The sequence below is a fragment of the Podarcis liolepis genome (genome assembly GCF_965112155.1).
Source record: "Podarcis liolepis genome assembly, chromosome: 17".
Classification (NCBI taxonomy): Eukaryota; Metazoa; Chordata; class Lepidosauria; order Squamata; family Lacertidae; genus Podarcis; species Podarcis liolepis.
This window is the reverse complement of record NC_139571.1, coordinates 28,627,439-28,730,204: the sequence shown is the minus strand read 5'-3', so window position 1 is coordinate 28,730,204 and position 102,766 is coordinate 28,627,439. Positions and strand designations below refer to the sequence as shown.

At 42.2% G+C, this 102,766-nt stretch overlaps 2 protein-coding genes and 1 long non-coding RNA gene across 6 annotated transcripts; 1 reads left to right on the top strand and 2 right to left on the bottom strand.

Moving 5' to 3' along the window:
- Nucleotides 1-4,490: 4,490 nt before the first annotated feature.
- On the bottom strand, nucleotides 4,491-29,231 carry HSDL2 (hydroxysteroid dehydrogenase like 2). The gene is made up of 11 exons (XM_083481532.1): nucleotides 28,935-29,231; nucleotides 23,952-24,115; nucleotides 23,524-23,622; nucleotides 22,787-22,901; nucleotides 16,750-16,853; nucleotides 13,934-14,032; nucleotides 10,805-10,999; nucleotides 10,394-10,465; nucleotides 8,277-8,498; nucleotides 7,215-7,343; nucleotides 4,491-5,715 (listed from the first exon to the last, which is right to left on the bottom strand). The coding sequence occupies exons 1-11, from the start codon at nucleotides 28,949-28,951 to the stop codon at nucleotides 5,603-5,605; spliced, it is 1,329 nt and encodes a 442-aa protein (XP_083337658.1). The 5' UTR covers nucleotides 28,952-29,231; the 3' UTR covers nucleotides 4,491-5,602.
- Nucleotides 29,232-31,740: 2,509 nt separating this feature from the next.
- Nucleotides 31,741-53,217, bottom strand: LOC310696293. Its single transcript, XR_014520532.1, has 3 exons — nucleotides 52,481-53,217; nucleotides 49,568-52,103; nucleotides 31,741-32,061 (listed from the first exon to the last, which is right to left on the bottom strand). It is a non-coding gene; the product is annotated as an uncharacterized lncRNA (long non-coding RNA).
- PTBP3 (polypyrimidine tract binding protein 3) lies at nucleotides 48,433-95,142 on the top strand. 4 transcript variants are annotated; one of them, XM_083481471.1, is made up of 15 exons: nucleotides 48,433-48,862; nucleotides 58,800-58,833; nucleotides 73,625-73,700; nucleotides 76,099-76,268; nucleotides 77,465-77,611; nucleotides 79,168-79,332; nucleotides 80,229-80,339; nucleotides 81,251-81,425; nucleotides 83,171-83,245; nucleotides 83,848-83,987; nucleotides 84,668-84,701; nucleotides 85,718-85,810; nucleotides 86,340-86,556; nucleotides 87,908-87,985; nucleotides 89,365-95,142. In XM_083481471.1, exons 1-15 carry the CDS (start codon nucleotides 48,855-48,857, stop codon nucleotides 89,495-89,497), a joined length of 1,656 nt encoding a protein of 551 aa, XP_083337597.1. In that variant the 5' UTR covers nucleotides 48,433-48,854; the 3' UTR covers nucleotides 89,498-95,142. The 4 variants fall into 4 exon arrangements, with proteins under 4 accessions (XP_083337597.1, XP_083337600.1, XP_083337599.1 ...); XM_083481472.1 differs by lacking the exon at nucleotides 48,433-48,862 and adding an exon at nucleotides 49,405-49,531; XM_083481474.1 differs by lacking the exon at nucleotides 58,800-58,833 and having other exon boundaries at nucleotides 48,472-48,862.
- Nucleotides 95,143-102,766: the final 7,624 nt, after the last annotated feature.

Below are 102,766 nucleotides of genomic sequence, written 5' to 3'. Positions count from 1 at the left end.
AGCCTAAGAAAAAGCATATTGTGAACTCACAAAGCCCCATCAATAAAAATGTGCCCTCTTTAAAACGGAGCCTACTAATCTAATACACGAATGCTTTAATAAATTAATCTAGCAATTAAAGTTTGCAGCCCCAAGAAAAAAGAGGATGGGGAGAGAGCAGGTTGTGGACTTGATTCCCCCTCCCCTTCTACTGTCCCTCATTTCCATTTTAGATAAAAATAGCAGGAAATTGTGATGGCAGCAAAAACAGGCCTAGCCTACACATGCAGTGCACTGAGGACATAGAATTCCAAGGTGGTTCAACAGATCATAAAGGTAAAGGTAAAGATAGCCCTGACCATTAGGTCCACTCGTGGACGACTTTGGGGTTACGCACTCATCTCGCTCTATAGGCCGAGGGAGCCGGCATTTGTCCGCAGACAGCTTCCAGGTCATGTGGCCAGCATGACTAAGCCACTTCTGGCGAAACCAGAGCAGCGCACGGAAACACTGTTTACCTTCCTGCCGGAGCGGTCCCTATTTATCTACTTGCACTCTGACGTGCTTTCGAACTGCTAGGTTGGCAGGAGCAGGGACCAAGCAACGGGAGCTCACCCGTTGTGGGGATTTGAACCGCCAACCTTCTGATCGGCAAGCCCTCGTCCCTCAACAGATCATAACAGTGCTCAAATTGAAAGGTGTCTCTATGCACAAGGCCCATTCCTTTGACTCATCCCCCCATGGTTCTATTAAATCATGCCCTCCACGAATGACAGCTAGTTGAGGGGGGCCATGCCTTTTGTATCTTTTCTGCAATTTGAACACTGAATTGTACAATGGAGAGCATCATGGGAGGCTTTTTTTGGGGGGGGAATGCTTTTGGGTGGGTGGTGGGAATTTCCATGCAAATAGAAGACTAGCCCTGTAGAGAGCGGGCTATGTTTACACTTAATCTCCCCCATCTCCCCAAATTGGCATGCTCTGCTTTACTTGCAGAGCGGGTGATCAATAAAAATTGCTTCCCTCAAATTAAATTTTCTGCAGATTAATCTTGTTTTCTACGTGCAGCAGGCTTTGCTTTTGTTTTCGGGATGGAGAACAGCTCACGCAAAACCACACCTGCACTCTGAAGTACTGAAGCTTCAACAGAGACAGAGTGCCTCAGTGAATTTATGGCTCAAACGATGGGTGACGTTAATTGCCTGCACTCCCCCCCCCCCAATATTTCCCTTTTTAAGCTAATGCAGCTGTTTGGGCTGCAATCTTGAAAAGAAGACCAGCAATTTTGGGGGGTTGGGGGAGAAACACACACACACACACACACACACACACACACACACAGCGCATGCAACAGGCACTTTAACCACTTCATTTGGTGCTTTTCTTTCTCCAGAATTACCCCTCCATGTACAACCTTTTCTCTTTTCCTCCCACTATCATCCAGCCTAAGAACAGCTCCATAGTGATCTGGAAGCTGAAAACCAGAATAAAATATTAAAATGACCATCTCAGCTCCCCTGATGTGGTCTCCCACTAGAGGTTGCAGCTTGTGTGACTGTTATAGAACAAAACACAGAAAATGAGGGCAGGGAGGAAAGTGGACGGCACACATGCAGATTCTGAGCTCAGTATCACAACCCTATGCATGTTTACTCAGAAGTCTGTATCCCAGGGAGAATATTCCTTAGTAACTGAGTTTAGAAGTGCAATCTTAATCTGCGTTTCCAGAACTATTTTCTACCCTTGCTTTCAGCTATTCGGTTTTCAGGGGAATCTTAAGAAAAAAACACTTCTGAAATAGTTCTGCCCAACTCCAAGATTACACTGTTTCAATTGAGTAGCATCTCAAACACTATCTACAGGTTTGTTTGTTTTGCTATAAAACAACGGAGAGCTTCTGGCCTGCAGTTATTTGCAGATAGGGTTTCTAGATGAAATAGTTTAAATTGTGGTGAAACAATTTTCTACAACTGTGAAATCCCACTAGCATTTCTGATTTGAACTCAAAAGCTTACCCAAACAAATCACAATTGCTTGGAATGTCTGTGAAGTGATACATCTATATTACCAGTTGGGACTCTCTTAGCGTTAAAGATATTACCTTGGAGAAGATCTGTGTAGTAAACCTGGAGACATGTGGACTTTTTATCTTCCCTTTACCTAGGGGTGGGAAACCCCCCCCCCCCAATTAATAGTCATTTAGTTAATCACGGCCTGCAGCTAACAGTGGGTGGAGACAAAGCCCCAAATGGGAAGTTTGCAACATTGTGCAGCGCTCTCTCTCTCTCATGGTGTCCCTCAAACTTTTTAAATCCACAATCCCATTAACTATCATAAAAACTCCATGCTCCCCCTCAAATATGGCTCCCTCAATTATTTTACTTGACTTTTCAAAATGATTGAAATATTGTGACTTTAGTTTTGACTTACTGTATATTGTACATATTTTGGGGGAAACACTCAGGCCCTTGCCGAAATCTTCATATACACACCTCCTTGGGTGGGTAGGTGGGTCTCATTGGATGAGAAACACAGTTGCAGAGTCTAAATCATCATATTTTTTTAAAAGGCACTCTACCTGCAGCCTGAAGTAGTCCAATTCATGCTACCTCTTCATTCTGCCGAATGCATAGGTGTATGAACGAACCCTTTTTTAGATGAGACTATAGTAAGGTAGGGATGCGGCTGGCGCTGTGGGTTAAACCACAGAGCCTAGGACTTGCCAATCGGAAGGTCGGCAGTTTGAATCCCCGCGGCGGGGTGAGCTCCCATTGCTTGGTCCCTGCTCCTGCCAACCTAGCAGTTCAAAAGCACGTCAAAGTGCAAGTAGATAAATAGGTACCGCTCCGGCAGAAAGGTGAACGGCGTTTCCGTGCGCTGCTCTGGTTCGCCAGAAGCGGCTTAGTCATGCTGGCCACATGACCCGGAAGCTGTATGCCGGCTCCCTCGGCCAATAAAGCAAGATGAGCACCACAACCCCAGAGTCGGCCACGACTGGACCTAATGGTCAGGGGTCCCTTTACCTTTATAGTAAGGTATACTTTCTTTGTCACAAAACACAAACACATTCCCAAGGATAGTGAATATGATTGATGAGTGGGGAAGAGAGAGAAAGCTGGGCTGCAAAGAATCCTATTAGTTATCAGCAGTGTTCCAAGGTTTCGTTATTGACATGTAAATCCCTAAACAACGTGGGACCAGAATATAGTGGTACCTTGGAAGTCAAACGGAATCCGTTCCGGAAGTCCATTCGACTTCCAAAACGTTTGGAAACCAAACCAAGCTCCTGCAGCCAATTAGAAGAAGGTCGGACGTTCAGGTTCCAAATAACGTTCAGGAGCTAAAATGTTCGACTCGCAAGGCGTTCGGGATCCAAGGTGTGACTGCACCTAGCAGATTGCCTCTCCAGGTACCTGAGGCCAAGGAGACTGTGACCAGCAGGTTGTCACTCAGTGACAATGCAGACGCAAGTCGTCTTGGAGATAGCAACCCACACTATGGAATATTTTCCCTCAGGTAATTTGTGAGGCAGAGACCAAGCTTGTCTTTACCCAAGCTTTCCCGGTGGCATTTTATTATTTTCATTTAGAAAATAGACTGCTCATTTTTGCTTGTTATTTTGCTTCAATATTATCTTTAGGAAATTTTATTTAATGCTGCGATTTCATTGGCTTTTTGTAAACTGTATAGAGGCGTGTTTTTTTAAATTCTATTATGTGCTGGGATTGCTTTATAAATAAAATGGGGGAACATGACAAGGATTATGCAAGAAGAAAACACCTACCTGTTCATACTTAGCACAGACTACATTCCCCTTCTACCTGCATTCCCCTTCTACCGAAAACAGCCTACCCACCTGTCCATTATGTCAAGAAGAAGAAAAAAACAGGACCCTTCAGTACAGTGGCACCTTGGTTCTCAAAAGCCTTGGTACTCAAACAACTTGGAACCCAAACACTGCAAACCCGGAGGTAAGCGTTCTGGTTTGCGAACGTTTTTCGGAAGCCGAACGTGCTCCGTTTTGAGTGTTACGCTTCCAATTTGAGTGCCACACTTGTTTTGAATGTTATGCTGAGGTCTGTCTGTTTTTGCTCTTTATTTTGCGTTTTCACGGTTCTTTTTTGTTTTGTTTTTGTGACTGTGTGGAACCCAGTTCAGCTACTGATAGATTGTGTGTCTGCAGTACATTGTTTATTGCTTTCATTTTATGGATCAGTGGTCTTGTTAGATAGTAAAACTCATGTTAAATTGCTGTTTTAGGGGTTGTTTTTAAAAGTCTGGAATGGATTAATCCATTTCAAATTACTTCCTATGGGAAAGCGAGCCTTGGTTTTGGAACGCCTTGGTTTTGGAACGGACTTCCAGAATGGATTAAGTTTGAGAACCAAGGTACTTTTCCACACACACACACACACACACACACACCCAAATCTGCAGCCCCAAGTGTCAGGAAACATTTTTGTTTTGTTTTTGCACAATACATAGTATGCGAACTTGTAAGCAAAACAGACTTGCCACACAAAAAGATACATTTTATTTCAATTCTCTCTCTAAATACAGTTTGGCAGGATCAGTTTTTCACAGGAGCAAATGTATTAAAAAATATTTCATTCCAAAATACTACTCTCTGAGGTAATATTATAGGCACTTTCGAGTAGACATAGTTAGGATTCTGTTGCAAGGCACATATATCTGCCCCCTTTTAAAAAATAAAAATCTTTGATCACTGATCTCCGTCTAAAAACTCTAAGGAAAAAGTAATTACGTAACTGAAACCCAAATCTTTTTAAAAAAAATAACATTAAAAATAAACCATATAAATCAAAATGTCAGTACTGACAAAGAAAAAAACAGACGTGTATTTGAGGTACCGTATTTTTCCGTGTATAAGACTAGGTTTTCCCCCTAAAAAATAATGTCAAAAATTAGGCGGAGTCTTATACATGGGGCCATCTCCCCCCATTTTCTTAAATCTAAGTCCCCCAAAATAGGGGGCACCTTATACATGGGGGCATCTTATAGAGGGAAAAATATGGTAATTTAATGGGCAATTCTAGCCTGGTGTCCTCTGCTTAAGTCAATGAGCTTTCTTACCAAATGATTCTATGGGCTATTCTTTGGGTTTCAAAAAGTAACAGGATGTAGGATCAAGTTTTCCTTTTGGGGAATGAAGGCCTAACTCATAGGCACCCCAAATCAGTGCAATTTACTTGTTGTATTCACTGGTGCATGGGTTTTAAGGGAACCCAACCCTTGGAAAGTTTGGAACATGGATACCTCAGAAAAGGAAAATGCCAACATGATCTAAGCCAATATGGGGGTTCACAGTGCCACCAAAAGGAGTAAATGTCCTTCTGCAAATTTATGGTGAATTGATTCTTTGAAAAAAGACATGTTCCACGCTAATCTAGATGCACTTCTTACGAAATACATCTCACTTTAATCACTAGGATTTTCATTCCAAGTAAACGGAGTTTAAAATTGGTGCAGTTATTCCTACAAAACGTCATATATTCAGGAAGTTATAGATTGAGAGTATTTTAAACAAGAGCAAGGATTAGTTATCTTGAAACAGCAAGGTAACTGAATATTTATTGAAAGTTCAACGTGACACCATAAACCGTCACAGTTTGGCATTAAACTGACCCATCAGTCTTTCCAACTTGATTGCTAAGGCCATATCACCCTTGATTGCCAGCTTTCCAGACATGAAAGCCAGGGTTGGCTTCAGTTTGCCTGAAAAGAGAAAAAAATGGTTTAAAGAACCACAAAAGAGTTGCAAATTGCAGTGCTTCTGCCATGTTTTTCAGTTAAGCAACCTCTCTACTCTTAAGACCAACAATGACATGGATAGCTTTAAATGTGATGTTGCCACTTCCTGTTTTCATAAAAAAGTACGGCATTACAGGTAACTTATTTAAGGCACGACCGATATGTTTGCAATTGCGCACAGCGCTGAACCCGGAAGTGACCCAGAAACGTCATAACGACGTCACTGAAACGTTTTAATAAAGTTTTGTTTTTTAAAAAGGACTATGCTGAAATGGCAAAGTTAACAGCTAAAACAAGAGAACCTAACGATGACTGGTTTGTGGAGGAATGGAAGCCTTTTTCGGACTACTTAAGGAAATGGTACTGTATGATGAATTCACGAGCAGGATTTGAATTATGAGCAACAGAAGAAATGAGAGAATATATTATTGTTGTTATGGTATAAGTGATAGAAGGTAGGGTGCAACAGAAGGAGAGGAATAAAACCACCATGGAAAATGAGGTGGGGAGTAAAACAAAAAGAGAGAGAGAGAGAATTATTATATATGTTAAACAGCAGAAAATTTAATAAAAATAATTATTTTTTAAGAAAGACATCACTGAAATGTCACTAAAAGGATGGAATGGGGGCGGGGTGGAACAGAGCTTTGTCAATGGGTTTCCGATTTCACGCAAGTGCACAATGACCCGGAACGTAACCGCCGTGCAAACAGGAAGTTGCCTGTATTCTCATTCCAGGTGAGTAACTATAGGGTCACATGTGTGGTGAGGAAGCAAGATCATGCCTGTATGACAGTCACACATTGTCCAACAGGCCCCCCCAAAAAGAGGCTCTGCACCCCACCCCCCAAAATCGGGGCTTTCCTGCTTTGACTTGAACCCCCCACTGCCAGTTTTTAAGTAGATCGAGTAGATCGCAGTCTTGCCGCTTTCTGTGCCGCATAGACCTCCCCACACCTCATGGATTCTTGTGCACTTTTACATGTGAGGAAGCTCCTGTCAGCTCAGTGAAACTTAGTAAACATGCATTTGATTAAATTGCACCAGCCCTGATGATCTGCATCATCCTACCACTTGCTAACTTTACATGGGGGGGGGGGGGAGCAGGTTTGTTGTAAAATGGTGGTGGTAAAATGGTGAAGGACTTGTTGGTATCCCAAATGTGGAATATTTCCACCAACACTCTTCTCTGCTAGCTCACTTCTAACGCTTCCCGTAAATGGCATCCTATCTACAAGCAGAAAAGAAGGTCCTGGACATATAGGAGACTTTGCTAGCAGTTTCTTCTCAAAGGGTAGAATAAAGAAACTGGAATGAAATACATAATTCTACACGCTCCTGAAAATTTATCAAATGCAAGCAGCTCTACGAGCAGACACATTTAAGATTAGCAAAAGTCCAATGGAATAGCTGAGCATGAATACATTTGACTAAATGAAAGGACAGTTGTTCCCAATACCTACCTGAAAACATTTTTACGAAGTCAGTGCTGGACATGCTCATAACCACATCAACTTTTCCTGGTGGTTCTCCGCTTCCTACACTGCCACCTTTGTTCTTAAGATCAATATACCATGTTCCTCCTCCTTCACCTAACACAAGAGTAATGCCACATAAAATTAGACACATTTGTTTCTAAGCTGAACAAATGTCAGATAAGCAGCAAGAGCCAATTAAGTCTTTCCAAGAGTTAATGATCCACTGAAATCAGTAACTGGAAGTCCAGTGATTTCAGTGGGTCTTCCCAGAGTAAAAAACAGAGTAAAAAACTAATGTTGGATACCACCCTCTGAAGTTTAAAATCAGTTTCATTATAATCTTTTACAGTGGTACCTCCAGTTACAAACTTAATTCATTCCGGAGGTCCATTCTTAACCCGAAACTGTTCTTAACCTGAGGCACGACTTCCACTCGCATCCCAAGGCAAAGTTCACTACCAGAGCATCTACTTCCGGGTTAACAGAGCTTGTTACCCGAAGCGTTTGTAAGGAGGACGGTACGTAACCCGAGGTTCCACTGTAATGACATTTCTTTCCCTTAATAACGGCACTATGCTGCCCTATAACGTCCACTGCCAACCCAGCTTATTCTAACCACTAGAGAAAGAGATTGACTGGCACCTTCAAGAACAGTAGCACACCTGGTAGTAAACAAAACTTTTGTCCCATTCATCACAAATGACTTTCGCTCAATTTTGGTGTAATTGCTGTTTCGTTGTAACAACCACATCCCTGTTTTTTATGTAGATGCCCAACCTCTTCTCTGTGTGCCCATGTGAACATTCACAAATAAAACATACCCGTGTGTGTGTTAAGTAGATTGCCATATTTGTCTTTTCAAAATATTTCAGACAGCACCAAGTGTGAATTATTTGAAAACTGCCACCACTATAAAGGTGTTTTGGCATCTTTTCTGCAAAGTACATGTGGTGGTACTATTGGTATGCAGGCCTCTTGCCTTAGCAGTGATCCTAGGCCCGCCCAACATAATTTCAGTAACTCTTAAACAGGTATAAAGATTCTTACCAGATAATTCAAACCGATAAATTCCTTGGGTTGACTTTACAACTTCGTCACTGATCGCACCTTTTATAATTTTAAAAGTTTCTGCTACAGGCCCCCCTGATTTCTCGGCAGCAAAATGCACGTGAAGCTTTCCTCGGTCAGGACCTTCAGGTTTAGTTTTGTCAGGACCTTCATGCTTGGGAAGGTCTGGTTTTTTCCCTTCTCTGAAGGTTGGAGTAGCTCCTGTAGGACCAACATTGACCAATGGAGTCAACAGTTACAATAGTGTGCACTCAGGAACTCATATCAAACAAGGAGAAAAAGGTTGGCGGTCCTGAGAACTAAAGCAGGGAAAATACTGGAGCAAGGAGTCATAGCTCAGGGGTAGGGAACATGTTTTTTATGCAGGTCTCACGTTCAATCCACAGCAAAAATGGCCAATCAGTGAGCCTTTCCCTTGGAGCCTTTCCCAGTGAGCCAGACTGGTGACTGGGAGCGGCCGCCGAGACCATATAACACCAGTCTTGAAAGATCTACATTGGCTCCCAGTATGTTTCCAAGCACAATTCAAAGTCTTGGTGCTGACCTTTAAAGCCCTAAACGGCCCCGGTCCAGAATACCCGAAGGAGCGTCTCCACCCCCATCGTTCTACCCGGACACTGAGGTCCAGCGCCGAGGGCCTTCTGGCGGTTCCCTCACTGCGAGAAGCCAAGTTACAGGGAACCAGGCAGAGGGCCTTCTTGGTAGTAGCGCCCTCCCTGTGGAACGCCCTCCCACCAGATGTCAAAGAGAACAACAACTACCAGACTTTTAGAAGACATCTGAAGGGAAGCTTTTAGTGTTTGATGTATTGCAGTATTTTAATATTTTTTTGGAAGCCGCCCAGAGTGGCTGGGGAAGCCCAGCCAGATGGCCGTGGTTTAAATAATAAATTATTATTATTATTATTATTATTATTATTATTATTATTATTATTACTACTACTACTACTACTACTACTACTACTATTATGTTTGAATGTGATGGAATTCAAGAGAAGAGACATTTAACATTCACCCGGTGCTATACCAGCTGCACTGGCTCTTGGTGGAGTACAGGGTCAGGTTCAAGGTGCTGGTTTTAACCTTTAAAGCCCTATACGGCCTAGGACCCCCGTACCTACGGGACCGCCTCTCCTGGTATGTCCCACGGAGGACCTTACAGTCTTCAAATAAAAACATCTTGCAGATCCCAGGCCACAGGGTGGTTAGGCTGGCCTCAACCAGAGCCAGGGCTTTTTTGGCCGTGGCCCCGATTTGGTGGAATGCTCTGTCACAAGAGACTAGGGCCCTGTGGGACTTGACATCTTTCCGCAGGGCCTGCAAGACAGAGCTGTTCCACCAGGCCTTTGGCTGAGGCACAGTCTGACCTCCTCCTTTTGTAAGCCTCACAGAACTCTAGCCCAATGGTTGCCATTAATTTGACTCTGAATTGATTTTAGAATGAATAGATTTTAGAATGTATTTCAATTAAATGATTATGATTTTATGTAAACTGTGTTATTTTTTACTGTTGTTAGCCACTCTGAGCCTGGCTTCAGCTGGGGAGGGTGGGATATAAATAAAATTTTATTATTATTATTATTATTATTATTATTATTATTATTATTATTATTTTTATTATTTTATTATTATTATTATTATTATTATTATTATTATTCCATAATCACAGAGAATGCAAGATAAGTAAGTTTGGAAGTAATTGTCTAGTTAAATATGACCTCCCAGCCTCTTTGTAGGGCTGTCATGTGCCTTGGAATTAAAACAAACAAACAGAAAAGTCTACTGGGGAAGGGGAACATTTGCAAACTTGAAATGAAAGAAAACTGTTATAAAAGTATGGATTTTTAAAAAATTGGCATCTGTATTTTTATGTAGAGCTGTTGCTGCAATTCTTGTTACACAATATGAGTGAAATATACAACATCTGTGATTCGTGAAGCCCTGTCAATTAACAATGGGTACTTCTGTTCTATTTGCTTGGCACGGAAAGGTCTGCAGCCAGGAAAACTGTTCAGGTGGAGCGTAAGAGGCTTAGTACTGACCTCCGATTTTAGGCCCAACAACATCTGGGTGGGGTGGAGGCAATTATGTGCTTACCTTGTGCTTCCATTTTCATTGCTAGTGTTTCGGGGTCCACATCTAAAAAGAAGTCTGGTAGCAAAGGATGACCTAAAAATAGAGTGAAACAATAAATGAAAAAGTCCGTATTTTGTATGGCAGAATAACGCTATGCAGTTAAATAGATGTAAATGAAAGGCTGAGGGCATATCCACATCTTAGCTATTGGTGTTTCCTAGTACAACTGAAGCACAAACATGAAGACAGACTTAGGACTTTACATTATACGTAAGATACCAGAGTACACTTATTGTGCCATAAATGGGACACCTGGGAAGACTTAATGCATTCATGGTACTGTATTGCAAGCAAAAAATACATGGATTGCGGCTATATATTTGTAGTCCGGCAAATACGAATGCAATATGCAAGAAAATAAATCTAGATTACCTGGGGCAACCGCATATACATCAAAATTCTGAATTCCTTCTTCTCTCAATAAAGTTTCATCAATGACGAAGTTTCCGGTGAAAGTTTTGGGCTTTGTTAAAATGCAGTATGCGGCATCTGCAAGTATATCTGTTTTCCTGCACTGTTTCTCTACACCAGCTCCTCCCAGCATATCCATTGCAGAGGTATATATAGCTAAAGACACACACACAGGAGAGAAGGGATAAGTTAGCAATTATTTTACTGCATCATGCAAGGGGTGAACTAGATGGCCTATATGGACCCTTCCAAGTGTATGGTTCTAGACCAGGGGTTGGCAACCTGAGGCCCATGGGCTGGAAGAGGCCCATGGAGGCTGTTTAACCGGCCTACAAGCCACCCTCAAACTGAGCCACCCGCTGATCTATAGCACTGTCTGCCAACAGCCTTTAGATCAGGGGTCAGCAAACTTTTTCAGTAGGGGACCGGTCCACTGTCCCTCAGACCTTGTGGGGGGCTGGACTATATTTTGAAGAAAAAAATATGAACGAATTCCTATGCCCCACAAATAACCCAGAGATGCATTTTAAATAAAAGGACACATTCTACTCATGTAAAAACATGCTGATTCCCAGACTCTCCGTGGGCCGGATTTAGAAGGCAATTGGGCCGGATCTGGCCTCCGGGCCTTAGTTTGCCTACCCATGCTTTAGATATCTGAGGTGGTGGAAGGATCGGTAAAGATTTAAAGTTTATAAAATCTTGAAGTCTAGCCAATGCAGATAATGGGCCAGAAATGTTTAATATTCCATGGAACCATCACATTCTCTCTCTCTGACCTTGTTCACACATAACGCTAAGCCAAACAACTACTTAACAAGAACCAGCAAGTGTTCAGGTACAGAGAGCCAATATTGTGGTTGCTTCACTCCTCCTCCGATACAGCTGCTAGTAGCATTACCTGGAGCCAAGCCATGTGCAAATGCAGACACATGGCAGCCACTATTTTCACCCAAAAGCTTGGGACGCGAGTGGCGCTGTGGGTTAAACCTAGGGCTAGCCAATCAGAAGGTCGGCAGTTCGAATCCCTGCGATGGGGTGAGCTCCCGTTGCTCAGTCCCAGCTCCTGCCAAACTAGCAGTTCGAAAGCAAGTCAAAGTGCAAGTAGATAAATAGGTACCGCTCCAGCAGGAAGGTAAACAGTGTTTCCGTGCACTGCTCTGGTTCGCCAGAAGCAGCTTAGTCATGCTGGCCACATGACCCGGAAGCTGTACGCCGGCTCCCTCGGACAATAAAGCTAGATGAGCGCCGCAACCCCAGAGTCGTCCAGGACTGGACCTAATGCTCAGGGGTCCCTTTACCTTTACCTTTTTACTCAAAAGCTTACAGTACTTGTTCTCACTAAGCCATAGTTTGGCTTAGCATTAGGTGTGAACCAGAAAACACACACACACCGTTCTCTTTACATATTTATTAACTGGGCTGCAGATTAGGTTTTCATTGTATGAGCAAACTGAAACTATGCAGCAAAATATGAATTTCTGAGAATACCAAGCATAAAAATTATCCCCACATCACCCATAGCAGACTTCTGTCTGAATTTACACAAGAATTATGAAAGTGCTCTCTGCTGAACATAGGGACATTATATTCACACAAAAATGTCACCCCAGGGAAATTATAAGGAAAGGTAATCTTCCTGTGACTGCTTTGGTCCTTCTCCACCTCCTCCTGATGGCAGGTGTGTAAATTTCCCCAGTTAAGTGTTAAAATAACGGGCTAGTTAATAGTAGTAACACAAACTCAGATCTGCTCTTCTGGTTCTGTAATAATACAACTTTTTAGATTTTTCACAATATTGTTAACAAAATTAGATTCAGATATGATGCAGTGGTAAAGTACATCTGTTAAGCAAAAAAGATGAACTCCTTACCAAATGGGTATACTGTGCATATAGGGGACGCAGATGGCGCTGTGGTCTAAACCACTGAGCCTCTTGGGTATGCCGATTGGAAGGTCGGCGGTTCAAATCCCCGCAACGGAGTGAGCTCCAGTTGCTCTGTCCCAGCCCCTGCCAACCTAGCAGTTCGAAAGCACACCAGTGCAAGTAGATAAACAGGTACCGCTGTGGCGGGAAGGTAAACAGCATTTCTGTGCGCTCTGGTTTCCATCATGGTGTTCCGCTGCACCAGAATCAGTTTAGTCGTGCTGGCCACATGACCTGGAAAGCTGTCTATGGACAAACACTGGCTCCCTCGGCCTGAAGCAAGATAAGCGCCGCAACCCCATAGTTGCCTCTGACTGGACTTAACTGTCCAGGGGTCCTTTAGCTTTTTACCTTTTACTGCACATATACTGTTAACCTAAGGCTTTGGTCCTATATGCACTTAGTTGAGAGTAGTGTTAGTATTGTATTGTCTCATTCTCACATTGCATAATGTTGTGGGTTGCCTTTAATTACTTAATTGATGTATGAGTATGGGAACTATTTAAAAGTCTCCTCACTCTCTCTGCTCTCTCTGCTTCCTTTGCTGAAGAAGATGGATGTGAGAGTCGTCTAGTTGTTTTGTTATTTGCTTTATAAATAAAACCTTTGATGTTACTATTCCAACCACAGTTGCTTGGCTGCGTTCTGCTGTAAAGGACGGGCGTTTAATGCTCACAAGTAGGTTCCACTGGAGTCGATGGAATATGTTACCAAGTAAACATGCATAGAATTGGGTTGCATCTCAAATAAATAACTATTTTGAAAAAGGTTAATTTCAGTGCGTCAGCTTTCCAGTGTCAGATGGGAGCAGCTCAAGCCAGAGCAGCAGTTCTCAAACTTCCTAACCCCAGAACCCAGCTGGGAGGGTTGAAAATTACTAAGTCCCACCTGTCACAATATGGTGGTGCAGGGGCAGACTCACTGTTTGAGAAACACTGTCAAAAACAATGATAATGATAATGATGATAATAATAATAATAATAATAATAATAATAATAATAATAATAATAATACATATGCTTCAGAAGTCTCGAATATTGAAGGGAAACTGTATATACACTTTAAACAAATGCAAGACATCATATTCTCTGAACACATTGAAACAAGAGTTAAGCTCAGTGAACCCATCAAAAACATTATATATTTTTAAAAGATATATAAACCTGTTTGAGGCCATAATGCGTTGACTGCAACTTCTCCTCTAAATTCTTCTGCCATTCCCAGCACGCACATGGACATTCCATATTTAGAAATTGTGTAAGCTAGAATAAGATGGAAAACTAGTTTTAGACATCAAAAATGTTTCCTCCTATATGCAGTACGAATTGTTCATCTTTCAGCAGAAAACTCTTATAGCTGGATAGAGGATTGCCAAGAAAGAGACAAGCATTTGGTTGGCTGTTAGGGGAAACAGAATGCTGATGTAGAGCAAGGATTCCATTATGTTCTTATCTAAATTACGGCTGTTTTTTTCCAAACAGTTTCACAATCTGAATGTTGTAAACAGATCAATTATCTCATAGTCCGACAATGCATTGTGTGAAAAGGACAATGGGACACCTTGTGTCAAAGAACATCACGGAACCCTGGTTTTGTAAGTAGTGTTAGAGGATCGTCGCTAATATCTGGGCTTGATGTACAACGAGGGAGAAGGGGCTGTAGCTTAGCAGAATAGCGCATTTTGCGCATGCAGAAGGCTCTTATTTAAAAGGATCAGGCAGCAGGTTGTTATAAGAATTTTAAGGTCTCAAATACAGAATAAATATTCATAAATGCACACATATCTAAATATATGAACCATGTGTCTGAAATAGTATGGCTATAGAGCAATCCTGGAGCCATTTTGACCTCAATGACCTCAAATATTCCCAATGACCTCAAATATTCCTCTGCAGTAAGGGAGGCAAATGGGGAAAGTCTTCTCACTGACTTTTTGCTTGCAAATCCTGTCTTCAGGGCATTTTTGTGTATGAATAGGATGAGCCTGTGACCTGGATTCAGGAACTGTATTAACCATCACAAAAGAATGGCCAGACTGCTCAGGTAATGCAATCAGTGACCATTATCCTGGCAGACAGGATTTCTGCTGTAGGCCGCCTCCTCTGCTGTAGACCACCTCCTTCTGTGATATATATATGATGTTTTAGGAGGGTGGGCAATTTCAAAAGTCTATATAAGGGCTTGCACACCATTGTTCAGAGTTCTCCTCCCTCCTGCATGTGGTGAGTGGGGACCCTGTTACAACAGTTAATGTCCTTTAATAAAGATCAGGCATACGAGCCAAGCCGCTTTGCTTCTCAATATACTGTGGTTGGCCTCTGTTTTCTTCTACCAATAGGGAACCCATTTAAGGACTCTATACGGGCTTCGGAATATCCCATAAGGGAAAGGGAGCAGTTTTTTTCTTATAATGGTAGAAGGGAAAGATTATCTGCCCAAGATCTAGGGAAGCTGCCGCCAGTTAAAACTGACATTACTAGGTGAAATGGACAAATAAGTCAGATAGCTTCCTTTGTCTCCCTCACCCCAATGAGAATCTCTTTCCTACCTATGTATCTAATGCATGATCTCTCCTCCCCCCCGCCCCCCCTTATCTCACATTTCGGCCTCTTTTCATGTATTGATAGCAACAGCCCTCCTATAGTGAAGGAGCTGAGAAACTGCTTTCTGAAGTGGCTTAAATCAGATTAAAATTTAAAAATAAACACAGGAACCACTTGAGTGCCAAGGGCCACCGGTTGGCCATTCCTGTTGCACATGAGCACCTGATTGAGAAATAAAGCTTGCCCTTGACATCCAGCCATGACCTAGGAATTATCTCTGCGGAACGGCATGCAGTTAATGGGACGCACCTTCTGTGGCACTGCATGCCTTGTGTTTCCCCCTGGGTGGGGGGGGGGGACATGTTTCTCCAGCTCAGTCCAAAAAAAGGAATGCAAGGTGTCACTATATTAGAACTGGACGCGGGTGGCACTGTGGGTTAAACCACAGAGCCTAGGACTTGCCGATCAGAAGGTCGGCAGTTCGAATCCCCGCGACGGAGTGAGCTTCCGTTGTTTGGTCTCTGCTCCTGCCAACCTAGCAGTTCGAAAGCACATCAAAGTGCAAGTAGATAAATAGGTACCGCTCCAGCAGGAAGGTAAACGGTGTTTCCGTGCGCTGCTCTGGTTCACCAGAAGCAGCTTAGTCATACTGGCCACATGACTCGGAAGCTGTACGCCAGCTCCTATGGCCAATAAAGCGAGATGAGCGCCGCAACCCCAGAGTCGGCCACGACTAGACCTAATGGTCAGGGGTCCCTTTACATTTTTAAGGACTATTTGGGAATTAAGTAGAGAAGCTGCTGATGTGAACACAATGTGCAATGATTTAAAGAATATTTCCCCACAAACTTTCAGGATGCAAGTACAGTATTACCTTGGTTCTCAAACGCCTTGGCACTCAAACACCTTGGAACCCAAACACTGCAAACTCGGAAGTAAGCGTTCTGGTTTGCGAACCTTTTTCGGAAGCTGAACATGCTCTGTTTTGAGTGCCACACTTGTTTTGAATGTTATGCTGAGGTCTGTTTGTTTTTGCTGTTTATTTTGCATTTTCACAGTTCTTTTTTGTTTTGTTTTTGTGACTGTGTGGAACCCAGTTCAGCTACTGATAGATTGTGTGACTGCAGTACATTGTTTATTGCTTTCATTTTATGGATCAATGGTCTCGTTGGATAGTAAAATTCATGTTAAATTGCTGTTTTAGGGGTTGTTTTTAAAAGTCTGGAACGGATTAATCCATTTTGCATTACTTTCTATGGGAAAGCACACCTTGGTTTTGGAATGCTTTGGTTTTGGAATGGACGTACAGAATGGATTAAGTTTGAGAACCAAGGTACCATTGTAGAGGAAAAGAAGGGGTAGAAGAGAGACAGCCTTTACACTTCCTTGAGTTTGGAAGAATTTCACTATAAATGAGCATTTAAAATTATACTTACCACAGTGATTTTTGAACCAGATAGGGTTTAGGTTAATTGGTGGGCTGATATTGAGGATATGGCCAATCTTACTCTTCTTCAAATAAGGGAGGCATATTTTAGATCTGGAGAAGCAAATAAACACAAGGGAATAGAGTCAGATTTGCTTGTACTTATATCATGAGCTCTGGTCAGATTTTGGTTTTCATGTGTGTTTCTCTCACTCACTCACACTCACACACACACACACACACACACAACTGGCCCTTTCATATACAGTCTGGGACTTACAGAAGGCATAATTTTTTATTATGTTTCCATCCCACTTATGAGTTAAATTAAATTAATAAATAATAAATAAAACACCCAGAAGTCAATCACTATGAAGGTTATTAGTAAGAGAGGTGGGTGTGTTTAAACTCTCTGCTATTAAACCCAATGGGATTTCAAAAGGGCATAACTTTGGGCTCAATAATTCTCTTTAGAAATAATGGTTTTTTTAAAAAAAAGTAATGTAAAAAGCAGGGGTGTGGAAGCGTCATACACATTTCTGAGCCATGTACCAAGATAAAGTATCTGGCTGCAACCCAGTTAATGGCTGAATTCTGTTCGACTTCTGAGGTACGGCTGTATATGAGTGTCATGCTGTCTGATTGCTCCAGCTTCATTTTTCGCTTGGTGAGAACAAGATCAACAAACCAGGAAGCCTCAGCCTCATGCTACATCCAAACCAGCGATTGTGGTTTATTGTGCCCCAACAATGCAAACGTGATCACTACCCAACTTGAAGCCATGGTTTGCCATCGGTTTGCTGATTGTGACTTCTTAGAGAGCAACCAGCCACAATCTCTGGTTCAGACTTTATGCAAAGCCACAGCTTCTTGCTTTGTTTACTTCACTTACACCTGCAGAGCTGCAAAGTAGAAGTAGCCAGGCAGCGAGCATCAAAGCATGTTGCTCTTTCCAGATAAACCACAAAAAGCTGGAAGTCCTGGCTTATTCTGTGCAAATGCAGCCACAATCAAAACAGTATCAAATTACTCTCTTTGGAAAGGCACTTCTCTCAACAACTCAAATAGCTATTTTCCTCATTTAACGTATTGCAGAATTAAGAGCAACCCCCCCCTCAAGATATTCCCCATAAATGAGAATTGGAACTATCAAAACTGCCTGCAGGTATTGGTCAGAGATAATGCTACTAAGCAAATAATATATGGAGAAAAATGTCTCTCCCACCAAGAAACCAGTGGACCCAATACATCTGAAGCTAATCATCAAAACATTCCTCTACATGTTATACTGTCAAAGGCATTTGCTTTCCTGGAGAATTTTGAATGAAGTTCTCTTTTAAAGAAATACATGTTTACAGCTATAAAGGCACATTTTAATGAAACGTAATTAAAAAGCTGAGCAGGGTTAGTAAAAGATATCCCCTCAGCTTCTAGGCTTTCTAGTCAACCAATGAATTTAAGCCGTGAGTGATCTTAATAATTAAAGGTGTCAAGGCACAGCTCTAGGGCCGGAGTAATAAGACGCAAGAGTTTGCTGAGGACTGCTTCAATGGAATGTTTCAAAGTTGAGAAGGCTCTGTTTTCTGAGCAAATTCTCACAAAAGGAATACTGAAAATCATGGATCAAGTTCTCCATTTAGCATGTCAGTCTTGGATGCCAGTTAAAACTGCCAGATATAGCCTCATGAAACAAACAGTGTCTACATGGCTACATTTCCCCACAACATTTCCCCTTCTCAGTAATTTCAATTTCATTAGGGTGGAAATGCTTTTTATCTCTGCAGATGGCAGAACAAGCAAAAGTAGTTCTATAGGAGCTACAGGAATGCCTTTACAGACAACCCTTAGGCAAGTATTTTCAAGTTCATAAATGCTGTTGAGCCAGCAGCACACTGCAGAAGCAGTTTACAACGCAGTGATAATGACGAAATGTATTTAGAAACCAATATAAAATTAATAAAACAGAATTAAAAATGTCAGAGATCAGAAATGAACAGGAGGCACTGAACACTCGACAGAACAATATGGCTGTTGCGCGCTTAGCTTCTCTGCGCAAGGGATTCAGACAGGTGGGTGGCCACACCCATCTTTCAATCATGTGACAACGTAATTGTATTGTGTGACTGCCAAGTGGGTGCCCCACCTGCCTGCAAATTGGCCTTGCAACATCAATCCTGATAAGCATCTAACCTAGGAAGCCAAAAAGGGTTCTCTATCCCTGGTTCAGGAAGCATAACTGGAAGTAGACCAAGCGCCACAAAGCCACTTCTGGGCCTGCCCCAAGAGGTGGGGTTGCGGGCTTCACGCCCACCCCCCACGTGAGCGGGGACTGGTTTCAGCCCCCGCAAGAGCAGAGAAATCCCGGCCGTGTCTGCCCTATTTAGGGCCGGTGCAGAGGGGGCTCGCCCTCTTTTCGCCGGCTAGCCCCACGTTTTCCCACCCTCCCTCCCTTTAGGTAGGCTTTAGGTAGGTCTCTGACTTTGCTATGGACTTCGGTCTGTCGCCACATGGGGCATGGTAGGAATTTTTCCCAATTGGCAATTTATAGCCATTTGGTTTTTCGCCTACCTCGTAGCAACTCGTCACAACTCTTCGGCATTGGCGGTAGGCATTGGTAAGAAGGGGTTAAGAGGATGTGGGGGGGGGAGGAACGCCATCACTTCCCCCCAGTGAGCGAAGGGTGGTCCGTTAAAGGACTCCGGGGGGCGTGGCCTTGTCCGAAGCCTATGGAGGTGAGGGCCAAAGGCACGCCCCAGAGCGGTGACCCGGGGGAGCTCCTAGTCGACATGCCTCGGCGGGAGACTCCCCCGATTTAGTGTTAACCCTTCCCCGTGTCTCCAGCAAATGGGCTGGAGCCGGATAGTCGTTAGGACCAATGCCTAAGCCAATGCCTCTCATTCCTGAATTCAATAAAGTTGTGGCCTAATTCGCCCATTTAACCTTAAACTATGGTGTCTCGTGTCTTTATTTATCCTGGTGGGGGGCGGGAACTCGCCACGCAACAGAGGCCTTGGGACAAGAAGGCTGTTCCCTCTAAAATGTTTAGATGTCCTCGTATGGGATTTTACCCGTTGTTCCCTCTCACTGTCAGTAATGCCAGGCAGTAGCAGTATAATCTCCATTAACGTCCAAGGGCTAAAAAGAATAGAGACACAGCTTCCTAACCCCTTTACCCAGGGACAGTCAATGTGGCGACCTCCAGATGTTCTGGACTACAACTCCCATCATCCCCAACCATGCGCCATGCTGGCTGCGGCTGATGGGATTTGTATTAGAGTACAGCACCTGGAGAGCAATATGTTGGCTACCTGTGCCTTTACTCTTCTGCAATAACAAAACTGGCAGCCCAACCTGATGCTGCAGAAAAGAGCACCTTTTTCAGTAGCAGCATCCCAGAGCTTGTGCAAGGAGGAGGGGGAACGTTGCTGCTTGCCCCAGTTCAGTTGGACTTGGTCACAGTGATAAGACTGTTAGGATACTGATGTTCTGTTTCACCTTAAAACAGATGTATGGATTGTTGTATGTCCCCTGTCTGTTTACACTCCAACACAGCTTGCTGGGAACTTCTGTTTGCGTGTATAGCTATTGCTTTTACTGCTTGCTCTTGGACATGAAAGGGAGAAGACATGTTTTTTTCCTTTGTCCTGATATACACTGAATAAACTGCCTGTAAATATGCTCTCACGGCTGTCTCTTGCCACTTCTGTCTGCGCAGTGTTATTTACTCTGCTGATTAGAACGTGCTCCAGCTTCTGAAGCTGCAGGTTGCTGTTTCATGCTGAGCCAAGGACAGGAGATCGCTAGGCTACCGGCTGGTGGGCTGGAGCCAGCTGGGGGCTTGCAAATTGGCCCCGTTCCCTTGGAAGCATCCCAACAAAGACAACTACAATCAGGGGTAAAGGAGACACACAGAGAGAGCAGCAAGGACAATGGGAGGGTAAATAAGTGTAAGGTGGGGCTCACCAGAACAGTATTAAATATCTAGTTGGATCTGAAGCAGACGCTAATTATACAACTAGCAAAACCGTCGTCAACGTGACAGATGGGTGTCTGTGGAGGAAGGTCTTGCAATGGTGCGAAATTAATAATAATAATAATAATAATAATAATAATAATAATAATAATGTGCAAATGCACACACTGTTCCCCTCTGTTAGGGCCTTCTCATTGTGCAGGGCTCTGCTCACTGCAGTTATGTCTCCAACTGAGCACTTTGTCCTTTCTCCCTGGGAAGAAAAGTAACCTTCCATGGTTTTTTTTTAATGCAAGACAGTATACAAGAGGGTACTTGGGGACACTGTGTGGTAGTGACTAGTAGTCATTGCCCCTGGCGACCCCAGCTATTGAGAAGCCAGTCTGATCCTATCTGCACAGCTGCCACCAGGGTTCTGCTTCTTAGCCACTGTGAAGTGTGACAAGACTGTTGAGAACTTGCATATGAAAGAGCAATTAAATTAAGGGGGTGGGACAAAGACACTAACTGCTCTCATATCCACTATGGTAGCACTCTTTGAATACCCCTTTCCTCCTCTCTTACCTGCTAACGCACAAACATTCTGAGCTCCGCAAAACGAAAGAAAAAGAGGAACATTTTATGGTGCCAAATTGTGTCTGTCAGCTGAGCATTGCCTAAGAAAGGCCTGTGTTACTGGATATTCGGCAGTTGTCAACAGTGGCGTAGCGTGGGGGGTGCAGGGGGGGCTGGCCGCACCGGGCGCAGCATCTGGGGGTTAGGGTTAGGGGGCGCAAATCCACGGGTTAGGGGGCGCAAATTACTTGCCTTGCCCCGGGTGCTGACAACCCACGCTACGCCACTGGTTGTCAAAAGAAAGCGGGTGGGGCTGCTGAAAGGCTCGACTTGCGCAAGGTCCCCTCTTACTGCACAAGCCTCTGTGCTGCTCCCGCTGAGCCAAGGGAACGGCAGCAGGCCTGGGAATGCGTTTTCTGCACAAGCCCAAGTAAAAGAGCAAGGCAGAAGGAAGATCAACAAATGAAGCAAGACAAAGAAGATAAGAAAAATATCCTTGCTACAAGTTAAGTTCTTAAAGCAAAGGATTTAAGACTCTCTAGGGCTGCGATTACCCAGTCATGGAGTATGACCTCTGTACTAGAAACTGATAATTTCCACAGTACAACGGTACCTCAGGTTACAAACGCTTCAGTTTACATACACTTCAGGTTACAGACTCCGCTAACCCAGTGACCATTATAAGATACAGTGGTGCCCCGCAAGACGAATGCCTCGCAAGACGGAAAACTCGCTAGACGAAAGAGTTTTCCGTTTTGGAGGTGCTTCGCAAAACGAATCTCCTATGGGCTTGCTTCACAAGACGACAATGTCTTGCGAATTCCTGCTGGTTTTTTCCCCTCCCCCCCCTTTTTCTAAGCCGCTAAGCCGCTTATCAGCTGATCCGATCAGCAGATAAGCCGCTAAAAGCCGCTAATAGCACTAATCCGCTAATCCGTCAATGGGCTTGCTTTGCAAGACGAAAAAACCGCTAGACGAAGAGAATCACAGAACGGATTCTTTTCGTCTTGCGAGGCACCACTGTACCCTGGCAAACAGGAATCTGCTATAGACCGCCTCCTTCTGTGATGTATGTATGATGTTTCAGGGGGGTGGTCTTAGGCTACAGGGTGGGCAATTTCAAAAGTCTATATAAGAACTTGCACACCAATGTTCTGGGTCCCTCCTCCCTCCTGCGTGTGGTTGTGAGCACCCTGTTGCAACAGTTACGGTGATAAAGATCAGGCTTACTAGCTGCTTTGCTTCTCAATATTCTCTGGTTGGCCTCTGTTATTTTCTCCTACCGATAGGAAACCTACATAAGTACTCTACACAGGCTCTTGGGTACTTCATAAGGGAAAAGCAGTGTTTTTTCGTATAGCGATTATCAAATTCAGAATCTTTCTCTCTAAAAGGTCAACAAACTCTAAAGAGTCCAGGATTGTATTTTGCCCATAATGTCTCCAATTTGATCCAGTGAATGAAGAATTAGTGAGTATACAGAGCTATTTTTAAAGATGCGTTATCCACAAACACTTACGTGAGGTAGGTTCCTCTTGTGTTGGCACTCATCATTAGGTCCACTTTTTTTGTAGGCGTATCCAGTGTGCCAGTTAAAGAGATAGCACTTGCATTGTTCACAAGAACATCTATCCCTGATTGTTAAAAATAAGACATTTACGCATCATAAAAGTCAACCATTTAAAACAACATGCTAATTATTACACAAGGATTAGCTACTTTGAAGGTTGGGGTTTTAAAAAAATATTCAAGCAGGTATATAAACTTTTACAAAATAAATAATTATTTAACACAATTGTTTTGTGATTGAATTTAAAAAAAAGACTTTTAAACTGTTTAATTAGTAATTACTACACTCAACATGGGACGCGGGTGGTGCTGTGGTCTAAACCACAGAGCCTAGGTTTTGCCGACCAGAAGGTTGGCGGTTTGAATCCCCGCAACAGGGTGAGCCCCCGTTGTTCGGTCCCTGCTCCTGCCCACCTAGCAGTTCGAAAGCACGTCAAAGTGCAAGTAGATAAATAGGTACCGCTCTGGCGGGAAGGTAAAGGGCGTTTCTGTGTGCTGCTCTGGTTCACCAGAAGCAGCTTAGTCATGCTGGTCACATGACCCGGAAGCTGTGTGCGGACAAACGCCAGCTCCCTTGGCCTATAACGCGAGATGAGCACCGCAACCCCAGAGTCGTTCGTGACTGGGCCTAACGGCCAGGGGTACCTTTACCTTTACACTCAACGTAAGCTGCAGAATTTAATTTACCTCCAAATTTCTGGACAGCCTGATCCACTGCATCTACAATTTGCTCTTCTTCTCTGACATTGACAATGCATGCTAAAGCCTTTCCTCCAGCTGCTTCAACTGCAAAAGAAGGGCATCACTTAAGTCAAAGAATAGCATACACAAACTAAATACAAGAATACTTTTTTAATATTTTGTTGGAAGCAGTCGAAAGTAGCTGGGGAAACCCAGCCAGATGGGTGGGGTATAAATAATAAATTTATTATTATTATTATTATTATTATTATTATTATTATTATTATTACTCTCTGCACATGAACAGGGCCATGAGTAGGAACTGGCACCAGAAATATCCATGGCAAGGTTAGTTACTGGATACAGCTCTCAAAGGTTGCAGCCGATTGTGGCACTCAGATCATAATCTATGCACCTCTCTCTTGCAAGCTTACTTTCTTCTGCAGCAGTGTAGATAGTTCCTGGAAGTGTGCGATGCGGCACTCCAGTCTTGGCAGCTATCACAATATTTGCCCCATCCTTGGCTGCCTTCAAGGCTATCGCTTTTCCAATCCCACGGCTTGCACCCGTGATAAAGAGAGTGCATCCTGCCAACCTCCTAAAAATAAATGATAAGACAAACAGTTATCTTTTAACTACTGGGGGTAAACAGAAGAAAATGCAGGATTAGAATCACCTGAAATTGGCAAAGACCTGAAATTCAGTGGAAAACATGCTCTTAAATTCTATTAACTAGAAACCACAAATAACATGACTATAGCTTTATAATTTACCAAGGCTGGATTTAGAGGTAAAGGTAAAGGGACCCCTGACCGTTAGGTCCAGTCGTGGACAACTCTGGGGTTGCGGCACTCATCTCGCTTTACTGGCTGAGGGAGCCGGAGTACAGCTTCCAGGTCATGTGGTCAGCATGACTAAGCCGCTTCTGGCGAACCAGAGCAGTGCACGGAAACGGCGTTTACCTTCCCGCCGGAGCGGTACCTATTTATCTACTTGCACTTTGACGTGCTTTCGAACTGCTAGGTGGGCAGGAGCTGGGACCGAGCAACGGGAGCTCACTCCGTCGTGGGGATTCAAACCGCCGACCTTCTGATCGGCAAGTCCTAGGCTCTGTGGTTTAGACCACAGCGCCACAAGCATCCTAGGCTGGATCTATACAGCCATAAAAAAATGCTACGGGGGGGGGGGAAACATTCTAAAAGCTCACGATGAAAATTATCACTGACTTTGGATTTCAGCTCTACAGAGCCACCTGGTGACACATTGTTATAACGTTATAAATTGACTAGTGTAGCTGAGTCCCCAGTGCATTCTGTTTTGCATACATTGACTCAACTTGCATAACTGAGTTTATACAATTTGTTTTAACTGCCGCGTGGTAAGAAAATGATGACATCGTAGCCCAGAAGTCACTTCCAATTTCCAATACTATTCCGATCTTGCCCCTGCTCTGTACTTTACTCAATGCCACAAAGTGCAGGAATGCCACCAGGTACCTCCTCTTCTGGCAACTGAACTTCATCCCAACTATGGCATCTAAGGCTCACACACAAAGCGATGAAGCTGCCTTAAACCAAGGTAGACCATTGACCCATCAAGGTAAGTCATGTCCCTTCATGAAGATGCCAGGGACTGAAACTTGGATCTTCTGCCTACAATGCATGAGCTCTACCCAGTGGTGGAGGAAGGGGGGTACGGGGGTGTGGTCCATCCCGGGTGTCATCACTGAGGGGGGAGTGACAAAATGAGTTCTTAAAAAAATGGGCTCATGGAACTTTTTAGGAGTGACGTGGTGGCTTAGGCCTGCAGGTTCCATGCTACCTGAAACAGAAGTGTGGGACTTGCATCTGCCTACTGCCTCTCCCTCAGCAGCCCTACAGCTGAGCGGGAGGCATTGGAGAAGCTCCAAGCGTCACAGAGGCTCGCCCCACCCCCATGGGCAGATTGCCCTGCCCCCATGGGAGCGGATTGCCCCACCCCCCGGCTGCAGGACACCCCCCCACACCAGGCACCCAAGCAGCTAGCTACTCTACCACTGTGCCATTGTCGCCTTCAGACAAGTAGATTGCCTATGGTTGCCTGACCCACATGTGAAATGAAGCAAACTTTCTAATATTATTATTATTCACAAATCAGAAAACACATACTTCTTTCATCTCCTGGAAATAACAACCGAATCATGAATGAAAGATGAAAAGAAAGCTGCAACCCTAAGCATGATCACTTGAAAGCGAACTCCATCAAAATCAGCGGGATTTATTTCAGAGAACATATACTTGGGATGAGAGCATTAACATGAAACATTAACGCTGTCTCAGATATCTAATGTGTGGCAAAGCTCACACTGCAAAAGTGTATTTTGTCCCTTCTGTGCAATCTCAATATTTTCTTCTGGTGCCTCCACTTTGACTCATAGTGTGACAGCATTTGTTCATACCATCCAATGCCTCCCAGACACAATACAAACTGTTTAACACCTCTTTAGAGCAGCAGCTTTGACAATATATAGAGGCAATGGGGTTATTCAATTAGAGTTCTTACCATGTTGGAGTTATTTAATTTCCATTACCTTGGATGCACAGCAATTCATTTCCCCATTTGTCTGAACTGGGGTCTAATTGATTCCAGTGCCCTTTCAGTGAAACCCTCCCATTAACACACACACACAAAATAGGGTGGGAAGTTAAAACACCACAGGACCTCCCACCCTTTTATTACAGGAGAATAAATGTAACACAACATGAGAGAGGGAGGCAATTGACCTTCCAAGGAAGTAATGTCAGTTCTTACGTATTCACTTGACAGAGCAGAACCACACTTCCATTTTTTAAAATTGACAAATGGTCTGAGAAAATTAGTCTCATCCTTACTGCGTGTCTCCAAACTGAAGTAATTTTTTTATCTCTGTTACTGGTATGTAGCAATCCAGAAGCCCAAAAATGGGAGCAGGCAATTAACAGATTTAATTTGCCTGTTGAAATTCTACTGGCAGCTCAGTCTGGATTCTGCAACCATACAGATGACTACAAGCTGCAACACTAGGGCTACTTGTAACAATTTGCAACGTGGACAAAGCAAGCCACAACAGGATTCAACCTGTGTTCCGCACAAAATTCACTCGTAATCTTTATGAGTGCAGATCACTTGAACTGATAACTGCCGCTCTTCTTTGAAAAATAAATCCTATGCAGTGAGCTCTTTCAGTCAATAAGGCCACATACTTTCCAACTGCTCCACCTTCTCACAATTTTTGCAAGCTGGAATCTTTATAGTCCAAGTGAGGGCAAGACTCCTTATGGCAGGGGTAGCCAAGATGGTGCCCTCCAGATATTGTTGGACACTCATCATCCCTGGCCATTGGGCCATGCTGAGCAGAGCAGATGGGATCTGAAGCCCATCATAATTGGGGGGGGGGGGCGGACCAGAATGGGGAATGCTACCGCTGCATTGTTGAATTTTTCACTTGTACCACACACAGCAGTAGGCAAACAGGCTGCAAAGATTAAATTCTGCAAATCTTTTTCTTATGTACCGCATAACACATCTGTAGGATAACTACTGTGAGATCTGAAATAGCTATGTGTCATGTGCTTAGAGCTCTTAAGTAAAATGAGTGCTACACTGGACTTGTTATACTTCATAAGGAAGCTCACATAGATAAGAGAAAAATCAATTCCTTAATCACAGAAGAAGAAGAAGAAGAAGAAGAAGAAGAAGAAGAAGAAGAAGAAGAAGAAGTAGTAGTAGTAGTGGTGGTGGTGGTGCATGGTTCTCAATGAGTTTCAAATAAACTCTTCAAGAAGGGGAAATAAAGTACAGAGATACCTCTACTTACAAACGCAATCCGTTTTGGGGTGCCGTTCACACCCTGAAAAGTCTGTAAGTAGAGCGCGGGCTACTGAGCATGCGTGAAGTGCGCAGATCACTTCTGCGCATGTGTGAAGCGTGCAGATCGCTTCTGCACGGCCAACCTGGAAGTAAACACTTCTGGGTTTGCCACGTTCGTAACCTGAAAAGCCACAACATGAAGCAAATGTAACACGAGGTATGACTGTAGTTTCTCATAAAAACTGCTTGGGACAATTTTTCTGCAACAGTACACCTAAACAGTGACACTTTACATTGTTGCATGTTACTTAAATGAGATGGTGCAACACAAACTATGCACAATGTTCTAAATACAATTATACCGTAGATTTATATAAATGCATGACAGCACTTGCTGTTTTAGCAATGGCCTCTTTCTTAATCACCCCTAGTATAAGAACACACCTTTCCACCTGCTGTGACACACAGTGGTGTCAACTGTTTGGTGACGCTGCCCACCAAAAACCTCAAAAACCTCTCTTTTCCGATTCAGGTTCTGACTGCATCAGTATATATGTGAACAAGTGATTTGTTTGTTTTTGCCCCATGCACTCCTTTAGATTTAACCAAACCTCATTGGCTGACTTGCTATCCAGTTTGGAGAAGCCACTTCAAACCTCTCCACACTTCTGGAAAATCCACCACTGCGAATAGTACTACTGTATGTCATCTTACTAACATTTGGCTACCTGCGCAACTATGAAAGGTTTGCATTGCTGTTTGCAGTATGGAAGCAAAGAGGATGGCATGCTGCTGACGAAGGTTAGGCACACATGGTCAGGCACACATTACAGACAGAGGTCACCTACTTGGCTCTGTGTCCTCTTTCTCTTTCCTCCACAAGAGGAGCCAGGGTAAGCTGCCGCTGGTTTAGCAGTTGTCAAGATTTGAGCCTCTGCCCCCCTTCAACCATGTCTTTCAACAACGGCTTGACCTGCAGGTCCAGGACCATCTGTTTTGCCCTGTCTCCGACCTGACCAGCCCAGCTGTGGAAATGCCGATTTGGGGTTGCCAGCTTTGATCTGGCAAAATACTGGGCAGGGCAGGGCAGGTCAAAGTTGGTGGAGGGTATTACTATTATTATTATTCCCATATCTGGGAAAGCTCAGTCGGTACAGCACTAGACTCTTAATCTCAGGGTTATGGGTTTGAGCTCCACATTGGGCAAAAGATTCCTGCATTGCTAAATGACCCTTGTGCTCCCTTTCCAAACGGTTCTATGAGACATGACAATCAATTGCCGCCTAACAGGATGGCCCGCTCTAGAATTTGTCGCACACATACATGAATTTGCGCACCTGTTCAATGCATGACCTTTCACACACATGCATTTGGAGAAGATCCCTAACTTTGCAATGAGAGAAAGAAAGAGAGAAAAAAGACCTGCAATACAGGACAAAGCTGCTATCAATACAGGACGCAGCATTTTGCATTGAAATACGGGGCAAAACCAGCATTATACAGGACAGGCTGGGGGGCGACCCTAACTGGGGGCGACCTACTCGCGACAGCGCGCGGCGCGAGGAGAGCGGGAACCCCTCGCAGCTTACCCTGTGTTGGGCAGCATGGCCGGGTCCGGAGGAGGAGCGGGGGGGGGTCCTCTGGGCAGGTGGCAAGTAGCAGAGCCCAGGCCCGGGCGCCTTGGTGCCTCGCACGGCCGCTCAGGGGGCGCAGCGCCTCGCTCGGAACGCTCAGCGGCGGAGCAAAGGGCGCAACAATCAATCGCGCCAGCTCACTCCGCCCCTCCCTTGTTCCGCGCCCGTTCTAGGACGCCTCGAATCCGCTCTCTATGGTCCGCTCTCTCTTCCGCGAGACGGCGCGGCCGACCGGAAGCCCACCCCTTCGCGGCTTCCGGCTCTTGTTCGGCGCTGCCATAGCAACCACGCCACGCTCTTGTTTGCTGCGGCCTGAGGGCTCTGTGTTTGAGTGACAGACAGACAGACAGACAGAGAGAGAGAGAGAGAGAGAGAGAGAGAGAGAGAGAGAGAGAGAGAGAGAGAGAGAGAGAGAAATGAATTTCGTTTTTCCTGACCTAGTGACCCGTTAGAGTCGGCGCTCTTGCGCCCCCCTACCCTACCCCACACCCCGCAACCGCCATGGACGGACTCTCCGCGCGCCCCTCCCGCTTCCCTTTCCCTCCGAAATGGAGGCAGTGAGAGATTTTACTTTCTTGGGCTCCATGATCACTGCAAATAGTGACAGCAGCCACGAAATTAAAAGACGCCTGCTCCTTGGGAGAAAGGCGATGGCAAACCTAGACAGCATCTTAAAAAGCAGATACAGATAGGTAGCCGTGTTGGTCTGCCATAGTCAAAATAAAAAATTCCTTCCAGTAGCACCTTAAAGACCAACTAAGTTAGTTCTAGGTATGAGTGTATCTGAAGAAGTGTGCATGCACACGAAAGCTCATACCAAGAACTAACTTAGTTGGTCTTTAAGGTGCTACTGGAAGGAATTTTTTATTTTAAAAAGCAGAAACATCACCTTGCCAACAAAGGTCCGTATAGTAAAAGCCATGGTTTTCCCAGTAGTGATGTATGGAAGTGAGAGCTCGACCATAAAGAAGGCTGATCGCCGAAGAATTGATGCTTTTGAATTATGGTGCTGGAGGAGACTCGAGAGTCCCATGGACTGCAAGAAGATCAAACCTATCCGTTCTTAAGGAAATCAGCCCTGAGTGCTCACTGGAAGGACAGATCGTGAAGCTGAGGCTCCAATACTTTGGCCACCTCATGAGACGAGAAGACTCCCTGGAAAAGACCCTGATGTTGGGAAAGATTGAGGGTACAAGGAGAAGGGTACGACAGGGGACGAGATGGTTGGAGAGTGTTCTCGAAGCTACCAGCATGAGTTTGACCAAACTGTGAGAGGCAGTGGAAGACAGGAGTGCCTGGTTTGCTCTGGTCCATGGGGTCACGAAGAGTCGGACACAACTAAACAACAACAACAGTGTCAGGCGGAGGAAGGGGGGGGTCAGGCAGGTGGGCCTTGGGGCACCGGTTGGCGTCGTGTCTGTGGATATTTAAGTGCCGGATTTACGTATAAGCTAAACAAGCTATAGATGAGGGCCCCACTTTCTTGGGAGCCCCCCAAAAAAATTAAAGGAAAAAAACAACCTGGATGTACATTTCCAAAATATAAGATAAAAAACAAATAAAATGAAACCTACATACAGCAACAGTGTCTTGTGTTGTGTAGGCTCCTATGATGTAAGTAATGGGCCCCGCCTACTAGCCTGCTCCCTAAAATATCACTGGTTTGCTCACCTATTATTATTTCATGTTATAACAAGTTTTTAGAGTCTTTGTAAATTGTGTTTCTAAAGGAACTTTTGTTGTTGCCAAATGCCAATGTGTTTGCATTATGAAGTTTGTTGTGAGTAAAAAAATCATTTTAAGTTAGAGCTTAACAATTATTTCACTATTAATATACTTCTTAATTGTATTTCAGTTCAACAATTACTCTGATAAAATAAATATTTTGTTATGTGCAAATGGCTTTAGATACCTATTAGGTCCATAAATTACCATATTGCATATATTCAACACAAAAAACAGCAACAATTTGTCGTTGACAAAGGACAGCTGGACATATAAAGGGTTATATTAGGGCCTCATCAAACCTAAATCCAGCCCTGATTATTATTATTATTATAATTATAATTATTATTATTTGTTTAATTTATGTACCACCCTATACCTGGATGTCTTGGAACAAAATCAAAATATAAAACCACAAAATATATAAGCGAAATAAAAACAACAACCCAATAACTACCCGCCCCCACCCCCAATTGTCTATTTGGATTTTCTTTTCCCTCTCCACCACCACACCACGTTTTAAAAATCATCACGGGGTCCTGCCATTTGGAGCCTCTCTGTATCCTCAGTATTGCAGCCTGTTACGGTAATTGAATGCTTCTAGCAAACTTCTGGGAATGACTTCTCCCCCACCAAGTTTTGGAAGTTGCTTGGAACTATTGTAGAAGGGTAGAGCTGGGAGGGGATCTGAGGGTCATCTAACCTTCCCCCCTGGAGTTCAGGAGACGTGCTTGCCTGACTGGGGCTCGAACCCACCACCCTGAGATTTAAGAGTCTCATGCTCTACTTACAGAGCTGCCTCTGCCGATAAAGGACGCTTGGCCAAGAATATAAGCCACAAAGTGCTGTGCACGCTTGCATTGGGGCAGAGGCATAGCCAGGATTTATGCAGGGGTGGGGTGGGGGGCCAGGATGCCCACCTGTCATCATTCTCTGTCTGGCTATATTAAAAAAAAAATCGGTTGCCATCCATCTGTCTCAGGAGACAGTGGAGGAGTGCGCTTTGGGAGGTGAAATCTAACTTTTGGATGGCTACAGCACCTGCTGTGACTGTAGAGACCAAGATGGCAGAGACGTGTTGTTACATAGCTACAAACATATCAAAAGTAGTCATAACCAATAAATGAAAATGAAAAAGTACACAATTTCCACTTATTTCATACGATCCAAAATAAAATACCATAATAATAATAACATTAGCATCAACAGCAGCAATACTCTAACCCCAGCCCAAGATTCTGTTCAGCAGCCTCAGCTTTTGTAGCTGGAGTCAGTCAGGGCCCCGCTCTCCCAGGCCAGGTGGGGAAAGGCCTGCAAGGCAGGGTGCAAGTCTTCCAGGACTCAGCCAAGATGACACCTTAAATGAAAAACAAGTTACAACATCAGAGAGGGACTTTTTTCAAATAACAGAATTCTACAGTTGAGTGTGACTCCAGGGGTCATCTAGTCAAACCCCCTTTGGCAACTTCTCAGTCTCCCACATGAGAGCAATTTGATACAGTTTTGATGTCCTGGGGAACATGATATGGCAACGTCTTCTTGTGTGGGTGGGAGGGATTTTCCATTTCAGTAACAATGAATTGCCCCTCAGATGCTTTCCTTGTGTGCTTGAAGCATACAGATAAAGATTTGGATGTATAGATATTTAAATAGACATTAAATATAAGACAGCATGAAGTTGCAAGAAGATTGTGTGTGTGTGTGTGTGTGTGTGTGTGTGTGTGTGTAAGGACACTGCTACAGAATCACTGGAAATCTTAGTTTCATCAGATGGCCTGGGTAGAATCAGCCTTTGCAAAAGAAGTTGACAAGAACCGAAAATTGTCTACTATCTTTACCCTTTAGTCAGTGGCTTGCTGGACTCTCAAATGCATCCCATCTGTATTCTTAGAAGGAATAGATGTGTTTTTTTCAGTGGACTGCCATGCAAGGTTTTGTTGCCATTATATTGTTGCTATTTTATTTTTGATCTGGCTGTTTTCCTTCACTCAATTAAGAGGCATTAACAGAATCTCTCAATTGCTTCTCCAAATAATGGTTTTCAGGCTGAGCAGTGTGCAATTCAGCAATACATTAGTAAAGAAAGGGTGAGGTGATGAGATTGAAAAGATACATTGCATTAATATCACTCCCACAGACTTTTGGGAAAGCTGCAAATATTCAAAATGTAAGAAACACATAACGACTAGCTGCCACACATCACATCAGTGAGTCAGCTGGGCTTAGAACACTTGGCATCAAGTTTTCTTCTCATGCCACTAATCTGCCAGTCTCAAGGGAACAAAGGCTAGAGCAAAGTACAGCAAAAATCTAGATTTGCACCCACCATCAATGATTGTTTTAGCAATATCTGTTACAGCTAGCATAATGTACAAAAATACACCACAGCAGATAGCTTGAAAGTCTGTCAAGGCTCTTTCAAATTGTTGAGACTGATACAAGGAAAATATTGCAGCAGAGCCCATTGTTAACGTTACAAGAAAGAAATATTTTTTTTATTGGTGAGAGTGATACAGTATCCTCCCAGCGAAATCTAGGAGAGAGAACATCATTCTGGGGCACAAGCAGTGTTTCAGCTGAAATGTCAAAGGAGAATAGCCAAAAAAGATGTATGTGTTGGGGATACTTACAGTCTTGTCCCCTGACCCATTTTACACATTCACAGAAAATAGCTCAATACTATTAAAAGAATCTCACAAATAAGTGTCTTTGAAGGTACCACCTTCCGTATGTGTAAAACATTTAATTAATAAAACCAATAAGAGCCTGTGTGGTCCAGTAGATAATTGTACTGAAGAAGGACTAGGCACATTGGATGATCTTATAGAATCATAGAGTTGGAAGGGACCCTGCAATGCAAGAATATGCAGCTGTCCCATACAGGAATTTAACCTGCAACCTTGGTGTTATCAGCACCACACTATAATCAATTGTGCCAATTGATAGCATTCAGTATGACCTACCTCAGATTGCAGTGAAGAGATAATATGCAGTGATGTCCTTATAGACTACTTGCAAGAAGGGTGGGATAGAAACGTAACTAATGTTTCAGGATGTAAAACTCAGTTCTTGTCCAGAAGAGTGAATGTGTTTTCCAACCATGTATTCTTCTTGTGTGCAAATCTTGCAGGCCCCCAATAAGCTACCGTATATGGGAGCGGGGACGCCTTTGTACTTGGGTAATATCTTGACTTCAAAAAGAAGTAAATATATGTGTTCAGACCCTCCAAATATCCCCATTTTCCAGGGATATCCCTGATTTAGAGAAGCCATCCCAGTTTGGGATTTGATCCCAGAACATAGCTGTCAACTTTTTCCTTTTCTTGTGATAAATCCTATTCAGAATAAGGGAATTTCCCTTTAAAAAAAGGGAAACATTGACAGCTATATCCCAGAATGTCCCACTTTTCTTTAGGGTTTCCCTATTTTCATTAGAGAAATGTTGGAGGGTATGGAGTTATGTGACCCACCTGAAGGCAGTTCCATAGAGGGAAGGTTTTTTTGATGTTTAATGTTTTATTATGTGTTTATAGTGGTACCTGTGGTTACAGACGCTTCAGGTTATAGACTCCGCTAACCCAGAAATAGAACCTCGGGTTAAGAACTTTGCTTCAGGATGAGAACAGAAATTGTGTGGCAGCGGCACGGTGGCAGCAGGAGGCCCCATTAGCTAAAGTGATACCTCAGGTTAAGAACAGTTTCAGGTTAAGAACAGACCTCCAGAACAAATTAAGTTCTTAACCCAAGGTACCACTGTATATATCTTGGAAGCTGCTCAGAGTGGCCTGGGCAACCCAGCAAGATGTGTGGGGTATAAATAGCAAAATTATTGTTATGGAATGGGACGCCCCTATTTTCATCAGAGAAATGTTGGAGGGTATGTGTGTTTCATTGGGGAAGAAGGGATTCAAAATATCAATAGCATAACATTCTACTAAGACATGCAGTGGCCCCTTAATGAGAATAGGGCATTCAAATCTATCTCTGGCAGTGATTAGGCCACAACAGGTCCATCAAAACTAGACAGAAAGCAGAAGTAAAAAAACACATGGTATTTATATTCTCAGACTCCTGCTACTTCTCCCCAGTATAGTGGGGTGCAGTTTGTGATCTTTTTCATAGGGTACAAACTAAACTACAGTAGTCTGAAAAGAGCTGCCTGAATCACCATCATTTCTGTAACAGATTGCAAGTGGCTTCTCCCTTGACCTCTAACAGCAATATATTTTTCTCCCCCACCACCATTTCTTTCTTTTAATGTTGAACCTGAGGAAGAGTTCTGTGAAATTTGAAAAGCAGTGCACTTCTTTTTAAAAAACAAAAACAAAACCTGCTTATTGTTCCTGTTTGGATTCCTCACCCCCATAATGAACCCAAACAGCTGCTTGCATTTTAGTGTCTATTAATATTAGCTTCGCTCTGCTTGGCTTAAAACACTTATTATTTCGCTGATTTTCCCATTTTTGTGTGGATGCTGTTCACCTGTGTGTGAGAGAAACTGGGCTTAGCTTAGATTTGGAAGAGACATACCATATGTGTTTCCACAGGCAGAGACAAGTCTTCTTTCACACTGGAGTGCTTGGCTCCTTTGCTTGACCCCCTAAGGGCTCTGATGGATTGACATCAAGTTTTTGAAAGGCTAGTTCATGTTGGAGTACAAAGTAGACTTCAGAAGCCTACAGTGATCTAGGTATCCCCTTTTTCTAATGAAAATCAGGTCCATTATAAGCACGATGCATTCCTGCAGTACAGATGGGGGCAGGGAGATTAGAGTATGTGCACAGAAGATAAAATGTGCTGATTAACAAGTTTCTGTTGTAAATCAAAGTAAGCAAATAAATGTCAAGCATGCAACCTTCACAGCAATAAATTCTAGATAAGGGTAGCTGGGTAAGGAAAAGTATCATCTCCACAGATAATTTAAACATCATTCTGAACCAGAAAAGACCCAAACTTTTAAGCAAATTGCAAATCTGCCCTTATGCCTCTGTTTGGACCACTCCAATTTTGTATCATTAGAACCCTTTAAAAAGAATGCTTGGTAGCCATTGTTTTTCTTTTAGATATCAGATTTCCTAAGAGAACAATAAATATGCAAATATAGGCAACAAGCAAGAGAAGCCACTGACGTGGCAAAAACCCTGAGAGCAAATGGAAATGTATTCAGATTACATAAACGTGCAGCTATAGTGTATCTCTAACTCTCTTTTTTTCTTGAGTCAAGTAGGTTGCCCCAAAAGCATACAGGCGATAAATGGGCAAAAAATTAAACATGCCCTTTCTTGTGTTTTGGAATGTGAAATCATACAACTACAGGTTTTTAGCTAGGGATGGCTGCAGCCTTTTAGCTACATCACGTGGAACAAGCAAAGAACGCAGCAGAAGGAATCTCACCGCCCCAAGCAGTTACTTGGGTGGCTAGGTGGTTGAGCTTGCTCTGGTGGAAACAGAGCTGTCCTATCTGTGTACAGTGTTAAGCGTTCTGCAGGCATTTTGATGAAAGAATAATTAAGCACATACTCAGGGTTTGTGTATTAAAGATGTGTGATGGTTACAGAGAACATTTAATTTGGACTGAGTAACAAAGCAGAGGGAAATGAACAATCAGTTAATGAGTGTGGGTTTTTTTTGGGGGGGGGGGAATCTAATGCAAATTTGAGTGATGTTCTATCCGTAGTTTGAAGCTGAAATGAATCAACCAGAGAAAAGAGATGTTCTAGTAATTAATAAATGCCAGCGGGAAAGCTATTATTCTTTCCATCTTGCTGCTATATACAATTGATTTCATCAACAGGCCCCAGCAGGATGTGCATTAGAAAGCTGTTGGTGCACACTTTGAGGGTGCTGTTGAGAAACATCCTGAAGATTTTACCTTCTACCCGACAAATGCTCCAGGCTAACATTGTAATTCTATGCCGATCTACTCAGTGGGACTTATTTCCAGGTACATAAGTGGGTGGGTATAGGATTGCAGCTTAGTTGTTCTCTATAATATTTTAGGGAAACAAAGAGAATTGTTCATCATGAGGTGTATTGCACACATGGAACAAGGAGGAAATTTGAAGTGCACCATGCCATTTGCTAGTAAATAGGACGCGGGTGGCACTTTGGGTTAAACCACAGAGCCTAGGGCTTGCCAATCAGAAGTTTTGTGGTTCAAATCCCCGCGACGGGGTGAGCTCCTGTTGTTCGGTCCCTGCTCCTGCCAACCTAGTAGTTGGCATCAGAGTGCAAGTAGATGTGCTTCCCGCTCCGGCGGGAAGATAAACGGTGTTTCCGTGTGCTGCTCTGGTTCGCCACATGACCCAGAAGTTGTACGCCGGCTCCCTCGGCCAATAAAGCGAGATGAGCACCATAACCCCAAAGTCGTCCGCGACTGGACCTAATGGTCAGGGGTCCCTTTACCTTTACCTTTAGGACTGGTTAAATTTATCAAGTTTTCTTCTTTTTTGTGATGGGTACAGTTCTTCGCAATGGATAAAATAATAATTGGGAAAAAGTATTGTTGAAGTGTCTAAAATATTCAGGTTCTTCTTTCTGTCTATAAACACAGGAGTTGGTGGCTTGATGAGGATCATCTACCTTCAGTCAGTACTCATTAAATATAAAAGATGAATTGTTGTCCATATATGGTTCCTCATTATGACTTTTTGTATCTTCTAGCTTGATTTTAAAAAGGTACCCAATGTAGTACCTGCAGATGGGAACATATGTGGTTCCTTGCTGTTTCCATTAGTTCTATGGAGCAGAGGTTGCAGACTGCAAAATGACTGTAAGAGAGCATAACCCCCCAAACAAGTAACTAGATGTTCCTGAATGCCCTTTGCTTTCTTCAGTGCAAGTGGGTGTTTACGTTTTGGCACTGTGGGAAATGAAGTGTGCTGAACGGAGGTACTTTCAGAGAAAATCTCTCTCCCTGCTACGCATCAGTTTCACTGTGTGACATCTAACAGAAACATTTTCAGCAGTATTTGGAACATAATGTTTAGAGAATGACACAAATAGGCATACTTTGAACCCACACTCTTGCCTGTAAATAGTTTTAAAGATAGAATGTTGCACTGTGCTATGAAATACTGCCTTGGTTTTATTGCTTTTTGGGTGTTGATAGTTGTTAGTTTCACGCTTTTTAATTTACATAAGGGGTAGGGAACCTGAAGCCTGGGGCTGAATGTCCACTCTTTGGCGCTCAAGACTCTTCCCTTACCATGCCTCCTTCTGAGGCCACATACCCCTCACCTGCTCTGATCCACACCCTCCTCAAGTGCTTTGTCAGACTGGATTGTGTCCCTGAAATGTGATGGTGCTTCTTTGACTTTGGCACAGCTGAAATGTGGGCAACTGTACAAAGGTAAGAGGCATATTTCGTTCTCCCTCTCCTTTTTATATACTCTGGCTCCACACACTACTGGCATGCAGTCCCTGGAAGATTTTCTATGATGAAGTGTAGTCCTCTGGCTGGTATTTATTTGCATTGCATCTCTCATTTTCACTTAGATGCCCTTTGTGAAAATAGGTTACTGATTTCTTGCATTCTTTTGTCTTTGAATTAAGGAGACCACACAGTACAACGTCAGCACAGGGTTTCAGATGCTAAGCTGTGGAAGCCATTTGCAGGAGGAAGTTGGCGGGCGCATGCAAGGTTAAACACCCCCCTCCTAAGGCAAGTACTGCCTGCCTGTATTTCCTTACAAACCTTATCTTTGCATTTGTGTTATTTCAGCCAACACAAGTTTGGGGACATGTATTTTCCATGGTACCATGTAGTTCTGAGTTGGTAACACACTGCATAAAATACTCATTTAAACAAGCTCTAAAAGATAACTCCTCATATTAGTCTAGCATTTGATGGTCGATTTCAAATGACTAAAACAGCTGCAAATTAGCCATTACCAGCAGATGGTTTTAGTTGTTAGTTAAATACTATAATCCTGTGCAGCAGGAACTCGGGCTAGGATTTACTTTCCATGCTGCCTGCCTTATTTGAATACCATGGGCCAACCCCTCTCTGTCAACGTAATGAAGATAATTCTTAAATTAGTATCAAGATATAAAGTGTTGATTCTTCCTACGTCATTTTAAGCACACACACCTTTCGTATGTTAGCATATTAACATATGCCAGGGAGATCAGAAGCGTTGTTCATAATGACAGCTAAAGGATCACATATACATGACTGAGGAGGTGAAATAATATTAAGTGTCTGCCATATGGTCTTTCCCCTGAACTGTAGAAAATAAGGTAACCCATCTGTTAAACATGTTTTGCTGCCATCGGGGGGTGGGTGGGGGTGGGACGTAATACTGCATTTTGCTCACAGATATTATGTTAAATGTTAGCGTGTCCTGGAAGCATTTCTACAATCCCAAGCAATAGTAGTGGTAACCACAAACTGACCTTGGATATAACAAAATGCATCTCGGGTTATGTCCAGAGCAAAAAAAAATATCTATAAATATAAATGTCGAATGTTTCTATGTTGAGAATTGTAATGTATGGTGCTCATGTCACTGGCATTAAACAAATGATTTTCAAACTGTGCTTTAAAAAACAACAACTCATGGAGTTTCCTGAAATCCCATCAGGCATTCTTCATTGAGAAGATCAGCAATGGCAGACAAACTTTCCATAAAGAAATATTGGCTTGTATCCAAAGTGGTACTGTGTCATACCATCAGTGCAAGAATTTCTGCTTGTGCAACAGAACTTTCCTCCCTTCTCCCCCTGCACACACCTAGGATCTGAGGTTTTCCCTAACCCTCTGGAGCAAATTTGGGAAAGGCACACATGGAGGGAGGAGAGAGGGGAATTTTTCCAATGCACTGGTGTAATTCCTTGCACTAATAAAATGAGAGCATTGGATACTTCCTGTGGTCACTGCTCCACTTTTCCTCTGTTCACCGTGTGCATTCACATGCAGTTCATATGCTGATAGAGTCCAGCAGGCCTGGGAGATATTCAGCATGAACTTACTGTGTGTCAGAATCTTACATGACACACAAGGTTCCGAAGAAGACATGCAGGGATTCCCAGACAAGAAGTCAATGTGAAAGTGTCCCCTGAAGGCAGAAAGTTCAATAAACAAAATGCAATTAGTTCTACATAGGTAAAACATTTTGCTTTATTTATTATGCTACTTATATTATTGTTATGAGTTAAGCCTGGCAAGTTTCCTGATGAAGTAATTGCCTGGGGTGAAAGGGCATTAAGAGAACAGAGGATCAAAGCACTGAGTGTCAGATGGCAAATGGGCGGGGCTAATAGCTGTCAACTTTTTCCTTTTCTTGTGAGGAATCCTATTCAGAATAAGGGAATTTCCCTTTAAAAAAGGGAAAAGTTGACAGCTATGGCGGGGCTGCTCTCTAAACAGATTAAAGCTAGAGTTCAGAGTAGAAAGTTATGAGCAATTTGTTTTAGAGTTAGAAGTTATGCGGGCTTGCTGATCAGAAGATTGGCAGTTCGAATCCCCGTGACAGAGTGAGCTCCCATTGCTGTGTCCCAGCTCCTGCCAACCTAGCAGTTCGAAAGCACACCAGTGCAAGTAGATAAATAGGTACCACTGTGGTGCAAAGGTAAAGGGTGTTTCTGTGTGCTCTGGCAGTCACCACTGTGTCCTGTTGCACCAGAAGCTGTTTAGTCATGCTGGCCAGGTGACCCAGAAAGCTGTCTGTGGACAAATGCCAGCTCCCTTGGCCTGAAAGCGAGATGAGCGCTGCAACCCCATAGTCACCTTTGACTAGACTTAACCATCCAGATGTCCTTTACTCTTTACTCTTTTTTAGTGGTGCAGCTTGAGCTAACCACAATATAGGATACCATACCATATGCATAGTGCTTATATAATGCATAAGTTATATATGTGTTATATAACACATGTATGTGCTAACACCTGCAATTTCCCAATATTTTGCAGCTTGAATGAACAAAGAAAGCCCTTATGCTAAACTGAAAGCTCCCCCATATTATATTATATTATATTATATTATATTATATTATATTATATTATATTATATTATATTATATTATATTATATTATATTATATTCATGCACTGTTTTTAAAAAATATCCTGAGCGTTACATGTTTATATATATTTAATGGCTAAAACACTTGTATGCTAATGTAGCATGGAAGGTGAGCTTTACTCTACAGGTGATAGCTGCAGATCCATGTGTTTAAACCTGATCTACTGCACTCACATAGAAAGCAGGACTGAGCTGGGTGTTCCCATTTTAAAAACTGAGAAGGACTGAACCTCCTTACCTGGCTTTGTGATTGCTTAAAATAATACATATGAATCCCTATAATATATAAAATAATACATATGAAGCACTATAGACATGCTAAATATTTTTATTAATACGTCATTTATTTTATATATGGTATCCTTTATTAATGCTGTACAGTATATGAGCATGCATGTGCTATTATTTCACGAGGAAGCAAATAAATGCAAGGGCAACTGAAATAAGTAAAGGAAGGGAGAGAGAAATGGCAAGTGGGAAGAAGAGGAAGAAGAGTTTGGATTTGATATTCCGCTTTATCACTACCCGAAGGAGTCTCAAAGCGGCTAACATTCTCCTTTTCCCTTCCTCCCCCACAACAAACACTCTGTGAGGTGAGTGAGGCTGAGAGACTTCAAAGAAGTGTGACTAGCCCAAGGTCACCCAGCAGCTGCATGCGGAGGAGCGGAGAATCGAACCCGGTTCACCAGATTACGAGACTACCGCTCTTAACCACTACACCACACTGGCTCTCCCAGTGGGAGCTGGATTGTGGTCTATCTATTGAGGAGCAGGTGCTTAGAATCCACCAAAGAAATTTAAGGGATGATGCAAAGCTAGATAAGGTCACAAAATTAAGTCTCATTTCCCCCCTTTTTCCTCTTCACAAAACAACAGTGTAGCACAAACTCAGGCTTTTGCAAGTGGTCTGGAGTATAATTAAATTAAGAAAAAGACCCAAAGCAATTCAAATAGGGAGAAACAGCCAAACGTTAAACAGGGGGCACAGGGAAGGTGTAGAAAGAATCAGGTTAAAACATTAGTACGTGTTCATCACAACAACAGTGGCATAGGCAGAGGTTTGTTGCCTACAGCAGCCAGCACAGGGGAAGGAAGTGTTAATTCTTTCTACTGCATGCCCCACATTCCTATGGGGCTACTAATAAGAATTTGTTGTTGATGCAGGATAGCAAATGTAGGCAAGAGTTTAACAGGAAATGTTCATTTTTATTTTTGGCCAGTTGCCTCAACTTCATCTTTGATTTGTTCTCAGACTGCTTGCATCCATATAGCCAGGAAGAAATTTGTAGAAATAAGGGGCACCTGGTCATTATATAGTTTCACCCTTTTGCACCCAAATGACAGCAGCCATTTTTTGTGCCTAAGAATCTATCAATTTCCAGAACTATGTTAGTATGTTGCAGCAAAACAACAGAATCTTGTGGCACGGGAAAACACTATTCTAAGGCCTAATAACATCAGCCACAACATCCAGGGTTCATTCACTAGCTCAGCTTCCAGTGTGTTTATATATCTGTGCTTTTTTAATTTTCTGCCACCCGCAATTCACTCCAAGTGGTTTCAAAACCTCCTTCTAGCTGGTATAGTAGGCTTAGGCATGAGATGGCAGCCAACACTCAAGACAGGATGAACTTTTATTGGTTTGTTAAAGGGATGCTACATACATAAATGTTCATTGAGTTTTCTGCCAACACTTACTATTCTTTAGGTTGCCAAACAAAAATGTCCAATTTATTAAACACTTTAGTATCCTTTTTGAGGTGTCCGATAGTACTTTAGTGTTTGAAACTGTGTGTGTTCATGCAGATAAAGGATTTCTGCCAATCTTTTATTGCCAAGTGATTTTTCTCTAGCCTTTCTTTCCTTTGACTATTTCCTGTCCATGTCAGCATACAACAGGCTCTTTAGCCCTATTATGCCAAATCTCCAAAGTGTCTTCATGTATTTTATTGTAGCCATTAAACAATGTAATAGTACCTACAACCAGAAGTCAATCTGGTTTTCTAGCAAGACAGCATGGACTACAAGACCACTGGCCTACTTTTTATATACCAAATATAGAAATATCCTGTAAGTCAGACTTTAAATTTAGCTTGTAATAAGAAACATCTGTGCCCATCCATAAAAATGTGGGGTCTTTTCGAAACCTCTCAGGGAGATATTTTTAAGGACACAAAAGGAAATCGCTTTTCTTTCTCTCTTTTGCTGATATCAAAAGCCCAGTTTTTGAGAGAAGGGGCGCTCTGGAGGGGCAGGAACAAAATGAAACCCCTGAAACGAAATTGATACCTCTTCTAAAAGTGGTATTTAATGGTGCGTTCATCAGTAACCACAAGCCTTTTAGGTTAATAGATAGAAATGCAGTTCCACACATTATTTGCCTTCTATAGTTGGTACAAGGAACCTTGTGGACAGATGGTGATGGATGAAGGTAGTCAACCAAGGAGAACTCGACCAACTTAGTCAATTTCCTCCCTACCTGTTCAAGGGAGAGGGAAGCTTTCCTGCCTTTGGCTCATTTTCCAGCACTCTTAAAAAATATATATTGTATGATTGCAACTTGCATATGCAGAATGGCAGCATGCATGTTGTAGCTGAAGAGATAACTGACAGTGACATATCTTGTGTGCAAGCAGCTGGTGCCAGCAGTGAAATAAATCAAAGTGGTGCACCACAGTGCTAGTAGTGTAGGAAAGCAGGGGCTGGGTGTACCGGGTGCCTGAGCCAATGTCTCTTCTGGATGCCTGGCTGGGGCAGAGCTATCCCCCCCCCCCCAAAAAAAAAGTTTAATAACTTTGGGCAGTGAGATGGGGCAGAAGTAGAATCCAGGATGACAGAAGGGTCTGTGAATGAATGCAGGAGATATTCTTGTTGGTAATGGAAGGGGGCTGTGAATGTCTTTGCTTCTCCATGTGTTATGAGAGGCAAAACAAGGTATGCATGCAAACAAGCAAGCGGTAAATGTTTTCAACGAGCTTAATTCTTTGACATGATTCCTGTTGTGACAACTTGTACCATCATTAGGTTGACTCACTTTCTTGGTTGATCTGCTTAATATTCTCCACCATGTTTTCATTGCTTGTCATTTGGGCTGTCACTTAGCACCAGTGTTTTCCATATGCAAAGTGGGTAAATTGTTTGGGGGGGGTGTTTTGTTTTTTTTAGAACATCTTCTAATTCCTTAATAATATACTGCATATACAGTATGTCTTAATAATCTATGACTCTGGCTGTGATCTTTTTGCTCTTGCTTTGTGCTTGGGACACATTTAAGAGTTTAGCCTTGAATCATGTTTAGATGTACTGCTTGGAGGCAAAGGACTTGTAAACAAATCCTTGGTGTAGCAGTATACCTTAGATGAGCAGCTGCACTCTAATCCAGGCAAAGGACTCCACACCTTTGATGCAAGGCCGTACCCTAGGATACAAAGCCTTGCCTTTTAACTCCTATCACTGTTTTGTGATTACAATTTATCACCTGCCCTTCACACTAAGATCCCATCCTTCACCCTGTTGAGTCCTGACTCTCTAAGGTCCCACCGCCAGGGCCACATTCAGGTTTCAGAGTTGTCTTTCAGGAGTTGGCAACCCTGGGGACTGTGTGTACTCATATCTCATGGCCTTATTTAGGTACAAAATAGGAGCATGCAATATAGGTCTCTGCAATTGTTAGGTAGCATTTTGTTTCATTTATATATTTAAAATATTTTTATACAGTGCTACCTCGGGTTAAGACCTTAATTCGTTCTGGAGGTCCGTTCTTAACCTGAAACTGTTCTTAACCTGAGGTACCGCTTTAGCTAATGGGGCCTCCCACTGCCGCCACGCGATTTCTGTTCTCATCCTGAAGCAAAGTTCTTAACCCGAGGTACTATTTCTGGGTTAACGGAGTCTGTAACCTGAAGCGTATGTAACCCGAGGTACCACTGTACCACATTTCATCTCAAGAGCATTCCAGATGGTGGGTACCACAATGTATAAAGGAAAAGTATAAAGCCAGGTTTGCCAACCTTTTGTGGCCCGTGAGCACATCTGCACACCAGAGAAACTGTTGTGGACATCACACACACATACTTTAGCCAAGCACACACCACAACCTATTCCGCTGGCTTTGATAGAATGTTTCTTTCAAGCCCAATTTCAACACAGGAAGGGTGCCAGGAAGGTCTCTGAGAGTGTATGTGTGCTCATAGGCAGGGGCATAGCATGGGGGTGCCAGCAGGGCCATGGACCCAGGCACACAATTTTGAGGTGGTGCAAACCAGGTGCCCCCATGCAGGCTACCCCAGCATGGTGCTCCTCTCCGCAGGTGTTGGGGGGGATTTGCCCACCAAGGGCCACGTTTACCGGCTGGGCTCCCCCCCCCCCCAATGAGTGGGTAGGTGCCACAGTGTGGGGGTGGTCACTCCAGCGGCAGTGAAGACTGGGCTAGCGTGGTGAGCTCCATTCACACTCCGTGCCCTGCCAACTGGCATGCCTGTGTCTGCCCCAGGCTCCAGCAACCCACACTATGCCACTGCTCATAGGCACCATGTTAGCAAGTCATGGAACAAAGCTGCTGAAATTTGGATTGCCCAGGCATGAAATAAATGCTAGTAACCTGTTCCATGGCTCCCCAATAAAGCCGTGCTTTATATTACAGTTTGGCACTTTGTGCTCCAGCTTTTTGCATGACAGCAACTGATCTTAGGCTGTAGCGCCTACATCCAATTCAAGTATGGTCTCCTACAGGTCCAGTCTGACTCTGGCACTGACATTCAGATGGTACCACTTAAGTCAAAGTAGTTATGGGCTTTGTGTGCCCCAAATATATGGTTCTTTTATTTGAAAAAATGTAGAATGTGGCCTGTGTAAAGAATCTGAAACAGAAATATGATTAAAGATTTAAAAATAATAACATGGGGTGGTATCCAACTGTTACTCAGAGTAGACCCACTGAAATTAATAAACATGACTAAGTTAATTTTGATGGGTCTAAACTGAGTAAAACTAAGTTACATACCACCCTTAATCTGCAGTGATTCACTATTATAAGCCCAGTGGGGTGAATGAGACTTTATGCTATCATGGTGCTTTTGAGTATGAGAGCCTAATAGGGTGTAAAAAAAGAAAGGCTTGACTCACATTTTTATAATGCTTGTGGCTGGGCATTACTGAGCTCTAAACATCCTGGTGGGAAAATACTCTATACTAAAATGCAGAGTGTGGGGGAAATTCAAGGCCCAGTTCTCCCAGCCCTTACATAAAAGCTTAGGCATCTGTTATCAAAACAAACAAAACTGGCAGCTTTGACAACTGACTGTAAAACGGGGTTTGAGTTTCAAAGACTTGAACAACTCCCTTAGATTTCTTCATTGGCACAAGGCAATCTATCTGGGTTCTGCTGTCTACAGGATTCTCCTGTGCATGCGGAGCTCTTCACTTGCTTCTGATTACCATATCCTGGGTTCAAACAACAGGGGGTGCCATCATGCTGCATTTGTGCATTTGTGAGCCTTCCAGAGACATCTAGCTGGATGCAGGTGATAGAATTCTGGACTAAATGAGACCTTTGGTCTCGTTTCCCAAGGAAGTACTTAAGCTCTCAGCAGAGTTTATCTAAAATTAATTTTAATATGGATCAGCTCTCTCCACTAAAATCAATAGTCTGCTTTGGATTGCATGGCCAATGCCAACACCCAGCAGCAACTGTTGGGTGTATAGAATCCATCCAGGGTCAAGAATTGTTTAAGTAACCCCAGATTGAGCTGTGGATACAGTGTGATCCCTAAGCCTCCATTCTTGTTGCTCTTCAAAGTCGCAATCTCTTATTTAGGGGGTAAGTAAGTTTTATTTTAGGGACGCGGGTGGCACTGTGGGTTAAACCACAGAGCCTAGGACTTGCCGATCAGAAGGGTGGTGGTTTGAAACCCCGTGACGGGGTGAGCTCCCGTTGCTCGGTCCCTGCTCCTGCCAACCTAGCAGTTCGAAAGCACGTCAAAGTACAAGTAGATAAATAGGTACCACTCCAGCGGGAAGGTAAACGGCATTTCCGTGCGCTGCTCTGGTTCGCCAGAAGCAGCTTGGTTATGCTGGCCACATGACCCGGAAGCTGTACACCGGCTCCCTCGGCCAATAAAGCGAGATGAGCGCCGCAACCCCAAAGTCGGCCATGATTGGACCTAATGGTCAGGGGTCCCTTTGTCTTTACTAAGTTTTATTTTAGTGGAGCTTAATTCTGAGTAAATGTGTATAGGATTGCACTGCATGTGTTTAGAAGGCCACTAAGTAGGGTGAGTCAAGGACAATGAAAATTATACAAACTGTGTGCTCTTTCTGGTGGAGGAGGGTTAGGGTTGTTGGGGTTTTTTTTTTGCATTTCACTCCTTTTGGAAAGTTTCCTTTTGTTGTACCACGGCAGTCTCGATCTTGGACAGTTTCCTTTTGTTGTACCACGGCAGTCTCGATCAGCTGAGGCTGAAATATAAAATGGACATACAGTGTGCAGTATTTTAATGCAATCTGTTCTCATTTAGCCTGGCAAAGACTAGGAGTTTACCTGCTATGACTTTGTATGAATGACTGTGCTGGGCATAGTTCATGACTAGCACGCTGGCTCAGAATAGAGATTCACATGGCACGCCAGGTAATTCTGACATATCTTTGAATTGGGCGTGAATGGATAATTCAGTCTTTCTCCCGGATGCAGAGACAACTGCAGAATTACCTGTCCTTAGAAGAGGCAGATACTCCCAAGAGCCTTTAATTATGTTTATTCCTAGCAGCACAGAAGCATTTATTTCTTCAGACTGGTATGGCCCTGCCCACAGATGGTTGTTCACTAATATCTCTCATTGCATGCAAGAAGAGCTTTCCCATGGATTGAGGAGAGTTAACATTTTAAATATGTACCTGTAGCAATTTGGGGAACCTCAAGTTATCAGTGTCTCCAGTCCTGGGGTGTGAAAGCCAGGTCACCCTGCCCCTGTAATATGGGCTTTTTGGAAAGCTTTTTGGCCACTGTCCAATACAGAGTTAGGAACATTTTACAATGCAATCCTATGCATGCCCAGAAGTTTCATTGCCTCCAATGAGATTTTCTTCCAAGTTATAGGAGTGTAGCCTATTGAACTCAACATGGAATTTACTTCAGAGCCTATAATCTTAGGATGGTGTTGTTAAACACACTGCCTAACTCGGCTGGTTTGTAGCCCACACGATATTCCTACTGCTACATGTTCAATGGAAAATAACCCTTGCACTCTGGGAGCTGCTGGATGTTCCCAAAATGGCTTTGGTAGCAAACAATCCACAAACTACAACCCACCCAGATTCTATCTTCTACGTCTGCCATTAGGAGGGCAGAAAGAAGGCGCTTCTCACAGTGCTCACTCGGAGAAAGCTTTTTCTTTCTTTCCACCCCCATTATTATATATGCGTCCATTTTAAGTCTGGCTAAACGAGGCAAGAAGAACCGGAAAACTTTGAGAACAGGTCCGGAACCGTTGCGAATGCAGCAGATTATATTCTTTCGTCTTATTGTGTCATCTCGCGTACCTGCCCCTTCCCACGTCTCTCTCCCCCCCCCACACTCGAAAAACATTCCTCGAGAAATGGACTTCCCCGAATCTGAGGGGAAGGGCAGCGCGCGCGCGCACCCCGCCCGAGGCAACAGCAGCAACAGCTGCTGCCTGTTGTTATTGCCGCCGAAGGCTCGCGCCCCGAGATCTCCCGGGGGGGCGCGCGTGTTCATTTGCATGCGGGCGCGCGCTCTCGCTCGCCTCTCCCAGGCAAGGCAAGAAGCCTTCGAAGCCGGGGGGGGGGGGAGAGAGAGAGAGAGAGAAACGCACGCGCACCTTGCCGAGCCCGCGTGCGCGCCTCCCCCTCCCCTCTCCAGCTGACGCTTGGGTGTGTCCCGGAGCCTCGACGAGCTGGGCGGCCGCAACAGGAGGAGGAGGAGGAGGAGGGGGCGGGCAGGGCAGGGCAGGGCCCAGCTGTCGCGCCTGCGCGCCGCCGGCAGCCCCGCCCCCCCGCTTCGCCCATCCTTTCTCGTTTTTCCTTCTGTGAGGCGGCCGCTCCGCTCCCTTTCCCTTCCCTCCCCCTCGCCCTGTCCCGTCCCTCGCCGCTTCCTTCCTCCTGTCTGTGCCATGGATGGGTAAGTACCTGCCTCGCCCCGGCGGTCGCGGACGGGCGGATTGCACCCGCCTGTGGAGGCGAAAAGCGGGGGGGGGGGGTGTCTTGTCTTTCCCTTTCCAACCCCCCCTCCCCATCCCTCCCCCGTCCCCACCTCACCGGGGCCGGTGGCGGCTTCGCTTTGTGCACACTGTTAATCTCTTTACCTCTGTGGTTTTTTTGCCAAATATCCCGGGTTGGTGGAGGGGCGGCGAGGGCAGCGGCGAGGCTGGTGGGAGCGAAAGAGGAAGCGCGGGGTGGGGGGTGGGGATCGGCGGCGGCGATAAAAGGTGCGGTCACCCGGGCAGGTAAGTAGGTAGGTGGGGTGGGGCGCATAATACGTAGGTGGGACAGGAGGGAAGGGCGGCATCTGGCGCATGTGTTGGGGGATGTTGCTTCGAGCCGCCTCCTTTCGGATTTGCGCGCCCGCCCCTCCAAAATCCGGTTCTTCGCATTCCTTCTCCTCGCGTCTTTTGGGGGGGGGAGGAGGAGAAGAGGGGTCATGGGGAGTTTGCAGCGGGAGCTGCTCCTCGGGCATGTGAAGGCGAGGGAAAAACAAGCTGGCCCGGCCTCCTCTTCCTCTCCCTTCCCCCGAACCTGCCGGGGTGGGGGAGAAGGAGGAGAAAGAGCGAGCGCGCAACTTTTCCCCCAGGTACGGCGTGACGAGCCCGCCTCGAAAACTTCTTACGTCTTGTTGCGCTCGGGAGCCGTGCAGCTGGCTGGGGCGACTTTTTAAGTCTCTCTCCGTCCCTTCCTCGCTGGCCATTGTTGGATCTTTTCTTTTTTTTTTCCCTCCTCCTTCCAAAAAGGAAGCCTCCCACAAGAGCAACAGATTTCTCTCCGTCCCCACCCCGCTCTCTCTTCCTCTTTCTCGTTGCGACAGCAGTAAAGGAGACGAGCCTAAGTTGCAAGGCTTGCAAGGACGGCGTTTTGTTTTGCTTGCTTCTCTCCTTTTGCAGCTGCTGCGTGTCAGCTGTGGTGGGCAACAGTTTTCCCTTTGCGCGACGAGTCGCTCGCGCGGAGGAAGGAAAGCGTGGCGATGTTCTGGGGAGGGAGGAAGGCGCGTGGCGCATCTTGCGCGGGGGAAACGCGTCTGCGAAGGAGACGGGGCTTGCTGGTCGTGGGGAAAGGGGGTGAGCGAGAGCAGGCCGTGGGAGGAGCGCTTCCTCGTTGAGCCCGGGGAGACTCCCACCAGAGGGGGTGGTTGCCGGAGCGCATCGTGGCTTTTCCGCCGCTGCGCGAGAGCAGAACCAGGAAATAGAGAGCGCCGCCTTAAGTTAAAGGTTGCAGACGCGCCCGCTTCTAACATTGCTGCGTGACTCGCGGTGTTTCTGCCCCCCCCCCTTCAGATTTCTTTCCTCCTCCTCCTCTTAAGCAGATACTGTAGTAGCCTTGTAAAGCGCAGTCATCAGCAACAACTGGAGAAGCTTATCGCTTTAATCTCGCCTTGGGACTGGTGAAGGCCATTAACTAATTAATTGGAACTCTAGTCTCACGCAGTAATGAAAACAGACCCCGTCGTGTTTGCTCTTCAGGTGTTTAAATCAGCCTCTGGAAAAGTCTTACCTGTACCTTCTCTCTCTGGATGCTGCCTTGCAATGGTGGTTTTCTTAATTGCAGCTTTTTCTGTCCCGGCTGTAATGCAAAATTCAAATGTGTGTTTTAAGTTCCATGGATTTTGATAGCCTTGTGCATTTCCCCCCACCCCACCACCCCTCAAATACATGTGAATATTATGGAGACTCTTATTGTGGAAAATATTTACACACACACATGTGCATACTATATGATGGAGAATATATTGGTTGGTAGTGTGTCTTATGTGCACATTAGTCATTTGATTGTTGGCTGTCAGTGTGAGTGCTCATTCTTTGAACCATTGTGTGCAGAACAAGAGTCTCTGCCTGGTGGAGCATGCATGAAAAGTTGGGTGGTATTTCTTTAGCGATGAAGATCAGATAAAACAGTTCATATTTTGTAGTGTGTTTTCCTGTGCTGCAAGTTTCTGCTTTCTGTTACTGTAAACAAGTCTCCAAACTGGCATTTAAGTTAAGCATATGTACTTTGAGAAGGCTCAGTGCTCTTATGCATAACTATGAGTGGGTTGCTTCATAAAATTAGTTGCTAAACCTAGATTTCCATTACTTTTTTTGGAAGTACTTTTCTTTTATCTTTTCGTAAACATCTTTGAGGACTTTCAACAATCAAGCGGTGTGCAGTTTAATAAATAAATAGGTAATAAATGATACGGGATTATGAATAGTACAATTGAGTGTGCAATTTGATTCACCACTGAGTGAAGCATGCCTACTGAGAAGCAATTCCCATTGAGGTCAGTGTGGTTTATTCCCAGGAATCTAGGTACAGGATTGCAATCTTCACCTCTAATTTGAATATCAATGTTTCTCTATGGCATAAGCATTTCAGGATTCTGTTACTTAATAACTCTTAAAAATATACTTTAGCAGATTTCATCTAGACATGACATCATTGGGGTTAATCTAACCTTTATACAACATGATTTATCCCCACTAATAAGTCATATTGTGGAAAGCTGACTTTCATACTGTTATACCATAGGTAGTTGAGCACAAGCTTTTTCAGAAATTTAAAGTGAATCAGTAGCATGCAGTGTAGATGCGTGATTTATACCATGTTTAGAGTGCACATTTGTGTATCATTTCTAATAAAAACCCCAGTATCTTGCATAAAAGCAGCACCTCTCCTTGTAAGCTGAATAATTGATACTGCTAAGCACAAGTGTCCCAAATGTGTTTTTCCATCTTCAAAACTGTGAAATGAAAAAAAAACAACCACCAAATATAATTAGCCTGCATTTTTAACCCTTTCAGGTACTCTTCTGCAAATACATGGATTGTAGCACATTTCAAACAAAGGAAACTGATATTCTCAGGATTTCAATAAGTGTCTGGTGGTCTCTTAGTTACATGTGTCTTATTTGTTAAAAGATGGATTTCCTACTTGATATAAATTATACACCATAGTTTATAGTTATACACAGTATGAAGAGGTTGGCCAGAAGACAAACTTCAAACCCCCTTTTAGGTGTGAATTTGGTTCTACCAGCTCTGCTTAGGTGCCCACCTATAAAATTGAAATGACTAAACTATGGTTTCTGAGTTTGCTTGAGAAGATTACACAAAGTGTGCAAAGTACTTTATATTTACTTCACTATATAAAGTAGGTATAGGTTTAGCCACTTCCTAAGTGTAAAACAGGGACACGGGTGGCGCTGTGTGTTAAACCACAGAGCCTCGGACTTGCTGATCAAAAGGTCGGTGATTCGAATCCCTGTGATGGGGTGAGCTCCCGTTGCTCGGTCCCAGCTCCTGTCCACCTAGCAGTTCGAAAGCATGTCAAAGTGCAAGTAGATAAATAGGTACCGCTCCGGCGGGAAGGTAAACGGTGTTTCCGTGTGCTGCTCTGGTTCACCAGAAGCAGCTTAGTCATGCTGGCCACATGACCCGGAAGCTGTCTGCGGACAAATGCCGGCTCCCTCGGCCGATAGAGTGAGATGAGCACTGCAACCCCAGAGTCGGCCACGACTGGACCTAATGGTCAGGGGTCCCTTTACCTTTACCTAAGTGTAAAACAAAGCTTTGAAATTTTGGTCTGTTCACTAGAGTACCAGCATTGAATTTGGGTTCAAAGTTGTACTTAGCCATGATTTTTTTAGGCAGTTTTAAGCTAACGATTATCAGCCTGATGTATACTTAATACAAAGGCTGTGATGCAGAAGGTCCACAATACTTCTCAGAAATTGTCACTGCAACCTCACCCACACCATATTTAAACCCTTAAAGCATACTTCTGGCTTGGACATGAGATTTTTATAGGTAGACTAAGGAGAATAATTTCCCTTTAACAAAAACAAACCACCCATCTTGTGCCAAGTTCCCAATCAAGTTCAAAAGCCATCCACCATAATTTCTGCAGTGCTTAGACTGTTCTAAGCTCTGTACTTTGATTAAAGAAAGGAGGCAGGCTATGCCCACAGGCATAATGTTTATTAGACGTATCGTATTAAAGGAAAGAGGAACGAAAGCAATAAAGCACATTCAACACAACAGTTCTTAAAGTTAGTGTAGTTCAACTTGTAGTGACCAGTTGAAATGGCTGCTAAGAGGCAGTTCTGAGAAACAAGGAAGCAAAATGGCAGTTGGAGGCAGCTAACCTGATGGAGTCAGTTTTGCTGCCTCCTCAGACCCAGTCACCAGGAAAAGGATCGGAAGCAACTTGGTTACAGGGCAGCTTCTTAGAAACAAATTGGAACTATGGCCATATTGCAACACTCTTAGCAGGCTAGCAGTTTAACACTATATACCGTATTTTTTGCACCATAACACTCACTTTTTTCCTCCTAGTAAGTAAGGGGAAATATCTGTGCGTGTTATGGAGCGAATGCCTGCGGGTGGCAGGGGGGATCTGCTGCAGTTGTGAGCAGAGGATCCATGGTTCCCTTTCCTTCCCTCCTCTGTGGTTACAAAGCATGGATCCACATGGATCCTCAGGATTTTTGCATTGGGCTACTCCAAACTCACTGTCAGATCACATGTCTGTGGCCACAGCATGAACCACAAAAATCATATATCCACTATTTCATTTAGAATATTTTTTTTCTTGTTTTCCTCCTCTAAAAACTATGTGCGTGTTATGGTCTGGTGCGTGTTATAGAGCGAAAAATACGGTATGTTGATTCTGCTGAGTTCACAGGAGCTTGCTTCTAAGTAGACATACATAAAAGTATTACATGCCAGTCATTACAACTATCTTGTGATCTCACTCCCCACCACAATCACTTCACTTATAGTGGGCTTGCAGTTTGTCCTGGAGGCAAAGTAAGTATTAAGAATGAAATCTAATGTGTCTCCTCTGCCTGTGGAACAGGCTTCATTGATACAATGGATTTCCCATCCAGTCCCCGACACTGACCCAAAATCTGCTCTGGAGGTCTGGGAGGCTCAGCAGAGCAGATGTGAAGGGGGGGAAGGGGAAGTCTGTCTGTGCAATAGTGGTGTCCTAAGAGTATAGGAAATTGGTTCAAAGGTGCAAGTTTTTAACATAGAAATGATGCTCAAGTCATGCTGTAAATGGGTGTCAGTGTGCTTAATTCAGCTAATTACAATGAGGCAAGATGTCTATTGGTATGTGGCTTTACTTATAGTAAAGCTGCAGTGTGGGTGAGGTGTGAGTTGTGTAACAAAAGTGCAGTGGTACCTCAGGTTAAGTACTTAATTCGTTCCGGAGCATGATTTCTGTTCTCATCCTGAAGCAAAGTTCTTAACCCGAGGTAATATTTCTGGGTTAGCGGTTAAACTTACATGGTGAGTTTTAGGTACTAGAGTGTTGTGTAACATTTCTGCTTCGTTTTAGTTTGTTGAATGGCTTAAGGGAGTATTCCCCAATTAAAGTTAATGAAAATTATATACGGTATCTTTCATATTGATGGATAGGGTGAACAATTGCTAAGAGGCAAATAACCCTTTAATTGTAAAAAAAAGAATGTTACATATTTTGTCATATAGAACAAACAAATCTATATTTTTAAAGGGATGTAAATAATTTACTTTGATACCTAAATAATAGAGCTGAATGGTTTTTTGTTCTGCCTTTCAGGCAACTGATATATCTACGTATCACCAAAACATCAACGTAGATACTTAGCAAAACATTTACTAAAAGCTATCATTCATTTTTAGAAGAAACGTGGACTTGAATGTGTTTTGTTCATTCCCAGTGGTGCTAATATGCTGGAAATAAAAAGACTTCAAAAGTCAGCATGTGTGTCCTTAACTTACAGCCTTAAAGTTTAAGATTGCCCACACTATTGATTGATTAATGCCTTAGTTGATTAATCAGCTAATTGATATTTACAGTCATACTAACAGCATTCTTTTAAATGCTTGCAAATCTGCCTTGGGCACCATACACCATATTGATTTACTGTTCATGTCTATAATAAAATACCGTATTTTTCGCCCCATAGGACGCACTTCCCCCTCCAAAAATGAAGGGGAAATGTGTGTGCGTCCTATGGGGCGAATGCAGGCTTTCGCTGAAGCCTGGAGAGCGAGAGGGGTCGGTGCGCAAAGTTCTTAACCTGACGTGCTATTTCTGGGTTAGCAGAGTCTGTTACCTGAAGTGTATGTAACCCAAGGTACCACTGTATGTAGAGGCAAATGAGGTGAAGTCCTGGCAACTGCTACTATTTTAGGGGCCTAAAACTGATACACTATTACTTACCTTTAGTGTATTGTTACAATTGTTATTTTATAGTACAGAGCAGGGGTAGGCAACTTAAGGCCCATGGCCTGGATGCGGATCAGCATGTTTTTACATGAGTAGAATGTGTCCTTTTATTTAAAATGCATCTCTGGGTTATTTGTGGGGCATAGGAATTCATCCCCCCCCCAATAGTCCGGCCCACCACATGGTCTGAGGGACGATGGACCGGCCCATGGCTGGAAAAGGTTGCTGACCCCTTGTACAGTGAGACACTGTGGCAGAAATCACGAAAGAAATGATGACTGGCTTCACAGTTGTTACCACATCACGATTTTTTACATAGTGCGCGCACACACACATTGTGATTCACGATATATCACCATGTCGAATCTTATGAAACTGTTACCACAATGTAGACTTCAAATTGATTTTGGATGGTGCGTCTATGCATCACCCAGCCATAGTCTAGTCATTGCACAAAAAAATTAAATATTATTGTGACCTGATTTGACCGTTCTTCTTCTTCCCATATTCCCCTACTTGTTGTTCAAGTAAAAGAACTAGGTTGCACAGATGAGAGGAATCTTGTTAGTATACAAATTGATTTGTTGTCCTATTGTTGTCTCAAGAGACTCTACTTTAGTTGAGTGATCTGTGATAGCAGTTTAAAGCTACTGCACATTTTGACTCCTTGGCCTGTACTCAAGCTGATGTTTTCTGGTAATTCCTGACATTAAAAAAGTTTCTGTTGAATAGTGTCAACTGAACCTGCAAGTGCTTAATAGGACAAATGACCTTATTTATTAAATTGAACTTACCAGGTGTATAATTTGGGTGTCCATCTTGCTATAGTGGTTTGGCGCAGACTGAAAGCAGCCTTTCCTTCAGTGCTGGAGCCAACTGTGGTTATTATAACATGTACTCTGCTTTGTTTGCCAGACATCCTCCCATGGCCACTACAGCCCACTCCATTCTGTAGGGTCCTCCAGGGTCCTTGGGGGAGACTTTTTGGTGAGCTGCTGGGGATGAGCATGCCACTCTGCCAGTATTTTTCTGGATCCAACCACTCTCTTGTTGGCTTGAGAGCAAACATTCTTCATCAGTGAAAGTTGCGGCTGAAAATGTGTAGCGGTGGTGCAATGCAAGGGTCTTGTTCAGTGTAAACTTGAAGTATTGTTTTGACATAGCAGTTCTACAGCTGCTCATATCTTTGCAATAGCTTGCATGTGTTGTGCACAATTTGCATCCAGAAATCATCAAACATAAATATTAATATTAACCTTGCACAATGTGCCAGCTTCCTTGATTATGCCAGTCTTCATGTCAATTAATAGAAAAATAATACAGTAATAATAGTACTAGAAAGAACAAAGAAAACAAATGTAACATATTTTAAAATGCTGCTCAAAGACATAGTTTCTCAGAGAGGCATAAGTTATTTTGATTGTATTCCAAATCTGACACAAGTTTGCAATAACTTTATTTTGTATTTGGTCTGTTTCCTTTATCTCTGTTCTTTCTTTCTTTTAAAATCAATTTCAAAATTAAAGGAAAAACCCAAAGTTCATCAATCATTTCATTTGTATCGAATTTTAGTATTTTTACTAGGGACATTCATCTCTGTACGGTGAACATATTTGAAACTATCACATATGAAACTAATTCTGTATCTTTGCTTACCCAAATGTTCTGTATAGTTTAATAAACTTTATAATGGGTTGTGTGTTACATATAAATATTTGTATTCTGGTTTTGTGTTTTTTCCTTTACTTTTGTTTTATTTACACATGGTTAGCATAAGCAGTTAATGCTACGTGTGATACTGATAGATGAAGCGAGTCCTATCAGAAGTAGTTTGTTACCTTAGAGATTTGGGTGTGGGTGTGTTTGGCAAAGGTGAATGTCTCTATTCATTGTATCATTTCACTATCTATCATGCATCTATGAATTTAATAAACTTAAGGAAGCGGTTATTTGATTAATGTTGCATCACATTTTCGCAAATCAAATAACAGTCTTGCTCAGTTTTAGCTAGCAGTTACAGTTCCATACACCACAGATTATCTTGCATCTTTCAGCAAGAACAAAAGTATTTTCTATCATCCAAGCAAGAGCACACATTCTGCCTAGAATGTGTTATCCCTCTAGCGCTCACAACAGTGGTCTGCATACATAGGATCACAGAGCATCTCATCTACATATAAGAACAGCCTGCATTTTGCTCCTCTTTCTTGATATTTGGCAGGATCTTTAGAAGAAAAGTGTTGTCTGTTGCTTATAGAATACAATAATAAGTCTGCTTGCCAGAGTGCCCAGTAGCACACATCTCTTTCTAGAGCTCTTATTTGGGCTGCAGTTTGGAGAAGATGAGAAATAACAAGTAGTTGCTCACAAGCAGCAGTATTGATGAATGTGAAGTTGAGACATAGATGAGATGAAGAGGAGATACACATCCAGGTTTCCATTTCCCAAATTCTTACTTGTAGGGGAGCAGGTGCCGATTGCTGCAGGGAATTACTGACCAGATGCTGTGGCTTTAACTTCTACTCAATGCTGGTTAGGAAGTGACATGGTGGGATTGTATTCTTTAGAATATATTGAGCTTAAATATGATAATATTTAGGGAAGTTATTAATATTTAATGGTGTATTTTTAACACTTGATTGGGAGCCGCCCAGAGTGGCTGGGGAAACTCAGCCAGATGGGAGGGGTATAAATAATAAATTATCATTATTATTAATGGAGAGCAAATTTCTTAGCTGGGTTTGATAGAACATATTAGGTACATGATACTTGGCTTGATCTCTTGGTTTTTTGTACTGAGACGTACTGATGGGGAATATCATTTTCTTCTTTAATGAGCATATCTCTGCACATAAATTGTTTGATACAGTAGAGTGTAGGAAGAACAGAAGTAAACAATTAGTTGTTAGATTAATCTCAAGGTAGTTTAAATTTCACTTAAATTTTGCCTACATTTGGTTCTTGTTGAAAGATGTTTAAGGGCTTGGGCTTGGATGCCCAGGATTATATTTTGTTGTTTGGAGAAGCTGTGGCCCTACTGCAGAACAATCTCCTTGAAAGATCCTATCCATCTATTTCTCAGTGGCTTCTGTCTGCTGTATCATCTTTAGGATGGAATGGCAGTGGCATCCCACAAACGGACTGGGCATGGAAAGGAATATGAGAGAAGTGGAACTACTTTTCATAACTTTACTAGACTTCATTACCCTTAAGGAGACAATGTAGGATGTGTGGTCTTGTTCTTGCATTTTATTGTACAGTAGTACAGAAGTAATGACTTTGCTATAGGAGTATTTCACTTCTCCTGGTTTCATACGGTTTCCCACCTAAAAAGCAGTAGAAATTTAATCCAAATGTGTCTGGCTTGTAAAGGAAACGTCTCCACTACTTCCTGTGTAATAGATGTGTCTAAAAACTCCTTTAATGAGTTGTGTAAAGGGGTTTTGTTTTTTGTTTTTACTACTTGTTCTAACTAAACTTTCCTTTTCTCATACTGTGTGTTACTAAACTGTCCCATTTCTTTTGCAAAACGCTCCATAACTCATTTCATTCTTCCGATATTTTTTCTTCCTTAAGCTTTATTTACCACTGCCTGTGCAATAACTATTTTTCTAACTTTTCCATTTTCTCCCATTTTTTTTTTCACACAGTGTTGTTACAGATCTTATAGCAGTCGGTTTAAAGGTAGGCATCTTTTTCTGTCCTTTCATATGCACTTGTTACTCCATTTTTATTTCCAGATATTGGTATTCATACACATCTTTTGCTTTTGTGGCATTGCTCTGTTTCAGTCTGATTCCCCTCCCCTCCCAAAGAAGTCTCTACAGTTTTTTTTTACACGTTTACAATTATGTTTCTTCCAGCTCAGCTTGCTGTCATTTGTAGCCCAGAGATTAAAGTGTTTTTGTTTGCTTGCAAGTTGTCAAATGAGAAAAGCAGATACTTAATAGCGGTGGTTTGAGTCTCCATACTTTTGTTGCTTTCAGATCCTAATGACCAAAATGCTGGGTTTAAGAATTAGTTCTTAATAATAACTATCTAAAGCATTGTACTCTAGATCTATGCAGGCCATATTAATAAAATCAGATCGTCAGAAACTGAATTTTAAAGGTCAAGTGACTAATACGTTATAGCAGTCTCTGAACTTCAGTTCTGCTAAAGACTTTTAGCTAACCCCCTAGCTGCTCTGTGCTCTTTAGAAGTTTGTAAGAACAGCGTTTTTATTTATTTGTCTCATAAAATGAAGGCTACCATGTAATTTGTAGTCTTGGAATATATTAGGTTGTTTCCAGTGCTCCACTTGCATAGTTCCACTGTTGGACAGGAACTTCTGCCTACACGCCCTCAAAATCTGCTCTGGAGGATTCCCCAACCCCAGTTGATTTTGAGGGTTCACAGGAAACTGTTCCATTGTGCCATTGTAGCTGCTGCATTGAAAATGGCTTGTTGTGTTCACGATCAATACTGAGACATACTTTTATTGTACCATCACAAAGCTGTTGAATGCTGCAGCTTCAAAAGAAAATTGTAGTCCATGTATGCCAGTAAAAGATAGTGCCCTAATATTATGTTCCTTACAGCTCAGTACGTACCTCCGGTTGCGCACGGGATCCATTTCGGAGCTCTGGTCTGATCCCAAGGAATTCACAACCGGAGGTGCCTGTTCTGCGCATGTGCACGGCGTGGTAGAGCTCTTCTGTGCATGCGTGCGTGGCGAAACCTGGGAAAATACTTCCGGGTTTGCCGCGCGCATAACCCGAAGGATATGCAACCAGAGGTGTGTGTATCCATAGGTACCACTGTATCTACTCAGAAGTCAGTCCCTTTACCTAATAGGGACTTGCTCCCAAGTAAGAATACAGGACTCGAGCCTTAGAAAACGTAATTGCTTTGTTCAGATAAACAAGTAGACAAAATCTGAAAACTTTTTATGTAAGCCTCTGAAAATAGACAAGCTAACAAAAGAATAAAGAAGTCATGGCTAATATTTTTTTGGGGGGGAAATAACATTATGCAATATTTTATACATTGAAATAAATTGTATAGTTTTCTGAAGAGGTAAACTTTATTAGGACATGGAGATCACTCCTTAGGAATAAAAGACTGGTTTTAGACTTCAGGGTTTAAAAGACTTGATTTGGATCAAATTTCATTATCTGTTGAGTCATTGCTTTTACTTAACATACCATAAGATTTAAAGACAAAACGGAAGTGAACCTGGCAAAATATTATAGTTTTAGTTCAAAAGGAAGCCACGCTGCATGTTATGAAATATTTATAAGAGATTATTGGACTCGGGGGGTTTGTTTGTTTTTAATTAGGCAGAACCAATTCTGTAATAGGACTTCTGATAAATATCTTGAATATTTGTACAATATATTTTCAATTATCTGCATAGTAACCCATTTTTACAGCAAAATGGGATGCAGGTACACATAACTGGAAAACAGAACCAGTCTTAAGGATACTTAAGTTTTAAATAAGTTTAGTGCATGCTCGTGCTATACAGATGGTATCATTGGGGCTGTATATGCTAAAGTACAAATTAAATTTTGTGCCAAGGTACTCAAATTCTGGCATCTGAGTGCACACTGTCAGTACACTTTGAAGTATCCCCCCCATTAGTCTGAATTGTCCATCTGATGAGGCAAGAAAATACCCAGTTTTATGTTATATTGAGTGTTTCACAATAACTCTATGCTCCCTGCTTGTTCTGTTCATAGATACTATAGTGGCATTTCCAGAATCTCTCCATTGCTTTTTTGTCTGTTTGTTGTTTTCTAGCTGTTGTACTGCTACTGGCTATCTCTACATTTTCTTTACTCGGTTGCAAGTGGCCAGTAGCCAGGTGCAAAATGTGCCTGGCACTTGGCTAATTTCGAACACTGTTGGAACTACTTCAGTCACACAACTCTCCATGTAGCCAGATATCCACGAGGCTTGATAGCAGCATATCACTAGAATGTCAGGAGCAGTCCTGTGTCAGCTTCTAAGAGTACAATAAGAAGCAGTGCATCTTAGTCCTCTTCAAATGGTACCTGAAGAGAGAACTAGTTTTGCCAGACATAAATACTGTGATTTTTGGTTAAGGGGCCTCACCCTCTAGTTTGTTCTCGAGTAATTCTTAACACCTCAGTGTTTCAAGAAATGTATTTGGTCTTTTCTTCCTACTATACTGTATGATGCATTATGATTTGGGTACAATGCATATGTAGGATTTTGTAAAGTCTATGGAAGGGGAAGGGAAGAAATAATGACTTTTTGTTTTGCTGATACTCTCCTCGAGCAGTTTGAATGTGTGAAAATTCCATGACTCCAGAGCAGCTTAGCCAGTAAGTTTCATAGACTCTACTTAATCAGCACCACCAAATTGCATACTGTATTATAATATAGGTATCTAGTAACTGCAGGAGGTTGGCTAATATAATCTAGTGTTGTTGTAGCCTTTTGAGATTTGGGAGGCAAGCTTGTTTAATTCAATAATTAACAAATCTGTTGGAGTCTAAACGTCTCATGAATTAAGAGAGAGCAAAGAATTGGTTCAGATAAAGCATGTTATCTGGCTCCAACTTGCCCCCCCCACCTTGTAATTTTGTAAGCTATGAGGGGCAGTCCATTTTGCAGCTTAAAGGTAAAGGTACTACTCTGCGGTTGCAGCACTCATCTTGCTCTGTAGGCTGAGGGAGCCGGCGGTTGTCTGCAGACAGCTTCTGAGTCATGTGGCCAGCATGACTAAGCCGCTTCTGGCCAACCAGAGCAGTGCACGGAAACGCCGTTTACCTTCCCGCTGCAGTGGTACCTATTTGTCTACTTGCACTTTGACGTGCTTTCGAACTGCTAGGTTGGCAGGAGCAGGGACCGAGCAACGGGAGCTCACTCCATCGCAGGGATTCGAACCGCCGACCTTCTGATCAACAAGTCCTAGGCTCTGTGGTTTAGACCACAGTGCCGTAGGGGTGAAAGGGAAGGGAAAGCACTCTAGCACTGCCCCTTCTTGCTGTCCATGTCACCCTCCGCTTGCGTAGACTCCCAATGATTACATCCCAGTTTTTCAGAGTCCTAAATCAAATGGGAAGCCTACACAGGTTGTGAAGGCTCCCCATCGCAGAAGTTATCACTGCAGCTTGTGAAGGACAACTGACAGGCAATAGTAGCATGCTTGTCTTTGCTTCCCCCTTGTATGTTGATTAAACATAGTAGAACACCTGAATAGAATTGTACAGTGATAAGAAAGAAGGTGTTACACAGATTGCATATATGTTATCTTTTTGAAAAGCTATCTTTTAGGACTCCTTACTAATCAGAATCTATACAGTTTTAGGTTCAGCACCAGAAGCATAATAAAGACATTTTACATTACTTTGAAAGTTAAGAAGTAGTACTCACCTGTTGACATCCGACAGCATTTGAAATTGTTGGGTTTCTTACAGATGAATTGGACATTTTAATTCTGCATTTTACTTTTTCTGTTCAGACCGTTTGTGGTCAATTTAATTTTTTGAGGTTGCTTTTAGAAAAGAGGTTGATTGAGAAAAGAGGTAAGATTGACAGCTGTTGGAACACTGAGCCTTCTAACAGATCCTCTTTTCAGTTGCTAACAGTTTACTAACCAGTTAGAGAGGCCTAATACCAATCTTTTGCTCAAATTTATTGTGGTCACCTCCCAGGCAGAGTTCATTTTCATACCAGACAGACCATTTAGCTAGAACAGTGTTATTTCAAACTTGCCATCTTTTTGGAATAATTTCCATACTTTTCTGAGAAGGGATCCCTGCATATTGTAGATGATCCTTTGTGCATGCGCTCAAGAAATAATAGTGCATTCTGGACCATGTCTACTCAGAAGTAAGTCCTATTGATCCAGTGGGTCTCTCCCCCCCCCCCGGTAAATGGTGTTATGATTGCAGCCTTGGAATGCAAACACCCAACCGTACAAAAACAGACTTTTGGATGCACATTGACTGGGTATATGGAATACAACTTATTTTTTCATAAATCTAGTCTAACAGTTTTATTCTTGGATTTCTGAGGAATCTGTAATATGCTTCCAAGGGGCCCTAAGACATTCTAATATGGTTTGAAAAGTTCTTATCCAGAGCAACTCATTTCTAACCATAGAATCCAGAGCAATTGTTTTTTTGCCTTAAGAACTTCTTCCTGTTATTTCAAGCGAGTGAGAACCATAACTAGTAGGACATCTTCATTCCAGGATACAACCAATATGTTTTCTAGTTACCTCACTTGCACAGTCAAGGTTTTGACCTGTGTATTCTCGAGTGGCATACAAGTATGTTATTAACCAGATGCAATGTCAGCCTAAATTTCTTCAAAACAACCATGATATCCCCTTCCATCCCTGAAAGTTTTCTTAAGGTTGCTAAGATTAAACAATAGCGTTGTATATCACAATATCGCCTTCAACCAATTGTCAACTAGGATTTTTCTTTCTTGAATGTAATAATGCTTGCTCCTCTGGCAGGATCTGATAACTTACTCCTGCAGAATTCACTTTAAAATGGAGGAATTGTGCCTCCTAGTTCCTTTTCTGCTCATTTATTTTAACATTGTTTCCTTAATTATCATACAGTTTCTGCTTTGTGACACTGAGTAGTCATTTGTCATTTAAAATTAGTATTGTAATTTCGGTGTCTGTGGGGGATCATACGAGTTTTCTAACAGGACTGACTTAGCTAATAAGACTTCCTGGGAGATAATAGTCCTGAATGTTCTTAACTTCATCCTTTTTATAGTTATATATGAACAGTTACAAGTAGTATATAATAAGCAGTGTGCAATAAGCAGTTTACGTAGGAAAAAAGCAGTTGCTCCCATAGTACTTCTTATTATTCAGTATAGGCCATATCGTCAATTGGTTTTCATGCTATTTAGAGTTTAAATACTGTTGGTTAGGTTGGCACTTATTAACTTTGTTTAAGTTTAGGGTTAATAACCTTTATTGCTTTAAATAACTATTGATTTAATTATTGAGTTATTAAATTACAATTTTAGTCAGCTACTTCAAGAATGCCTATATTCATGGTTGGAGCGGTTGGTTTAATGCACTGTTCACGTTTGGTTGTCCTAAATATGTTGTTTGCTTCTAACAAAAACTACAATTGGGCATTTCCTTAAGCATCTCAAACTTGCTTGTATTTTTGGTACTACAGAAGCCAGTTATTTAATTGGTTGAATTGTAGTTTAAGGGTGCTTTCTTTAAATATCATTTGACTATGAAAAAAATACAAGTGACTCATACACATTCTGGTTTTATGTAGCCACTAACTCCACAGCTATGTGTGAAAAGTCCAAGATTTTCTGCATTTGCAGTTTCTGAATTGCTTATTTTTCACTTCGTTAGCTGAACATTTTGAGACTGACTTTCACATTGTATATGTTGCCCAGGAGACTTCAACTGGGATGGCAAAAACCCACATATTTCTAATGGAAATATGTAGGTACAAGATAGGAATAAACATTGGTCACAACTGTACATTATAGATGCAGTGGTGGACTGGATTTTATCAATAAACGGGGGTTGAATCTGGAAAAGATGCAGGCCATGTGGGTGGGTGATTGCCACGTCTGGGAGATAGATCTGTTGCATTCCCTCTGAAGGAGCAGGTACACAGTCTGGGGATGCTCTTTGATCCATCTTTGTCACTTGAAGCTCTGTGACTCCTACATCAGCTGTAACCATTCCTGGACAACACAGTAGCCTGACCACAGTGGTCTATGCATTGGTAACCTCAAGGCTTGATTACTGCAATACGCTTTTATATGGGGCTAGCCCTGTATCTGGTCCAGAAGGTTCATCTAATGCAGATGTAGCAACCAGGTGGTTCACAGGAATAGATAACTGGCAACGTGGTACCCTGCTGCTGATGGAGCTGTGCTTGTTGCCAATTTACTAAAAGGCCAGGTTCAAGGTACTTGTGTTAATTCACAATGTCCTGAACAACTTTGGCTCAAAGTACCTTAGGGATTGTTACATCCAGAACGCGGCAGCTAGACTGGTGACTGGGAGCGGCCGCAGAGACCACATAACACCGGTCTTGAAAGACCTACATTGGCTCCCAGTACATTTCCGAGCACAATTCAAAGTGTTGGTGCTGACCTTTAAAGCCCTAAACGGCCTCGGCCCAGTATACCTGAAGGAGTGTCTCCACCCCCATCGTTCTACCCGGACACTGAGGTCCAGCACCAAGGGCCTTCTGGCGGTTCCCTCACTGCGAGAACCAGGCAGAGGGCCTTCTCGGTAGTGGCGCCTTCCCTGTGGAACACCCTCCCACCAGATGTCAAAGAGAACAACAACTACCAGGCTTTTAGAAGACATCTGAAGGCAGTCCTGTTTCGGGAAGCTTTTAATGTTTGATGTATTATAGTATTTTAATATTCTTTTGGAAGCTGCCCAGAGTGGCCGGGGAAGCCCAGCCAGATGGGCGGGGTATAAATAATAAATTATTATTATTATTATTATCCCTCCTTGATCACTGAGATCTGGGTTCCCCACGCCCCTCAGGTTTGGCTGGCCTTCCCTAGGGATCAAGCATTTAGCATGGCATGCCCTGCCCTTTGAAACTACTCTAGCAGAGGTTTAGCGGAAAACCATCCCTCCATTCTTTCAGCCCTCTTTTGAAAACTATATTGTTTAGAGCAGTGTTTCCCAACCGGTGTTCCGCGGCACACGAGTGTGCCGTGAGACGTTGCCTCGTGTGCCGCGAGATGCCTGGAGGGAGGCGGGCGAGTCGGGCGGCGAGAGGCGGGGCGGCGGCGGCGAGGAGAGGCCGCGCCTCCTGCTGCTGCCTGGCGCTCCTCCTCGCAGCCGGCAGCGCTGCCTGGGCGTCTCCGCGCGACTCTGCCTCGCTGGGTTTGGTCTCCCAGCAGAGACGGGTCACACGCGCCCCTCCCTCCCTCCCTCAGCCTGCGCGGAGGGAGAGCCAGAGAGAGGCATCGCTCCTGCGCGGCGGGAGAGGGAGCAGCCAGAGCGATGCCCCAAACGAACGCATGGGGCCGGAGGGGAAATCCTCTCCGAGGCGGATTGAGCGCAGCTGAGAGAAGCCTTTCGAGGAGCTGCCGTGTCCCCTGGAAACCCCCTTCCCAGCTCTGCCTCAGCCGCCGCCGCCTCAGTTGCCGCCGTCCCTCAGTCCCTCGCTCTGCTGCCTCCTCCCACCCCCAAAGCTTGGAGGTTCCCCAGCAAGGGGGAGGGAAAAAACTTTCACTTTTGTGCGTCCCTCCCGGCGTGACGCTGCGCGCTGACGTCACGGGGCGGGGCTTTAATGGTGGTGTGCCGCGAGATTTTTTTTCAGTAAACAGGTGTGCCGTTGCCCAAAAACGTTTGGGAAACACTGGTTTAGAGAGACCTGTGCAATAACCTATTAGTATTTATTGATGTTTTGTTTGATATTTTTCACATATTTTATTCTTACATGTTGTATACCATGATATATTTTTCATGAAAGTGCAGGTTATAAATACATAAATAGAAAGAAATGTACCCCACCCCAATTTAGCTTGCTATATCAGATACTATGTTCAGTTGGCCATAGCTTGGATCCTGAATGCCTTGGTACTCAGACGTCTTGGCTCCCAAACCTGGAAGTAAGTGTTTCGGTTTGCGAACGTCGTTTGGAACCCAGGCAGTCAGCAGCTGTGCGTGCTTTGGTTTCCATACGTTTTGGAAGTTGAATGGACTTCCGGAACAGATTCCGTTCAACTTCCAAAGTACGACTGTATTGCTATTGAGGTAAATTTCCAGTCCCAAACATTACTGGTGCCCACTTCTCTGTTCCTTGCAAATTTCTGCTGCATTTTACGTCTTTGCAGAATAGATAAGGGGCAAACACATGGGTACAATTCATGAGCACAGTTTGTCCAGGGTAGGAGCTGGACTTAGCACACTGTTCACATTTTCCTGGTTGGGGAACCAAAAGCTGTAGGATCATTGAGGCCACCCCCTGAACTTGAACCTGTACAGTGGTACCTCGGGTTAAGTACTTAATTCGTTTCAGAGGTCCGTTCTTAACCTGAAACTGTTCTTAACCTAAAGCACCACTTTAGTTAATGGGGCCTCCTGCTGCTGCCGCGCTGCCGGAGCACGATTTCTGTTCCCATCCTGAAGCAAAGTTCTTAACCTAAGGTACTATTTCTGGGTTAGCGGAGTCTGTAACCTGAAGCGTATGTAACCTGAAGCAAATGTAACCCGAGGTACCACTGTACTTGAAAGTGGGGTGGTGTTTTTTTTAACATGAAACCTTTCTCAGTCAAAAATTACCACCAATTTCTCAAAGTTTGGTCTCATACTTTAACTTGGTGAAAAGAGAATTCTAGAAATATTCTAAGGCCTTTGTGAATGAAGAGTCCCTTGAGTTTTAGGTATCTTGATTTTATTATTCCTTGTAGTCCTTATATAGTTGCTGAAGCCATTCCTTCAATTATCGGCATCCTTTCCACTGGCTCTTTAATTACAGTCTTGTGTGCCTTTTGTTAGGCCCATAGTATCTTGTTACTGATCTAGCAGGCAGCCTCAATAATTGATACATGAGACAATGGAACTAGCTGCATGCTAACTAACTGTGCCAGTGAGAAGGCAAGGCTGAAACAGCTGCTCCCTCTGTTAATTTAACAGCCCTGTTTCTAGGGAGATTGCTGATCAACTTGTTGGACTAGTATTGGAATGGGACGTCTTTGTTGTCACTGAAGCTTGTTGCTATCTCATTTAGGTAATTTGGCATCATGAAATGGTATGTATGTAGGGCCAACTCAACCATGATATTTCGCTTCTACTTTTTCTCTGTGAGATTTTTTTACCATCTGAGGCCAGCTTTCCGTGTCAAAGCCTAAATGGCTCTTCTTCACTAATCAACATTCGCATCTGCATTCTTGCATTCCTGCAAGGAGCTCAGAGCAGCAGTGTAGCTTCACATAGCTACCCTGTGAGAGTGGCATAGGCTGAGGCTGACTTGCTCAAGGCTTCATAGCTGAACAGGACTTTTGAACTGAAACCCAACCCTCTGGCTACTACGCCACACGGACTTTGTTTATACTGGAAAATGGAAATCTTGGGATCTATGTAAGTGACACCAGAAGCTCTTTTGCATGTGTTGGGTTACTTCATTCTAAAGAGTTCCCAGCTGGAACTAAAATAGTACCCCCCAAAAATGTGGCGATAGTTATTTTGAATTCACCCCAAATTTCAGTATTGTTTCCTGCTGTTTTTGCCCTTTTCACTTGAGGTGAAAGATTACCAAGCAAGTCCACCCATCATTTGGCACTTTCGGAAGGGGGTTGCCTAATAGCATTTTGTACAAATGTTCATCAAGCTTGTACTAATATCAAAAGGCTGAAATTGAAGTTCTGTAAAGTAGCAGGCAAGTGGAAGACGTTCTAGCAGGACTGGGGAAGATTACCAAGGGTGCTTCTCTCTCAGAACCTGTTGTTGTTGTTGTTGTTACTTTTCCATTTATGAATTGCATCCCATGAGGCACTTCAAAGCAATTTACAATACGACCTAAACATTGAACATGATTAAAACAGTTTAATATATGTAGCTTACCTATACGTTTGCTTGTAGAGTAGAATTCTATCCCCCCCCCCAAGATAGGTGTTTGAAAGCAATGTGAGATTTGTATATCAATATTAATTTTGAAATAGATGTTTGTAATATAATAGTACAAGACCCTTAGTGCAGAAGTTCAGGTTACTAATTTTTTGCTCACTCTTGTCTAAATAGCTGTACTTGTATGAACCAGGATATTCTAGTCTGGTTGAACTTGAATGTCAGCTATTCACATAAAATATGCCAACAATACGAAGATCTTCTTCGGAATCACATAGTGAAATCTAAATGTTGAAACATCTGAGATATTTGAAGCTACCACGCTTATCATTCCAGATGTATTGCAGCATCAGTGACTGTTTGTGATATTGCCAGGTGGCTGTTAATGTGAGACTGAAACAGAGAATGGAGGAGGAGGGATGAGCCGTAACAGCGAACTACACATCTATGGCACTCTTAAGAAATAAAAATTGACAAACATTTTGCCTCATTTTGAACTAAACGTAAAACATACATCTATTAAGGATGTGCTGCCGTCTGGTTTGAAATATGTTTGATTTAGATTATTTAAAGTAAAAAGTACTTCTAACTCTGGTGCATAGCTATTTAGGGAGTGATTAAGGCATAATATAGACTTTACTAGATTATGGTGAAATTGGAAATTCGACTCCTGTGCCTCAAACTAGAGGGATTTGCTTTATGACAGCAGTCAGTTAATCAAGAGTGTGTGCATATGAGAAACCCAATCCATTTATTTTTAAGAGTTAGTCATATGAATTGTGTGACGCATACTTGAAAGCAATCCCCACACATTTATTGTTGATATAATTTTTTGAATTTTCAAAATACATGTTTTACTGTTTTTACTGATAATTTCGTTGTATTCTTTTTGGGAGATGGGATGAGGTTTTATTACAGTCAGGACACCCTTCGCTGACTTAACCCGTGGGCCCTTCAGGCCAGCCCAAACAGGTCTTCCAAGGAGGCTTTATTTTATAGCCTGCAAAAATAAATAGGATTGATTAAGTATTTGTAGTCTGCAATGAGTTTAGTTTCTATTGGAAAACCCACTCTCTTCTATTGCGTGTAACTTTGATGTTTTCCAGGCAAATGATAGGAAATGTGCAAACATTTTGAAGTATTATAATTGGCAAGTGCCAGGCAGGTTAAGCAAATGGTTCCTGTCTTAGTGGTAGTTAAAAGGGGAACATTGTGTAAAGTCTGCTCTTATTTTTATCGGAAGACCTAAGCAGTCTGCCCAAGTAGCATGATACTACTACGGGCAGAAACTACTACTTTGCCAGGACATCAGAACATGCTAGATTGGAGACAGATTAAAGAGGTCCCGATTAAGAGGAAGCATGCATACACATTCTATAAAATTCAAGCAAGTGGCATTGCAGGGAATGCCCGGGGTACCAATGAAGGGCTTTGCAAGCTCCACAGTGCCTATGGGCACCAGGTTGCCAGTCTCTGTTCCAGGAGCACAGCTTGATATGATCTTAAATTCACTATGCTATTCTCTGAAATAGTGATCCATTCACTATTGCTTATTTGTAGTATGGCCCACTGGGACCAAGAATCCTTCCATGTAACACAAATGTAACCTCATACTCTGCCCAAATCATTGACTGTTTAAATCTGGGGTGTTAAATGTGGGTAGGGGTATTCAAATTAATTGGTTTGAGTTGCAGTACTTTGTGAGTAAGGGAAGTATAATTTTCTCAGACATGCCACGTTTCTGTATGCATAGGAGCTAACTCTTTGGGGCCAAGGGTCCTTCGCCCCCCCCCCAAATATTTCAGGGAGTTGCCCCCTCCAAAGTTAATGGGCATTGCCGTTCAAATGGTGTGCGTGCACCTCATCGTGATTGATTCTGTGGGGCAGAGCTTACCTGACCCCCCCCCCAAATAGTTTATTCAAGTTGGCACCTCTGTCTGTATGTGAATTTAAAAATGACAGAGCAGAAGCAGAAGTCATGCAATGTGTGAACCACCTGCCTTTTAATTCTCTGCTGTTCCATCTGCTGCTGATCTTGGCAATACAGATATTGAACCTGCAAGTATTGCCGTGATGAGCAGCTGCAGCCCAGGAATTTTTAGACCCAAGAAAGCGAATTCCTTCTGATTTTAATTCCTTCTGGCATGTGAACTTAAGTATGTGCTTCCAGACCTGTCAAACTCCACTGTGTCTGTTTTCTGTCCTGCTTACAAAGAAGAGGTGTGTGAATGCAACGTAGCAGAGTGTTTAAAAAGAGCTTCTGTTCCCTACACGTTTTTCTGAACTTGATTTAGAGAAGACTTTCCCACTTGCTGTTGAACTAAAATAACTGCAGAACAACAAACCTCCAGATGTTTTGGGCTAAAGTCCTTCAGCCTCAGCCAGTGTTGTCAATGGTCAGGGATGATGGGAGTTTTGACTCCCAACAATATGTGGAACTACGTTGGAGAATGCAGTTGTAACAGTTCTGATTACCTCTATAGCCAATGCACTATGAAGTTTTCACTAGCCTTGAACAATACTTTTTTCTCTTCAAAGAGAAGAGGCATTGAGGGTTATAGTGAAACTACTTCGTGCTAACCTGCATGCGTGTCAGGCTCTGTTAGTTAGTTAAACTGCAACCCCCCATTGTTAAGAGATCTGTAGATCTAAGTGTAATACAGCTAAAATTACTTGACTGTTACTCAACTAGTATTTCAAGTCGATCCACATTTTTGCTTAGTCACAAATGGGGTTTGTTATGGCAAATGGTAAGCAAGATCATGACTGGAATTGCAAGATCCCATTGCATGAATAGAAGGAATTTCTGCCTGCACATGGCAGTAGTGTTCACTGATTTCCCCCATGTCTGCAGCCCCTTAAAAGCTGGGAAATCCTTATCTTCTAGAGTTGGAATGTTTGTGGGGGAGTGTCCTTCAAGGAAAGGAGAACAATTGAGCCCCCATCAGCAGAAGTATCTTCACACATAAATGTTCAGAATTTCATGTTTAAATATTTTGCAACAATATATAGTGTTTCAGCAAAGGACATATTTTTGCTTCCACATAATGGCCTGATTTGCACATCACGTTATGCCGCATGATCCCTTGGTACAAACATATGAGCTGGGAGAAGTTACCCCAGCTGTATTACTTCTCCCTGACCGTTTGTTGTTGTGCTCCAATGAACTAAGTCATAGTTTTGGTTGGTGTGTCTTCTGAACTCTTGGCTTAGATCTCCAGGACCAACCATAAGCTATTATCAGGCAAACCTTGGTTCCTGCTCATGGTTAGTCTGGAGAAAGTTAAACCATGAGTTCAGGTGGATGACACGCTAAGCCAGTGTTTCACAAATGGTGGGTCCCTGCCTCCTTTCAGGTGAGCCTCAGGCCCACAGCCTGCCCAGTGCTTCCTCACTTGCTTAACACCCCACCCCCTTTGCTGTGCCATAGCCTTCTTGTTGGAACAATACCAGCCTCAACATCTCCCCACAAACTGGTGACTAGAAGACAACAGAGGTTCAGTGCGGGAGGAAAGTGGGGTATTCCTCCTAAGGGGAAAGGGGCAGAGCAGGTATCAAAGATATTTGATAAACGGTTAATGTGTATTAATAATAATTGGGAATAGAAAGGAACAAGCCAAGAGAAGGGACAAAAATGTGAAAGCTGCAGTGAGGAAGGAGGAAATAAGTAGTTTATGAGGAAATAGAATACAAGTTAAGTGTGAAAGGAGAAGGGGAGATTAAACAACAGGAGATGTGTAAAAATATTTTAAGTGGCATGTTTGGGAAATGCAAAAATAAAAAGTATTTTTCACCTCTGCATTGCCCTTTTGTGGCTGGTGGGCCTCAGTAATTTTCATAAATCTTAAGTGGGGGGGGGGGAGAACCCCTGCTATGGATTAGCATGGCGCAATGCAGCAACAAAACTGGGGAGGCCCAAAGCAGTTGTAATGTCCTTTCTGGGAGCCCACATGCTTGCACATTTGTGCTAATCCATGGTTTGGCCTAGCAAACCAGGTCAATCAAGGTTTCGTGTAGAACACAAGTTTGAGGGTTGCTTTATTTTCAGGCAGCGTGGCATGTTTTAAGGTTCTCATATTTTTTATTATTGGGTGTTTATTTTATTTTTTAAAGCTATCTACCGTTGCCAGCTTTTTAGAGCCAAGAGAAAGAAATTTAAGCATTATGAAAAACCATTGTTGAAGAGGAAAAAATACATTAGTTGTGAAAATGCAGCTGCGGTTCATAGCAAGCCACTCTTGCATTGAAATATCTCATTATACCTCATAATTATTTCATTTTTGGCATGCCAAGTGGATAGGGCTGTTTATGCTGCAGAGCCTGTGGGGCTTGAAAAATCTCCCATGTGTTTGGTTCCAAATCCTGCCTTTTTTTTTTTTAAGAAACCATAGTTCCTGGTTCCCAAAATGGGAAGCTGTGGTTAACTGAGACTTTCTGGTTTTTCCTTTCTGTTGAACAAGTATATGAGACCTCAACAAGAATGTGTAGAGATATGAATGATAGTTTTGTGAGAAATGTAGTGGCTTGCATATCTGACACTGGCAATAAAAAGGGAACATTATATTAGATATATATATGGGAATGCCAGCTTGAGTGAGAGGGTAAAACAGACTAGTTAGATAAGTGGAGGAAGCCTGTGAGTGTTGAACCCATCTAAATGTTGGTCTAGTATTTGTTTTCAGATGGTTGGTAGGGTGGATTCTTTTATTTGTGCAATATGTTGAAACATTTTCATTGTGCATAAAATGATAGGATAAAATAGTGGTTTTCAATCCACAAAAAACTGTTTTTTTAAAGTAAAACTTTGTTTTTCCTTCAACAAAAATCTTCCTGTTATCAAAAGTTGCTGAAATACATGTGTTAAAATAAAACTTGAGGCGCAAGTATTTTTACATTTTACTTTTATGGTATTTTTTCCAGCGTGGATCTGATGAGCTTCTTCCACCTAGTTTCGCTTACGGGCCTTTTACCATGAGCAATTCTACTCCTGCTACAGGTATGATTGTATGATGAAAGAACACACCTTGCAGCAGGTTTGCAAATAGCCCCTCGCCTTGTTTCCTGTGTAAAGTTCAATTTTTATGAGCTGGTCACGTCTGAGGACTTATTTGCAAAGCTATTCTGCAGTGTGTTAACGTAAGCAGAGGCAGACCCCCAAGGATTGCTGCCACCACCCCAGTTTGATCAGTGTGACAACTTTCCATGGGACTTGTGCTTGTAGCAACAGTGGAGGGTCTATCACATGGCTTATTTAAGAAAGGACCCATGGGAAGTAGATGAACACGCCTCCAATGATCAAGATAGCTATTGAATTCCCATTGCCTTATATTGTAACTCACTCATAACACATTCTTTAGTTTTAATGCGGCCTAATCTAACCATGGTTAAAACTAGAAGTGTCCCCAGACTCACACGCTCCTCCCCTCTTGTGTGAGCATTCTCTCTTACTCCCTTTAAGAGATAACTATGGTTAATGTAACATCTGCATAAGAGTTTTCCCTACGCATAATTGGCATGGAATAATTTGTAATCAGCTTCAAAATGAGAGGAAAGGGGAAGTTTGGGAAACTTCTCAAGACTCCTCTCTGTGGACCACCAGTGGTCTATAAGGTTTATTCAGGTGGTACACAGCTTGTCTGTAAAAATACAAATAAACCGTACAGCATCTAGCAGTGTATTCCTATTCCTACAACAAGACACTCAGCAGTTTTCAAGTGGTCCATAGGGAAAAACATTTGGGAACCACTGGATTCCCCATGGAACAGCGAACAGTGTTCCCATGAACAGCCTTATTTATGTAGATAGCCTTCCATTATCAGCTAAAGGTATGAAATGGTGAATTTATAGATGCTGTCAAATTATTTTAGCTAGTTAGGTCTAAAAGAGGCTATGAAAGATCTTGAATTGCCTGTAAAGCAGGCATGAAAATATCATTTATTGCTCTTAATAAAAAAAAAGTGCACTAAGAACTGCTTTGATGGTTTTCTGCAATCAAGCGGTGTATAAATTTTATGAAATAAATAAAATAATAAACCATTTGCAGTTAATTTTTGAATTACCTCAATGGTCAGTCAAAGGTCTTCTTCAGTCATCCCCTTGCCCTAGTAATTTCAAAAAAGTTTTCTCAAACCTTGACAAAACAGTAATGCATTTGAGAACAATCTTTCCAGTTAAGCAAACCTCAACAGGCAGAGCTGTAAATAGCAAAGGAACATTAACACAATATTTTGCAATTGGTCGTTTTTCTCAGTACTTGAATATTGTAATTCTGGTTTCCATATTGGGAAAAAGTAACGTAGCATATCTAGAGGAGTTGCAGAGAGAATCTGCAAAAACGGAAGAGTTGAAGCAGAGGAATGGAGAGTCTTCAGTCCTGTCCTGCATGCTTCCTTCAGGTGTACCTCTACAATCCACCTCTGAAGAAGTGACTTGAATAGAGATCTGCTACTTCCAAAATAGCCTGATATATTCACCCCAGGCAGATCAAGCTTACGCTTATGAGCACATGTACAAACCGCCTTTACGCAATAGGCTTCTGAAATAATTTACTGCTGATCTGGTTTACTGGCCCATTTCCCATGCCTGGTGAGCTGGCAGCAGCAATGGAGGCTTCCTCACTTCGTTCAGGATGTCTGTGTGAGCAGATAGTGGACTCACCCACTCTCTCCCTGCCTAACGTAGTCAGACATTGCCTGACAAGTCAGTCCATGGCTACTGTGCATGTGCTAGTTCAGGAATCTAGGGTGGGCATCAGTGATCCTCCCCTTCCATTTTTGGCAAAGCTAAAATATATTTTATTGACACTTAAGATCCTCTGTGCAGTACTGTAAATTGGTTGTCTGCAGAATCAACCAAGATGCTATTATGGGCAGAAGGCCCATCGTCAAAACAGGCTGTAGCATTGTTGACTCTCATGCTCTGATTTTCTCACAATCTCCCCTGGAGCACTGATCTCTTCTGAAATACCTTTCTTCATGCTTTTATATAATGTTAGGGGGCTTTATTACTCTTATAAAGTTCTAAAGCAGCCAGTAGCTGGGTAATATGCTTGTAAACCTCTCTGTGAAAGAAGCTCAATAACAGGCCCAGCTGCTGAAGCCCTTTTGGTTGCTGTTGAATTAGTTACCATGATTTCCTAGAGCGACCAGTGAGCCAAAAGCAAAATTCCCAAGTTCTGTGACTGGAATAAACCCATACAGACTTTATCTAAAACAGAATTAGAACTTCCTGTGATTAGAGCTAGAGATTAGTGAACAAACACAAATGTCATAAGGAAACAAAAAGCTTGTTGTTGCTTAGTACAGGTGGTTTGATATTGTGACCCGCACAGCAAGCAAAATTTTTAGCAATGCTAAAGTATACATTTTTATCTGAAGTGTTTCTTTATATCTTAGCTAACGGGAATGACAACAAAAAATTTAAAGGAGACAGATCTCCCTGCTCCCCTTCTCGAGTCCTTCATCTTCGTAAAATTCCAAATGACGTCACTGAAGCGGAAATAATTTCTCTAGGTCTACCTTTTGGCAAAGTAACCAATCTCTTGATGTTGAAGGGCAAGAGCCAGGTATGTATATACTTTGCAGTATATACCCAAAACACAAGAAAATGTAGTGTATGCTATTTGGCTAGTATCCAGTGGAATAGTTAAGAGTTGAGCAATTCAAATCTCCCAATTGTCTCACAATAGTTTTGCCTCTAAAATAAACCAAGCATGTGCTGGAAACCAGGAAGTTACTCAGATTGTTGCCCAGCCCATACCCAGTCCCTAAAAGGCTATTGACCATGATTCTTGGGCTACAAAGAAGTTCTGCAGTATCTCTCCAGCCCTTCAGGGAGCTGCCTGCCATTTGCAGTCCAAGAGCACAGGTCCCTAGCAGGTGTCCTCAATCTTCAGCTGCATGAACCATGAAAGTGTTCGTATCGTAGCTTTGCTCTCAGACCATAGTTTTAAACAAAACACATTTCTCAAAATTTGGACCTGTCAGGGACCTGTGATGGCTTTAATATCAGAAGTAGAAGCTTTCAATCCCTTATTCTCGGTGCACAAAAGAGGTAGAAGAAGGGAACGTGCAATTCTGAGGCTCACTCATGTAGAGGAATATTATTATTAAATTTGTATACTGTACTGCCCTTCATCTGTAGAACTCAGGGCAGTTCACAGCATAAAAATACAATATAAAAGCACAAAATGCATAATAAAAGCAAGAACAAAACAAACCAATAACCCACCCCACCCCCTCCCAAAAGAACATAGGATGCTATTCAGCCAAAGGCCTGGTTTCAGAAAAATATGGTTTTTCATCACATCTGAAGCTGGTCACTGTATAGTTGTGAAGTTTTGTTTTTTGTTGTTGTTTTTTTTTTTAAAAAAAGCTTTTGGGGGAAATCACTAGAAATATAGAAAACTTGTGTTATTTAAACAAAGAATATTTTATTTGTTTCCTGCAATGTCTTTAGCAGTTATAATGGTATTGGGTGTTTGGAGAATGCACTCTGGAAAAACTTATATTGGGTCACACATTGATAAATGCCTGTCTATCCCCAAGTTGTGAAATAAGGCACCTTTACATAATAAAAATAAGGAACTACTTGAAGTAAAAAAACAAAAATTGCAATGTTTTCTTTTGTAAATAGATGTATTTTTAAAGGACATAACAAATATAAAAGCAGCAGTCTGTGCACGGTTTTTTGTTTGTTTGTTTGTTTTCAAGTGAAAGTGGTTTTACAATCACAACGTTCCTGTGTTTGTGTTAATTGCAGGCTTTCCTAGAAATGGCTTCAGAAGAAGCTGCCGTTACTATGGTGAACTACTACACTCCTGTTACTCCTCACCTCCGCAGCCAGCCTGTTTATATTCAGTATTCCAATCACCGAGAACTTAAGACTGACAATCTACCCAATCAGGCTGTAAGTATGGTACTTTTTTAGGGGGGGGATCCATAGTATTCATTAGAACTATTAGTATGTAAATGATTTTCAAACCACTTAAATATCCTGTTTTTATAAGCCTTTAGTTTGCTTTCCTGAAAGCAGGCCAGTGCTTTGATTTGGAGCAAAGGAAGTTGAACTTCAGCTACTTTTAGTTAGCTGTTTAAAAACTTTCGTGTTTTGTTACTAGGCTGGACAGTACAGCTAATAGATAAAGTTTGAAGGTGTGCTGACTACATTTGTGAAGGTCAGAGGGGTGCGGGAACTGTGGCAGGAGAGGTTTTCTCCACCCCCATGAGGACTTCTCAATTTTTCCATTGGAAAAATCGGGAAGGGGGCATGTACACCGGGATGGGGAAACACCTGGAAATGAAACATCTTTTGAAGGAGTGAAATGTTGCAAAGTCAAGGTTTTGCTCACTCATAATATTTATTCCGTTTATTAAATCATTCCCCGTGACGTACTCCGAAGCAATTTACAATATACTATAAAAAAACAGTGAAAACAATTGCATATATAAGAACAATTATGTAGTAAAGTTTTTTACACAAGACAGTCAACAGCAGGGGTGGGGAAGCTTTTCTGCTCCCCCCCCCCCCCGACTCACCGCACCCAGCAAAGCCACCTGGTTTTTTGGCACTTCGAGTGCTGTGCAAAGGACTTTTGACAGGTGTCAGGCACCTGACACACTCTAAATTCCTGAAAACGAGCTGGCTTTGCAAGCCCTACGCTTGATGTTTCAGAAGCACTGAATACAGAATGGGAAACTTGTAACCTTCACTAGTGTGGGCCGTACATCAGGGGTAGGCAACCTAAGGCCCATGGGCCACAAGCAGCCCACGGGGGTCGTTTAACCGGCCCACAAGCCGCCCCTGAACTGAGCCACCCACTTGGCGAGTCCCTGCGCACTGCGATAAACCGGTGTGGTGCGGGCACTCGCTTTCATGGTGTTGAAAATCACGCAGGCGCTGAAAATCATGTCTGTGCAGGCACTGTAAATTGCGGATGCATGCGCTCATGTGTGCGCGCAATCCGGTCCATGGAGGGATCTCCGCTGGAGTGAACTGGCCCAGGCGAGGTAAACCTTGCTGACCCCTGCCATAGATGAACAATTTGCACACTGGGTGCAGTGGAGAGAAAGTGTAAGGTTACGCTTTGGGGGCACATAGATTCTTACAGATTGTAACTCTTTAAATAACGTGTGTGCAAGCTAACAATGGCATGTACAATACACAAAATGTTATGTACTGAAGTTCTCACCCTGGGCCAGCAGGGGGATACTGTAGATAGTTCAGGTCCACATATGCAAATAAGGGATCGAAAGTGACGTTCAGTGATTGGATAGTTACAGAAACTTGTTACAGTTACGTTGTACTGGAGCTCTATATAAGCAGGCTGGCTGAACCCTTCAGTTCAGTTCTGTTCTGGCCTCTGAATAAACAAGAGCTGTTTGAAGAATTGCTGTGTCGTCTGATATGTTCACCCACAACTTAACACAAAACATTTTCATCCTTTCTTTCCACCCCCTCCTTAGAGAGCGCAAGCTGCATTGCAAGCAGTGAATGCGGTGCAATCCGGAGGCTTGGCCCTTACAGGTGCTCTCGCGACTGAAGGCGGACTACCTCCTGGTCAGAGTTCTGTTCTTCGAATTATAGTTGAGAATCTCTTCTACCCTGTAACTCTAGAAGTGCTGTATCAGGTAAGAAAAAAAAAACCAATTACTGTATTTTTCCATGTATAAGACCCTGTTTTGGGGGACTCAAATTTAAGAAATTTTCACTGTGCACTATCCATGTATAAGACGACTCCCTCTTTTTGGCATAATTTTAAAAGAAAAAAACCTAGTCTTATACACGGAAAAGTCAGTACTTTTTTTTTACACTGCTGTATTTGGTAATGAAAAACAAATTGTCAGATGCTTATTCATTCACTACTTCCTCTCCAGGGCTGATCTTTCATAGTGCTGGGCTGGTCATCTATTTTCTGACAAGGGGAGGGCATCTGGTGATGATTATTTGCTAAAGAGAGTATATGCCTATAGCGATTGGCGCGAACAGCACCAGTTATCTGGTCACTTGCATGCATTCAGAGCATAGCTGTCTGCGGACAAATGCCGGCTCCCTTGGCCAGTAAAGCAAGATGAACGCCACAACCCCAGAGTCATTCGCTACTGGAATTAACTGTCAGGGTTCCTTTACCTTTATCCTTTTTAATAGGGGTTAATTATGTATTCATTTAAATATTCTTAACAATTCTGTTGTGCTCTAGCTGTATGCATGTAAGCAATCATTCCTTATAGAACAATTAAATGATTTGAGTGGCGTTTGCTTCACTCTGCCGCACGAGTAGTAATATAACCAAACAATTTCACTTAGTAATAAGGCACAGCTATCTAGTTATTTCACTGAGAGAACCCCTTCACTTAATGATTTTGTTATTTACATGTGGTTCTCATGACAGAAAAACACCTCTGTCCGTGTGGTTAAAAAGTAACATTGATTATTTTGCTGGGGGTCGGGTACACATGAAGTTTGCTTCTCAAAACTTTTCTGGAAAGTATCAAGGTGTGAACTGGCTACCTGCATTTTTATTCAGATCTTCTCCAAGTTTGGGACAGTCTTGAAGATTATCACTTTCACAAAAAACAATCAGTTCCAGGCCTTGCTTCAATATGCTGATCCAATGAATGCACATTATGCCAAAATGGTAAGTGCAAAACTATGCACCTGATAAGTTTTGGATTTTGACCATGTTAACAATTTGCTGTGTATGACTTTGAGTTTAACATGCATCTTAATTTTCCAGTGTTTTGTGTCACTAGTATCCCATTTGGAGTTGCTAAAGGAGGTCCATACCAATATACATTTGTGGCACATACCGGTGCAGTGATTGTCTACACAAACCTGTCATAGCAGGCTTTGTTTCTAGATATTTAGTCAAGATTTTAAAAGTCAAATTTAAAACTACTTTATTTAATGGTGGCTTCCGAGTCTTTTATATGTTTTATGTGTTCAATATGTCTGGATTACTAATGTTTTATGGATGGTGAGTGTTTTTTGTTTTTTAAAAAAATGATTTTACTGTCTAAACTATGCCAATAAAGGCTGAATGAATGAATGAATATTACCTTGTCCACCCAAAAGATCTTGCATAAAGGGCCCAGATAGTTAACGTTGGGGTGGATGGGCATAGTTGTAAAAATCTCTTCTTTGCATGTTAAGAAATGACAGAACAGTCATCCTTTGCAACTGTCATAAAGTATGACTGACAACCCATAACCATTACAGGTACTCTAATTGGAAAAGTATTAATGATACACCATAAGCTTGACCAATGCAGATAATAAAACAAAATGCTTACAGCATTTGGATGTGTGTGCTGCTTACCTTGATGGCATGTGGTGGTAATATTGTAAGGAACTGTATGAATGATGCCGTTCTTTAAGACTGTAGTGAATATTAGAGAATGGACTTGGAAAAACATGGAGGAATGGCACCAGAAATGTTCACTAGCTGCTTTCCCCTTCTGCTCTACCCAAAGCATGTTCAAGATTGCTAAAAGGATTATCTTGCATATATCAGTATTGTAAAAGATTAGCTCTTCTGTCATCTTTACAGGCTCTAGACGGTCAGAATATCTACAATGCTTGCTGCACTCTTCGTATTGATTTCTCCAAGCTAACAAGCCTTAATGTAAAATACAACAATGATAAAAGCAGAGACTTTACTCGTTTAGACCTTCCTTCAGGTGATGGACAGCCTTCCCTTGATCCCACTATGGCTGCTGCCTTTGGTAAGAACGCTTCATTTCTCTGTGTGTGTTTATTTTATGTACCAATTTTCTAGACTGCCCTTCATTAAACAAAGGAACTTAGAGCGGTTACCAGCATAATATAGTACAACAGACAATGCATAGCAATAAAATACAATCCTTAAAACTAATAGCTAATAATATAAGCAGTTCCAGGGGGGTGGGGGGACAATATCATTTGCAACATCAACAGATTTAATCCAAGATTTCCAATATTTATAGACAGCTTTTCACCACAAATTGAAAGGCAGCCCACCAGTATTTGCATACTAGAATTCTTGCTAATCTAGGTAAAAATGGTGGGTATTGTATTTCTGTGTTTGGTATCAGTATTCATGCAGGTTGTGTCTGACTGAATAAGTGCTTTGTTGCTGGTTGCATGTATAATGAATTACAATGGAAATCGGAATTGTGAATAAATGATTAATACCTATATTGCCAATAGTAGGAATGGTACCAATCCATGTATTATAGGTGTTTAATATATGGTGTTTTTGCTGTATTTGTGTAACTGCCATATTGTCACTAAAGATAAGGGGTGATGGAAGCTGCTGAGTCTGTTTAGATTGGAAGGACAATTTACAGCTGTTTATGTAGCAATTTGCATCTAATTAGGTTAAGTATCACAGTTCAAGGGTGTGAGTATACTTCAGGAAATGTAGCTTGAGTTTCTCTGATCAGGACTATCTCTGCATATTATAAATCCCAAATATTTATCGTCTAGCTTTTTTATATTATGCCTCAATTTAGAGCAATAGTTCGACCAAAACATTCAAAGTTATTTCGCTGTTGGATTTTGCCCTTTGTAGTGAGAGCTGGGAAAACTATTATGATTTGGCTGAAAATATATAATAGTCAGATTTTTCTTTCCTTCCCTCATCACAATTTCAAATCTGCCACAGAAAAGGAACAGCATGATTTGGACTGCTATATGACAAAAAGGAACACTACCACCTGTTAAGCTTATTTTTAGTGCATTGTTGATTTTAATTATATTTTGTTCCTAACTGTTTTTACAGATAATTTCATTGTTCTTTTTGTAAACAGCTTTGGGTTTTGCTTTATTTTTTAAAGTCAGACAGTATATAAATATGCAGTAAATAAAGTCATGAAACTTAAAAAAATAATAAGACAAAGGGCTGGTGTACAAAGCTGATTCTTGCACTAGATTTTGGATTTTGTGGCGCAACCTTATACACATCTACTCAGAAGTAAACCCTCCAACAACTTTATACTGTGTAAGCCACTCTTGTGATCTTCAGATGAAAGGTGGTATATAAATTAAATTAATAATAAAATACACTTACTCATAGGTAAGTGAGTATAGGATTGCAGCCACACTTTGTGAGCTGAGTTGTGCAAATGGCACAGCTGCTATTGATCCCATGATTGCTGTATCGCCTTGAAGTAGGAGCAACCAGCACAGACACATGTAGGCTCTGCAGCAGGCACCCCCAAACTCGGCCCTCCAGCTGTTTTGGGACTACAACTCCCATCATCCCTAGCTAACAGGACCAGTAAGGGATGATGGGAATTGTAGTCCCAAAACAGCTGGAGGACCGAGTTTGGGGATGCCTGCTCTAAAGTGACTAAAAGCACCGAATGTGGGTATCCAACCCCTGAAATAAGTGCCAGGTTAATTTAGCAAGCTTTAGAGGAATTGAAATCGCTTTCTGTTTTCTCTAGCAGTTAATCTCTCGCACCCTAATTTATTTTCTCTTTTTTAGGCACTCCAGGTATCATCTCCTCACCATATGCGGGGGCTGCTGGTTTTGCTCCTGCCATTGGGTTTCCTCAGGCAGGCAAGTCCTTTTCAGTATGCGTAAACCCTGTCTGTTATTGGTCTGTCTGTTTGTTTATGTTTAAACAAATTAATTAAAATGGGCACTGGAGTAGACAAAGGGCCTAGCATGCCTTTGTGTATGTAGGCCATGATACTGTCAGAAAGCAGTGTCTTTTATACTTTTCTGCACTTAATTTTAGTTAGAGAGCTTGGGGCATTTGGGAATTCATCTATCTGTGGACAGGAAAATGTTTTTTTGCCATGTTAAAGTGAATCATTGTAGCGGGGCTGTTCTTTTTGTACCTGTATTTAACAACTAGCTGGAAGTATGAGAACTCAAACCCCCAATGTATTGAAATAAATCTTAACTCATCAAGAAATGGAAAATCCATAAGAATGGGATGGTACAGTTTCGGTTTGTCTTATCAAGATAGGCTGCAAAGATTTATTTGTGGTACTTTAACCAGGTGAGGAGGAATAAATGGCAGGCCTTTGCTTATTTATGAAGCATTTATTATAGAATGTTTCGCTCTGAGCTTGTGCTTTAAAATGAGAGATAAAAATTGAACCGCCATGTGCATCTTATGAAATATTTCTATAGATCTATTTTGACTTTTCCAGGTCTCTCTGTCTCAGCTGTTCCCAGTGCACTTGGTCCTCTTGCAATCACCACCTCTGCTATGACTGGGCGAATGGCTATCCCAGGAATGACTGGAATTCCCGGAAATTTCGTTTTGCTTGTTAGCAATCTCAATCCTGATGTAAGCCTCATATATAGTACTGGAGAGACCTGGTCTGAACAAAGACATTGGATTCTTATCTCATTATACATGACTAAGCCATTTTTCACCTTCTCACCCTTTGCCTTTTCCTGTAAGACCTATTACAGTCGTTAAGAGTCGTCAACAGGCTCATCTCAGCTATCTGCCAATCACCCATTCCCACCACCCTTCTGAGTAATACCCCTCCCCACCTTCTCACTATATAGAAGGATCTGGCAACTTCTGTTTCAGTGTATCTGAAGAAGTGTGCATGCACACAAAAGCTCATACCAAGAACTAACTTAGTTGGTCTTTAAGGTGCTACTGGAAGGAATTTTTTTATTTTAACATAAACATAGTTTGGAGTTAAGCTTATGGCACTTAACCCAAAATCTAAACTAGAGATTGGATAATAACCAGTATTATCAATGAAAAATATAACTGAAATAACTTTTCATGGTGTGGGTGGGTGTGTATAAAAAACATTCTGGGACAAGGGATGTTTGAAGTAATTTTACTTTAGAACAGCACTTTGGTTTACCTAATATTGTATTTCACTATCTATTCATGCACTTGCTACCTGTTAAGGTTCTCTGGCAATCCTAAAATAATTGACGCACCTTTTCTTTTTAATACATTATGCTTGGTTAAAAAATATTGCCTTGTGATTTTTTTTGCAGGCAATCACACCAGATGGACTCTTTATTCTGTTTGGTAAGTTGGTTTGTGTACAACAGCAGATTAAAATAATACAGATATTAGCTGAGGGACTGGTTTTTCAAATCGTGTTGGTTTTAAATTCCGCGGAGTTGTCTACATGTGGTGATAACTATTAGGCAGTAGTTATATCTTAGAACAGGAGTGAGGAAGCTTTTGGACCTTGACCTTCTGAGGACCACTTGCCAGTGATAGACAGGGTAGAATTGGGCAGGGCAACAAATGTAAAGTTTACCTTTGTGCATAAGGCCACTTTCTGCACTCACTGATACATCCCTCTGCATTATTCATCCAGACAAGAAAGCGGCATTATCAGAGGACACAGTCATGCAAAAGAATTTGGGGGTGAGAAGTATGGGCAGTGATGAGTGTGGTCTGAGGAAAGGGGGCACATTGGGGACAGTTACAAGGGCCAAACAGGCCTTCTGGGTTGTATTTTTGCTCCTAGATTGAGGTTCCCATTGCTGTTTTAGAATAATCTGTCTCCCCAGTAATTAGTAAATGGATACGTGTCTAGATTCTTTGCTAGTTCTTGCTGCATTCTCAGCTGTATTCGTTGCAAACACTGATAATCAGATGCACATTATGTGCTTCTTAAACATATATGTACTGGGCCAAGTAAATGATTACTTCAAGATGGAATAATTGAGCTTAGGATAAAACAAACTCTGGATCTATGCATCCATGTGGAAGATGTATGTATTTAGTACACTCATCATATTTGTGCAATGTCTGGCTCTATATCTAACAAGCTTCACCAGCTTCCTGGTGTGTGTTTTTTTAATGTTCTCTTTGAAATGATCCCTAGCATGACATGGACGTGATACTCCAGTGTTGCATATAAAGGGTTGCATTCAATTAAGTTTTACTAGGAATAGAGAAACTGAAATTAATAGAACTAACTTAGTCTTGGTCATTTGTTCCATTGGATCTACTTGGTTAAATAGTAGCCAATAACTTGAATGAGATTGGTGCATAAGGTGTGTTGAAAAATACTTGTTTTGCTTTTGCAGGTGTTTATGGTGATGTCCACCGTGTAAAAATCATGTTTAATAAGAAGGAAAATGCCTTAGTTCAGATGGCAGATGCAACCCAAGCCCAACTAGGTAATAACAGTGGCATGTTACAGTTTGCATAGCTCCGATTGAAGAGCACCTACTCCTTTTGGAGTCTTCATTAATGGGAGGGAGAGGGGATTTTTGCTGGTTCCTCTGTGTCACCTTCTCCTGTATTCTGGGGGTTTCCCCAAACTTGTTGAGCAGGTTTTCAGGGGGAAATGAGTCTGTCCACCACCTTCCGTTAAGGGGATCTGCTGTGAATCAAAAGCCCCTTTGCAAGCAGAAGGGACCAAATGGATTAGATCCATTATTTTAAGTGTCCACGATTAATTTGAAAGAGGTATTCAGTCGTAGTAGGAAACACGCTTGACTGAAAATAAAAGATGTGCTGGAGTAGCAATATTCTGTGCTTTCAGACGCTGTCTGCAAATCAGAACTCTTGAAATGTACAACTGTGACTGTGAATAAAGCTGAGTTGAAGTGTGTCTACTCCTCACTTATTTGATAACTGGGGCAATCATTTTGTAAGCACAGATTCAGTGGAGTAGCGTTCCAGCTGTTCTCTTTCTTTTTCTAGCCATGAATCACTTAAATGGACAAAAACTATATGGGAAGGTGCTGCGTGTCACACTCTCAAAGCATCAGACAGTACAGCTTCCTCGTGAGGGACAAGAGGATCAGGGTTTGACTAAGGACTATAGTAATAGCCCTTTGCATCGCTTCAAGAAACCCGGCTCAAAGAACTTCCAAAATATCTTTCCACCATCTGCCACTCTGCACCTATCCAACATTCCGTAAGTATCTAAATGTGAACAGGGCTAGCCCAAGTGACTTTTTCTACTCTGCAATCATATAACAATAATAAATTTAAGCAGAGAACAATTTGCTGCCCTTCCATGACATCAGAAATCCCTTGCCCAATGGCAGGGCTGGCATTGAGAGAAATCCCAAACAGCTGGATTTGAGAGGCAAGAGAGCATGGCACATCTGAATTGCAGGACAGCTCCTCTAAACCACTTGTGTAACAGTCTGCTGCATGACTTACAGGTTTTGTTTACATGACAAATAAAACAAGCCAACTTGTAGGCCATGGCCTATATTCAGAGAAGCCATTTACTCATGGGCTTGAAATAAATTCTTTTGTTCCAGCACCAGCAGCTTGCATCAGGAGATGCTAAAGAGTTGCTTCAGAAGCTGTAAATGTCTGCATCCTGGGTGGAGTTTCTTGTGCAATAATTCCAGCATCTCAAACATTTATGTGGAGCCATAAAGAGTAGCAGAATTCTGAAGTAGTCTAAAACACGTTGTATTGTGTTTTTAATGTTCAGTTGGGAGCCACCCAGAGTGGCTGGGGGAACCAGCCAGATGGGCGGGGTATAAATATATTATTATTGTTATTATTATTATTATTATTATTATTATTATTATTATTATTATTATTACATAATTCTCTATATAGCAATGGTTTTCAATCTCTGATCTAAACTGGTGCTGGATTATGTCTGATTAATTGCTCAAGGGAATTTTAGATTCCTAATAGTGGGCGATACCCTACATTAGACATAGTCAGAGTTAGATCCATTGTAAACAATGGAATTAAGTTATGTATGTCTATTTATTTCAGTGGCTCTGCTCTGAGTATTATTTAGTTACAAATCACCCTGGAGTGGGTGGGATATTAATGGTATAAGCAGGGTTAAAGAAAATATTCAACACTGAAAAAAGTAAACACAGCAAGCCCACATTTTTCCACAATAGTACATAATAAAAAGACAGCCCTACAACCTGTTAGAGCTAAGAAGGTTACATCATTCAGAGGAATTGAAGTTAAACAAAATATTACAAATTCTGCCAGATAAATTTGCACGTAAGAGGGGACAAGAGCCCAGAAAGGTTGGTTCCTTACCCTTTATTTGTGATGCTACTAGAATATAAGAAACACAGATTGTCTGTGAAATGGGGAAAAGACAAAAGGGGTGTTGTTGAACTCTGTTTTCTGGACAGGTAGGCATGGTAGTAAGTTACAGCAACACACCTTAAAAGCTAACCAGTTTATTTTGACATAAATAAAAAAATGTGGTGGTTTTTGTTGTTGTTGTCGAGACCTGAAAATTTAGCTAACACAAAGGATTTAATCTATTACAGACCTTCTGTCACAGTAGATGACCTGAAGAATCTTTTTGCTGGTACTGGATGTATTGTGAAAGCCTTCAAATTCTTCCCGTAAGTATCCACTGTAAATTAAGTTTTTTAAAGCAAAGAATTCATCCATTGCATACATACAGATGGAAAATAAGGAATAACATGAAATTCAATACTGGGACTTAATCCGGGGTAGGGTGGGGATGTAATTATATGAACTTGCACCACTTAAATAGGTCCTTTCTCTTACACATAATTTCCTGTAAAGAAAGCTGAGAAGCTATAGCTGGAAGTCTTTGGTTCAGCATAATCTTGCACTAAGTAAGGTTCTGGAAAACTAATGTGTGGAAGGAAGGGAGACTTAACCAGTTAGCGGCTGAGCTTCTTGGTGTTCATCTCTTGAGATGAAGGCCAGATAAAAGACCAGACATGAAATGCCTACAGATTGCACCATATCATACTGTGTGTTTGGAATTGTCTTGTGGTTCTGTTTCACTGATTATCTGTCAGAGATCAAGCTGAGGAGTGCTGCTCTGATGAGGAATGGTGGGACCCTCCCCCTCCCCCTGCTCCTGACCAGGATCCTGAAGCTTCCCAGGAGCAGTGGGTCAATATAGATTTGGAACAGTGGTTTGCAGAGGGGCATAGTTCTGAAGACAAAAGTTGGGATGAACTGGGGTGTGAACAGCAAAGTGAAGAAGAACTGGAACAGAGAGAGCTAACAGACTCTCTCTTGCTGGAAAGTATTCAGCATATCAGTCCAAGGTCAGGCATGGAGCAGGCATGTCCCAACAGGTCGATCGTGATCTACCGGTCGATCACGAGATGTCCATGGTCGATCGTGTGATCATTAGCGATTGCCCCCCACAAAAAAAGAAGCTTAACAGGTTTGCCTGCCCTAAAGAAAAGAAGAAGAAGCTCAACAACTTTGGCTCCCCCCCCCCCAAAGCACAACAACTTTGCCTGGCAATGGCCATGGGTAGATAACAGCCAGTCTTTTTATACTGTGAATACAGTCATACCTCATGTTACGTTTGCTTCAGGTTGAGCGTTTTCAGGTTGCGTCCCGCGGTTACCTGGAAGTACCGGAAAGGGTTACTTCCAGGTTTCGCCGCTCGCGCATGCACAGATGCTCAAAATGGCGTCATGTGCAGTAGATCTCATTCTCTTGGGAGTTGGGCGTGCCTGATAAGGTGGCTGTACAAAAAGCCATGATTGTTGCGAGATCGCTTTGCAAGATGGGAGTTACTAGGAGGGAAGTGGGTGGAATCCTTAATTGGGAACACCTTTATTCCGAGAATGAATGCTTTGTTCTTTTGCTGTGGTCGTTAAGGACTCTTTAAATGGTAAGGGACTCTTCGCTTTGTCCTGCTTATCTATGGCCAAAGGGGAGGAGATTTTGGGAAGTGAGGAACTCTTTAAGATGTGGTTGGGATTGACACTTTCCTTTTCACTTTTAGAAAAGACCGCAAAATGGCTCTCATCCAGTTGGGCTCTGTGGAAGAAGCGATCCAGGCTCTTATTGAGCTTCATAATCATGACCTTGGGGAGAACCATCACCTCAGAGTTTCCTTCTCCAAATCTACAATCTGACACTTCTGTGACCTTTTGCTTTTTAAGACTCTACCCACAATTACCAGTAAAATTCAGACAAGAGACTGGAGTAGCCAAAACCAACGCTGCGTCCTTAAACCATTAAACTTGTGTGGCTCATGTGTATTACTTTACACAGTAAATGAATCAAGGGATGATTTTTCATATCTTCTCCTCTTTAAATGGCTAACAGTCCTCCACGAAATTTTCTTCTGTAGTATTTAATAACGCAACATTTTCAGTAGAAGCCCCTCTTTTGTTTTTAATGATTTCAGAGGCATATTTTTTTGGTTTTTATTCCAAAACAATGTTACACAACATTTCTGTGCCCCGTTAAACTATCTTATGAAAATAATGTTTTCAAATAGATATAGTGGATTATTTTAAGCACATAGAGTGTTCTGTGGGGGATTTATTTGACCCCTTAGCTAATAATTTTAATCAGTACCTGTTGAACATATTGGAGGAAAGGCAGTGCCTTCTTTTTCCATGGAGCAAAGTATTTTTTTTCAAATAAATTGTGTAAGTGACACAGGTAAATTATTTTAATGTGATCATAGTGAATTTTTAAACTAGGTATTGAATCATGGTGTAAGAGACCACTAATTTTTATTACTATGAAATGCTGTGTAATAACATTTTGGAGAAAATGAAAGAAGAAATATGTCCTGATTTCAAGTTTTGTACATTTCTTTCAGAGAAAAAAAATGTTTACACTCATAAGGAAAAAAATTCAGGTCTGTCATATGGTTTGACAAATTTTTAGAAAGGTTATTTTTGGTAAGGTCTTGTTTAAAAATATAAAATTAAACCTCAAGGGTTTTTTGTACCACTATAATCTCTAATACTTAAATCAGAATTACTGTGTATTTACTTAATTTCTTACGTGCCTTATTATGTGCTTATAATGATACAATAGTTATCGAGTTTTATCTGAAGTATCTTTAAACTGTATTGTGGCTTGGTGAGATTTTTTTTCCTTTGTCCTAGTTTTTAAACGCTTGGTGATTTAAAAAAAAATGTTTTAATAAGTAATAGTCAAATCAGATTTTTGGTGCTTTGGTACAGGGGTGGTGGTGGGGGACTAAAGATAACTCAATGCACATCCTTATAGGCCTCACAATATTTTGGAGGTTGCAGTTGAGTGACACCACTGTTGGGTTTTAAAGAATGTTCTCCAGTTTCTGCATGATATCTAACCTGTAGAGCCATTGGCTCTTTGAGAATATTTTGCCTCAGGATTCCTTTTCACCCAACAGTACTTGCTTGCTGTACTAAATGTGGACTGGCTTTCCTCCATAAATATCACAACTTCAATACTGAATGTTCACTCCTCTTTGGAGAGCAAGATGAGATGCAATCTTAACTATTTTTTGTGAAATCTAGGCATACACAAATTATTTCTATGATTGTAATACAATGTTTTTAGAGGTGTCTCAAGATGTTACGTCTACTGAAATTTTTCATTGTTTTGTAAGGTATTCCTCTCAAGTATAAGGGTTATTAATCCTTAAATTGTGTTGAAGATGGACACAGAGACTTAAGAAGTGAAATGGAGTGTAATGATTTGTAGCTCTCATTCTGCTTTTGGATTTTTTTTTTTAAGCAAGTCAAATTGCTCTGTGAAGACTGGCTGTTGGTCAGCAAAAAGAATTCCATAGCTTTAGATCTAGTTTGAAAGCTTCTTTTAAAATGGTAACTTGGTAACTTATTTTTGAGATGTCAACTTCTTGATAACATCACTGTAGGATGAAAGGATAGTCAGTGAGACATTTTTGCAACCTTATATAGCTATATTTGTGTCAGCTGACTGATAAATCACCTTTGGACATTAAATGAATGTGTTCATTTTGTCACCCGATAAGAGTGTGTGTAACGCTAGACTAACGTCCAGTAATAACTGATCCCATATTCAAAGTCCACCACTGCTTTGCAGCTGTTTGGAAATGGCATTTTAAAACACCAAGAATACCAATATCTTCTTTTGTTTTAGCAATGCAGTTCAATTGGTCCCAAAATCCAGCCTAAATGGGTCTCCTTCATTCCATGGAACCATGACTTCAAGTAAGCATGTTCAAGATGACAGCCCATTTAGGTGTGTGAATTAAATAGCTTTTTGGATTTATATCCCCAATCAGTATGGCTCCTCTTTAGAATAATTTGCTAAGTTACCTTTTAATCTTGGTCACCATGTGTTTAATGCTGCTACAAAGGGGACGTTATTGCAGTTGATGAATGTACCTGAAGTAGGGGAAAAACAAGTTCTGAGAAATGAGCATTAGCATGTATAATATCAAGGGTGGGGAGTGTGTGTGTGTTAGTGTGTGTGTGTGTGTGCGCGCGCACACACACACGTGTGCTGTGTGAAGTTTCCTATATGTATGCTAATACACATTGCAAGCATTTAATTTATTGACTTAACTAATCTAAAAACAAAACGTACCTTCATAATGCTTAACAGAGAAGTAAATGGTTAATCCTAACATGAAAGACAGCTTCACTTAGTCCCTAGAAAATGCCCTTTCTAGACAACGTGTCGTTGTAAGTAGTCATTTCTCGACTACTTTGAGTTGTAGGGCGTGCGGTTTATATGCTGGCAAACTTTTTTTTTTTGAATTTTATTTTGGATATACTCAACATATTCTGTGTGGTCTTGTCATAATTATGTTATATTCTGTATTGATCATCTTGGTTGTAGTGCATGTGTGTTCAATGATTGGGTGGTTGATTTCCTTTTTGTAACTGTTTTTCCATGAGGTGCAAATATGAGAAATGGCAGTACAGTACACACTTTGTTTGCATTTAAAACAGTAATTCCATTTGCAGCAATAGCTAAGCTTGATTTCCCCCCTCCCCATCAAAGCAAAAGAAACTTAGTCCCACAAAGGTGACACTTTCTGGCCCCTTTATTCTTTTGCTGCAGAACGCTAGCATCTGGTCTGTCACCATTTAGCAGATCTACAGTGAATGTCCTGCAAGATTAAGGTGTTCAAGAGGATGTTGTTAGCATCCCTTTGTGAAAAAATATTTGACAAGAAGTTTAGTGCAGAGTAACTTACTTTTCCAGACTTACTTGGATCTTTGTAGCATTCCTATTATCAACTGAATTTTCTCTCGCCCTAAAGCGGTTGTGATTTTAAGCTGCAAGTGGCCCTTGCTTTCAGAGTGAATCCTGTTTGTGTCCCAGTCACCTGTGCGCCAGACATTTCTGTCACCTGTAGAGTATGGGATAGGTGTTTAGGGCTTTGGCCAATGAAGTCTTTGAAGAATGCTGACTTTTAATAACATTTAAATATTTTTGCTCATTATGCAACCTCAGCAAAGGTTCCCTTTTAGCATTTTGGGCGAAGGAAATATTTTTCTCAATTGGAAGATTTGCAGTTTCGTTCATTGTAAGAAAGAAATGCTAACGAATCAAATTAAGGGATATGTAACACCACAGGAGCCAATGTGGTTTATAAAATAAACAAGCCTAAATCTCCTTGGTGTTGAGAGGCCAGATTTAAAAATGGTATTTTAAGTTACTTAACTGATTAGTCACCTACAGTTGCCTATGATTCTTACTTCTAGAAGCTAAGCCATTACAGCTTTCACAACCGAAAGACAAACTGCTGCTAGCTTTGGATACAAACTGGAAGGAAAAACTGGCTCAGGAAGGCCAGAGTGCATAGTTACAAGGCTTCATGTCTTGCAGTCTTTGCTTTTTAGCCCCACGATAATCTGGGGAGAGGGGCTTTTAATACTCTAATGAAATTTTTGATTGCACCGTTAAATCAACTAAGCCCATCCAGACACTTTTTGCAAGTTACAGAACTTCAAAGATACGTTCATTTTAAGCCTTGCCCCCAAACTTGGTTGCCTTTCGTGTCTCCCACCAGTTGCACGATTTCTGTGCTTGGAGAATTTATTGAGGGCTCGTTGTGCCTATATCTATCTCCGAATGTAGCCTTGAGTTGTCCATGTGGCACCTCTTTTTCCCAGACGGAGAGATTGTGAAGTGGAATCTTGTTGCTGTAAAATAAAGCAGAGCGTGCGAATTTTGCAGTGAACAAGCCTATCTAACTGCTACACTTTTTACTATGACCAAGAGAGAGACCGCTGGATATGGGCTTTTTTTCTGGGAATGACAAACCTGAGACGTGCTCTTTCAGTCTTCATCCTGTTATATGTAGTATGTACTGCTATTTTCAAAGGAGAGGGGCTGAGTAGTTTACTGTATTAAAGCCATTTTTATTTGCCTTGACTTTTTTTGTGGACTGGTAACTCTGAACAAAACTGTCAGATTTAAAACAGTTGTGCTGAAAACTGTTCAGGTCGCACAGAGATTTTCTTGAAGCAAACTAACTCCTAATTGTCTTTGCAATTATCTGTCTGTGGTATATGAGACTGTTCTTAATTTTTAAATCAAATCTTAACAATTAGGAATTATTTGAAGAAATTTAAAACTTCGAAGATTTAATTTCAGGGTTTTTACGAAGAAGAAAACAATATGGGACCAAAGTTTATGTGCCTTCAGTAGTCTTGTGTAATTTTTTTGCTATCTCTTTCAGTCTTTAGAATAAATACTATTGTTTTCAAGAAAATGTGTATTTATATAGTAAAAAAAACACACCAAATGACCCATGAACTATCCATATGTGCAGTCAATTGCTAACTGTTTCATTTGGGTTTTAGTATCCCTTTGCTTTCTATCATTTTAACATGAACCAAGTTGCACCACACAGGAATTCATGTTCAACTCTAGGCATGTGGCTCGTGGTTGTCACAGTAGCTTGCAACTGGGACATTATTAAATATTGAGGATCCTTGTATCCAGAAATCCTCAGTTATAAATGAAGAGTGCATGCTTTGGTAGAATTTTCAATTCTTGGATCTATGTGCAGTATTAGGAATGATAGTGGAAAGTCTAACCAGCAATGTACTTAGATTCATCTCTCTTTGACCATGTTTTTTGCTGTTTTCCAAATTCATTCTCCTGTTCCTGAAAACAACTCATCCCAGTCTCAAAATACAGTTGCTGACCAAGCAAATTGTTGTATCAGATTTGTCACCTCATTGCAATGACCAAAGATTGTCTGCTCTGGTTTTACTGAGACATCTTGCCAGTTCTCTCTCTTTCTCAAGCGATTTTTTTCCCTGAAAGACTCGGTGTAAAGTGGCCTTTTATATGAATGTTATTGGTGAATGGACTACTTAATGGGAAATTAGATTTTTTTAAAAAAAGAAAGAGAAAAGCGAACCAAATGTAATGGCATAAGGCAAGAGGCTGATGGAGAGAGAGTGCTGTGTTAAGAGAAAGATTGGTGCGCAATTACAAGAGTCAAAACATTCCCTTTTCATGTCTTCACAAATCCCTTTTTAAGTTTGTAAAAATATTCATCTTAACACAAGAAAATGCTGTAAATATTTATAACAACATTTTTTACCTGTCAAAAAAAAAAAAGGTTTTTGGGAACAAGTATAAAATGGTTTTTATATTTAAAAAAAACATCAATTATCTTGTATATTTTGATAAGCAACAGTACCAGCTTTCGTTTGTTAAGCAGCTTGTGGCAATTGGAGGGGGGAAAGGATTTCATGTTGTTGAGATGACTTGATGTTATAAATGCAAAGAAGTTGAAATATTAAAGAAACCTATTTTCTAACTGCGTAGTGCATGGTTAATTTGAACTTCTGTACACTGCCGGATGCTCCATTTCTTTTTAAGTTTTGTGTATTTGATTATTACTTGAGTATCTATACTTAACTCTTTTTCTAACAACTCTAGTTGTAGCATGCCTCTTAATAAATGTCATGACATCTGTACTCTCAAATTTTTCTGCGTTCTTGTCTATTACTTTGGGTTCCCCCCCTCCCCTCTAATTGTAAAGCTAATGTCTGTCTCTCTTTTGTGTTCCTTTCTTCTATTGGCCATCTGCACTTGCTCTCTCCAGATTGTGTTTAAAGTCTGTGACAAGCTACATTTTCACAGAGCATCCTTATGTTTTAAGTAACATCACATAATTTCAAAGAAACAAGAAGAGGCTGACTCTTGTTTCTCATGCACAGGCAAAACAAGTCTTTCAACAGTGCTATCCAACAAAGGCATTGTGTAAGCAGGATGACTTCCACTTGGGCAATCACTTCCTCCCCTTCCCCCTCATATACCCCCCATCTGCTCTGGAAGTTTAAGGGGAACCCTTGGAGCATATTTGTGTGTGTGTGCATGCAGGACACATGAGAAGGGGAAATTCTACTTCAGGATCAGAAGTCATTTGTGGTTACTTTATTGGCTATAACCCAATACGAACAACTGAGTAGCTTCAATATTTTACTGAAGTCAATTTTCCAACGTTTTCTGCTGAGCCACTCACCATGTCTCTTTAAAGCAGGGGTCAGCAAACTTTTTCAGCAGGGGGATGGTCCACTGTCCCTCAGACCTTGTGGGGGGGCGGACTATTTTTTTTTGGGGGGGGGAATGAACAAATTCCTATGCCCCACTAAAAACCCAGAGACGCATTTTAAATAAAAGGACACATTCTACTCATATAAAAACACACTGATTCCCGGATTGTCCAAATTTAGAAGGTGATTGGGCCGGATCCGGCCCCTGGGCCTTAGTTTTCCTACCCATGCTTTAAAGTTGAGCCTTGTTGAGATGCTTAAGGAGTTGCACTACCTTATTTGTGCCTCTTATTTAATCCAAACATTTATTTAATAGATTTTTTATTTTAAAAAATTACATACTCCCACCTTTCTAAGATGCATGAATTACATGTTAGCTCACGTCATGTAAAACTGCAAATAAAAAGTATAATATCACCAAACTCAGCGGGAAGAAGCACAACACATCACAAATAGTTTTCCAGTGTCAATAACTCTGCCTTTCGCTGGCTTGTAAAAACTTTGTTTTGCCAACCTTTTGTCAAACACTCAAAAGATGGAGCCATCTTTGCCTCCTGAGGCATGGCATTCTGTAATACTGGTACAACCCCCAGGAAGGCTGTATTTCTTGTCCCAAGCAACTGTACTTTTCCACAGTTGGCAGGATACCCAAAAGGGCATTCCTGCAAGATATGAATAAGTGGGCAAGTTGATATAGGAGGCAACACCCTGTAACCGAGCCAGGTAGGGGTTTACAATGTACAAAAACACTTCAAATTATTCCCGGGTAGAAACTGGTAATTGGTGCAGGCATTGCAGGGCAGGTGTTCTGTGAGCCCATGGGGTAATCTGCTGCTAACATCACTGGAAAGTACATGGCACGAATCCAGTCTAGATGGTGCTAGAGCATTTTTTGTTCTAGTTGAACCAGACCTCAGGAATGGGCACAACTATCACACCAGCCTAAACAATGCAAAGACACACCTGGCCACTGGCACCCCCTAGGAATTCTCCACTTCTTCGGAGGCACTGCCACCCCACCCAAAGCAAGTTGAATCCCTAGTTCATCTTCCTGATCATGGGAAACTTCTGTCTTGTCTAGTTTATGTGTAAATTTATGAGCCCTCATCCAGCTCATTTATCACCTTGAGGCACCCATTCAGGATATCTGCAACTTCTCTGGCACTAGATGAAAAGAAGAAACAGAGCTGTGTGTTGTTGATCTAAAAGCATCATAGGTGAGAACCTTAAACCCCGAGGGACACAGAATGCCAATTGCCCTGTGTCTAACTAGGTTTGCCTCAGCATCACCACTTGAATATGATCCTTGAGAAACCAAGCCACCTTAAGAACCAAGGGAAACCAAGGGCTGCTTGCTAACTCTTGTCTAGCAACAGTTCGAAATCACTATACTGTAGTAGACCCATGACTTAATGTGCCATAACTTGGGTGCATTCAGCTTTACACACCTGGGAGGGGGTTATAAAAGGGGAGGGCATCTTGGGGGTGAGGACTTGGGCAACCCCACATGCCGTTGCACCCAGTGTGTTTTGACTACATGCGATTTTGGCTTTGTGCGCTTTCTCCAGAACGTAACCTCCACATTCTCTATATATTCATTTGTACCCCACACCAGGCCCTTTAGATGAGGGAGTTACTGGAGTGGCTTGGGATTAGTTGGAAGTTGCAGATTCTCTTCCTGAGACTCTTGAATGTAAGGCGATTCTATGCCACTCTGCTTTTAAAGCTCATGGGGCCCTGTAACAGAATGTTGCAGCGAGAAGGGCTGTTGGGGTTTCATTCTTTCTTCCTCCTTCCACCAGCCATTATTCTCCGCCCCGTGAGAATGCTCATTAATCACTGGCTTGTTTTAGGTGGATAAAGATTCTCCATTTCAGGAGTACTGGTTTCTGTGAAGAGTGCTGTATTCTATCCCGGCTACATTAAAACATTGTATTTCTCCACTGATGTATATGGGCAGCTCATTGTGCTGTTCCTGGGTACATTTTAAAATAGCTTCTCAGTGTGAAACATGATGTGCCCTAGTTTCTACACTTTTTGTTTCTGTGTGTCTTCTTCCTCTGCCCTCCTCTTTTCCTTCTCTAACCCACATTTCTGTTTTTCTCCCTGTAACAGTCAGCATTATATGTCAATTGAACATTCTCAGTCCTCATTGTTTTGGTGAACATCTCCCCCACCACACACTTCAGCTTTAGTCACAGCCGTGTGAATTTTCCATTCAACTGTGTCTTCAACTGCTAGGCTGGGGCGCACAGGGGGGGAAACATCAATAGGAAACAGTGGCTATGCCTACTTCATTATCTCGGTTCTCAACATTTTCAAACCATGTCTTCTGCTTTATCTTCAAACTCTCCCACCCTACCTACAGCGATGAACATCTGAAGTTAGATGCTGTGGCCAGTGTATTGATAACCAGACATTTCATAAGATCATCAGACCAAAGGCCCATCTTGGTTTTCATTCTGTTCTCACAGTGGCCAGCCGGATGCCAGAAGCAGGACATGAGTCGTCCTTGTGACTGACCCTCAGCAAGTGGTATTCGAGAGCACAGAGGCACCATCTTCTTAACAGGATTGAGGGGGTGTCAGGATGCTGTCAGCAGCTCCTGGCTGGTGGCCCAGGAAAGTATTGATGGGCTGGGTGTCCATCAATATGTGGATGATACCCAGCTCTGCCTCTCTTTCAAATCAGAACCAGTGAAGGCGGTGAAGGTCCTGTGTGAGTGTCTGGAGGCAGTTAGAGGATGGATGGTGGCTAACAGATTGAGGTTGAATCCTGACAAGACAGAAGTACTGTTCTTGGGGGACAGGAGGCAGGTGGGTGTGGAGGACTCCCTGGTCCTGAATGGGGTAACTGTGCCCCTGAAGGACCAGGTGCGCAGCCTGGGAGTCATTCTGGACTCATAGCTGTCCATGGAGGCGCAGGGCAGCTGTTTACCAGTTCCATCTGGTATGCAGGCTAAGACTCTATCTGCCCGCAGACTGCCTCGCCAGAGTGGTGCATGCTCTGGTTATCTCCCGCTTGGACTACCAGCTCAGTGGGTAACTTTGGGTCAATGCGCAGGCTTGGTGAGGAAAAGACAAGGGTGGGGGGAAGAAATGTTGGGGCCCTGTATTCTTGCTACAGCATGCCATTTCCAACGGCTGATCTCTTGCATTCTGCTGACAAAATGGAAGTTACAGTGAGGCCGGCTGCGAAAAAAACTAACTTCACTCTGGCGCAAATGTAGTTGTGTTGGGTTCCTGGCTGTAGCTGCAGTGATTTAGTAACAGCATCCTGTTTTGAAAAGAAACCTGCATGTTAGGCAATGGTCATGTAGATGCTGCTTTAACTGCATAACTGTTGAGAAAGTCCTTTTGTTGTCAGCATAACAAGACATCTCTTAAGGTAGTAGTTTCCAGTTGTGTGCGCCAAGGCCCACTTCCGTGCTCTTAAGGAAAATTAATGCATGTGATATTGCATGCATCTACCACTCACAGCAGCAACACCCCCTTTTGCACTAACAACCCACTCACTGGCTCATATACAGGCAGTGGCAGCTGCAGATAAGAATGTGAGTACAGCTAGCCGACAAGTATGGGGGAGTCCCAGATGAATCAGTGTTGCCCAGAAAGCACATTCCTATTCCTGAGCTGGCCTAAGTGGACAAAAAATAAATGATGGTGGGATGACAGGAGGCAATAATAAACTGCAGGGTCCCCTCATTCCTAAGCAGTATGCATGCTAGAGTAAAACAAAATTTCTACAGCAGAATGATCCCTAGTGTGGTGTGTGTGTGCGTGTGCACAATAGTGTGTGCATATGTGTGTAGTGTATCAGGCCAATTTGCATATGTATTGTGACGTATTCTGATGTCAATGAGCTACGAAGTCCTGAACTATCTCTGCTATTAATCCTCTTCCAGTTTTATTTCTGTAGTCTCTGATTTTGCCATGCACAAAAGATAAATGCAGGTGAAGCTCTCCCTTGTTAATGGACACAGGAGCCAAACTGACTTAAGTTGTCACATAGCTTCTCCTCCTTGCAGAGGGAAGGAGTTGTGAGTGGGAGCCATTTCCCGTGTTTACAGGGGGCGTTCCGGCCCCTGCTCAGACGTCCTGGCTGCTGCGCCACGCCCCCAGGTGGCCAACCAATCAGGTGGAGGCTTGGGGGCGGGGTTTCACCGCTCAAACGTGGCCACGGCAAAGCTCCCCATCCTTTGCGCTGCTGGCTTTCATTGGATCACCCTCCCACCCTCCATTTAGTTCAGTGCTTGGTTCTTGACATTGCTATGGACCTGCAGTTGGTCACCTTGGTTGGCCAAGAGACCTGGTAGGAATTTTTACCCAACTGGCAAATTGGCACCGGCCACTTGGTTTTTCGCCTAAAAGGTAAAGATAAAGGGACACCTGACCATTAGGTCCAGTCGTGACCGACTCTGGGGTTGCGGTGAAGTTAAAGAATACTATACAAATTATTGTCATCCGCACTTTGGGGATATGCTACCGCAGTGAAGTTTGTAACAAGACATATAATATATAAACTGCAAATCTTTTTCCTGCAATGTAGACAGATGGTCTATTGCAAAGAGGAAAGAAACATATTTCCTGTAAGTCTTTATGAATTTCTTTGCTCCTACTCTACTTTTCAATCCATATACAGTACTTGCTATCTTTTGGTAAGCTCATGAAGAGCCCTGCTTTTAACCTTCAGCCGTGTTTATCAGTCTAGGAAAAGATATGTATTTCAGTTAAAAGGTTTTTAATACAAAAAAACTAGGTTGTATGCTCTAGTTGCAAATTTGCCTTCTCATTCAGGTGGCAAACGTTTTCACTGCAGATGAATCCACATATCATAGAAGAGTATAGTCTCTTGAGGGGATACTATAAATTATCTAAACATAAGGAGTGTGTGCTGCATTCAATTAATATTTGAGGGGGACCATTTCCTTTCCCCACAAAGGTCACTATTATTCTGCATCTAGATATGTATAAGGAATAAACAGCACACACAATTGGACTGATGAAATGTAGGATGGAATTCAGCGCCACACTGTTACAAACTCTGTGTCTGCATGAGTGCACCTGTGAAATATTATTTTATAATACCTATTTCATAAAATTTATACACCACTTTGGGGGGGAGGGGGGAACCCATCAAAAATATAAAAACAATAAAATCATAAAAACCCCTCTGGTTACGTAAACTTCAGGATGCGTACGCAGCAAACCCAGAAGTATTTTACCGGGTTTCGCTGTGTGCGCAGAAGCGGTAGATTGCTTCTGCGTGTCCTCGGGTTGCAGAAACCTCGGGCTCCGAGCGGACCTCCAAAACAGATCCTATCCACAACCGGAGGTACCAATGTATATTAAATTTACATCACAGCCTTCCCCTCCCTCTACTTCTATAGTGGTAGCTGTGTTCACATGTGTTGGTTTTCTTGTTCTGTTTGTGTATTGTACGCTTTTGTGGGTGAGGAATCACAAGAAATATGGACTTAAGAGGCACTGCCCACACCATCAGACTTGAATGATAGCATGTTTTCTTCTCAGTGAGTGTTATTACAAGAAAAACACTTAGGTGGCACAATAACCACTGAAGCGTTTTGATGAGAATTAGAGAACCCTGGTCTGGCCAGCTATTTTTCAGTCCCACTTTATTGGTTATGCTTGCCCTGTCATCTAATGGGAGAAACAGGAGGAATTGCTAATTAATCTGTTTTGCAAATAGGCCAGAGGACAGTATTTGCTCCCCATGCGAGGCACGAATAGGCAGCCCTCCATCAAATTCCATCAACTCTCATCTCAGCTGGTCAGCAGGCAACCAACAGAGCATATAACAATAAATGCAAGTTGCATTTTGAATGGGTAATCCATATTCACTGAGCTTACTTCCAGGTTACTGAAGGGCAACTTTCATTTTATATATATATATATATATATATATATATATATATATATATATATATATAACCTGCTACCAAAGCCATAAAAGTCCTTCATATTTATTTGCTGTATTTGCTGTCTATATTTATGCTTGAAAGAATTGAAGAGCTTGTTGAAAGTATGCTGCATAAACTGCTGGCGTACTTCTAATGCAAGGCAGTTGAACCTTGTAATACTTCTCAGGACAAAAGAAAATACAGTGGTACCTTGGGTTACATACGCTTCAGGTTACAGACTCCACTAACCCAGAAACAGTTCCTCAGGTTAAGAACTTTGCTTCAGGAGGAGAACAGAAATTGTGCTCTGGCGGCGCGGCAGCAGCAGGAGGCCCCATAACTAAAGTGGTGCTTCAGGTTAAGAACAGTTTCAGGTTAAGTACGGACCTCCGGAATGAATTAAGTACTTAACCTGAGGTACCACTGTACAGTAGCTTGATGGGAAAGTACCAGTAAATCATTTCTAACTTGTGACCTCCTATTTTCTAACATCAAGCCCATTTTCATTACCATCTCCGTTTTTCTTTTTGTAATATTATTTTTAATTGCTGATCACTTCCACAGGCCCCTACCTGTGATTCTGAGATCCCAAAAGGTTTTTGTGTTCCCCTGACCTTCCCAAAATTTGTTGTTTGATTTTGATAAAGTATTTTCACTTTTACTGTGTATCATGCTGAAAACTGAATGATACAAATGATTTAAATTTGTGTAGAAAAGCTTAATGGGAAAGTCTTCTGGAGGGCAGCCATAAGAACTGCAGTTCTCGCCCTGCTAACTTTTGTGGTTTGGTCACACTTGCTTTTACATGTCTGCCCCCACAAAACAAGCAAGCAAGCCAGCCAGCCAGCCAACCAACCAACCAACCAACCAAGCAACAGCTAGCTAGTCTACTACACTGGGAATTGATTGTGGAAATGGGAACTCAGTTATGCTTTGAAGGACTACAGCTGCAATCCTAACCTGCC

Excerpts from the sequence above, each read along its gene's own strand:
- PTBP3 (XM_083481471.1), top strand. Across the intron at positions 58,834-73,624 it reads TTATAGCAGTCGGTTTAAAG|CGTGGATCTGATGAGCTTCT; the intron begins GTAGGCATCTTT and ends TATTTTTTCCAG. Across the intron at positions 86,557-87,907 it reads CTGCACCTATCCAACATTCC|ACCTTCTGTCACAGTAGATG; the intron begins GTAAGTATCTAA and ends AATCTATTACAG.
- HSDL2 (XM_083481532.1), bottom strand. Across the intron at positions 11,000-13,933 it reads CGCATTATGGCCTCAAACAG|CTATATATACCTCTGCAATG; the intron begins GTTTATATATCT and ends GTGTGTCTTTAG. Across the intron at positions 7,344-8,276 it reads TTATCGGTTTGAATTATCTG|GTGAAGGAGGAGGAACATGG; the intron begins GTAAGAATCTTT and ends CTCTTGTGTTAG.